This window comes from Mercenaria mercenaria, chromosome 5 (genome assembly GCF_021730395.1).
Source record: "Mercenaria mercenaria strain notata chromosome 5, MADL_Memer_1, whole genome shotgun sequence".
Classification (NCBI taxonomy): domain Eukaryota; kingdom Metazoa; phylum Mollusca; class Bivalvia; order Venerida; family Veneridae; genus Mercenaria; species Mercenaria mercenaria.
The window spans coordinates 76,161,842-76,298,724 of record NC_069365.1 but is presented as its reverse complement, the minus strand read 5'-3'; the positions used below and the strand labels follow the sequence as shown (position 1 = coordinate 76,298,724).

The following is a 136,883-nucleotide window of genomic DNA, read 5'->3' as shown; positions in this document are numbered from 1 at the left end:
ACCTTGGTGCTACGCTTGATTCGAACATACACATGGACGATCATGTTAATTCTGTGACTCGAACATGCTATGGCCAAATACGACAGATTGGTCAAATTCACATTCGACCATATTTAACAACCGATTCCGCCAAAACCCTTATAAACTCGCTTGTGATCTCACGGTTAGATTATTGCAATGCTCTTTTGTATGGCGTGCCAAAATCAACAACGAGCAAACTGCAAAATATTCAAAACGCAGTTGTTCGTCTTATTACGAAAACAACCCGTTTTGAACATATAACACCAATCCTTAAAGATCTTCATTGGCTTCAAATACAAGATAGAATCAAATACAAAATTCTCATTCAAACATTCAAGGCCTTGCATGGACAGCCACCGGTGTATATGAGAGACTTACTGGAGGTTTACGTGCCAGCTAGAAATCTGATATCAGCAAGTGCAGCAACAACCCTTGTACCACAAAAAAGTCGACAGGTTTCCTACGGTGATAGAAGTTTCAGAGTTGCCGCCGCAAAACTATGGAATTCTCTCCCTGACAATTTCAGAAAATATTCATCACTAAATTAATTCAAAAGAGCTCTCAAAACACACCTTTTCAAAATTTTCTACAACACATAGATACTAACTGTGACTGTTTCTACCCATAATAAATAGTTACGCTATTGTTATTTTTGTGATACAGAACTGCGGCAAGTCATTCGTCGCTGACGAAGATCTCTTTACTGTGCAATTCATCATGTAATTAACTAAATAAGACTTGAGTTTCACTTGAAGTTGTTCTTATAATTGCAAATGCAAACCGTTCAATGTACTATTGGTTCAAAACTTTGGAATGAACTGCCGTTAGAACTACGCAAAAGTAAATCACTTGACACATTAAAAAAATCTTTAGACACAGAAATTTCACGGCATTGTTTTAAATCTTCAGATAGCTGTTTATCATGCGAAAACAGCAGGTGATAGTTCTTAAATTCTTGTAAATGTTTTACATTTCAACATTTATATTTCCAAGGTTTGTTTAATAAACGCTCTTGTTGGTAAGGCTCTATAGGTAGGATGGTGTGTGGTATTTCTTTCTAACACAATATATGATGGCATCATTAACCGGTGGTGTGTGTGTGGGGGGGGGGGGGGGGGGGGGGGGGTGAACCTTTATATGCAGCTCGTCTGGGCGTACTAGATACTTTAAGCATTGGTATTGGCAATAGGGGTAAAACGAACTCAAGGGGAGGGGTGCGGTCATGACTGTTTGTTACAATATGGCTGTAGTTATTTTCATTGTTATTATTAATATTGTTATGATGACTATTATTATCATTATGTACAACGCCATTGAATATATCATTTATAAAAATAGACGTTTAATCAAATTATTCGGTTTCAGTTTCAGTTTCAGTTTTAAAATTGCATATGTCATGTTTTGGTATTTTCCTACATATCTGGGATATGTCACATGTTTAATTGTAAAGCGCTCTTGAACGTATATTTCATATGAAAAGGGCGCTCAACAAATCCGGTAAAATAATAATAACAATAAAACTGTAATCTCTAGTTGTAATTTATTCAAAGTATGCATCTTTTTATTTTAGAAATTTGGTTAAAGTTTCGCATGTTATCAGGTTTCGCAAACTACGAGGCCAAATGCTTTCAGACCTCAAGCATTTCATCGAGACGTAATATGATGGCTTTGTAGGTAGTTCCTTGGATAATGAACACATTTTCTGGATAAAATACAAACATATATGTGCAATCAATACTTCATACCAGCTATGAAAATCGCCTCAAAATTAGTAATTCTATATTTATGCACTTCTGATTCACCTATTCTGTAAAATAGGACTAGTTTTACATCATTTTTCTAAATTATAATAAAGTAAACCAACTTAGAGGCCTGCAATAGGGATAAGAAGATGATCTTTTTAAATTTTGGGTCTTTCCCGTAAATGGTCAAAATCTTGTTTTTCATTGGACAATCATTGTGCCTGACCTGTGAAAATAATACAGACTAACTGATATATTTTCAATTGATGAGAATCCAAAGTGGAGCCATAATAGCAACTTTTCGTATTTTTATGGTCCCAGTGGATGAAACTGACCATGGGAAATGCCCAATCAGAATCCTTTTTTGATAATAAAATCAAAACTGCTCTTCTTTTAAAAATTTGTGAATTGGTCTGGTTTATGCAATGGGAGAATGCACTTTTGGCAATAAATAATGACATCACTAAAGACATTTTAATAATTCACTAGGGTGAGTAGGATGAACCTGGCAGAATATTGGGAACAGAAAATCTGAGGCTAGCAAAGTTTGTTATCTATCCAGTCCCGAGGGTTAAGAAAACACTTTGTTTTTGCACATGCAGACAGGTATAATAATTTTTCTTGCCTACTGTTGATATGATTGCACATTTTCAAAGATATCATAAAATTACATATACAGGTTATGACATTATTATATAACATCCCTATTTGCATATGTGGCTTGTCTTTTCTCTAATTGTCTTTTCTTTAGGGGAAAGAGAATGTCTAGTAGGGGAAAAAAACCTACTAAATATGCCAATGTCTTTTTTACAGTACTCATGTGTTTCTTTTACAGAGCATTTGCTTCTCTAAACATTGTTACAACATTTACCTCTTATACAGTATACAAGAAGACGTATAACATTCAATTAAAATTCAAGGAAAATCAATCTAAATTTAAATAAATTAAGTATCTATATGTGCATCAATGGCAAAAATAAATGCACTTTCCAAAAAAAAAATTTTTTTAAAAATGACATTTAAATAAAACAACAAAAGCAGGCTAACTGGCAAAGCAAAGCAACAATGCCACACTATTTACAATGGACAGCAACTTTAATACAAATCAACTTCAGTACAGGTATACTCCATTTGCAATGAATCTATGGAAATTTTCCTTACTGCCTTAATGTAAAATGCATTAATTACAGATGATATCGATTAAATTTCCTTAGGACTACAACTAGGTTTTCGTTTTGTACAAAGAGCCAACATAATTTCTAGTTAGTTCAGATAAATAAATTTCAATCATGAACTGGAAGGAAGTACACCTAGCTGTAAACGTTGGTTTTGCTTTTATGCTGACTACTGTAAAATCAGAAATATTTGTGAGGGACTACTTTTCAATTACTCAGAATTTTTTTATTATTTCACAAACATTATTCCTCCTGAAAATTTCGGACTAATTACTTTTAAGGTAGTTCTGCACGTCTGATTAACCGGAAGTGATGGCGTAACGTCATTTATCCGGAAAACTTAGAATAATGCCTGGATTCGGCGTATGGCAAAGAAAATCATTTTATGAATTAATGGGAACAGGTTGATTAATTTATTACAACGGCAACGTTACTATCTTTCTAAAGCTAAAATGTGATATTAAAACATCTAATATGTTAAATAATTCCAAAAAAAGTCTTACCGGTAATATCAGCTCTAAATGCGCCGATCTCTTTAAACATTGGCAAATATCTCGAAAACAAACACACTGACCTATACATTTTATTTCACCATATTATAGGTCATATGTTTGTTTAGGACTGTGAGAAGTTTCATTAAAATCTAAATTGCAGAAAAAATTCTATTTGTGAAAATGTTATCAAAATTTTGATTTTCCCATAGACTTCCATTATGAAAACTTGTGTTGGAAAAAAAAAATTCAAATCAGTCTAGCAAACAAGAGGACCATGATGGTCCTGAATCGCTCACCTCTTCCCACATGATCCAGTTTTGAGTATGACGTCGTTTTTTTCTATTATTTGACATAGTGACCTAGCTTTTGAGCTCATGTGACCCAGTTTTGAACTTGGCCTAGATATTATCAAGATAAAAATTCTGACCAATTTTCATGAAGATCCATTGAAAAATATGGTCTCTAGAGAGGTCACAAGGTTTTTCTATTATTTGACCTATTGACCTAGTTTTTTAAGGCATGTGACCCAGTCTCAAACTTGACCTAGATATCATCAAGGTGAACATTCTGACCAATTTTTATGAAGATCCATTCAAGGTTGTGGCCTCTAGAGAGGTCACAAGGTTTTTCTATTTCAAGACCTACTGACCCAGTTTTTGATCGCAGTTGACCCAGTTTCAAACTTGACCTAGATATCATCAAGATAAACATTCAGACCAACTTTCATACAGATCCCATGAAAAATATGGCCTCTAGAGAGGTCACATTTTTTCATTATTTGACCTACTGACCTACTTTTTGATGGCACGTGACCCACTTTCGAACTTGATCTAGATATCATCAAGATGAACATTCTGACCAATTTTTATGGAGATCCATTCACAAGTATGGCCTCTAGAGAGGTCACAAGGTTTTTCTATTTTTAGACCTACTGACCTAGTTTTTGACCGCACATGACCCTGCTTCGAACTTGACCTAGATATCATCAAGATGAACATTCAGACCAACTTTCATGAAGATTCATTGAAAAATATGGCCTTTAGAGAGGTCACAAGGTTTTTCTATTATTTGACATACTGACCTAGTTTTTGAAGGCACGTGAACCACTTTCAAACTTGACCTAGATATCATCAAGATAAACATTCAGACCAACTTTCAAACAGATCCCATTGAAAATATGGCCTCTAGAGAGGTCACAAGGTTTTTCTATTATTTGACCTACTGACCTAGTTTTTGATGGCATGTGACCCACTTTCGAACTGGACTTAGATATCATCAAGGTGAACATTCTGACAAATTTTCATGAAGATTTCATGAAATATATGGCCTCTAGAGAGGTCACAAGGTTTTTCTATTTTTAGACCTACTGACCTAGTTTTTGAAGGCACGTGACCCACTTTCGAACTTGACCTAGATATCATCAAGATGAACATTCAGACCAACCTCCATACGGATCCCATGAAAAATATGCCCTTTAGAGAGGTCACAATGTTTTTCTATTATTTGACCTACTGACCTAGTTTTAGATGGCACGTGACCCAGTTTCGAACTTGACCTAGATATCATCAAGGTGAACATTCTGACTAATTTTCATGAAGATCTTGTGAAATATATGGCCTCTAGAAAGGTCACAAAGTTATTCTATTTTTAGACCTACTGACCTAGTTTTTGATCGCATGTGACCCAGTTTCGAACTTGACCTAGATATCATCAAGACGAACATTCAGACCAACTTTCATACAGATCCCATGAAAAATATGGCCTTTAGAGAGGTCACAAGGTTTTTCTATTATTTGACCTACTGACCTAGTTTTTGATGGCACGTGACCCAGTTTCGATCTTGACCTAGATATCATCAAGTTGAACATTCTGACCAATTTTCATGAAGATCCATTGAAAATTATGGCCTCTAGAGAGGTCACAAGGTTTTTCTATTTTTAGACCTTCTGACCTAGTTTTTGATGGCACGTGACCCAGTTTCAAACTTGACCTAGAATTTACCAAGATGAACATTCTGACCCATTTTCATAAAGATCCCATGAAAAATGTGACCTCTAGAGATGTCACAAGCAAAAGTTTACGGACGGATGCACGAACGCACTTACGCAGAGACAACGGACGACGGACACCGCGCGATCACAAAAGCTCACCTTGTCACTTTGTGACAGGTGAGCTAAAAATCGAGCACACGACCCGACCCTATCATTTTTATTTGCCGAATTTTTTAATTACATTATGAAGTTTTGAAAAAATAGGGTTTAATCAAATTCTACATTGTAGAAAATATTTTGATCCGAATGCGCAGAACTACCTTAAGGAAAGAGTTTATAGTTTAAATGAAGATCAAATTTCATGTAATTAGGCTGTATCTAAATTTTGCAAAATCTGGTAAACTGAAATTATGTAATTTTACAGCAAAACTGTAGAATGATACAACACTTTTAACATAGAAAACTAACAAATGCAGCTGTATCAAAATGATGACAGATTATATAAAATCTGGCCCTGATTTTATGAGATATAACAAGAGGACCATGATGGTCCTGAATCGCTCACCTATCCCCACATGACCCAGTGTTGAACTGAGTATGACGTCGTTATTTCTATTATTTGACATAGTGACCTAGTTTTTGAGCACATGTGACCTAGATATCATCAAGATAAAAAATTCTGACCAATTTTCATGAAGATCCGAATAATAACTTCTAAGTAACTGAAACAAATGTTTTTGTGCCTCTTGTTTTAGTGGGCGATCACTTAGATTTACCCTTGTCTGTATGTCTGTCCGTTCGAGTTTTATGTCGTGTATACTTCAAAAGGTATTTGACCTAGAGCCATCTTGTACAATATAGGATTTTTATTCAGCGTGTGAAGTTGTAAACTTTGGGTTTTATTTGTGATTCAACTCAGTAAGAGGGTTATGACCCCTCATTTAGTCAGAACTTACATAAAGGACATAAAATTTTGTGTCGCACGTATCTTGAAATATAGCTAATCTAGTGTCAAGAAACATTATAGGAATGTTATTTAGCATGATAAGATGTATAACCGTTGTTTTGTATGGGATTTCACTTAGCCAGACCAGAGTTATGTCCTTTGACTTAGTAATAATTTTAAAAGAAAGCTTAAAGGACCTTTAAATGTTTATGTCGCACATATCTCAAGAATCATGGCCCCTTGGCTTTTTCAAAAATGTGAATAAAGGGCCTGAAAGTGTTTTCGCACGTATCTCAAAAAGTATTCCGCTTAGAGTTATGAAACTTCATAGGAATGTTATGGAGCTTGTGGAGTTGTACATAAATGTTTTATATAGTTTACACGCCTCCCATACCACCATCATTCTCAACCATCCCTCCTTCCCACCATACCAAATAGAATACTTTTCTTTTATTTCATTTGTTTCATTAATTATCTTGTGTTTCTTGATGATGTTTTGAAATGTCTCTGCACGCACCAATTTAACATGAAAGCTTACTTACTCTTGATTTAGGAACTAGGAAATATGACGATAAAGTGACAGCAAGTAGCGGCACCAGTGTCCAATGGACACACATTTAGTTCACCTTCACGTTTATTGTTTTATCTTTTTTTTGTCAGGTTTTGTTATGTATAAGTCACACAGAAACAATTATATACTGAACAGCAAAAGAAACTATCCAGGTATTTTTTAATAAAAAAACTCAAATTTATAAATTTTACTTGGTTTCTCCATACCACATTACACTTGAAGAACTTCACGTGTTATTTTTTTTAAAAATCGATCAACCGTGAAGTCAGTACTCCCACAATAGCCGTTGTTGTTCTTCATTGATGGGGGGTTTTCCTTACTAAAGATAGTGGTATAATTTCATAGAATTATGGAATCCGTAACTTGTCAATTTTAGAGTTTTTGCTTCACAAGCACCAGCACAGCATAAGCGAATCGTTGAGTATCTTATGCACAAACAAAACAGAGAGAAGAACAAAATAAGAATAGCATTCTATCGTCATACTCTTGAAAATAATTAAAGCAAGTGCCACTTGTGAACGCGTTAATAAATTATTATCTCTCAAAAGTTTTTTATCGGAGACTTTAGCTTCTTTATGAGAGATTGATGTATTGTTTTATAGCACTTAATCCCAACCAAATGTGAGATATGGCAGGGAAACGTATGGGCGATCAATGAAAAGTGTTCTACTTGTTGTGATCTTATCAGGCAATTTGGTAAGTACTGTTTAAAATACATTAGTCGAGCTATGAGGTCATATTATATCGTTTCCCAATCAATATCTAGAATAGTACGACATAATGGCGTGAAATATATTTCTACTTATTAATAAGTACTTTTATGAAAATTTATTTTAAAGGAACAATATCCAGTACTCACTGGTTAAGAACCAAGGCAAAAACTGAAACAAACATGAAAAGTCATATTTATTGCACCTCGTTCCCAGTTTCTCTCCCTCAAAAATCCTTAAAATGTGGTTACTGTGATAGTGACCAGTGATACAAACTTGCTGACATAATATTTTCAAGTTATCCTAATAAACAAGCAAAATCAGTGTGCAGAAGGCAGTAAACCGTTGCAACGCTTTTGAAATAATGAGGAAAAATCATTTCTTTCTTTTTCACCAATATCTCACACTTATTTTCACTCATCTCATCTTTTTTTCAGTGTCATATATCCAATCTATGCCAAACTTGGTGAAAATGAACATGCTGAAAAATTTCACCCAAACTTTGGGCGAGTCGCTTTAAGCCATATTTTAATTCGAATAACTTCTAAGTAACTGAAACAAATGTTTTTGTATCACTTGTCACTAAGATTTACCCTTGTCCGCTCGAATTTGTGTCGTGTATACTTCAAAAGGTATTTTATGACCCCTCATTTAGTCAGAACTTACATAAAGGAGATAGAATTTTGTGCTGCACGTATCTTGAAATGTAGCTAATCTAGTATCAAGAAACATTATAGGAATGCTATTTAGCATGATAAGATGTACAACCGTTGTTTTGTTGTTTAGCCAGACCAAAGTAATGTCCCTTGACTTAAAGGGCCTAAATGTTTATGTCGCACATATCTCAAGAATCATGGCCCCTTTACTTTTTCAAGAATATGTATAAAGGGCCTGAAAGTGTTTTCGCACGTATCAAAAAGTATTTCATTTAGAGTTATGAAATTTCATAGGAATGTGATGAATCTTACGGAGTTGTACATAAATGTTTATATAGTTTACACGCCTTCCATACCACGACCACTCTCCATCATATTTCTTTCCCATCCTACCAAAAAGAATATTTTTCTTCTCTTTCATTTGTTTCATTAATTATCTTGTGTTTCTTGATGTTTTGAAGTGTCTTTGCATGCACCAATTTAATATGAAAGTTTATTTACTCTTGATTTAGAAACTTGGAAATATGATGATAAAGTGACAGCAAGTAGCGGCACCAGTGTCCAATGGACACACATTTAGTTCAGCTTTACGTTTATTTATCTTTTTTATCTTTTTTATTTATTTTTTTTTGTGTCAGTTCGTGTTAGGTTTACGTCAATCGACACAATTATAGTTCATATGGCAACTTCCCAGCTTTTTCATGGTGGCGGAAGACCCCAGGTGCTCCTCCAGGCCTTATGTCATTACGGGCGGGCAACTGGTTAGAACCACCGGCCTTCCATAAGCCCGCTGGATGGCTTCCTCACATGAAGAATTCTACACCCCGAGTGAGTCTAGAACCAACATTGGTGAGAGTACATGTTTAATATGGGGAAGGTGACACGGTAATGTAAAGATAAGCTAGTTCACAAAGTATTTATTGGGAACGAACCCAGATTGAGCAGGAGAAACAAGGTTTGATGCCGGGGCCTCTTGGGATGAAATCGGAGGAACTCAAGTTGCACCACCGCTTCCTTCGACAATGGAGACCACTTATAATTTCGCAACTTGATAATGTAGTCTTTTTGCAAGATTCACGCAATGTCAAATATACGTATTTATTTGTTCATGCTTTCTATTAATGAAAAGATCACAAGTAAATATAAAGACAGTGAAAACGGCACTGTCGAATAAATATAATCCCTACATTCTTAAAGTTTATATTGTAATGTTGATTAATGCGTTTCTTTTGCATAAATTGACATATCGTAATCTTTGTCAGATCAATTGAAATGAAATTTCGTTTTATTTATCAAAAAAGAATTTCTTGCTGAACAACAGATAAACTCTTCCTTTACAATAAAAGCTCCTGAACATAGCCACACAGGTATTATAATGCATTTAAGTTTGCACCTTTCATGTGATGGATTTGGTATGTTTACGTTATGCAGTTTCGTTTTTATGTTATCTCTTTTAAATACAGTAGATCTAAGTAAGTTATGTAGGCTGAGAAAAATATTCAAAATGAATATCTCAGACTTATGAAAATGAAGTTAACCCCGTCTTTAAATTACTTTGAGAGTGTTTAATGAAATGCCAAAGATATTCACAACCATACATAAACCGCTGTATGGTTTAGTCCGTTTAAAGGCGGCTTCATTTTTGTTTTGGGACGTAGCTATTCCTACTTTATCTTTGATCTTGTTTTGTGCTGTATATAATAATCTGAATTACAATAAATGCGAACATAATAGCACAAATATTATTTCACTGATTCTAGAAGTGACATAGGCTAAGAAGACAGGCATATATTCAAAAGATACATGTTCTGAAAATCGTCTTTCTAATATTTGAGGAAATTTGAAGCCGGCGACCTTAACCATGCAGCCATTTTTATAAGTCCCTGCTATATAGATGACGTAGTAAAAAACTACATGTTCAAATATATAAAGTTACCAACAATAAACAAGTTGGACAAGAGGCTTTAACAACACGTGATTTTATGACGGAAAGGTGGTTACTTGATTTAAAGGCTCATAATGCCTTTGTTATGTGGCTGTCAAATTTTCCGTTATGAACATAAAATAAATCAATTTCTTGTTAAATCCTATTTCTGATAATTACTTTCTTTTAACATTTGTCAAAGGTTTGAATATTGCTGAATATACTACAATGTTTTATTTAATCTATTGTTTTTTTACAAACAATGTATTACCTCCCTTTATTGCTCTAACTATAACAGTTCACGTGAAACATTAAAAGTAATGCTTTTCTAACCATTAAACATCTATTTGGAAAGCTGTTTCATCTGTTTTTAAGATGAAAATTTAAAGCATTATGGACCATTAAGGCAGTGTTCATTGCAAACACAAGCACCAATGATACAAACAAAAATGAATAACATATTATGGCAGTGGTTTCCACACCGAAAATGACTCTTAAAGGTATTATAATCAAAATATATCGGTACGAAACAAACGTTATCATTTAACACAAAGTCTGAATTTAACACGCAAAGCAACGCATCAAATAAATGTAAAAAATGTTAGTATTTATTTTCCATGCAATGCTTATGATATTTCCCTTTGTTTGTAATTTTATGCATTCCTCTTTTTACCTCAGCTACATCTTTCTTTTCTGTCTGAACCTTTTGAAGAATTGCAGCAACATCTTTTTTCTCCGCTTGTACTTCTCTCAATATAGCTAGCATATCATCATGCAATGCGTGTGTATTTCTGTCCATCTCTTCTTTGAGTTCTTCTTTGAGTTCTTCTTTTATCGTTTGTTCTTGTGCCATAAGAACCGCATTGACGTCTTCGCGCTTTTTGGCTTTTGCTTCAGTCTCATGTAGCTGCAACTTTAAATTGTCTATTTCCCTCTTCAAACCTGCCATGTCAATCTCACGAAGGTTTCCTTTCGACAACAGTCTTTCCTTTTCAAACTTTAATCGGTCGACGTTTTCCTGCATATCGTTAATTTGCTCTTGTAGGTTATGGAAATCTTTGTCTTTGGACTCTATGGTATGCTTATGATCTTGTCGAGCTTTTTCCAATGCCAGATGCATGACTTCGAGTTTTCTGTTAACGTTTGCAAGTTCATTATGAAGAAAATCAACATCTGATAAATTATCATCAGTTTCATCATCGTTTCCTTCTACAGGTACACTTGTAACTTTTTCTTCAGTCTCACTCTCAGCAGATGCCATAACGACTAATTATTTTACCTTTCCTACAAATATAGCCGTATGATTGAAATTCAAATTTTGAAATAACATACACTGAAAAATTTTCATTCGTTTAAGGGTGTATGCACTGTACAAATTCTGAATAAAACATGAAATCTTATTTCAATACAATGTGTTAGAAAAGAAAAAAAGACATTGCATTAGTTTTTATCCTGGTATAAGCTTTAAAATCCTTCATCCTCGCAAAATGCACAAACAAGTAAATCGTTTTACTTGCTCTCACTATATTTTGACACATTGCCTTCGCTAGGGGCCGTCATTGTGTGTTTTAAATTACCTCTCATGGACAGGGTCCGCTATCATTTTGTTTTTGTTGCGCTCTGCCATAAAAATTTCTTACAGATTTTATTAAAAATATTCAATAAATATTAAACAAATATAAAAAAAGTCCTGTTTCAGGTGAAGCATTAAATGTTTTTTAGTTTAAAATTTCAATAAAAAGTTAGGTTCTTATTTTAAAATAAATAAATAAAATTTGTATTTTATCTACTTTGATACGTACTGCGGGAACGATCCTATTTATCTCCGAGACAGCGATCCAATGAAAATGAGATCTTTTAACATTGATAATATTTTTTTTTGTTATTCGAGAAATCTAAACAGATAGAAATGCTTTCTTATAGATGATTACATTATCTAAATTAAATTGTCGGGATTGTCATTGTCACAAATTGAATAGAGCGATCTGTATAACTTACCTGGTGAATAGAAATACCAAAATAGGGGTACAGAGAAATATTGATCAAACCGCTTCATCGACCAGGAAATAGTCCTGATTACAGAGAACTATTGAAAAAGATTGTTTCATCGATCAGGAAGTGCGAATTGTGCAACTTATAGATGTATTATGATTGGTGTGCTACTAAAAATTCGAATGTAACACGAGGCACGCGTGACGTGCAGCACAAGGGTTAGTGCACTTTCCCGTTCATGACCATGGTTCTTATAGAATACCTAGGGGTAGGGTATAACATGTACAGAGGCATTTTCTTTCTGGTCTGGTGCCAGTGGTCGAATATCGGCAGATAAGTCCGACAACGTCGCGATGTCTGCCCGACATATGAAACAAGAGGAAGAATGTCGACTAGACCGATATGACAGAAAATCGATATAAGGGAAGGCAACAGATATATGTTTAGTTTAGTTTAGTTTCTTTTTTTTTTTAAAAGTCGAGGCTCATTTAGAGCATTTGAAATAAAACAAAGAAATGCAATATAAATAACATAACATAATATTACAAAATATTGATGATTGACAATAAGATTATTCTATTTAATGGAGAATGAGACATAATAAACATATTTTAATGTAATTATTTAAATGTGGACACTATGTTTTTACAGATTATGGCTAATTTCAACAAGGCAGATTTATCACCACTGTTCATTTAACTGACAATATTTAATAGTATTAAGATTTGTTTAATAATAATGATCAACATATTTCTTTCACGCTTCATCTAATGCATTAACAGACCAAAGAGTGCATGTTCTTAGAATCCTTTCAATGTTAAAAAATCTGTCATTTTCAATAGGCAATTTATGATTGACACATCTAAATTTACATAAAACATTAGCAAGAACAGGAGATTAAACATTAAAATAATTTTTAAGTACAAATTCTTTTTTATACATGCGATATTTCAGGCATTTACTAATATTATCTACTATACTGAACCAGTTTTGAATAAACTGATCACGAAGACAAGATATAACAACTACGGTGATCCGTTTGAACAATCGTGACTTTTTATTTAATACTAAACCGCGATGCATGATGGTACGATGACGGAAACGCGATGGCGCGATGGCACGATGTTGAAACAACGATGGTACGATGGTGAAAACGCGATGGCACGATGATAAAATCGCGATGTTGCGATGGTACGATGGTGAAATGTTGATGTAATATCGCGTTTTCATCATCGTACCATCGTGCATTGCGGTTAAGTATTAAATAAAAAGTCACAATTGTCCAAACGGAACACCGTAAACAACACTTTTGAACACATTAGGAGCAATACCATTTTGATCGAACCGAAAAGTTGACAAGTACGAAAGTTGCTGCAAGATGCAGCAAAAGGAAACTCCGCGCCAAACAAAGCAGTGTACGTAGTACTGATAGAACAGGAGATGATATAACGATACTGGTGTCTTTGTTGTAGACACTAGACAAACAGACAGTCTGACGGGGTTTCATGAATGTTGGAGAAAAAAACATTGCTTTTGTAGTGTGAGCAGGATTTTTATTGTTGTATTTAGTCATGATCCATATGCGGAATTGGCCTCAAAGTTTCGGTATATGGAATTAAATGTATTGCATACACAATTAAGGTTGTGTTTAAATTTAGCCTTATGTAGTTGTTCATCCGAAATGACTGAGTTTCAAACTTAGCTCAGATATTATTAAGACCATTATTCTGATAAATGTCTAATCAGGAATGTTGGCTCTATTTGATACTTTCAAGTTAATGATGAAGAAGCCCTTGCTTAAAGTAACAAAGTATTTGGACTGGTCTGCTGATTTAAGTAGGGTATTGTGTAACCTGTAGGGATAAAGGATAGGTTTTCTCTTCCTATGTATCCTAAGAATCTCACACTTATCAGGATTGAACTCCATGGCCCAATACTGTTTCCATAACTCTAATAAGTGCAGGTCATGCTGTAAGCTTTCTGCTGAAGACTGAGATGAGATGGTAAGGTAGACGATAGTGTCATCAGCGAAAAGGCGGACCCTACTTTTGACACTATCGGGCAGGTCATTAATGTATGCAAGAAAGAGGCAGGGTCCTAGGACTATGGATTTTGTCGTCTTGGCGCGTATAATTGTCGTCCTGGCGTGTTGGCGTCTTGGCGCCCTGCAAACGCGCTAAGACGCCAGAACGCCATGACGACAACTTCCTAATTTAGCGTGTTGGCGCCCCCGCCAGAACGACAAATGCTTTGTTTGTTGTCTTGGCGCGTATAATTGTCGTCCTGGCGTCCTGGCGTTCTGGCGCCCTGCAAACGCGCCAACACGCCAGAACGAGATGGCAGAAATCAGCCACCATAGAAAATTAATAAATTAATGAATTATAAATAAAAGAAAATTCCTTGCAAAATACACTTCAGTAAAGATATAGATGTATAAAAATACTAACAGGATTATAGGCCTATATATATATATATATCATAATAAAATGTAACTAAAAGAAATCAGGAAACGTAATAGAACTATTTACTACGGAATCCTGTTTCCGCCATCGACTTTTCGACTAGACAGATACGCGAAAACTTGAAATTAAGCATCTAATTTCAACTTTTCGTGCTATAAATTTTACGCGAAAAGTCGAAATCTTGAAGTTTTTGACCCGACAATTGTCGTGCAAACGTCAACTTTTCGACCTATAATCAAGCGCGAAAAGTAGAAATTAAGAGAGCTAATTTCAACTTCTCGTGCTAAGATATTTCCTCGAAAAGTTGAAAAGTCGAAGTTTGCAACGCGACAATTGTCGTGCAAATGTCAACTTATCGACTGAATTTGTAGGGCGAAAAGTATAAATTTAAGTCTTAACTTCTACTTTTCGTGCCAGTTCTTTGGCCGATAATTTCGCGATATTATCGCTTAAATTTCGACTTTTCGTTCTAGGGTTACTTAGTTTAGGGTTAGGGTTAGTTAGTTAGTCCTAGAACGAAAAGTCGAAATTTAAGCGATAATATCGGCCAAAGAACTTGCACGAAAAGTAGAAGATAGGCCACTTAATTTCAACATTTCGCGCTAGATTATGGGTCGACAAGTTGATGTTTGCCCGACAATTCTCGGGTCAAAAACTTCAAGATTTCTACATTTCGCGGGACATCTTTGCGCGAGAAGTTGAAGTTTAGGCTTTTAAATTTCTACATTTCGCGCTTGATTCTAGATCGAGAAGTTGACGTTTGCACGACAATTGTCGTGTTAAAAACTTCAAGTTTTCGACTTTTCGCGGTAAATTTTTAGCGCGAAAAGTTGAAATTAGATGCTTAATTTCAGGTTTTCGCGTATCTGTCTAGTCGAAAAGTCGATGGCGGAAACAGGATTCCGTAATTTACAGTGTTTTTTTTTTTACAAAGATATCCTGACGTCACGACATTATGACGTCATGATGTCATTCGCGTGACGTTGCGCGGGCAAACTGGATATAATTTGGTTAAAACTATTAGAATCTAGATCTAAAAGCACATAAAATGAATAGAAAATTTGTTTCTTCCAGTGTAAGATCGAAATATATTTCACTCGTGAACGCCATAATTTACATTTTCACTGCGTCACTCGTGAAAATATTGCATTAAATCTATAGTGTTCACTCGGTGAAATATATTTCGATCGTATACTGAAACAAACAAATATTCTCTATAACTAACCAAAAAAAATCGAGTAATTTTAGAATAAAATTTCGATCAGTGAAAACATTTCATTTTGGCTTACATGCGTTTCCTTTACTTAAAATCTTTAATCAGCTTACCTAAAATTTCATAGGTGAGTGGTTGTGCGGGTAATAGATATATAGATCTATATCTATTTTTTGTAGCCCTAGCAATGTACTGTATAGACTAGAGTTGCAAAACTACAAACGCTTTTTGTTTTACTGTTTACATGAAATCACATTGCCAATTTACCTGTATCTTGTTTATGGGACGCCTGTATCATCTTAATCTTAGATAAATCTGTCTTTTTAGTATCATTTCACTTAAAAGTGTGACATTTCTTTGCTAGGCAAATATAAGTTAAATGATATGAGCCGCGCCATGAGAAAACCAACATAATGGGTTTGCGACCAGCATGGATCCAGACCAGCCTGCGCATCCGCGCAGTCTGGTCAGGATCCATGCTGTTCGCTTTTAAAGCCTATTGGAATTGGAGAAACTGTTAGCGAACAGCATGGATCCTGACCAAACTGCGCGGATGCGCAGGCTGGTCTGGATCCATGCTGGTCGCAAAGCCACTATGTTGGTTTTCTCATGGCACGGCTCATATAAGTTGATTATAAAAGTCGTTTGTGAGCAAACTGTCAAACTTAAATGTCAAAGTGCGATAAATCACAAATTCATGGAGAGTCATGGATAAAATACTTGTCAGGCAAAAGAGCCGGACTTGTTTCGTGGGGTTTGCACAAAACAAATCTCCTATTTTTAAAGCACCCACGATACTATGAGGTATTATTCACAGAGTACACTGAACCATAAAGACGCCCTTTCTTAACAAACAAGTTACACACTAGTGGATTTAATTAACATTACTCATCAAGCAAGTCCTATCTTAATGTCAAAAATGATGATATACATAAATTTATCAGTTTTTCAAAAAGTTCCTTTCATTACCAACAAAGCAGACATATTGGCTATATGCTCATTATCTAATGATGCTCAATAATTAAGAATAGAAAAAATGCGCGTGACACTGTGTCTTGTTGGGAAATAGGGAAAAATGGGTAAAAAACGTGAAATAATAAAAATGTTCATTTTACATGTTAGATGTAGATATCTTTAACGTTGGTAAATATTGCATCTGTCGTTCAAACGCTGAAGTGTGTTAAGCCGAAAAAAATCTATGAAATTATATTTAAACACTCTGATAAACATGATGTCAGGTATCCTGGCTAGAATAATTTCACTGACAAATTCTGAATTATTTAATAGTTTACTGAAAATACACATTAGAGGAAGATAGCGATCTTAATTATTTTTACATTTCATAATGGCATGGAGATGGTATGAGGTATACCCTTGGCAGATTTTCGAGAATTGGGGTCATACCTACAAGAGGTGTTCACAAAATTGTTATTGTTCTTCCTTAAGCATCAGTCTGACAAAAGAATATGATCTTCTTTAATATATATATGGTTGGGGATAGGATTTTAATAATCAGTGCAAGAAGCATCAAAATCAGGATGAAAAAATGGGATTTGAATTCATTGCACTTATCACACTAGAAAAAAAAACAAATCCTGATACGTAAGGAATTTGCAAATGATTTAGTGTTTATCTACTGCAGGCAAACAAAAGTTTACCGAATAATACCGGACCGACGTTCGTATATTATACGGTATTGAACGGCACTTAAATAGACAGATCTGGAGCAATATTTTCTTTAAAACTTCTTCTACATAATGTCGACAGTAGACCTAAAATGAATGAAACAAATAGTAAACTAGCAGCAGGTACAAGTGTTGTTGTAATGAAAATTTGATCTGTTTTCATTATAGTTTATTATGCAGAAAAGAAATTTTCATTACCCTTTATGATAAGATAAACACAGCTAGCGCGCACTAACAGCGAGCATTAAAAGTAGCGAGCATTAAACTGAGTATTGGTCCCTTGAATAGAAATGGGAAATAAAACTGGCGAACAGTAGCTTGCGAAACGTAACTAAACTGCGCCCAACAAAATCTTTTTACGGTCCGCACACTTTTAAATTTGCGGCGAGTTGCATGGTTTCGTATTGTGGCCCGGGACTATTCAAATAAAAGGCGTACATGTATTTTAAAGGCATTTATATTTATTAGGTTATTTATGATGTTTTATGACTAAGGATTCCCCCCAAAAGAATAAATGTATAAAATAAACGAAAATGCCGAATTGCTAGCTCCTTATAGAACGATAGGGTCAAAAAACCAGTACGGAGGTGTTCGATGTATGTCGAAACGGAAAGATCATTTATCTATCAATTTAGATACAACTTTCATTTATAAAAGATTTGTTTGTTTGCTTGTTTTTGGGATTAACGCTGTATTTCAACGGTATTTCAGTCTTGTAACGGAAAGCAGTTAACATAAACAGTGTTCATATATTCTATACCAACACTAACCTGTTCCCCACTTCCCAACATAAAATATCAGAAGTGGATGACGAATGATTTCAGACGCATTATACTTTATCATATTGTCATGGAGAAGTTTTGTAAAGAAGAAAAAAAAACACAGCGACAGTTAAAGGGACATATTATAAATGTATATACCAACCAGACAAATTATCTGAAAATTAAAAAGGGTTAGTAGGGTGTTTTAAATTAAACGTTATATCAGAAGATAAAAGTATCATCATATTTATGAAACCCAATTAACTGTCTTAGAATGTTGATATCAAATAAAGAAGGAACTGTTAGCAGGGTCGTGAAAGGGACAGTGTCGGAGACAAAATGGGCCTCCTTGGCCTCCTTTGGTGCGCCGTAGCTCAGAAACCAGGAAGTGTGCCCCCTAAAACCGGGTATGTTCGAAAGGGGTTCAAAGAGGGACAAGAGGAGCCCAGGCTTAAAAGCTGTATCTTTGGGTCTGGAACTGACAGCAGGGTCGTGAAAAGGACAGTGTCGGAGACAAAATGGGCCTCCTTGGCCCCCTTTGGTGCGCCGTAGCTCAGAACCCAGGAAGTGTGCCCCCCAAAAACCCGGGTATGTAATCGAAAGGGTGTTCAAAGACGGACAAGGGAGCCCAGGTTATAGCTGTATCTTGGGTCTGGAACTGACAGCAGGGTCGTGAAAGGGACAGTGTCGGAGACAAAATGGGCCTCCTTGGCCCCCTTTGGTGCGCCGTAGTCAAAACCGGGAAAGTGTCCCCCCCTAAAACCGGGAAATGTATCGAAAGGGTGTTCAAAGACGGACAGAGGAGCCCAGGCTTATAGCTGTATCTTGGGTCTGGAACTGACAGCAGGGTCGGAAAAGGACAGTGTCGGAGACAAAAGGGGCCTCCTTGGCCCCCTTTGGTGCGCCGTAGCTCAGAACCCGGGAAGTATGCCCCCCCTAAAATCGGGTATGTATCGAAAGGGTGTTCAAGGACGGAAAAGAGGAGCCCAGGCTTATAGCTGTATCTTGGGTCTGGAACTGACAGCAGGGTCGTGAAAGGGACAGTGTCGGAGACAAATGGGCCTCCTTGGCCCCCTTTGGTGCGCCGTAGCTCGAACCCAGGAAGTGTGCCCCCCTAAAACCGGGTATGTATCAAAAAGGGTGTTCAAAGACGGACAAGAGGAGCCCAGGCTTATAGCTGTATCAGGGGTCTGGAACTGACAGCAGGGTCGTGAAAGGGACAGTGTCGGACAAAATGGGCCCCCTTTGGGCCCCCTTTGGTGTGCCGAGCTCAGAACCCGGGAAGTGTGCCCCCCTAAAACCGGGTATGTATCGAAAGGGTGTTAAAAGACGGAAAAGAGGAGCCAGGCTTATAGCTGTATCTTGGGTCTGGAACGACAGCAGGGTCGTGAAAGGGACATGTCGGAGACAAAATGGCCTCCTTGGCCCCTTTGGTGCGCCGTAGCTCAGAACCCAGGAAGTGTGCCCCCCTAAAACCGGTATGTTACGAAAGGGTGTTCAAAGACGGACAAGAGGACCCCAGGCTTATAGCTGTATCTTGGGTCTGGAACTGACAGCGGGGTCGTGAAAAGGACAGTGTCGGAGACAAAATGGGCCTCCTTGGCCCTTTGGTGCGCCGTAGCTCAACCAGGGTTTGCCCCCCTAAAATCGGGTATGTATCGAAAGGGTTTCAAAGACGGACAAGAGGGCCCAGGCTTATAGCTGTATCTTGGGTCTGGAACTGACAGCAGGGTCGTGAAAGGACAGTGTCGGAGACAAAGGGCCTCCTTGGCCCCCTTTGGTGCGCCGTAGCTCAAAAACCCGGGAAGGTGCCCCCCTAAACCGGTATGTATCGAAAGGGTGTTCAAAGACGGACAAGAGGAGCCCGGCTTATAGCTGTTCATGGGTCTGGAAACTGACAGCAGGGTCGTGAAAGGGACAGTGTCGGAGACAAAAGGGCCTCCTTGGCCCCCTTTGGTGTGCCGTAGCCAGAACCCAGGAAGTGTGCCCCCCTAAAACCGGGTATGTATCAAAAGGGTGTTTCAAAGACGGACAAGAGGAGCCCAGGCTTATAGCTGTATCTTGGGTCTGGAACTGACCAGCAGGGTCGTAAAAGGGGACAGTGTCGGAGACAAAATGGGCCCCCTTTGGCCCCCTTTGGTGCGCCGTAGCTCAGAACCCAGGAAGTGTGCCCCCTAAAACCGGGTATGTATCGAAAGGGTGTTCAAAGACGGACAGAGGAGCCCAGGCTTATAGCGGTATCTTGGGGTCTGGAACCCCACAACAGGGACGTAAAACGGTTATTTTCGTTTGCTTACGGTTTGTAATGAACTCGTGTATACATGTTTCTCTTTTCTGATATCTGTTGCGCCGTAGCTCAAAAGTCTGAACCTTGATATATTTGGTACGAATGAGAAACACATATCGTAAGTTTTCGAACTCACTAGATGTGCTTGCGTAATTTTGATATCTGGAAAAATGTTCATTACTCGTATGTGACAGCCCTCATTTACCCCCCTTTGTCCTAGTCTTTGTAATATGTCTCGTAAAAGTTTCAGCTTTATTAGGAAAATCAAAAGTCACCGATACTGGATACTTTGAGTTAACGAGGAAATTGTAATGGCAAAAGGGATGATATTTTGGTATGTATACATTTTTACGATCAGGTTTGCAATATAATGAAGGACCCCTCCGTGGCCGATTGATTCAAGTCGCAGACTTCTAATCACTTGCCTCTTGTCGATGTGAGTTCGAGCTTCGCTCGAGGTTTTAAATTCTTCATGGGGAGGTACCCATTCAGCTGGCTTCCAAAGGTCGTTGGTTCTACCTGGGTTCCAGTTCGTGATGAAATAATGCAGGGAGAGGCACTTTGGTCTTCTTCTACCACCAAAAAATCTTGAAAGTCGCCATATGACCTTTAATTGCGCCGGTTTACGTTTAACTAAAAAAAACAACAACAAAAAAAAAAAAAAAAAAAAAAAAAAAAAGAAAAAAAACAATGCAAAATAATAAAAATCATTATACTTGCATTCACTATTTAAATTTTCCATCTTCGGGTAGATCTATGGTACAAAGTCAATATTGTCTATTGATTACATGCCTTAATTTTTGTTTATAAAGTTTTACTGTTGACTAAAGGTCCACTCCTACGAGGGTCGAAATGCTTGCCCTACTTGTCCCCTCAACTCCGGAGAGCGGCTAGTATTGAATGAAGGTGACAAGTGAAAGGCTAATGACTTCCAGCAATGTTACTTTATATCGGTCCAGTTCTTTTCGAGGAATCCCTGTCCATTCGTTTCTTAATTATTTCAAGTTTCTTTTTGTTCAATATATTGATGCATTTTCTCTTTGCGTCTTGTTTTGAAATAATGCAAGCTATTTGCCTACATGCATTGTATTTGATTTGTTCTTTCACCCTGCAATGATGTGTTGAAGAGGATATATACCTACCTGCAATATACGCAACTGACATTAAAAAGTATTTATTTGTCATTTCTGTTAAAAGGGTTTTGGGGTTAACTGTCACTGGATAATAACTCGACTGAGAGAGGGTTTTTAGAGGCAATCAGTTGCCCGCTGTGGCTGCATGAAGATCTTTTACCATAGTCCGAATGGAAAAAAACCCGAACCAAAAAAGTAAAGAATGCATTAACAGCTAAAGTTTTCACATAAACAGCCCAAATCTGTCTAGTTTAAAGACCACACTTGGGAAATAAAAAAAGTGGTCTTTCTTGACAGGTGATCCCTCCACACATGTTTACACTTTTATGGTTAAAACGAATTCAGAGCAAAATCGTAGCCTTTATAAGCAAGTTTTATAGTCGTTTCCTTCCTTTATAAAGCTTTAACTTATGCCGAAACCGAATTGGAAAGGTGAAAAAGGTCGCATGTTTCCAAACAACATTTAACATTTGTATGAATACAGGGTCAAAGTATCCAAGCTTTATCATCCCCAGCACTATGGTAAATTTCAAATGTATTTCATTATATCAGTATGCTATGCTAAGTACTACACTTGGTCCCCCAGAAATATGTTTCATGTAGAGATTTGGGGAGCACTACCACAGAACGGGATCAGGACACTTGCCACCACCCCACAAGGACATTTGCCCCACCCCCACCCCACCCATCCTCACTTCATTGAGAAACTGGACTGCTGGATATTTGCCCTGCCCCAGTTGAACTGGAAGATAGGACATTTTCACTGCCCCCCCCCCCCCCCCCCCCCCCCCCACACACACACACATCACAGTGCTTATTTCTAAAACGGGATATTTGCCTTACCCCACCCTCATCCCTCCGCCTCCCCAACATTTTACAATTTTACTAGTAAATAATTGTCAAGTTCACAAATTTTCAGTGTTGAATACATTACACTTATTGTAAATGAAAAAATATAACGTTGTTATGAGCACTTTTGCGACTTGATAATAGGCTATTATTAACCTTAACACCTAAATGTAAATAAGATATCAAATTTTTTATTTAGAGTAATTTTGATAATAAAACAACATAAAACACAGTTACATCTAATGGTATTTAGGACAAAAATTTTGGGATTGTATAATTATCAGGTAAAGGTAAGGGTAAGCTTTATTTAATGTCGCATATAATCCAACATATAACACGAGCTACAAAGCTCTTGTGCGACAAACTAGGTATCTAGTAACAGAATGGTCAAATGCACATTTTTACGCAAATTGCTTCGAAATCACATTTTAGCCTAGCCCTAAAATAGTTGTGACGTTGCCGTTTTATGGCGATTAATTTAGTTTCGGGGCGTCCATTAAATTTGAAAAAAGTTATTATTTTTCATTTAATACGGGGGTCTCTTAGTTTTCGCTGTATTGTCTTAAATCCCATCCCTCCCCACCAACTTTCATGCGAAGATTTGTGCATCAAAATTTCAAAAAGAACTGTTTGTTTTTTAAAGAAAAAAAAAATGTTAATCACAACAAAAGTTATCAACAATATAGATTTCAGTTTAAGCGTATTCTAATTTTGTAAGCCTTTTTCCGGCTTCTTTCCAACTTTTATTGTCACACCTGTAGATCTGAATGCATGTTACACGTCTTATTAAACATCTTGCTGCTCGTTCTCTCCTCCATAGATATTTTAGGTTTCTGAAAAGGGTTCCTGAAATGTTTTTAGATAAAATAAGATTATTAGATTCCTTCAATTGCCTGTTTGTAGGATTAATTTTCAGATTGTTGCGTTATTTAATAATTTTTCGTATTTGGTTTAATTCCATTTCAACTCTTTCCGTGACATAACTGGAAGGTTGGTGAGAAACGACCTAAAAACCAAAACAATGGTTTTCAAATACATAAGTGCAATAAGTTATAAATTTATTTCATGTCCGTACATTTTTAACGTGTGATTGTCTGGATATCAGACTGGAGAAGAGTTGTGGCTGAATCAGGTTGTTCTACGTTACATAAAAGGGTAGGTTTTAGATTGATACAGGATCGTATTTCTGTACAATTCATTAATAAAAATGAGAAATAGCAAGGGCCCAAGAAAGTCAGAATTAGCCAGCAATAACAAATGTTTGGGATTTTACGCCCTTTTTTTTGTCAACATTTTATTTTACAAGAACTAAACTGTTTTTCCATAGCACCTTGCAACTGTCCCCAAAGAAAAATATTAATCACGGATAGTATGGTGACTGATTTCTGCCATTTTACGTTTTAGCCCCCAATACCCGCCGGGCTAAAACGCGAGAATTAACAAGTTAAAATGGCGGGGGCGCGTGGCGAAGCTCGTTATTTAGCGGGGGCGTGGAGCGAAAACGCGATAATTGTCGGGTTCGTGGTGCGAAAACTTGACACTTGAAGAGCGGTAATTATCGGGTTTTCGTCCCGCGCCCTCGCCATTTTAGTTACTAAATCTCGATTTCGGCCCCCAAACCCATGCAATTAGCGAGTTTTCGCCCAGTAACCCCGCCATTGTAATGCTTAAATTTAGCATGTTCGTCCGCGACCTCGCTAATTAGCGGGCCCAACCGTTTTACTTATCTAATAGTTTCAACTTTTCGCAGCGCGAGGACAAACAAGACGGGCATGGGGGTCCTATATCGTTCACCCCGAATCATGTTATTCAAGTAACCAAAAAATAAAAGGTCATGTTAAAGGTCAGCCTGGGGTATGTTCTAAAATTATTTTGAAGAATGTTGAGCACATGTGTTTGACTGTGGGCTTTGGCCTTATGGCCATCTACGAAGTTTTATGGTCATAGGACCAAGCGATGCAGAGTTATCAATCTTTTTGTTTCTAAAAGGTCATGGTGACCCTTTTTTATGCCCTTTGCCCTCGGGGCCAGCATTCCTACTAAGTTTGAGGGTCATAGTCGTAAGCATTGTACAGTTATAAGGTTTTCTGGGACTAAAAGCGCACAGTGGCCTTGACCTTTGACTTAAAAGGGCATCTACTCTCAGGTCAAACCTCCCTATTAGTTTATGAGTCCATAGGCCCAAGCACTGCCGATCTATAAGAGCTTTTGTTCTATGTAAATAAGTGCCTCTAGGTGGAGCCTCTTTTCACCCTAGGGGGATAATTGGAACAACTTGGGACCACTAGGCAATGCTACATACCACATATCAAAGGCCTAGGCCTTGAACTTTCAGACAGAATATTTAAAAGTTTTTTTTCTATAAGAAAAAAACTATGGAAAATTTTTGGGGTGACCAGGGCGAGGCCACTTTTCACCCCCGGGGCATAATTTGTACAAGCTTGGAAAAGGACCACCAGGCAATGCAACATCTAAAATAAAAAAAACCCCAAGGCATTGCAGTTTCAGGCAAGAAGACTTTATTAAAGTTTTTACCTATAAAGTCTATGTATAACTTGGGACTTCCACGGCCGGGGCATACATTGAATTTAGCAATGTTTCACATCAAATATCAAAGGTCTAGCCTTGTGGTTTCAAACAAGAAGATTTTTTAAAATGTTCAGTTAAAAATCTATTTTAGCTCCTTGGGGCCTAGTTGTGCAATGGACTGGAACCATTTGAACAACTTTGAAAAAGACCCATCCAAGGATCATTCCTGTGAAGTTGGTCAAAATCAATCGGCAGTTAGTGTTGTTTATTTAATTCTGGACAGATTAACGGTCCGGACTGATGACGGACGACGGACATTGGCCGATTTTCAATAACTCACCATGTGTATTTGTGCTCACATGAGTTAAAAAGTAACTACATGTATCCCTAAGGAAAATGATGTGTACACTTAATTGTTGCTTCTGCACAACTGATCACAAAGCGACACATCTTCAGAAAATAAATTATTTAAAAGAAAGTATTTTTCTATAATTCTGCACATATGTTTTTACAAAAAGCCGTGTAACACGAAAATCGCGGGGAGAAGAGGCGAAATTTAAAGCATTACAGTGGCGGGGCGCGGGGCGAAAACTCGCTAATTGTCGGGGGGTGGGTGAAAGTCAAGATTTAGTATTTAAATTGGCGAGGGTGCAGACCGAAACCACGATAACTAGCACTATCTAAATGTCGACTTTTTCGCCCTGCGACCCCGCTAATTATCGTGTTTTGGCTCGACGTCCCCCTAAATAGCGACTTTTCGCCCCGCGTACCCGCCATTTTAATTTATTAATTCTCGTGTTTTCCCCTCCGCAGGGTTGCGGTTGAAAAGGTGATGTGGGCAGAAAATCAGCCACCATAGGATGGTGACTGCACCGGGCACCGAACCTATGATCGCTCGACTGACAGGCGAACGCAAGCTCAAACATATTTTTTTTGTTCTGTGTTAAAAAGATATGATTGTATTATTTTTGTATGAAACAAAGACGAATCAAGTATAGCTACGATAAAAACGCGAAATTTCATTGTTATCACTTCCCCACTACCCCTCTGTTTATTCAAATTAAATACCTTTCCTTTTTTCCTTTTTATTTCCTTGTTTTTGTTTTTTTTTTCCTTTTCCCCTTTTTTTTTTGCTTTTTTATTATATTTTAATAGTGACCCTGAGAGGTCACGTTTCATGGACCAGGGTTCTAATTTCTAAATTTTTGCGTCAAAGTTAGTTTGGGAAACGGCATCGATCTTACATATCTCAGTCTTCAGTTCATTCATTTCACCCGGTTTTTGTTTCATGCTAAAGTTGAAAATGACAGCAATTTTGCGGCTATATCCAGTACCCAAAATTCACGTTATTCAAATTTGAAAAAAAAAGATACACATACTGATAAAAACAGTGGGAAATTTTTATCTGGGGTGTTAGATACGAATTTCCTCAAATGCTGACAAAAATCTTAGCTATATTTTTATCTGTATTCATAAGTAAGTATTTACATTCTGCTTCAGGGCGTTCATTTTGGCTTTGGTTTGGAAAATAATACATATCAGAAAATATATCCACTCTTTTCATTAATTACAAGAAGATAATTACTGTTTACATATGAGGAAAAAAAAAACTTGTTTCGAAATTAAACTGTTTACCGGCAACGCTCAGAACATGGCGGTCGTCTAGCGTAATGTTTGACGTTCTGCTAGATTTTACCACTGCTTACGACAGGGAAGAGTGGTTCGTGGTAAAAAAAATGACTCCTACGAACCCTTTCAAAAATCTCTCTTATGGGCTCCAAGCCCACGATATAGCTTTCCACTTTAAATTTTTTCGTGTTTTCCTAGAAAGTCGGACACAATTCACTATTTTAAGCAATGACGGATCAAAAGGGACAATGGTACGAATGAAACATTTTCTTATATTATCATTTTCGCCATGTACTCCTACTACAGTTTCCTAAGATACAGCCTACCATTTCGAAACAGACCATGGGTTTAAAGAGACTCGTTCATACATTTTAAGGGGAAAATTTTTTTAAAAGTGGTGTTATTAAATTCCAGTGATACAAAAATTGTTGACATAACAATTTTGCAAGATATTCTAGTAAACTTCCAAAAATAATGTGTAGAAGGGAGTAAACCGTTGTAACGCTATTTTCACCCATTTTATCATTTTTCTCTGTCATACGTCCAGATCCGTTCTATGTCAAAGTTTGTGGAAAGGAACCTGTTAAAACATTTCATACAAACTGGACGGTAGCTTAAGTTTCTGATATTGAGCAACGACAAGTCAAATGGGTTCGTGGTATAATAATTTCTCCGACTGAATCATTTGGAAGTATCAAGATTGTTTTTAAACACCCTTTTCAATAACGTTCCGGCGATCTTCCCTGATTCTAAGCTTTAACATCAATGGAATAAAAAAAGTCCCAATAGTAACATTATCACGCTTGTACTGCAAGATATAGTAGTTCACTTTGCTATGAAGTACGAATTCAATACTGCTACGATGAATTAAATGTGATGACATGTAATACAGCCATTCACTTGCAATCATGTATTTTCTCTTTGTTTTTAAAACATACATTTGACACACACACATAAAGCTTTTAATTTCTTGTTTGTTTGTTTGTTTTTTTTTGTTTTGTTTTGTTTTGTTCGTTCGTTCGTTCGTTCGTTTTGGCGGAGTGGACACTTTTTATTATTTTTTTCAAATTAATTAATTTTGTAGTAATTTCGTAATTAGGCATATTTTATATCAAACCTTATTATACCTTAGACCAAGTGTTAAAAAAATCGTTGACCTCCTTAAATGTTTATAAAATAGAATAATGCTCAAATCAGCAAAGTTTATTTACTATGCATCACCTTAAGATCAAGTTTATTGTAATACTGACATCATACATTCTCAATGTATTAATGATCACTCAGAAACATTTTTAGAACATGTGTCTTATATACATTATGTCTTTTATCCACCCTCCGTCTAATTATTATTGTTAAAACTGCCCGCATTACATGACTTCTGTTGACAAATATTTATATGTATAATGTATCACATAAAACTGTATAGTTTACGTGAATAAAATTATCTGTCTGTCTGTCTGTCTGATTTTTAGCTATGATTGTGAAAAGGGGGGATAAATTATCAAAATATTTGTTAGTTAAATAAATTTCACATTTTTATGCTGTACTAACGGTCCCAAGATACGGCCTTCATTTTTTGGGAAACTCAGCCTGAAAATAAAATTTATAATTGCGTGACCCTATTTATCATGGCATTTTGTTAATAACATTTATCTTACCTGTTACTTACCCCATTTTTGGTCAGTTTTTGAAATATCAACTGAAGGAAAATGCCATATTTGGCATATGAAAAACATTTTAAGATTGCAAAATTATATAATTTTAATGCAACAATAATTATTATACAGCAAACAGACAACACATACGACCTTTCGTTATTGACGACTGTAAAAAGGCGTATACTGATAATTCTCAAATATTATCAAACCCGGCCATGTCAGTATTAAAAAGCTTTCGCTTTGCGTTTACAGTATAGATATCATCAGCGTCAGTGAGAAATCTGAAAAAAGTTTTTCTTTTCTTCTTCTTCTTTTTTTTCTTCTTCTTTCAGTGTTCTCGAAAGTACGACTTTTTTTTTATTTATTTCTGGAGCTTCTGGAAGTAGCTGCTTTTTCTTTATCGTTCCCTTCTTTCCCGATTCCCCATCGCATGTATACTATATGTTTCTTTTTTTTTTTTTTTTTTTTTTTTGGTTTTTTGTGGGAGTGGGGTACGATACACTAAATAGATTCTGTGCTACGACGAGTCAAATGAGAACTGTATTAGGAATATGTAGATGCTGGAACAACTGATACGTATTAGACCTTCCTGGTAGATGTAGGGCCTAAATGTAGATAAAAACCTATAGTCTCTCCTATTAGTCAGTGGTCGCCTTCCAGGTCTGAGGTTCTATACTTTAGCATTTGCGGCGATAGCCTCAACTGTAAGAGCGGACGCAGTGGTCCAGTAACACAGTGTTTGACTACGAAACCTGGGGTCGTGAGTACGAGCCCTGCTTCTTCAACTGAAAATTACCAGAGTCCTGTGCCACAGTGATTTACACCTGGTACACTAAAGAACCAGGAAGCTTCTTGAAACGGGGCGTCTTTTTGTATCTTGCACTATCCTCCCATTAGATTACTTAGAGTATTCCGCCCGTATTTGGGTTTACCGATGGCGACAAAATAAATTTAAATACGAACAAACAAAAGAAACCTCTCTGAGGGGTTCGTAGTTTAAATAGATTTTATTTATTCACTCCGAACCTGAAAATTGCAGAAGAAACATATAGTAGAAAGCTTATGTTTATGTCACTGTTGTATTCTATTCTAATAGTCTGGGGGAACCGTGGATCACATGATATCAACAACCGTTCATCGTATAATTGCCGAATTTTTTTAATAGCTAAAACGAGAAAAATGGGAACAACTGGAGCGATGGACATCTTTAAATACTATTTTTAACAAAAATGCTTTCTTACTCAGTCTAAATTGTTGTGTATTTGTAAAATGATAGGATTGGGTTTTTCTAGAAGCTTCTTTGCGGACCGTATAAACTGCTGCAGGGCCGCAGTTTAGTGCTGTCAATTATTATACTTTTATATAATTGATTTAAACAACTATTTCGCATAAAATCATATTTAATTGTTGATAGTGTTTTTATAATTACAACACGGTAGACGTGCATATTAGAATACATTACTAAAACACGTAAAATGCTCGTCACTTTTTGTGTTGGATAACTTACTGTCTGGCAGTTATTTTCAAGGGGGAGTAATTAACGTTCGCTGAAATTTTTAATGTTTGCTGGAGAAATTAATGTTCGCTGTTAACGTTCGCTCGCTTAATGTTTGCCAGCTTGTTTTCAGTATCATAGTAAGGTAAGGGATAATGCATATATTAGATTCAATAATATTGCTTAAAATTATTTACATAAGTCCTTTGTTAGTCTAAACTTATTATGATACTGATTATTTAAAGATATCTCGTTGAATATGTAAAACGAGTTCAACTTCCGGTTTATATTAACTGTAACACCGGTCGGGTGGGATACTTTTGTCAAGTTTTCTTTCCACGCCTAGAGTTGTTGGAATACATAACGATCCTCGGTAATGAATTTGTCAGAAAAATGGCACGGTCGGACACGAATTTTAGGACGAATTCTAGATGTGTTATTTGCTGGATCATCGAAAGCGAAAGTAGTTTTCAGAAAATCAAATTAGGGGAGTAGGCCTACATCATGTAGCTCTACACTTTTTATATTTCAGTTAATAGACCATTATATTGTGATTACAAAAAAGAAATTTTGTCACTTACTTTGCTTAACATTGAAACTTTCCCGACCTCGATCAGGCCCGTATCCAGAAATATTTGCCTTAGAGGGCACAAGTCTAGAACGAACGAGCCCCTCGGCGGGCCTGTCCATCAAATTAACTGGATAACATTGGTGAATATTTAAGGGTAATGATTGAGAATTTAGGCACAAGTTATGAGCTATAGAATAGAACAGGAAAATGTATGGTGATTTGGAATACACCACATTTAATGATTTATGTTTAATATCTACAACTCAGGCCCGGTTCCAGGGACGGACACAGTTGGCTGAGGAGTGACCTATAGGCCTAATCAAAGTTGCACTCGGCTATTTTGGCAAAGGAATAATATTTTCTCAAACGTAAAACCCCAAAAAGCACCTATTTTTCAAAAGTTTACGTGGGGAGATGTCTGATCCCCTTAAAACGATAGGAGTTCCCCCTCTTAGCCTCAAAATTTAGACAAGAAATGCACCAGAGGCCACCATGCATGTCATACCTATATTTAAAATGTTCCAGGGGGGAGAACCCCTTTACCCCACTAAAATGATGGGAGTACCCCTTCCCGTACCGCAAAATTTAGAAAGAAAATGCACCAAGAGCAAACATTTCATACCTATAGGCTATATTTCAATATTCAAGGGGGAGGGGGTGGGGGCGGGGAGACCCCCTGACTCCACCCACCTAAATTGATGGGAGTACCCCCTCTCGTACTTCAAAAGTTAGATAAAACAAATGCACCAGAGGCCACCATTTCATACCTATATTTCAAACTTTTCCAGACCACCCTAAAATGATGGGAGTACCTGTTCCCGTACCCAAAATTAAAAACAACAACAACAAAAAAAAAAACAACAACAAAAAAACAAACAACAAAAAACAAACAAACAAACAAACAAAAACAAAAAACAACACCGGAGACCTTCCCCCACCCCTCGAACAAGAGCGGAGGGTCCCCTCCCGTACCTTCCCCGCTAGGCGCATAGCCGGTGACGCCTTCGTTGTTAAACTAAATATTTCAAACTATGTAGTTATAGTATGATAGGTATTTAACAGACTTCATATCCATAATATCATTAATTTGTGTATGTACATCACCAGCAAATAAACAAACTAAGCGTCCATTGAACAGAGTAGAACTTCTCGAGTCAGTCTATGACATTCAGTTATTGTGTTTATCGCTTGAAAAGGTAGGTAAATGTTTTAGCCAACGGTTGTTCAGAGTGCACAAATAGATAAAGTTTACGAACTTACTAATGTCTAATTTTTGCGATAGTGCTGTATAAAATTTAGAGTGACCTGCATTTAACAGTGATTCGGAATACACGGGTGTAATTTCACAAACTGATATGTCTGGTCAGTATTTTTTTTTTGGATAATATAGTGTTAATTTGTCTGTTATGTGACTACCATTGAACAGATTAAATGTCGTTTTTTTTTAATGTCACGGGTTTCGATACGAGCTGTATCCTATATAACACTTGTAACAGATTTGTGACGACTGATTTGAGTAGAAACAGAGGTAATTTGGACATAAAGCTTATCAAAAAGTTGTCTTGTGATACCAGTACTTGAGAAAGACATTTTATGTATCAGTAAATGACTGCGCCTCGGTTGTCAAATGTTGTTGTAAACTTTGGCAACAGTTCATACTCGAACAAATACAACGGAATTTTACCGAGTCCTGAATTTTTTGCCGGCTCCTATACCACTGTATGGTAACTAGAACGGTAGCCGTGTGTTTGGATTTGTCCAGTATGGCCGCTCGAATAAAAAAACAATGGAACTTCATGTAAGTTCTTGAAGATATTTACTACGCCTTTCTATGTTTCGTTACCAAACTTTGTTCAGTTATCGCGACAATGTCTAAAGAAGTAATCGCCGGACTGATATGGCGATCATAATCATATTTAGCATAGATATATCTTATTAACTCATGGAAATTGTCCAGTTTTTGTTCAGATGTTCCAAAATTTCATTTTTATTATCTGTTAAATTGAAATATTTGGACTAAATTGATTTAAATATACTTTATGATAATCTCTAGTATAAGTATGCATAAACTGTGATATGTACAAAATACCTAAGATTCAAAAGGACACAAAACGTAATGTGTAGTAAAAACATGAATGTAACGGTTTGGATAGCAAGTATACATCGGTTTGGATGACTTAATCTACTTGGATGTTTGCGGTTTGGACTAACACTTTTAACTGCTAATTTTGGAATACTGTTTGTTTCTAAGTAATGTTTTCATATTTTACAATGGTACATGTTCAAATATATCTTCGGCATACCAGGCATGGTCATCAAGCATTTATTTTAGATTATTTTAAATATATATTCTTATAAAAATAGGGATGTATACTTTAAAGAAATACACTCATATGTTGATCAATATGAAGGCTTTTACTGTTAACAATTTTGAAATCAATTTTTTTAAATGAGTATACACATATCCTTGCAGATGACCATGAAAAATTGTGTTAAAACTGAGTAAATGATCAATGCATGCTGAAGACTGCTTCAGTTTGGTACACATTGACGCACACCTCACAAGTAATATATGCGTTATCACTTGCCCAAATGAACATCCTCCTCGTGGAAGCCATGCTCCATGATTTGCCGGAAATACGTTAAGCGACAGGTTTAATATGTAGTGTTTAATTAACACACGACTTGTACACCTTATTACCTTTCTGTATGTACTTACAAGTTTATACCCCAGTTGTGATTTTGTCAATGCCAGTTCCTTGGCGACGACCAAATGTTTGTTTGTTTCTTTCTTCTACTTTACAAAACTAATACATTATAGTATGTCTTTATATTTTGAGAATAGTTTAAATAATGTACACATTCATACATACACTGCTGTAGGGTTCAGTTTGAAGACGTTTTGATCTTACATCGTGGTATTTCCTATTGGATATGTTTCCCATTTGAAAATTCCTTTTCTCAAGCGTAGCAGTGATTTTTTCCAGTCTAAAACACCAGAGGGAGAGGAATGGCCACGAAAAGCAGTGGTCAACACCAATCTTCGTTGGAAATTCAAATGCACATGACTAGTTCTACATAAGATAGGCTGCAAGTGCAAGAATACATAATATTGTTAATTAAGCAAGATAGTTAGTTAAATAGTTAGGCCCCATTAAAAGCTTTGTTTCCTGTTTCCTGATCTTACATTTCAAACCAGAGGTTTTAAAAGGAAGTGATTTACTTGTTTGTTTACTAATATACTGAAATCCGTTCCAATTTCACGACTGTGCATCTCGATGAAAAAAAGGCAAATATCAAGTTTGATAGGGGCAACAAAGATCAGCTATTCAAATGCCATGTCACTAATGAAAGCTAACTGAATGAATAAATGACAAACAAGTACAAAAGGACCAACAATTTTGGTAAGACGTAAGATTCAGTTATAGAAATTTCCCATCTTCTGATGCTTAATAAGATACCTGCTTACATACATGAACTTAACTATAAGTTCTACGTCAATATAGCGGCACAATTTTATTTTATTGAATTAGCAGATTCTTGGAGCCTGTGCACTGCATGTCGGATCATTAGAGTAAACAAGTGTTTGAAGTTTCATTTCTTTCTTCAAAGTGATAAATGAAGTTCTTGCTTACATACCAAAGAGTACTTGAGTACCAAAGCTAAACCACTTTTTCTTAGCTAAAGGAAGCGGCATAACTATATAATGAATTTAAAGTCAGACTTGCAGACCCTTACTCTGCATGTTAGATACCCACGGTGAACAAGTGTGTGAAGTTTTGATTTACTGTAACTATTGATTATTGAGATACCGTTACCTGCGTACGTACATAAAAGTCACAAAATTCAATTTTGTAAATCAGGAAAAGGGTCATACCTTTGTACAAAGCAAACTAAAATAATGGAACATGTATATTGCATGTCAGATCATCACATTGAACAACATACCGGTAGTTTCAATAAATTCCCAGTAGTCATTACTGATATAATATCTTTGAAATAATTAACAAAGAGCATGCGGAAGCTGACGAACGGATGTAAGCAATAGCCTTTCGTATTCTTCAAGTAGTCGAGATAAATAATCGTTTGGAATGGTGAAACAAAACTAATATTTTAAGGGGTTGCTTTTAATTTGGTAGAGGAAAAGGCAAACACACGTTTATATTATTATTACTATTATGGGCCTTTTTTTCTAGCATTTACTAATTCCTCTCCTAAACAAGAAGTTGACAAATATGATAAAAAAATGAGTATTTATTAAGAAATGAAATGATACCGGTCTATCGTGCAGGAATGTGAATTAAGCGCTTTCCAAACCGGTGCATATACTAATTCCAAACCGTTAACAGTTTTTCATTTACTTGTATCCAAACCGTTACACACCTGATATATGTGATTGACTTTGGATGGTACTTTTTCGCAGACATACTATACTTTTAGTTTAGAGACCGATGACAAGATATGTGAAAATGTTTCTTCTTTCTTCTTAACTGATTTTTCTGACGACACAATTACAAGAGTTTTGATAAGATCATTTAAAAGTTTCATTTTTGTTTCTTGGTTGCCATAATCTGCACGTTTTTATCACTTACTAACTTGAACTGGCATGATTTGATCTTTTTATATCGAATAACTTGCACCTTAGAATGAAAACTGAAAACAGTAATTTTTTATGTACAAAGATGTGTAAAATCGTACAAAATATCAAAACTTACGTGATGTTTTTGACATTTTTTGCTCTGGAGACGCCATATTGGACAGATCCAAACACACGGCTACCGGTGTAGTTACCATACAGTGTATACACAACTTCTATGATGTTTGAATTGCCAACAGTGCATGTTCCATCGCTTGTATATTTGAAAGAATAATAACCGGCCTTATGACGTGTTTTTTCTTTGCTCAAACGTTTCAAATCCGTAGGTACTTAATCTGCTTTGAAAATGGACTTTGAAAGACTCTTCTGGTGTAAAATTTTTGTGCACGATTTATTCACGACAAAATGTGTCATAACCTCCGAAAACAACGCTTTCAGTTTATCCGCAATGGGCCATTATAAGCTTATCCGCTTCCACAGGTCAACTTGATTGTGGTTACTCGTCCAAATCCACAGAAATTCATTTACTCATTTACTTGCGAGGGATTCTTTAACCTTTGGGTATTTATATTTCTGTTAGTTTCTGGAGCGTAGAAACCAACAATTGTTTAGCGTTCAAATCATTGTGTGTGAAAGTGAAGTGGCGAATAGCTCTCTAGAATACTTTTGGATGTCGTATCAGATGAGTTGTCTCGTAAAATTGTCTTTATTATTATCATTGTTATTTATTATTATTATTATTATTATTATTAATTTTCATTGTGCGAGCCTAGAGCTTTTCAGTTATTTTTTACTGAAGTATACTTTAGCTGGATCACCTTTGTCTTCACCGTTTGAACTATATGGAGCTTATGTTGTAAATTTTGTCGTGCAAAGTAGACTGCGTGCATTTACAAAAGTTAAATGTTATTTCATTTTGAGGTCGACTTCCTACTCAAGAACCACCATTTCTTCAAAATTTGCAGACTTGTAGGCATAAACAATCATTTTTAAACCTTTTTAAGATGAGACTACGTTCGGTTACTTTGGTACGAGAGTCACCGAAAAATTACGAAATGTACCATGTAGATTACAATACAGGACACCTAGTATGACATTATAATGTACACGTTCAAATTACATCATTTTCGCCTACGAGAGCGTTTTGCAACGTAAAATTAAATGAAAAATCTGGCAGTTTCTTTATCGTTTAGCAATGTTACTACTTACAAAGATATTAGATATCCTTCTCCAACACTCTTACAGTAAAGAGACCTGTTCCATCACAAACATTTTATCAAGAATTTGATAAATCAGTTTTTTATCATTAGCTCCACTATTCGGAGAATAGGGGGCGGGGGAGGGGTGCTATTCTACTCGCCCCGGCGTCGGCGTGAGCTTTCTTGGTTAAAGGTTTTCGGCAACCTTTGTTTTTTTCTGTCATATCTTTGTTACTATTGCCTATATTTTACTGTAACATCACATAAACATTGTCCAGCGTACAAACAAAGTATGTGCAGGGGTTGGGCCCATTATACCCAAGGTCAAGGTCACAAAGTTGTTATACTTAGAATTATTTTCATGTTAATTTTTTAGCTTATCTGAGCAATGCTCAGGTGAGTTTTTCTGATCACTCGATGTCCGGCGTCCGTCGTCTGTCTGTCTGTCTGTCTGTCGTCTGTCAACATTTAGCTTGTGTATGCGATAGAGGTTGTATTTTTTCAACTGATCTTCATGATATTTGGTCAGAATGATAATCTTGATGAAATCTAGGCCGAATTCGAAAATGGGTCATCTGGGGTAAAAACTAGGTCACTAGGTCAAATCAAAGAAAAACCTTGTGTATGCGATAGAGGCTGTATTTTTCAATTGATCTTCATGAATTTTGGTCAGAATAATTACCTTGATAAAATCTAGGCCGAGTTCGAAAATGGGTTATCTGGGGTCAGAAACAAGGTCACAAGGTCAAATCAAAGAAAAATCTTGTGTATGCGATAGAGGCTGTTTTTTCAATTGAGGTTCATGAATTTTGGTCAAAGTGATTACCTTGATAAAATCTAGGCCGAGTTCGAAAATGGGTTATCTGGGGTCAGAAACTAGGTCACAAGGTCAAATCAAAGAAAAATCTTGTGTATGCGATAGAGGCTGTTTTTTCAATTGAGGTTCATGAATTTTGGTCAAAGTGATTACCTTGATGAAATCTAGGCCGAGTTTGAAAATGGGTCATCTTGGATCAAAAACTAGGTCACTAGGTCAAATCAAAGAAAAATCTTGTGTATGCGATAGAGGCTGTATCTTTCAATTGATATTCATGGAATTATGTCAGAATGATTATCTTGATGAAATCTAGGTCGAGTTTGAAAATGGGTCATCTGGGGTGAAAAACTAGGTCACTAGGTCAAATCAAAGAAAAACCTTGTGTATGCGATAGAGGCTGTATTTTTCAATTGATCTTCATGACATTTGGTCAGAATGATTGCATTGATGAACTATAGGTCAAATTTGAATATGGGTCGTCTGGGGTCAAAAACTAGGTCACTAGGTCAAATCTAAGAAAAACATTGTGCATGCGATAGAGGCTATATTTTTCGATTGATCTTCCTGAAATTAAGTCAGAATGATTGCCTTGATGAAATCTAGGTCGAGTTTGAATATGGGTCATCTGAGGTCAAAAACTAGGTCACTAGGTAAAATTAAAGAAAAAACTTATGTATGCGATAGAGGCTGTATTTTTCAATTGATATTCATGAAATTTCCTCAGAATGATTGCCTTGATTAAATCTATGTTGAGTTTGATTATGGGTCATCGGACTCAAAAAGTAGATCACCAGGTCAAATCAAAGAAAACCCTTCTGTTTGCGATAGAGGCTGTATTTTTCAATTAATCTTCATGAAATTTGGTCAGAATGATTGCCTTGATGTAATCTAGGTCAAGTTTAATTATGGGTCATCTGGGTCAAAAAGTAGGTCACTAGGTTAAATCAAAGTAAAACCCTGTGTATGCGATAGCGACTGTATTTTTCAACTGATCTTCATGAAATTTTGTCAGAATGATAGCATTGATGAAATATAGGTCAAGTTCAAATATGAGTCATCTGGGTTTAAAAACTAGGTCACTAAGTCAAATCAAGGCAAAACCTTGTGTATGCCATAGGGACTGCATTTTACACTGGATTTCATAAAATTTGGTCAGAATGGTTGGCTTGATGAAATCTAGGTCAAGTTCGAATATGGGTAGTCTGGGGTCAAAAACTAGGTCACTAGGTCAAATTAAAGAAAATACTTATTTATACTCAAGATTTTTTGCTCTAATTTTAATGATAATTGGTCAGAATATTTTTTTCCATGAAATCATTAGGTCAAACATGTTTACACTAGCTGTTATGGTGTGTTTTTCAGGTGAGCGACCTAGGGCCATTTTGGCCCTCTTGTTTTTAAAGCTTTGTTTATAGACATATCTTTGGTTCTTTAAAAAATAATGACTTGAAATTAAAAATATTTCTTTATAATGTGTGTTACAATCCCCATTGTATTTTGACAGAATTATGCCCCTTTCATACTTATTTTTTTGGCAATCTTCGCTTTCTTGATGTTACTTTAGTACAATATAAGATAAAGACTTGAAACTTGAAATGTATCTTTATCATCATCATCATCTGCATGAGTGGTAACAATCCCAATAACTCTTGATTTGTATTTTTGACCAAATTATGCCCCTTTCATACTTAATTGTTTTTGACAATCTTCGTTTTCTGGACATAACTTTGATACTATATAAGGTTATGACTTGAAACTCAAAATATATTTTTACCATCATCATCTGCATGTGTGGTAACAATCCCAATAACTCTAGTTTGTGTTCTTGACAGCATTATGCCTCTTGGTGTATCTTCCTTTTAAAGTAGAGGTCTCTTATTAAGACATATATTCATTGTACTGTCAAATCGCCGAATAGCGCGCTGTCTTTCGGACAGCTCTTGTTTGATTTTCTAGTTCCTGAAATAATTTTGGGTGTTTTCAGAAAGTCATTGCTAATGTGGGTAATGAAACGAAAAAAGAAATGAAATCAAAATCTCTTCAACGGTCATGTACGTGATTTTCATGGTCACGCGGTAATTGCAACTGCAACGCTAGGGGAGATAATCACTGCTGGCGACCAGATCTATATATACTATCCGAATACGATTTTCACGAGCGCTAATCACCTTTCAAATAGGGCACAAAAATTTCGATTGATACCCTTATTAATGTATGCATATATCATAAATGTACACATTAGGAAAATCATTTGGATGCTGTTATATTTATTAGAGTGTAGTAACAAAGGCAATATCTTGAACCTTAATTCTTCTGTGACTGAAATGTTTGTTTATCAATCTAAACATATATTTTTGCATAATCGGATATATAACATAGAGCTGACACTTTTATTCTTCAGATTATGAATGCAAGTTAACAAGCTGATTTACCAAGCATAAAACATGGCTGAGAGAGGTAAACAGTCTTCTATCCAGGATGGTTCCGATGCCGATATTGCCTTTACTTGTACACCGTGTAATGAGCTGGGATCCAGAGAAGAAGCTGTCAAGTACTGTCCAGAATGTGACGAGTTTCTTTGTACAACATGTACCAAATACCACCTTAAGATGAAAGCTACACGTGACCACAAACTGGTGGATAGAGAAGAGGGAAAACACGAGTCAAAGACCGCCAAGGCAACATTGAGAATAAAATGTCAACAGCATCCAGATAGAGATATAGAAATGTATTGTGGGACACACGATATGGTCTACTGTCTGATGTGTATTGCCACAGAACACAGGTACTTTATGCCTCCAGATAGAAAGTATATAGGTGTTATATTCTGGCCGTCCTCGCGTCCATTGGATTTTTAATTATCTGCACATATATCTAAAAACAACAACATAATAATATGAGTTACAGGCATGACCGAGGTCACTGGGTCAAAGGTCAAGGTCATTATTGGAGGTTAAAGGTTAAATAGCTTTATTTATTGTCCATAACTTCTTAACCAGTGGAATGATTTTCATAAATCTAACATCAATTGTTTCACCTTATGAAGATGACCTGCAGAATGCATGACCTAAGTCACTAGATTTAATATCAAGATCAAGGTCCACTTGGAGGCCAAAGATGAGATAGTTTTATTTCATGTCCGCACCGTATCTTTTGAACAGCTGGAAAGACTGTCATAAAACTAGCATCAATCATTAATCAGAGCACGTCACCAAAGTCACCAGATCCAGCTCAAGGTTACACTTGAAGGTCAAAGGTCAAATAGCCCTCTTGCATGTCCGCTCCGAAGCTAACGCACCGGAAGGATTTTCTTAAAACTAGCATCAATTATTTACTACATCAAGACAACATGCAGATGCGAGTGCTAGACTGATGTCACCAGGTCAAGGTCAATGTTACACTTGGAGGTCATCTTAAATAGCCATATTTCATGTCTGCTCCAAATGTAAGGATTTTCATAAAACTTGAATCTATTACTTAATAAATCAAGAAGACATGTCTAGTACCAGACTAAAGTTCAGTAAGGATATCCCCCTTCCCTGTATTATAGCGGCGACTGGGGGTATTAATCACCTTCAGTGATATCTCTAGTCTTTTACGTAGGTAAATGAAATTGTCTGTTTTCTATGGAAACAATGTTTCACATACACATACTTTTAACCATTCTAAAAGGGGCCTCGGTGGCCGAGTGGTTAAGGTCGCTTATGAAATCAATTGCCCCTCACTGATGTAGGTTCGGGCCTCACTCGGGGCATTGAATTCTTCATGTGAGGAAGCCATCCAGCTGGCTTACGGAAGGTTGGTGGTTCTACGCAGGTACCCGCACGTGATGACATAATGCACGGAGGAGCACCTGGGGTCTTCCTCCACCATCAAAACTGTAAAGTTTCCATGTGACCTATAGTTGTGTCGGTGCGATGTTAAACCCGACCGAAACTAAATTTACCATGCTTAAACCTACGTAGGATGAGACCATGCGTAGGTTTGTTTAAAACAAAAGGTTTAAAGATGCTGGGTATTGTTAAAAGTAATCGGAATTGTTAAATTTCATTTCCGACCTAAACTATTTACTTGTAGTCATACAAGAATACATTAAGGTTGGAGAATTGATCTTACACGTGCATGGGTCAGGCATAAAAGGTGTTTTAAAAGCATTTTAAAGAAAGAAATAACGGAATATCCGGCAAGTCATTTGAAGTAGTCTGTGGCTGTGGCAAAATTAATGATGCCATTAACTGAATGTTTAAACAGTGTTCATTTGATTACGTCATTACTGGGCACAAATCGCGTAATATTTTGGACAAAAAAATAATCCGGTATATGTCGCCATACCGCATACTTTTCAGTGATTTTCGAGCGTGATTACACATGACCATATACAAATAAGGAAAACTAAAGCTAAACTGAATGGCTCTTTTGAAGGATCATGATGCTGAATTGAAAAATAAATTGTTAGACCTAAGAAGCCTGAAACATGTGGAGAACTTGTAGTTACTACCTAAGGATTTGATTAGATCTGAACAAATGCTGAGTTTAACGTCACGCAGACACAGTTGTAAGTCACATGGTGACTTTCCAGCTTTTCCTCTGGGCATCATTGCAGCACGATCACCTTCATAGAACCACCAACCTTCTGTAAACCACCTAGATTGTTTCCTTCCCCCGATCGAATGTCCTTGTACTAAACAGCGCTTTCCAACATATATTTTTATGCTCAACAATAACTGACCAATTAATAGTTACTTTATATCTTGATTAAGAATGCATTTTCTTAGATTAATAACTATATCAAATCTTACCATTTAAGAAAATGTATTGGAACCTTTTTTGGTCATATGATATTGGCATCTGTTGTCCATATTTCTGACAGTTATAGTTTGTTTACTTCGTAAGGTCGAAACTTATTTAATTTTGTGTAATTTCTATCAGTCATGAATTATATTCAAGTACTAAATACTTTGCAAGTAACGCAAGGGTTTCCCATCGAGTCTGAGTTACTACAGCTCCCTTTAGAACGAAAGCCAGAGGTACATATCTGAAAATGTTTATTTCAACAGCAGAAAGTTACACTATCTTCGTCTCATTTATAGGTTCTTTTAGGGGCCTTCGTGGCCGAGTGGTTATTGTCGATGACTTCAAATCACTTGCCCCTCATCGATGTGGGTTCGAGCCTCTCTCGGGGCTTTGAATTCAGCATGAGAGGAAGCCATCCAGCTGGCTTACGGAAGGTCCGTGGTTCTACCCAGGTGCCCGCTCGTGATGAAATAATGCATATAAAATGGGGTCTTCCTCCACCATAAGAGCTGGAAAGTCGCCATATGACCTATTATTGTGTCGGTGCGATGTAAACCCAACAAAATAAATAAATAATTATTCTATATTATGATTTTGTTTTATTTTGATACAGGACATGTAGTGATGTGACTAGTTTAACAGATGCTGCTGGCTTGAAATTTCAGCAAAATGAAATAACGCGTATGCAAAAAGAATCCGAGTCTATCAAGGAGCTTCTGAAAGACACAGAGAAAAAGAAACAACAGAATGTCACTTTAGTTGAAGAAAAAAAGAAACAAAATTCAAATCAAAATACAAGAAATAGAAGAGAGTATGATAAAACACATCAAAAGTCTTTCTAAACAAGCAAGTGGTAACCTTACCGACTCTTATTCTAAGATCAGAGGTGAGCTAGATTCAGATATCGCCATGGTGAATAACAGGATATCAGAGGTGGAGAAAGTAAAAGAACAACTCCAGTCAACAACAGAAGAAAATCCAGAATATTTGTTTGTTCAAATCAAAATATGCCAGCAGATAATCAATGATGCTAAAAACGTGCATGCAAAACTTAAATTGGGCGGTCAAACATCTATCGATTTTGCAGAAAATACAAAAGTCTCTGGACTTTTTCAAGAAGTCGAGTCTTTTGGGAGAATAAATGAAGCTTGCAAAAATTTAAAGAGGGGAATAATGCGACAGAAAGAGATAAAAGTAAGACTACAGAATGACGAGAAAACGTGCCGAATAATTGATATGTGTCATACTGATAGCGGGGAATGTATTTTGGCTGACCGATACAATCGCAAGCTAAAACTTATGGACATAGATCAGAATATAACGGAGTTTTTCGATCTAGGAGTACCACTGACTGGAATTTGTAAAACAGGAAACAAAGCATTAGCAGTAAAGCTGGACAGCAACAGAATAGAATTGTTGTCATTAAGTACCCGTATTTCTAGAGTAAGAAGTATTTTTTTGAAGAGGGGAGGGGGGTACATTGGTATTTCTGTGCAGATGAAAAGTTTTATGTATCGGCCGGAGAAGAGATTGTTTTGTACAACACTAAAGGAACACTTATAAGATCTATTGCTGGAAAAGATACGACCGGTCAAACAATGTTCAAATCCGCACCACGACAGATGACCGTTTATAAAAAGTCAGTATATTTAGCTGATTAATGCGACGGAATTGTTTGCTTAGCGAGCGACGGAACGAAGAAAACAGAATTCCGAGATCGTAACCTCACTAAAACAGTTGGTGTATGTATATCATGCGATGGTACAGTGTACGCTGTTGACGAACTTTCAAAACAGATAGTCATGTTTAGTCAGGATGGGAAATGTCTCGGGGAATTGGTCCCGGAAGTTCCCCATGGAAAAGTTCCAGAGTCATTGTGCTATGATAGTAAAAATAATTGTTTATTACTTGGTTATACATTATCGGATACAGTCACTGTACTTTACCTTAATCACTGAGAATTTGAACGTGACTTTTGACTCGTACATCTGAGACATAAATGTTTTATAAGGAAAACACTCATTGTTGTGAAGTAGCCTTTTAACGTTTTTGAACCGCTTCGAGTCCGCTCCACTGCTGCAAATGTGCGATACCCTGTTCATTAGACAACAACACTCATTACACTTTTCACGACCCAAACTTTGTATATATACGGCTAATCACGTAAATGAGTTTGGGGAAGTCACGAATAAGTAGTTCTGGCCTAAGTAACAAAATTATTCTGATTGGCTAATATGGGAATGCATGTCAATCGTCGTTTAACGTGTACGCTAGCAACATAGATGTGCAATGTGAATTGAATAAATAATACAAATGTGTACCTCTGTATTATTTCAAATTCAAAATCATTCCTAACATGACTTTCATTCATCATTTCGAGTTTTATCGTATAACTGCGAATATTTTACATTCTGATTTGTTTGTTTAGATTTCGCCTAACATTTGCACACGGCCGTGTCGTCTAGGCCCGAATTTCACTATGAAGTTCATCCAAGTTTTTTTTCTGTAACGTTGACGAAAGCATAAAATATGCCGATCTGAAATACTGAGACATGTGACTGGAGCAGAAGATAAATTACAACTTGTTCAATATGCATAGTACCCATTTACTAAACTGCGCCATTATTGTTTCAAAATTTAGAGGATTTTACTCGTTCTTATCATAAAAACAACAGAATCAACAGGCTGAATATATTACATGATGAAGAGCTAATTACATGCAATACATCTGCTCGACACTTCCCTGACATTTCTCAAAATATTATTTTTATGCTTATATCTTACAATGCAAATTTGTGGATGTTCAATTTTACTGTCCCCTGAAACAGAAATAATTTGATGAAACACCTGTTTCTATACAATGGCATATTAAATGGCGTTGTACATAATGATGATGATGATGATGATAATGATTATATTAATGATAATAATAATAATAACTTTATTTAAACAAACAGGCATAATGGCGTCCTGCCCCTTGAGGCCATTTTACCGTCATTTATTGTCGAATGCCAGTGCTTAAAGCCTTACATGGTATGCCCAGACGGGCTGCATATAAAGGTTCAAATCACCTGACCTCCATACGTACACTGTTGACGAGTCGATATAAGTCACATCAAATGCTTTAGATTTCTTTTGTGAAACAGGGAGGTACTGATTTTGTAACTGGTAATTTCATAACAACTGAAGTCCATCAAAACTCGTAATATGAACTTAGGTGCTACCTAGAAGGCACAGCTCCCTTGAAAAATCACCAGTGCCCCTTGAAAATTAAAGGAGTGCTGCTGGAATGACCTGGAATTATGAATCCGTTTTAAAAAGTTTATGTTCTTTAAGATCTATTAAAATTTTCATGAATTAATGATAATTCCTGATTTCTGAATGAATGTCTTAGAATGCATTAAGATTAAATCTGAAGAAAGTTACAGTTCTTTTTAGAAAGAAGAATGTGTCCAACTTTAAGGCAAAATACTGCTATGATAGACCTCTGGTATGGGAGAATGAAAATCATTTACATGTACAAAGCTTGTTTAAAAACCAAAAGACTAGCTTTGTACATGTAAATGATGAGAATTTTACCCAGAGAAAATCACTTTTTTGCCGTAATTCTCGAAAACTTCTGTTTTATTTACTGAACTGCGAAGTTAACATTTTTATGGTTAATCTTTTAGCACAACTGATATAAAATAGGAATGGTAGTTACTAGTAGGAGCCTTTTTGATGTTTATTGATAATTCATAGTCAATAGTTTTTTTCCTAGTAATAAACTCTGGTCAGTGTTTTTTAAGCTTGTGGATGAAATATATGTTAACAGGGAGAAGAGCATTTTGTGCTTTTCACAGTTCAATGCCTGTAAATTTTGATCCAAAAACCTTTTTTTTAAAAAAAGTTTTATCTACTGACTACTGTAGGCTACAGACAGTACTACATTGGAACCTGACATCACTAAAAAAACACTTGTTAAAGGAGGCAGTAAACAGTTTTCTGAGCTCCTCAGCCTAGAGTCGCCTGCCTAACTTTCAAAACCTCACACAAAAGTCTGTAACCACACACCTGAAATAAAGATATTGCAACATTAACATCACTGTATGTCTATCGTTACAAACCATCTACAATACATCTCTAATATCTAGTTTTCTGTTTACAAGACCTGAATTTTGTGCTCTCCCGGTCGCGGAAACTGATGACGAAAAAAGCTAAATTTGCCAATTTTTAAATCGCTGCAGAAAATTTCCTGAAAATGATAGCCCCAACTGCTACACTGTTCCATACTCCAGTAACACTGTAAAATCTGAAAATAAGCTCAAATATATGTGTAATCCGTACCGTTTCTTCACTGTTCCAGTTTTCCTGAGGTCCCTGCTAAAATGAAAACCCCACTTTAAGCTAGCTCAGAGGAAGCATGTATACGCTCCTGCAAGTCATTACGTCTTACTATCAAGATCAAGGCTACTCAACTGATTTTTTTTAAATAAGTGAAACTCAATTCTAGCCGCTGAAACTTCAATTCTAGCAATTATTATTATTTAGAAGTTCAAATATGCACTTCATTCCGTAAATTGCCTCTTATTTGTAAATTTCACCCCGGCCAATTCGACACTAACTGCTCAAAACTGTTTACTGCCTCCAAATATCACATGAATGACTTTATTTTTTTTACAATACTTTCAAAACCCATAATAAATAAAATATAAAAAAAAATGAAATAAAAACGAAATTAAAAAAAAAAGACGCTTCTGATGAGGATCAAACACCCGACCTTTGGACTTCAACGCGACCTCGCTAACAACTGCACCAGTGTGGAAGTATGACGTCATCAACACAAATATAAGTATATACAATAAATTTCAGTTGCGGCGGCGTGACGACAACCGTTTCACATTGAAAATATTTTTTTTCGTAGAAAATGTATTTAGCACTAAATTCTTATTATCAGGCGCTCATTTACATTTTTATTCAACGTTCAAAGCAGTAAGCGAAACGCTTTTGTCAACTGTAAACAGCAAGCGTCTATTGACGTCTTACTGATTAATAACTATGAGCACTGCGTACTGGAAGAAACCCGAACAACACCGATTCCAAAAACTTACCACGAATTTTCAACTCGATAGTAATGTCTGTACACAGTTTTAAATTCATTTTCTTTTTCACACGTCTAACCGTAATGCGACGCTATCGGCGCCGCTTCGCGGCGCCGGTAGCTCTGCTAATATCTTTGTCAAAATTTAGACAAAGCTCGCCTGCCGCTAAAAGAACTGAATATAAATTAAGATTCGGTGTAAATAAGTTTTCTCGAAAATTGTCATTATTATTGTCTAGTTGGGTAGAGTATTATGTCTAACTATAGAACCTGCCTATTTTGTAGTGTCTAGATTATGAAGTCTGCGCTTATCTATTTGAAGTCTGTTTCAGCATGTATTTGAAGGGATCATTTAACTGTTTTATATTTTACTGAATAGAATACGGATCAATTTTCTAGCAATCAAGATCAATGTTGAATTTTAAATGCACTACACCCAAATAGAAAATACTCAACTTAGATTAGTATATATGACCCTTCGATATTGCTACTCATCATGCCAAGAAAGAATCACATTTGCTTGATCACGAAATATTTTTTCAAATAAAAATATGAAATGTTTATAACTATGTATTTTTTGGTAAAAATTGACAGATATATATATTTTTTGGACTATAAACGGACAATTGCATGCATTTCAAATCGTTTTAAATTAGTGCAGATTAATTAATGAGCCGCACCATGAGAAAAGCAACATAGTGCGTTTGCGACTAGCATTGATCAAGACCAGCCTGCGCAGTCTGGTGAGGATCCATGCTGCTCGCTAACAGTTTCTCTTCAATTTGCAATAGGCTTTGAAAGCAAACAGTATGGATCCTGACCAGACTGCGCGGATGCGCCGGCTAGTCTAGATCAATGCTGGTTGCAAACGAACTATGTTGATTTTTCTCATGGCGCGGCTAATTTTATATTCTTACAAATTAGTTTCTGTCCCTATAACCGTTATTTTAACAAATTACTATAGTCAACAGTTTTTTACGATGTTTTACGAATTATCCGATGATAATAATTATGAACTGTGCGGATAATTGTAACCTATTAGCAGATAAATCGTACAAAATAGACAAAATTACTTTGCTTCGGTTATCGTTTCAGCCATCTATGGGAAAATAAGGAGCGGTTGGAGGAGGGTTTTATTTTTGAACCCTTTCAGTAACACTTAATATTTCAATTCAACAAGGTTAAAAATAGTGTAAAGACTAAGGTCATTAACACTAGTTACGGCATTATGGAAATAAGGCGACGATATCTTGTTATAAACCTTTAGTCTGCTGGCGGAAAGTGAGTCTGCCTTTGCGACCAGTGTAGACCCTCCAAGATGAGCCTGCACATCCATGCAGGCGGATCATGGCCTGCGCTGTTCTCTATTCTGTAAATTTTCAGTGAACTCCCCTTTAATAAATGATATTGCCCAAACTGAATGATGGACCAGACCATTTTAGAAGGGTTAAATGATTTATGATGTATAAATTGTTGTGTTTAATGAAATGTTTGTCATATAGCCTTTGATAACCGCATAACATTGCTTGTGCAACGTGATGCGATTAACGACAATTAGGTCAGGTATATATGAATTTCATCCGGTAACTAAAACGGATTGTTTGGTTTGAATGATCACTTGTAAAATTTAAAACATATTTATATTTTCCAATGTATAGATTTACCAATGCGTGTTTGGAATCTGCTTAATAAGGTAATAACATTTAAACTTTCGATTTCTATTAGATTATTGATCAGGTAAAAACGAAAGTTAACTATACAGTGATATTATTCGTTTAATGTTTTGAAACATGAAATAACATACAACTAACAACAAATTTTATGAAATAAGACCGCAGAATGAATATAATTATCCATGCTGTTATTAGTTAAACTGTTGCTTGGCATTGTTTAGTGGGGCCATTTTAATATCTGAATGTTTTTTTTTTGCACCAGGAGAAGAGAATTTGGAAATAATTATAATCAACGTTTAAAACTTACAGGAGACAGCTTTGCGACGTGTTTGAGACGGCGTATTAATTTCTGTTTCTTTTAACTGAACTAATGCTGAATATGTTATTCCTAAACCGATAAAAGAAAAAACCGTGCTTGTCTGAACGTAGTTAGCAATTAATACGTACAAATAAAGGGTCTTCAAAACAAGTGGGCAAAAGTAAACCTTCACTCTGTTACCTTTTCTTACTTTTTGTTCCTAAAATTAATTATGGTAGCACGGAATAAAAGCATTGACCAAAAATACTGCCGTGGGTACTTAAACCCAATAACTTGTACCGTGATACAAAATTTATAAAAAAAGATTATTGCTGTCTCGCATGGTTCTCGTATAAGTAGATGAAACTTAATCGTATATGCATCATGTTTTGTCAGACACCAGTTACATCAAAATCAATCTATCTATGACGGTATGAAATAGTTGTTATATGAGCCGCGCCATGAGAAAACCAACATAGTGCGTATGCATTCGCGCAGTCTGGTCAGGATCCATGGTGTTCGCTTACAAAGCCTATTGCAATATGAATCAAAGCGCTCAAAGCGCTGATGGTGGCTGCTAATCAATGTGTAAAATATTACAAAGAAAGTGACATTTGAGGAATTCTTAATATAAACCAGAAGAACTTTTTTTTTTTGGGGGGGGGGGGCAAAATATTCAGCTTTGGTTTTAAAATTAATCCTTTTTTCATTGCCAGTCATTGTTTACATACACGCTGATTCTGTCTTTAACGAATAGTTTTGATCCTTTTTGATTATTTGTGACGAAAACAACAACTTAAATTATTTTACTGTAAATAAATGATATAAGCTTTTTTCTACAAACCATTCAGCTTTTAAGATTTCTTTCTAAAGCTTTTGGGCTGTGCCTGTCATTAATTATATACACACTGATTTAGTCCTTATCGGATAACTTTGGTTTTCATGAAATTTTTGTGGAAGAAAACAGCACAAAACATGCACCACAAATGCACCTCAGAATTTCAATTCTGCAGCCAGTGTATTTAAGAGGCGCATTAATTATCACTCCATCTGTTATACCGGTACTCAAAAGTCCGCTAGACATAACAGCAGGCTTCGCAAAAATGTTGGACATTTAAGTCAGACAAACTTACAACTTTAGTCAGACCGTGAAAAAAATCGAAAAATAAATTATGTAAATGGCGAAACGAAACCGTTTTAATTTTTTAAACATATTTGTATCAATCCAGATATTTTGAGCCGCACCATGAGAAATCCAACATAGTGCGTTTGCGACCAGCATGGGTCCAGACCAGCCTGTGCATCCGTGCAGTCTGGTCAGGATCCATGCTGTTCGCTTTCAAAGCCTATTGCAACTAGAGAAACCGTTAGCGAACAGCATGGACCAGACTGTGCGGATCCGCAGGTCCATGCTGGTCACAAATGCACTATGTTGGTTTACTCTTGGTGCGACTGAAGTGAGCAGAATCTGTCTTAAAACAATATTCAATTTTTAAGTTGGTCAAAGCTGTTATCCGATGGCTTGATACACTCTGACATAATGTCGTTTCAAAAAGGCGAGTATTGATATTATCGCTGCGCCCGTTGATAATTCGTGTTTTGTTAGACGAAATTGTACCGAATACATGTGTAACTATGCATTAATATAGTATCTTATGTTGTACACTTGCTGAAGGAAGATTATCCGTGAGGGAATATTATTTAGAAAACATACATGTCTTTGATTCTCATAGCAGGTCACATTGCAAACAATATTGAATGAATTTTAGCTGAATATTCTTTTGTTTTGTTCACTCTCGTATTGCAAAGCATGTTTAATTATATTTTGTTCTTAATATAACGATGAACTGTACATGTTTAAGTTATATCATTAAATTACTGTCCTGTTCTGTTCTGTTCATAAATCATCTTACTAAATTAGTGCGCTAATTAGTGTTAATTGGCAGTAGCAACGCCTGAGGAAATCCGTATCACTGCTGATTATCGTTTTTCTATAAATAGCCTAATTAACATGTGGTCACATTTTCGAGTGTTTGAAACGACAACGAGACAATACTGTCTAAAATTCGGTAACATTCTTAGATCACTAGGGTTGCATTAACATAATATCTTATATTTTAATAGTTATGATTGACGAACATTAAAGTTTATTCTGACATACTTGAAAAATGTTACAACTTGCTGGAAAAGCTATGGTAGGTACAAACTGGCATTGTCTATGGACCGGAAATGTTCGGAAACTTTTCCGTTGAAATTCCGTTTCTATTTTTAGTAGCCGTGGATTATCTGTGGATTTATATAATCTGTAGATTATTGTTGCTATTAGAAGTCATCGTTCTTTATCAAATACAGTCTTATATTTCGGGAGTTATACATGTGACAATGCGGTTAGGAAACATGTTTGAATTGTCAGTCTGGATTCCCGGCTAGGTTTCAACTTTTTCTACGTTATAAGCTACGTGACCTCGGCCAGTACTATGCAATAGCTAATCAATATCATCGCTCAGTTCAGGTGACATGAGGTCAACGTTTATTCACGTGATCATAAATTTGCACATTTGTATTCATACCCGTGGTTGTTTTAATTAAAACGTTGGCTTCAGTTTGTATTGATTTTAGTTGCCGAATTTACATTAAAATGGTATTAAGGCATATATTGTAGCATTGCATATTCTGCACGTTGTGTAGATAATTATTTCCCTGGAAAGCCTGGAACTATTTTTGGTTGTTAGGATGGTCTTAAGAACTGACAAGATTTCTCAAACAGAGTATTCTTTTTAACACTGGTGGCAGCAGCATGCAAAAATAATGTATTTCTTTTTTTACATTTTCTAGAAGCGTTGCAACGTTCTACATAATATTTTTTGGTTATTTATATGATTATCTTGCAAGAAGCTTATGTTTAAAAGTTTTTACCACTGGTCACTGGCTTTCACAGAACTCACTTTTTATGGATGTTAGAGAAAAATATTCTTCGCTTAAAATATATGGGTTAGTCTCTTTAAGGCTTTTGACTGTTGGAATTGTCGAACAAACTGTCGCTAGACAGCTCTTGCCGTACATTAAGACTGCGGCACCGTCTCCTACTTCAAATAAACGAACATCTTTTAATTAGACCAAACATGTACTTACGGACTCTGAAAACGCAGCAGTGCAATAAGTTGTTTCTTTTTCCACAGAATTTGTATTGTAATACACCATTTTAGAGGTCAGCTTAATGCTATTAAGTTGATACCAGTATATTTAAAGTCGAAGTAACATCCCCAACTTTGAGCGTGAAATATACGAGAACCGCAACTCTTGTCGGTATTGATTTTTTGCCTCGTGCGCCGTTGTAGTTGTTTCCCTTTACACTAAAATATCGATAAACCTGCTGTTTGGCATATATCATTTTTGAGCAACGCATCTTGGTTAAATAGAATTATTGAAGTATGCAAATTAGAGCAGAATATAACACATCTTTAAGCTACTGTAAATAATTGTATTTTATGGACTTTGCTAGATACCGACACTGTTCCATGAGTTATAAATAATTATATATTAAACAATAAGTAAAATGTACGATTTTACAGTAAAAATACTTGTTCATCATGCGTATGTAATGTGTATTTTCTGTCATGTATATGCTGGGTGAAGTTATAAGTGTAGTTGAATGCATGGACCGAAAATATAAAAATAAAAAATGCCACTTTTTAGTGGTAAAGGATATACATAAAACATCACACAAAACAATTCCCTTTCTTTCAATTCCCCTTTTAAAACTTTTCCTCTGTTTGCTTTGAAGCATAATGTTGTAAAATTATGTTCTCGTGATATTTTATATTACGGTAATATAACGCACGGTAAAGCCATCGCTTCAGATAAGTAATAAACCCACTATTTCGTTTTAGTCCTAAGTATATTATGTTCTGCATGAATTCATTGACTATCATCTATAGAGCCGATTGTTCTTTTTCGTATAGAAAAACGATTGCAAATTAACAGTAACAAGAGATTTACCAACGATAAATCATGGCTGAGGGAAGAAACCAAACATCTATCCAGGATGGTTCCGATGCCGATATTGCATTTGCATGTACACCGTGTAGTGCGGATGGTACCAGAGAGGAAGCTATAAAGTATTGTTCGGAATGTGACGAGTATCTTTGTACAACATGCACGAAATATCACCATAAAATGAAAGCTTCTCGTGACCATAAGTTGGTTGATACAGAAGAAGGCAGACAAGAGTTACTTGACGTCAAAACAACAGCGAAAATAAAATGTCGGCAGCCCCAAGATAGGGATATCGAAATGTTCTGTGGTACACATGATATGGTATACTGTCTGATGTGTATTGCAACTGATCACAGGTAAGAGTTATTGATTTCACATGTAAGCTTATGTATATGTCAGGATTTTGTTCATAGCAAGTGTTTCACTGCGCTACATACACGGCTCTACTTGATCCTTTTCAAATTTGAACGTCTAAAGGGCGGCAAAGTGCATTTTAGAATATATGTACCATCGCCGATTGCTGCACTGTTTCTTGCCGCCAGTAACACAGTGAAATCTGAAAATATGCTACAAATTGAACCAACCATACCATGATTTTGCGTTGTTTCAGTTCTTCATCTCGGTACAAATGACATATCGTATTTGAACCAGTATTGGGAAGTCCTGCATTGGCATCTGAAACCGTCTAAATTATAACAAGCGCATTATTAGCTCACCAGAGCCAAAGGCTCAGGGTAAGCTATTCTGATCACTCACTGTCCGGCGTCCGTCGTCCATTGTCCGTCGTCCGTCGTCCGTTGTCAGTAAACTTTAACTTTAAATGACATCTCCTCATAAACCGCTAGGCCAGTTTCATCCAAACTTCACAGGAATGTTCCTTGGGTGAAGCTCTACAAAATCTTTCAAAGAATTGAATTCCATGCAGAACTCTGGTTGCCATGGCAACTGAAAAGAAAAACTTTAAAAATCTTCTTCTCAAAAACCAGAAGCCCTAGAGCTTAGATATTTGGTGTGAAGCATTGCCTAGTAGACCTCTATCAAATTTGTTCAAATTATGACTCCGAGATCAAAATTGACCCCGCCCCAGGGGTCACTTGATTTTACATAGGAAAATCTTAAAAAATCTTCTTCTCGAAAACCAGAAGACCTAGAGCTTAGATATTTGACTTGTAGCATTGCCTAGTGGACCTCTACTTAAGTTGTTCAAATCATGATCCCGGGGTCAAAATTGACCCCGCCCCAGGGGTCACTTGATTTTACACAGGAAAATATTCAAAATTTTTCTAAAAATAAACCAGAAGGCCTAGACTTAGACATTTAACATATAGCAATGCCTAGTAGACCTCTACAAAATTCGTTCAAATCGTGACCCCCAGGGTCAAATTAACCCCGTCCCATGGGGTTACTTGATTGTACATAGAAATGTTTTCAAAATTTGCTAAAAATAAACTAGAAGGCCTAGATCTTAGATATTTGACATGTAGCATTGCCTAGTGGACCTCTACAAAATTTGTTCAAATCATGACCCCCTGGTTCAAAATTGACCCCGCCCCAGGGGTCACTTGATTTTACATATAAAATCTTCAAAAACATTCTAAAGATAAACCAGAAGGCATAGATCTTAGATATTTGACATGTAGCATTGCCTATTAGACTTCTACAAAATTTATTCAAATCATGACCCCCGGGGTCAAATTGACCCCGCCCAATGGGGTTACTTGATTGTACATAGAAAAATCTTTAAATTTTTCTAAAAATAAACCAGAAGGCCTAGAGCTCAGATATTTGACAAGTTGCATTGCCTAGTGGACCTCTACAAAATTTATTCAAACATGATCCCCTGGGTCAAAATTGACCCCGCCCCAGGGGTCACTTGATTTTACATAGGAAAATCTTCAAAATTTTTCTAAAAATAAACCAGAAGGCCTAGACTTAGACATTTAACATATAGCATTGCCTAGTGGACCTCTACAAAATTTGTTCAAATCATGACCCCCAGGGTCAAATTGACCCCGCCCTATGTGGTTACTTGATTGTACATAGAAATGTTTTCAAAATTTGCTAAAAATAAACCAGAAGGCCTAGATCTTAGATATTTGACATGTAGCATTGCCTAGTGGCCCTCTACAAAATTTGTTTAAATCATGATCCCCGGGTTCAAAATTGACCCCGCCCCAGGGATCACTTGATTTTACATATAAAATCTTCAAAATTTTTCTAAAGATAAACCAGAAGGCCTAGATCTTAGATATTTGACATGTAGCATTGCCTAGTAGACTTCTACAAAAAATTTTCAAATCATGACCCCGGGGTCAAATTGATCCCGCCCCATGGGGTTACTTGATTGTACATAGAAAAATCTTTAAAATTTGCTAATTTTTTTAAAAATAAACCAGAAGGCCTACAGCTTAGATATTTGACATGTAGCATTGCCTAGTGGACCTCTACAAAATTTATTCAAATTATGACCCCCGAGTCAAAATTGACCCCGCCCCTGGGGTCACTTGATTTTACATAGGAAAATCTTCAATTTAAAAAAAAAAATAAACCAGAAGGCCTAGATCTTAGATATTTGACATGTAGCATTGCCTAGTAGATTTCTACAAAATTTGTTCAACTCATGACCCCAGGGGTCGAATTGACCCCGTCCCATAGGGTTACTTGATTGTACATAGAAGAATCTTCAAAATTTTCTAAAAATAAACCAGAAAGCCTAGAGCTTAGGTATGTCAAATGTAGCATTGTCTAGTGGACATCTACAAAATTTGTTCAAATCTTGACCCCCAGGCTCAAATTGACCCAAGCCCAGGGGTTACTTGATTGTACATAGGGAAATCTTCATAAATTTGCTAAAAATAAACCAGAAGGCCTAGATTTTAGATATTTGATATATAACATTGCCTAGTAGACTTCTACAAACTTTGTTCAAATCATAACCCCCGGGGTAAAATTGGCCCCGCCCCAGGGGTTATTTGATTGTACATTTGAAAATCTTCCAAAAAATTTCTAAAAATCATCAGTTTGACATTTGAAACATGTAGCTCATATTACTCTGGTGAGCGATCAAGGGTCATTATGACCCTCTTGATTTTTAACTTTAATACTTTTCGTTACTTAATGTGAAATTTTACCATATATTATTAAACAAACTGCAACATAATTTGAGCTACGCCATGAGAAAACCAACATAGTGGCTTTGCATCCGCGCAGTCTGGTCAGAATTCATGCTGTTCGCTAAAAGTTTCTCTAATTGCATTAGGCTTTAAAAGCGAACAGCATGAAACCTGACCAGACTGCGCGGATGCGCAGGCTGGTCTTGATCCATGCTGGTCGCAAAGCCACTATGTTGGTTTTCTCATGGCGCGGCTCATTTTTAAAGTGTCTTTTATATGTACGCTTGACCTGGCCAAATCGACACTTTCAAACAATATCTTTACAACAAAAAACCATTGTCTTCTTTTGATACTCTGCAAGTTGGTGTTGTAGTTACGTAAAGCATGTAGGCTATCTAAACGGTATTTTTTCTAATAGTCAGCTCCCTAACACGACTTAGAATCTGGTGATCTGATGTTGCTGTTGCTTTGTCTCGGAGAAATTGCGTTAATGTAGGATCGAACTCGCGCGCTAGGCTCGTTTTTACTGGAAATGATATCAGAAGTTTTTCAAACCACTCGATAAGATTTAAGGTAAATTCAGGAGGTCGTCGTTTTAAAAACTTCAAAAAACGATTTTAAACACATTCAAGAAACAAAAATATAGGTATGTAGCATGTTTGATCGTGGTTTTATTCTGAAATACAGGTCTTTCTGTGATGTGACAAGTTTAAAAGATGCTTCACGCACAAACTTTCAGCACGAAGACATAGAACGTTTAAAAGATGAATCAGAGTCTTTGAAAGAACGTCTGGTTGCATCAGAGAAAAAGAAACAAGAGAATATCGTCTTTGTGGAGGAGAAACGAAACAATATTCAAAAAAGAGTTACTGAGGTCGAAGATGGTATGATACAACATATCAAAACTCTTTCAAAACAAGCAAATTGTACCCTCAACGAAACATACACAATAGTCAAAAGCGATCTAGAGTCATATATTGCCAAGCTGAGACGTAGAATATGAGGTGGAGACAACGCCTGAAACAAACCGGGAGCAACAGTTTGTTCAAGTCAAGATTTGCGAGCAGATAATAAATGATGCAGAAAACGTAAATGCCAAATGTGAATCGGACGGTCAAATATCAGTCCAGTTTGCAGAAAATACAAGTGTACCACGACAGTTATTAGAAGTCAAGGCTCTCGGGAACATAGAAATATCTCGTGCAGCTGTAAAGAGGAAAATAACACGACAGAAAGAGATAAATGTTAGAATGCAGAATGACAAACAAACGTGCCGCATAATTGATATGTGCCAGATTGATAGTGGAGCTTGTATTTTGACCGACGCTTATAACAACAAGATAAAACTATTAGACACCAAGCACAATGCGACCGATTTCCTATGTTTAGTATATGAACCGACTGGTATCTGTAGAACTGGTTATAATGAAGTAGCAGCGACTTTGAGCAACTACAAGATAGAAGTGCTGTCAGTACGTAAGCCTATTGCTATAAAAAGAACTATAAACCACAAACAAGACAAACAGTACTGCGGGATTGCCTATACGGCTGGAAACTTTTGGATAGCGACCGGATCAGGCGTTGATGTGTACGATACTAATGGAACCCTTGTGCAATCTGTTGCAAAAGATTCGACCGGTCAGCGTATATTTGAATCCACACCACAGCAAATGACTGCTTATCGGGACTTGGTATTTGTAGCTGACTATAGTGGCAACATTGTTTGTTTTGCAAGCGATGGTACAAAAAAGCGAAACTTCAACATAGTACACTACGAAATGCGACTGGTGTATGTTTATCGAATGATGGTACAATATTTGCTGTAGACGAACGGGCCAAAAAGACTGTCATGTTCGATCAGAACGGAAACTGTCTAGGAGAACTGGTCCCGGACATTCCCAGTGAGAAGATTCCAATGTCTCTTTGCTACGACGTTAAAAACGATTGCTTACTCATTGGTTATTTGTCATCAGATACTGTGATTGTGTGTTTTCGAAGTGACTAAAAGCTGCAGAAATAAAATTCATTTATGAATTATATAAACAGAGAAAGAACTCTGTTTCTATTCAGTCAGAAGTAACTGCTTGCAGCAAAAGAAATAAGTTTTGTTGACTAAAGGTACGATAAAAGCGGAATTTATAGAACATATTCTGACAAATACGTCATACTTTTTGAGAGCTAGAACAATACAATTTAATACTGTTGACAGTTATTCCAAAACGATCGGAACATGTTAAAGCAGGATATTGGAAATTATTCCAAGAACAACAATCAGTTCAAATGAGTATTTCTTGCTGAATTATTTAGTTTTTAATTGATTTAAGAAGTTTTTCATAATGTTGAGAATGTGAGTGATAGCGATAGAACCGGAAGCAATGTAACAACATATCTTGTACATCGGTGCTGTTATTTGTCCCAGAAATTACCAGTTGTAAAGTTGAAGAGGCATTATGCTTCAGTATAAAACAACATATTATACACATCTGATGTGGTTAGTGACCGAAATGACTTATAATAATACCTAAGCCTTATTAATATTTAGGCTTTATACTTTTTGGCCGGTAAATGTATGACTCGCCAAGATTTTCAGTCTGTATATACTGGTAAAGATTATATCTAGAAAGTATATACCTGCACAGACATGTGCGTTATCTGCTTTTTGTGTTCACCACCACTACTACTAATCCCCAACGATAACAAGGTTTCCGCCGAAACGCAAGGACGATTCTATTTCATGATAACCGATGAAATACCAACCCATAATGCTTACACATTACCTTCTAAGTAAATATTAGTATTTCTTTCATCTTAAATATACTATGATTATATGGAAACATAGCTCAGTCAGGTAAAACGCAGATAGCAATTGAATATAAGCAAATCATTTTGTGGGTTCGAATCTTCGTGAGCTTGTTTTCAATTTTTGTCTGTTTGTGTTTATTTTTTCTTTTCGTTTTCATTTTTACTTCCGTATTTTTTTGTTTTTTTTTCTTTCATGGTTTGTATTTGTATGTATGCCTTTATATAACAAAACAGTATGTTTATTATTTGCATGACTTAAATGCATGCATTTAGTCAATATCATCTTTAATATAATGCTAAACTTTTCTGATCTGCCATGATATCGGCTTAAGATACTTCTCTGTTGTGTTGACACATAGTTTATGAAGGAATCTACATGTTTATGAGAAATAAAAAGTTATTGTCGATGCTGAGTTTCGAACCCACACGGCAAAAGATCTGTTTAACTTGGACTGCATGCTTTACCACTGAGCTAATTTGCAATTGGTACAAAATCTAGAAATATTTAGATTGTAACATGTTAGAAAAATGTTGAATTCCCTATGTTCCATTTTAATCTATTTATAGTCATGTTTGTAAATATCAAGTTATCGTTGGGGCATAGTACTACAAAATCTAAGCTATTTAGAAATGTTACATGAATACAAATATTCAGCTGGTGCGATTTATTTATTTGCATTATTTGTTGAAGGTCCTCCGTGGCCGAATGATTACGCTTGCTGAATTAAATCAATTGCCCCTCGAGGCCTCGTTTGGTGTTTAAAATTCTTTTATGTGATAAAATTATCAAAGGTTAGTGGTTCTACCTAAGGACCGCTTGTGCCTGAAATATTTTTTTTGCAGGAGGACCTGAGGACTTCCGCCGCTACCAAAAGCTTTAAACTCGTAATTTGACTTTTTATTGTGTTGTTGTGACGTTTAACCCAACCAAACAGAACAGACAAACAGAGATATATATTTGCATTCAATTTATTTAGTTTATTTATTTGTATTGTTGAAACGCCGCATGCTATTATAGCCAATGGGAATTCTGAATAATTCTGTGTAGAATATGGAAAGTTAAACCCGATTCAGAGTAACACTATCATGTGCAAGTGCGTCTTATATGATAATATGTAAAAATACATATATTTCAGATGTCAGAAATGCTCTTCTACATGCATTATAAAGAAATATCACATGCTATTTAGAAATTGCACCAGACTCTTAAAAACCAATTCGCGAACATCTAATTTATTTCTTTTTGTATATTTGGTGCGCATGTGCACTCGTAATTACTACAGGAAAGGTTTCTGCCAATCAATTTTTTCTTATATTATAGGCTGTACAGGTGTGAATAAATTTGCAGTATGTTATAAATAAAATTTACAATACTCTCAGAGCTGTATCACATGGCCATGTCCACTTTAAACTTTAAAAAGAATTACTTTTCCTTTTTCTTAAATGACCTTTAAACCAACAAAACACCAAGAAAAGTAAGGGTCATATATCTTCTAAGAGATATTTTTGGCTGACAGGTCAACATTATGGAATATCTTCCAATATGGGAAAGAACACATTAAGTAAACAGGTTTGTTTACATTTCTATAATGCAAAATGTCTCCCAGAAAAATGCTACAAAAATGTGAAAAGTAGGTCCACAATAAAATAAAAACAGGCTTTGTACATATAAATACACTAACCTGTGTATCATTTTCTTGTACGTTTCCAAGTGTTTTTCACATCGGAAATCGTTGCGCATGGCACTTTTAGAAGGGCCTCAGTTATAATACTTCTTAACCTTCAGCCTGCTGGCAACAAGTGATTCTGCCTTGGCGGCCAGTGCAGACTAAGATCAGCCTGATCATGGTCTGCACTGTTCGCTATTCAATGAGTAAATTTTCTGTGAACACCCTTCAAATAATAAATGGTATTGCCCAAATTGAATGATGAACCAGTCTTTTTTAGAAATTCAGCAGGCTAAAGGCTAAGTTGTTGAAAAACAACTTCTGTTCTTATAAAAACACATTTTCTGATACGTTTCCCAGTACTTTTCACATCGGAAATTGTTGCGCATGGCAGTTTCAGGACGACCTTAGTTACATTATACTTCTGGGCCCAATTGTTCGAAACTTGAACAGGGGATTAAGCTTACGGTTGATTAACTTTTAGGATTAGTTTTCGACATTTTAGAAGACTTAGAACAAGAGGGTCATGATGACCCTGAATCGCTCACCTGAGTAATATGAGCCACACGTTTAAAATGGCAAACTGATGCTAAAATATTGGAAATTAGGTCAGTAGGTCACATTCATGGCCACTGAAAGTCAGTTTTAAGATCGGTGTGCAAAACTTTACTTATCATCCAAATTTCAAAGCTGTATTTTAAAAAAACATGAAAGTAGGTCAGTAGGTCAAAGTCACAGTCAAGTGGCCCCTAACTGCTTGGGGTCATCAGGTAATTATAATTAAATAGTCAAGGAAACATGATCTGATAATTTTTGAACTTTTAATATTCCTATATACTTCATATAACAAGTGACCTCCAGGGCAGGATCTCTTTTCACCCCAGGGGCATAATTTGGACAATCTTGTTAGAGATTCACTAGGCAATGCTACATACCAAATATCAAAGGCCTAGGCCTTGAACATTCAGACAAGAAGATTTTTATTTTTTTTCCCTATACAAGTCTATGTTAAATTTGGGACCCCCTAATATGAGCCACACGTTTAAAATGGCAAACTGATGCTAAAATATTAGAAAGTAGGTCAGTAGGTCACATTCATGGTCACTGAAAGTCAGTTTTAAGATCGATGTGCAAAACTGTACATTTATCCAAATTTCAAGGCTGTATTTTAAAAAACAAGAAAGTAGGTCAGTAGGTCAAAGTCACTGTCAAGTAACCCCTAATTGCTTGGGGTCATCAGAAAATTATAATTAAATAGTCAAGGAAACATGATCTGATAATTTTTGAAGTTTTAATATTCCTATATACTTTATATAACAAGTGACCTCCAGGGCAGGACCTCTTTTCACACCAGGGGCATTATTTGAACAATTTTGGTAGAGGACCACAAGGCAATGCAACATACTAAATATCAAAAACCTAGGCCTTGCAGTTTCAGGCAAGAAGATTTTAAAAGTTTTTTCCTATACAAGTCTATATAAAACTAAAGACCCCTCGGGGCAGGGCCTCTTTTCACCCCAGGGTTATAATTTGAATAATTTTGGTAGAGGACCACAAGGCAATGCTACAAACCAAATATCAAACTTAAGGCTTAGGTCATGTGGTTTTAGATAAGAAGATTTTTAAAGTTTTTTCCTATATAAGTCTATGTAAAACTTGTGACCCCTGTTGCGGGGCCTCTTTTCACCCCAGGGGCACACTTTGAAAAATCTTCATAGATGACCATTAGATGATGTCACATGCCAAATATCAAGGTTCTACGCCTTGCGGTTTTGGACAAGAAGATTTTAAAAGTTTTTCCTTTCGGTTGCCATGGCAACCAGAGTTCTGCATGTAATTCAATTCTTTGAACAATTTTGAAAGGGGGTAGGGGGCATCAAAGGATCATTCCTGTGAAGTTTTGTGTAATTCTGCCAAGTAGTTTTCCAGAAGAAGATTTTTTAAGAAAATGTTGGCGGACACACGACGCACGACTGACGACGGACATTGAGCGGTCAGAAAAGCTCACCATGAGCCACGTGAGCTAAAAACAAATGTATGAGTTAAGAATTCTGAAATATGAAAATTCTTTACAATAAAATCAAAACATCATACTCTAGTGTTTCCCACCAAGACTAGTGTTTTGAATTAAAATTTAACCAGCGGTTAGTTTAACAGCCGATTAAAGTTTCAAACAACTGGCCCCTGAAGTTGTGGAATGTTGTCAGAAAATAAATTAATGTTTCATCAATACCTATCTCATTAATGAAATGGTTCATTTTAAAGTTTTACTGAATAAATTCTTAGTGAATGTACAAAAATACAAAAGGCACGTAAAATAATACATCAGCACGTCATTCACGTGCACAGATCTTTGGGAAAATAAAAAATAATGTCGACTCCACACACTAAACGCAATCGGAACACATGCACTAGTATTTAAATATAATTCAAATTACTTTGATAGCAAGGTTTTACCTCTACATGTGGATGGGCAGTTCCGACCGTTGACACGCGTTTGTCGATAGGATCATTCCGTTTGCTCTGGAACGTTACAGGGCTATTTTCTGTCGTGCCGTAACATACCTGAAATACGCAAAAGTTGATACACCAATACATTCACCATTGCTATAACTAAATGCTTAAAAACTTTTGGGTACATGAGTGCCTCAGGAAGCAGTCTCGAACATTAGATTTATGCATAATTCAACTAGAGCTACTTTTGAGAAAAGCGCATATCTCACTCAACTGCCTAATCATCTGAATAGTAGTATAAGACCGGATGAGAAATGTTCGAACGTAAACCCTACTCCATATATATTCTTAATTCACAATCAGATTTTCAGTGCTTTGATTATCAAAAACAACCCAATCAGACTTATGGGCAAACACATTTTGTTCAAGTTTGGTGAAGGTCGGATGAGAAATGTTCGACTTAGAGTGCGGACAAGATTTGTGACAGACAGACAGAAGTGAATCAATACGTCTTCCACCAAACAGTGGTGCGGGAGACATAATTCAGTAAAACGTTACCTATAATGCCCTTGAAATCGTAATATCTTCAACAAAACTTTTGATTCACCAATCTATCGATAGCATTAACGTCCAGCTATAATATCTTTAAATACATACATGTTCAGGCCTTAAACAATAACCTTTGAAAACATACGTTCCTTTTTGCGTAAAAATAGTCCATTGGGATATAAATTCATGGATTTAAATTGAATGTTAATTTTATTTGTTCGTTGGGATTAATTTCGTGGTTTGGCCCAACCACGTAATTAACGAAAATCAGTCCATCACTAATAGTATTGCATCACAGTACTTTGTTTCAACAGAAGGACTTTCAAGGATCTTTGTCACTAGCGAATAAACACCTTATAAGAAATCGACATTAAACTTCTACCTTGACATATACACTGTGACCTACCGTGACTTCGTCCATGTGCATTTTAGCAATAACTTGTTTCATAGTTTCAATAGGACATGGCGATCCTGCCATTATACCAGTGTACAGTGTCGACAAATCAAACTTGTGGAATTCAGGGTGGTTCAGCATATCTATGAACATGGTTGGCACGCCATATAAAGCTGTACACCTAAAATTTATTTCACAAATATGTCTGTTATCATTCAACAAACATATACACTAATTAGCTAAATCGAAATCGAAATTATATAGAATACTGTTACGAACATCGCTATGCGGATTTTTTAAAACTCGTATCAGTTAAAATACTGTAGCAAGAAGTAAATGGGCATCCATTCTAAAATGCGAAGAGTCAGTCGATATCGCAATGGCATCCTGTTGTTCGAAACTTTAATCGGCTGTTAAACTAACCGCCGGTTAAGTTTTGATTCAAAATACTAGACTTGATGGGAAACACTAGTATGACGTTTTGATTTCATTGTAAAGATTTTTCAGTGTTCATAATTCTTACCTCATACATATGTTTTTCTAAGTCTTCTGAAATGTCGAAAAATAACTCTAAAAGTTAATCAGCTATTAGCTTAATCGCCTGTTAAAGTTTCGAACAACTGGGATCTGAACGTTTTGGTGATCTGGACTTCTTAAGAACTGCTAAGTGCAGGTGTTATCTCGTATTCATGGATAAGTGTTTAACTATGATTCGTTTCTCAAATACATGACTTCACTTGAAATTACCACTCACCATATTAAATTAGAGACAGACAGTATCGGTATAAAGTAAGAATTTTAAAGCAGCAGTAAACTTAAACATGCAGTTTGCTCCCTTTAACCTAAAAGTTTGTATGTCGAAAAGATAAAAAAAGTTTAAAATTGTATAGGGTTTCATTTCAATATTTCAAAGGGGAAATAAAGTTGTGCAGTTTGTATTTTATTCAAGTACATGTATCGTGTGCTTAATGTCTTACTTTTCCTTGGCAACTGCTGTAAGTGAAGAAGAGGGGTCGAACCCTGGAGCCGGGAATACACAGGTAGCACCATGGTTGGGTATCTGCAAACACGCCAGAACCATCCCGAAACAATGGTAAAGAGGCACAGGGCAACAAATCCGAGCTGGCTAAAATATGGAACAATACATTGTTGTGTTGTTACATTTTCGTAAAAATAAATGCATTTTTAAAAGCTCATATAAAGATTTCAAGGTATTTCGTACTGAATTCAAAGTTAAATATAAACATTGCAGACTTCGTCTCAAATACAGAGCTTTGGCTGTGACTTAAGTTTTACATTTTCCGTGCATATTATTTTAAATAAAAGCAGACGACAAGAGGTTACTGTACACATACCCTGTTATGGAAATCTAGCCGCAATCCAGTGAAATAGCTGTTGTTGACAATATTATGGTGAGATAGTGTCGCTCCTTTTGGGAATCCTGTTGTGCCCTGAAAAAAAAATAACGTGAGAATATGTTATATGTTTGTAAAATATTTTCATCTAATGACTGTATGCACTGACAAACACACCCAATTGCACTGTTTTATAAAAAAAAAACAATGTTTAAGTAATTGTTACTGAATTTCTAAAACCTTTTTATATATTAGCGTATAAGGTAAAACTTTCTTTTATTATATGTTTTTCGTCTGAGATGAAGTGTCTTCATCAGACTGTAATGAAATTTCGACGAAATAAACGGAAAATATTTTCCATAGATTATATAATTTCAATTTTCTCTTTATTCTCCAATTTCAAAACATAATCAAACAGGTACGTTGTCTTTTCACCAAAGCGAAAAATCATGTCTTTAACGATAAAACTTTATATTCGACTCTCTAACAATAGAATCATATTTAATTTGTCAAATGTATTTCCATCTAAGACCGGACAAGCATCTGTGCATTATAGTCTAAATAATGAGACCTCGGGTAGACCGATTTTACATTCTGATATTTTACTTTGTCTACCTAGAGGAGGCGGATATCGACAAGTCAAAAAAAATATAACGATATTCAACTCTCGAGTACAATTATTTGGACTACTGTGCATTAGTTCTCTTCTAACATTATTTTAGATTCTGACAAAAATGCTAGGCATATTTATTATTTCTAACCGTTAGGTTTATTGATCTTACCGACGTAAACTGTATATTTATAGCATCATCAAACTGCAGACTGTCTTGCAGATCAGCAATCTGCCGGACGCTTGCTTCACTTCCGGCACTCATGACGTCAGAAAATTTTAGGGTTCCTCTGAAAAAGCAACACAACACTAATTAAAAAGACTTAAATAGGCGTCATAATATCTTATTTTACAGCTCTAATACAGCTCTATAAGATCAACGGAACTGTGTTGATTGTTTAATACTATACAGCAAAATCATGGAAAATTCTTCACTGCAGAATAGGTGAATTAAAGAGTAAGCAGATACCCTTTTAATGTAATGAGATAGTTTCAATTATAATAAGATTTTATGTGATGTAGTGATTTCAAAGAAAACTGTACAATCACCAAAGAGAGCTCTTAAAAATCTTTAAAAATGTTATTGGGAAAGCTTACGGAAATTCCTCTTCACCCATCATGATAATGTACTTCAAGCCTGGTAAACTGAATAAAAGACAATGTGGCAAAAATAAGTTTAAAAGAAATAGCTACTTTATTCAAATCCTTCTCTGAGCATAAATGTATCAATTATGTTAAAAATTAACTGTTATACTGTTGCCAAGTTATTCTCAGACATGTAAGCTCTGATAACAGATTTCGGAAAATGTAAAACTCTTCTCACATCATAATGTATGCGGTACAGAAATGTTGTCGCGGCAACATGACACTATTTTCTTATATTTGACGTCAGCTGAAGGAAATTTTAGACTTATACCTACATGCCTATCACCATGTAGCTGCTACATGATTTAAACATAATTTATGCAAACAATGAATTTAACATGATTTCAGTGTTAAAGAAAATAAAGAAAAAAAATGACAGCTTTTAATACATCTTTGATAAGCATCTATATATATATATGAACCTGATAACATAGTATAGGGCAAGATGATCAAATATGCAACGGCATATCACGCGCAACGTTATATGAGCCGTGCCATGAGAAAATCAACATAGTGGCTTTGCGACCAGCATGGATCCAGACCAGCCTGCGCATCCACGCAGTCCAGTCTGGTCAGAATCCATGTTGTTCTTTAACAGTTTCTCCAATTCCAATAGGCTTTAAAAGGGAACAGCATGGATCCTGACCAGACTGCGCAGATGCGCAGGCTGGTCTGGATCCATGCTGGTCGCAAACCCACTATGTTGGTTTTCTCATGGCACGACTCATTTATTCTATTTTGCACAATTAACGCTGGGTTATGCTTTACAGCCGTCGTGTTCCCCCGCATAATATCTATGTCATATTCTGTATACTTTGATTTATTATATATAGTAAACTGAACTTTACATGTGACTTCGAAGCTGTCCTGGTTTACATGAAGCTAGTTCCGGTACAAGCTGGAACATAATCTCATAGTATAACTGGTCCTTGAACTCTGTGGCACATACTATCGCCTTACAATCAACCTATCAACACAAACAAAAATGTATTATATCTGCTCGTCTGTAACTGATGCCTGCAATTCATAAAGATATTGGACTCGGTGGTACAAACTGTAAGCGGTTAAGTTACATTCCTCTGCAAAGGATTATACTACCAAATTTGATATCAATGTTACAACTATCTCGTGACTTCTTATGTCTAATTGCCATATTGAGATTGACCAATTACTGAGGCTTATAACCCTTGACCCTGTTTCGCAAAAGTTAAAATTGCGGTCCTTCTTAATAAAGCAACACGAATAACGATCAAGTTTTCTTTTGTAACTGACTATTAATTCAAGGCAAACGTTTCTTCAAATTAATTAATGTTGTTGGTAGCCAATGAAGTCCTGTCGCTACTGTTTGAGTTACAGTACTCATTAATGTAAAATTTGGTCGGGATATCAGTTGCAACCGGGAATTAATCCCGGATCGCTAGCTCTGTGGTCTAATATGCTTCGGCTGTGCACATTGGTTAACTTTCCGAATCGATGTCATAAATGCTTTGAAGTATTCATCTAGTCATCGTAATTAGCCGAAAACTTCGCATGAAACAGAAATTGATGTCCTAATTGGGACAAAAGTAAAATTTAATGTCTCGCCCAGGAATCGAGCATGCAACCCAACAACGGGTCATACGATGCCGTCGAGCGGACCAGGTGAACCCTTACTAACAAAGTAACTCAAATATTGAAAACGAAATCATATTACGCACCAGTTGTAAAGCGTACTCCAGTTCAAAACTCCGGTATAAAGGGTTTATATTCACCTGTAAATGATAGAAATAATATTGGTCTTTATAATATATACAAAATGCAAGATCTCTTCCAAAGATCGTGAACATTCATTTCATATGTAAACAATCAACATTCATTTCATATGTTAACAATCAACATTCATTTCATATGTAAACAATCAAAATTCATTTCATATGTTAAAAATCAACATTCATTTCATATGTAAATAATCAACATTCATTTTATATAAAAACAATATAAATTCTCCTGATAAAAACTCCTAATCAAAATGAAGATGACTTAAGTCTGAAAATTTGGAGCCTGTCATTATAAAGTGCTCTTTTGCTGAGGTAAAATTAAAACCTAAAACTTGTGTCAACTATCTTCTCAGGTCGGTTGTTGAAGTCGTGGGGATTGTAACACTTACCAAAATCAAGCCAGCTCTGGCCGTGGCATACTGCGTGAGGACCCATTCTATCGAGTTAGGACCCCAGATTCCTACTCGATCCCCTTTCTTGAGTCCAAGCTCTAACAGACCCGCTGCAAAGCGATCACTCTGTAAAGAAAATTGATGTTTTTCTCCGCCATTATATGAAATGAGCCGCGCCACGAGAAACCCAACATAGTGCATTTGCGATCAGCATGGATCCATTTCGCTTTCAAAGCCTATTGCAATTAGAGAAACCGTTAGCGAACAGCATGGATCCTGACAAGACTGCGCAGATGCGCAGGCTAGTCTGGATCCATGCTGGTCACAAACGCACTATATTGGTTTTCTCGTGGCGCGGCTCAAATGTTCAGCACGTAAACAATGATGGGTCACTTTCTCTGGTACAGCAACGACCGTGCAATAAGTGATAAATAATTGCCTGAAGTGTTATTCCTTGTTAACAACTTACATCGCGATAAAATTTGAAATAACGAAACAACAGTAGTGTTATAAATGTTGGTGATGGATGATCTGAAATTTAGAGGAAAACCACAATCGTTCATTGGTCTATATAAATAAAACAACTGCCCAACCGTTGCACATATATACTCCAATACAGAGCATGTGAAATCAATGCTGCTGATAAAATGAACTATTTTGCAGTGCGTATAAATATAATAAAACCTCACCTCTTCAAGTAATTGTGAGAATGTCTTCCTGTCACCTGCCGACGGAAATACGAGGGCTTCTCTGTCGGGAGTTTTCTCCGTCTGCGACTGTAGCAGTTTACCTATAGTGATCCCTCTCAAGGGGACATCACCTGGTCCGTGTGTGTAACTCCAACTCGTGGAACGTAGGCGAGAACTGCAACTATAAAGGCGGAAGATATCTCAACATGGAAAACGGAAGACGAGAAATATCTTTGCTGATATATACACGGAAACGTTCATAAGACGAATCAAGTTAGCTAAGACTACACTTTTCAACTCGTTTGTATATAGATCTTAATCTACATGACAATACATGACAATGCAGAGTATATTTTGTCACATTCTTTAAAGTAACTCCAACAGGCCGTTTCTACACTGACATTTCATTGCCCTCTCTCCAGAACACAGATTTGTTCAATTTACTATCAAAAATATGAAAATGTTTTCAATATGTATCAGAAATGACCATTCAACAAGAATCAGGCCTAATATACTGTTTTGTGGTTTCCAGGTTAAAATTTCATAATGTAAAGGAATAATTATGTATGATTTATAGGCTTACGCATCTGTATGTCAAGCGTTAACCGAAACGTTGATGCAATAGATTATTAATATATACAAAACTTATATACGTGTTGTTGAAATACTTACCGCAGTATGCATGCACGACAGTCTCAGTAAGCCGAGATTATATCAACTTAAAACATGTACATTTTTCTGCGGTTGGCTGATTTATATAGCTTTTTAACCTTTATCAATAAAGACATCGTAATTTTTAGGGTCGTCTTCAACATCCTTACTATCATCATCATCATCATCATCATCATCATCATCACCACCACCACCACCCATCATTGTTTTCATTATTATTATCACCATCACCACCAGCAGCAGCAGCAGCATAACTTCTTTCATTATCGTTATAATCACTTCAGTTAGAAATGTTGTCGTCGTATTCACTACTTTCACCATCCAAGTCATCAACGTGGTTATAAATAGGTATGTCACCATCATCAAAGCTATAATAATAAACAGTATCACTATTCGAAAATGACAGTTTATATCCAAATTGGACATCCGTATAGATTCTTAAGTGTTTCACATGCAATACAGTGAAATAATTATAAAAGCTGTAAATAAGAACGGATAATGCAAAAAAGCACTTACCTGAAAGCTCTTTGTATACATCTCTTTGATTGTAACTTTTGCCTTCCAAATATCCCCAGCAATACTTTCGATTTAGGCATAGTTTTTCAGGTCAAATTTGCATTTCCTTATTAATTAGAGCGATCTATTCATGTCAAACACTAGGTTTTACAACGAAATTTAAGTACACCTCGGGTATACAAAGTCAGTATATTTAAACGATATCGTAAAACATCCTTTACACTTATTCTTCCATGAGATTAGAAAGGCTGCTATTTATAACAGATCATGTATATCCAAACCACGCCCGGGATAGTGTTACGAGATAAAACACTTTTAAGCGGGTAACTTGACACAGGTATCAGCGGAGCGGAAACTTAAGCGAGGAAAACCTTTAGAAATAGGTTTGTTATACATCCTAATTAAAGTGTTTTATTATACTATAAAAGTTTCTACCTAGCATGAAAGAAGTATTTGATTTAATTTTGTTATGAATTTTAATGAATCATAACTATATATCCTTGAAAAATCATTGATATTGGTTGGGAACTAGTTTTCGTGGATTCCGTGGTAGAATCAATACACGAACTTAAATCCAATTGAACAAGTAAAACTCACATTCATTTTAATATGTTAAAAAGTTGAAATACATAATTTCACATGCCCACGAATACGCTATTTTTACCCAGACTACGAAATACATGCCCACGAATTTTAACGATTTCATAGTATGCAAAACTGACCTATTTCATGCTTTTAACTCTTAGCCTGCTGCAGGCGAATTTAACAGCCTTTGCAAACAGCTTGGAACCAGATCAGACGCCGATTAAATCGGCGTCTGATCAGGTTCCAAGCTGTTTGCTACTCTGACAATATTTCTTCCCCAATTTTGGAGCAAACTGAATGAACTTTACAATTTTAGCAGACGACATTCCAGCAGACGACCATTTTATCTAGCATGTAAGGGTTAATGTTTTGTAGTCTCCGAGGGGCGGTAGAAGGATCATTTTTATCTTTTACAATATCTTTAATTGTATCACTTTTATGACCAAATAAAATGTATTTTCCCATTGCACTTTTTGGATGAAAGTATTGCTTTTGTGCTAACTCAGATATTATGAAAATTTTATAAAAATCCATCTACAGATAATATCAAAGCCTCAGAGTGTCTACTACCGTCTTCGATGTATAATATCAAAGGTATTATTTTATGTTTAAAGAGAAATCAGGAAAAACTTTGTTACGGAAAAGGGGAGATCAAACATAAGATGAATATGAAGTTCTTTCAAAGTTTGCTAATAGCTGTACTTTCTTAAAGTGGTTTACGGTGGTTCAAATATAAAATATGTACTTATCAAAGTGTCGATACAATTTCCAGAAAGACGTATTTGGTACATATAACCGACTGAGTGTATCACGCGAATATTTTGTACCGCTTTTCACCAGTTTTGTTATTTCTCCATGTCAGATATTTAAATCCTGTGCATCTAAGATTACCGTGAAGATAAAAGTGGTCGTAAAATTGATCTACACAAGTAGGAAATAAATCATATTGTACCCAGAGTAAATAGACAATGCTAAAGTAATTGAAATACTGACGGATTTGACAACACAAGCTGCTTAGACGGATAGCGGAAAACAAGCAACAACGTTGCTTTGTACGTTAGGTTATATTTTAAGAGCATGACATACAGTCAACTGAAAAAGTAAGTATTTAAACTATGATTCAACACCTAGGAAAGTACCTTCCGGTGAAATTTTCAAATTATCAAATATATGTATAGAACTAAATGCTACGTTTTGAATTTACACGTGTAAAAAGAATAACAATATATGAAATAGTTATAACTAGAAATGTAGAAATGTACTAGAAAACGTTCCTGCTCAATAAAACGTCATTACTACATACTTATTTATCAACTTTATTAAGTTACACTGGAACATAAGACGTCAATATTTTTCCACATTTTTCCATATACTTGAAAACGTTCCTTCTACTGAAATAAAACGTCATTATAGGTCCACTCTGACGTGACGAAACCCATATACAAATTATCTAGAATATACTAGTGAAGTACAGTATAACTGTCACCAACAAACATGAAACAATTTTAAAAGTAGATGTCAAAACACTTGTCCCATTAGATATACAGCCGTCTGCTGCTTCATCTAAACATTGTAGTCTTTTAGTCATCTGATGCCCGTGATGAACACACTTTGACGGGTTTTCTATACACTGTATAAGATCCTCCGCGGTACGCTGACCAGATCTGTACGCACCGTGGACGAACCCATAATGAAGAGGATCTAGATGTTCCCCAGCAAAGAATAACCGCCCAACAGGCGCCTGTAGGTCCTTCATGTTTTCGTCAGTGAATCCAGTAGGCCAGTAGCTAAACGCCCCTCGCGTCAGGGGATCCGTGTTCCACCGGGAAACCTTGAACCCAGACGGTTTTGGAATGTTAACGTTCGGGTATAGCGATTGCAAGACGTCCAGAACTTCTTGTATGACCCCGTCATCTGTGGACCTATCAACCCATGTCGCGTCATCTCCGAAGAGTGACAGTTGTAGAATGTTCGATCCTGGGTAAATCGTGTTCATGTTTTGCCAGCAGCTGAAATGTCCCCGAATTTTAGATGCGCGAAGAATGTACATTGTTTCGTCCCAGAAAGAATGTGGAAATTGGATGTATATATGCGTGAATCGGCAGAAACCAAACATATCTATTGCTAATTGTTTTTTCGGTGGCAAAGGCGGGGAGAATTGTACTTCTCGTTGTTGTAAAACTCCTAAACTGAATGTTGCGACAACAAAATCAGCTTCAAACATTCCTCCGTTATCAGTATATACTCTGACCGAATAATCTCCATGTTCAATCAATTCTACCGTGTTATTAAACATAAGACGAGAATCTTCTTCAGACATGAAGCTTTCAAGTAAACCTTTTACTATATCCGTAAAACCAGTCTCATGTTTGACTGCCATCATATCATAATTTCTAAAATCCTCAAAAGTATCATGCAAGTGCAGTTTCTTGCCGGACAATGTTGATGGAGGCATACCGGTTTCAAAATCCAGTAGGTAAGTTTCTATGACGTCATCAACTTCACTCTTTGGACTCCAATCTGAATTCCTCAGTCCCGCTAGAACTGTAAAGTCGTCTTCAGCCTCATGTATCAGATCACTAGTATTTGTGAGAGCGTCTTGCAACTTAGAGTAAGCAATATCCGCTGCTCCGGTGACGTCATTTCCGTTTTCATCTCGCACTGTCCAATCATCTAGGAAATTATCCGTGTAAGATATGTTGTGCCTTTTAGCCATATTGTATACGGGGTTCGAACCTTTGCCGTAGATCCACATGGCACCCAACTCAACCGTGTAGTTGCCGAGTCGTTCATGTTTAATCCGTCCGCCAATTCTAGATGTCGCTTCAAGCATCAGGATATTCTTGTACCCGGCATCATGTAGCGCCTTTGCTGTACTGACTCCTGACATGCCGGCTCCCAGCACCAGAATTCTGGCTTCTAAATAAAGATTGACGAAAAGAGATACATTAAATCTCATGATAGAAGAACACATTTTTTTTTATCAAATAAATATGAAACTCTTCACAATTTATTTCAGTTTATTTTCTTATCAAACAAAAAACTTATTCAGTAATTAAATCTCATATTTCTGAATATGCACTTAAGAAAAGAAATGTTATAATTATATTCACGGAATAACTATACATGCAGACGAAAAAAAAATCAGCAATTCATTGTGTTTAATACATTATTTACTTTTTGCACCAGAACGAAATTTCAACAAATCCAAAGGCATGTGTACATTTAACTACCTCGGGTTTAAACATGAAAATAATATTTTATAAAAGAAAAAAACACAATTATAAATTTTTGCATGACATTTTTAGATTTTTTAGAAATTTTTTTATGTCATTGTCAATATTTATGAAATTTTAATAATGCCAATTGTTGAGCTGGCCTTCTATTTATAAACAATACGTAGTATTGCGCATTATATTGCTGCATTTCACGTAATTTCTTGTTAAGGAAGAAATCGGGTAAATCGTGAAATATGATTCAGTGTATGTCCTTCTTTAAAGACAAACGTAGATTGATTATTTCCCGCACTTTTTCGCATGTGCGCTTTAAATCACAGATTTTTCGCTGCTAGAATGCATTTCTGGAGGAAAATGTTTTAGGCTTTTAAATTTAGACCGAAACCGAAAGCAGGTTTAATGAGTGGACAAAAGTCTATGCAAAATAGCATGCCACCACTGAGTGGCATTTCACAACAAATTGTCATTCAAGCTTTTTAAATTGATCTACTGTAACAGTTAATGCAAATAACCTCATTAAACAATAAAAAAGTTTGTTTAACCTGTTTTGTCTTGTAATATGCCTTCATCACAACAACAAAAACAACAAAATAGTGTATATGCGAATTGAAAATTATCCATACTGACATCAATAGTAACGATGAATGTTTTTAAAAGATTTCTGTTTTATTTCCGTAATTCTAGAAAAAACAGAACTTCCTTTGTTATCCTAGACAATAAGGTCAGTAATTTGGTCGAAAATGTGCTTCCTTGGTGTAGTTCCAAAGGAATCCAAAGTAACAGATCTTTTTTTCCAACTTTTTCGCAAATTCTTAAAAACGAGTTTCTCTAATCAAAACACCTTTTTACTGCTGCATGAAATGAGCCGGTTTTCATATTAAACACACCTGTGGCAAGTTTTGCAGACCGAAAACTAAATTAGGAATTTATTGTGCGATCAAGAGCAAATACGGACCATTCTAGGGTAGCAGACCACAACTGACTGGTATTTCAGGCTGAACACCACTAAATTCGGCTGTTCTTTATTTCATATAAAATCCACTTACAATGTACTTTAAAACTGTTTTTCGACATTTTCTAGCATATCAGATTTTCAGAGACTTACATTTCCATAAAGAACTATATCTCTACTTTTGAAAAACAAAAGGAAAAGGGGGCGTTAACTTTTATATAAGAAAACTACAGTTCGCTTAATACAACCCGCGGAATTTACTCCTTTTCGCCTCTTTCAGTTTCTCTTTTCAAATCATTAAATTCTTACGCCGCCATTTTTACTTATAATGCGGCAGAAACATGCCGATTTTGTTAGAATGCTAAGTGATACATGCTTTAACGCGGTAGAGTAAAAGAAAACACGATGCTATAGAGAAATAGATCGAGGAAAGGGAGAAATATTAGCACTTTCTATATTTGGACAACTTCAAAAGCGGAGGCTTACATTTCATTTGGTATATAGTGATCTCCCTTTCACTATAGGAACTTTTCAACCCCCTATTTTCTTTTCATTTTGTCGTTAATTTATGATAGAACTTTCATGAAAAACAGGTGCAGGAAAAAGTAACGTTCAATAAAGATACTTAAAGACGATCTGAAGTTGTCGTTTGTATATGAACAAATTACCGACCTTCAACCTAAATTTTATCAAATATAACAATATTAAGGGGAGACAATTAGTGGGGGAAATAATGAAGTAAAAAATCCCACCTCTGTGTAATCGTAGATAGTCCGCATCTTTGGATGAAATCACTAAACAAAGACATAAGATAGTTATCTGTATCACTGTAAAATTCCTAATCATCTAACGTCAGACTAAAGTTTTCTAGTAAATGATCTTAAAAAGATAACATATATTGAAATTCACAAATTATATTTTCAAATTGACATACGAACTTAAAGAATAATGCGCACAAAGTTTATCCTTGTTTAAAGTAAGAAGAATGAAACGTGAATAACAACTAGATAATTCAGGTATAAACCCGATAGATTTCTGCGTATATATGTGCATTGTTTACAAACAAACCGGTCAGGCGTAAACTAGCGCAGACCGTATACATTCTAAAAATACTGCATCGTAACTATTACTGTAATAATATACCTTATAAATATGCGAGTCTATAGTCTGTGCTATTGACTGTTTATAGTATGGCACTAAATATTGCTATGTTTAAAAAATACAACTGAAGAAAAAATACAAAAATATATTTTCTGTGCCATGTAATTAAACACATATTGAATAGTCAGCCGGCACTTATTCTTTCTGACCTCGAAAAAATAATTTTGTCTATTGACCGGCAAGCTATTCAAGTATTCACCGGCAAGCCATTCAATAAGTATATACTGTGTACTAGTCGGAAATAAATATTTGTTATGTTTTATTCTAACTGCAAGACTTTCACGCAGAGTACTGATAAATTTCTCGTATGTTTGAAAAATGGACATTTGAAATGTTACAGTCTATCCTGTACATATATTCCGCGCCTAAATTCTATTCTATTTGAATGCATTATAAATTCAATCATTTTTTTAGACTTTTCAATGTCTTATTGTAACTGTTGGCTTTATATATGTGTATGCTTTTGAAAGGAGAAAGGCAAGATCAAAGCTGGAAAACTAAAATTACTGTTTTGTGGAAGGTTGAATACTGGACTAGTCCTACAAAAGGGTAGGTCGCCTTTGCCGAGTTTGGGGATTGTTGTTACAATTTTTACAGATAATTCCCATTACACTGAAAGTCGAATTAAATTTAGTAGATTAAAAAGTCCGGTCTGAATTGATTTTTACCATGCAGTGATAAAATTATTGAAAATACCCTTAAAATTACCAATTATTGTTACGACTTATCTAAAAAGGCTCTATGCGTCAACTCATTATTTGAGATATATACGGTATATGTGTGTGTGTGCAACAGATAAGTAACCTATAAATAGTTAATGCAAACAACACTAGCACTGATAAGATAAATGGACTTTATTTATCTTTTTGACATCTGTAGCCTAAGGGATACAAACATGTCTAAATAGAGGCTTATTGACCTAATATATAAACAATAAAACATACGCAAATGGCTAAAACACCAACTTTATCTGTTGTCAGCCTGTAAAAAAAAATAAGACATTCCAGAACTATGGAAAAATATCTTATTCGTTATAATTTATTTAAATCTGTTTTTATTAAACCACTATTACTTTTATTAATACACCAGTATGTTGATTGCATCAGTATATTGTTGCCTTATTCTTAATTGTTCTAAAAGGTTTTTTTCAACTTCAAGAAAAAAATATGTTTCACCGTTTCAAAATTAAATCACTTTTCTATTTCTGCAGAAAAAAGACCATATTTCTCAGCAAACTACTATCCAACCAGGGTTACCGGACAGTGACGTCATGTGCTTATTTTCCAATCTTTACCTTATATTGTACTGGATTATCATTATGTTTCTTTACCTGACAGTCTGTAGCCTACATGGATACGTAGACCAGGGGATAACGGCGCTGTCGTAGTAACCGAAAAGTAACGAGTTCAAATCCGTCGACGAAACTTTTCCCCCGATATTTTCTTTATTCAACTATACAGTTATCTTGAGTTTCTAGTGCTTCACGAATCATGTGTACAGAATAAATTGTGTAGAAAAACATTCGTCATTTCACTCCACATAAAATGGCTAAAATGGCTATGTATACGTTTTTAGCTCATCTGATTTTTTGAAAAAAATGATGAGTTATTGTCATCACTTGAGCGGTTGTCGGCGTCGGCGTCGGCGTCGGCGTTGCCTGGTTAAGTTTTATGTTTAGGTCACCTTTTCTCCCAAACTATCAAAGCTATTGCTTTGAAACTTGGAATACTTGTTCACCATCATAAGCTGACCCTGTATAGCAAGAAACATAACTCCATCTTGCTTTTTGCAAGATTTATTGCCCCTTTTGGACTTAGGAAATCAGTTTTCTTGGTTAAGTTTTATGTTTAGGTCAGCTTTTCTCCTAAACTATCAAAGCTATTGCTTTGAAACTTAAAATACTTGTTCACCTCATAAGCAGTACCCTGTTCATCAAAAACATACTCCATCTTGCTTTTCAAGATTTATTTGCCCCTTTTGGACTTAGGAAATCAGTTTTTCTTGGTTAAGTTTTATGTTTAGGTCTGCTTTTAAACCTAAAATTTCAAAGTATTGCTTTTTAAAACTTGCAACACTTTTTTTCACCATCATAAGTTGACCCTGTACAGCAGGAAAAAATAACTCCAACTGCTTTTCAAGCTTTATGGCCCCCCTTTTTGGGCTTAGAAAAATATCAGATTTCTTGGTTAAGTTTTATGTTTAGGTCCCCTTTTCTCTTAAAAAAAATATCAAGCTATTGCTTTGAAACTTGCAACACTTGTTGAACCATCATAAGCTGACCCTGTACAGCAAGCAACATAACTCCATCCTGCTTTTTGCAAATTATTGCCTTTTGGACTAGAAAATAATTTTCTTGGGTTTAGTATTATGTTTAAGTCAACTTTTCTCATAAACTATCAAAGCTATTGCTTTAAAACTTGCAACAGTTTTTCACCATCATAAGTGGACACTGACATCAAGAAACTAACTCTAACCTGCTTTTGCAAGAATGATGGCCCTTTTTAGACTTAGAAAATCTGGGTTGGACAATATTTCTAGTACACAAAAAAATCAGATGAGCGTCAGCACCCGCAAGGCGGTGCTCTTGTTAACTGTAACCCGCCCTTTTGGGGAATAACGAGAAAGCACTATTATTCTAAACACAATGACTGACGGTGAGACAGGCATATGTTGCATTAACATTTGGTATACTTCATAACAAAAAAAAGGATTGATAATTTAAAAAATCTAACAAGAAAAACATATAAAAACAACATTTTTCCAAATCAAGGAAAGCAAATGTAACTGGTCATTCAAACAATATTTTTTGCTACAAAAAATACATAAAATATACCTCGCCTACCACTGGTTTCGAACTTACTTCGCCTGCGTAACAAGTAGCCAACACTTTTACTGGACCATACCTAACTTAGTATTCTCATACGATAAGGACATATTTCTATCTATTTTAAGTAAACATCCGTTTGGGGATATACCCACTGGCACCAGAACAGAAAGAAAATGCCTCTGTACATGTTATACCCTACCCCTAGGTATTCTATAAGAACCATGGTCATGAACGGGAAAGTGCACTAACCCGATTCAATCGTACATTTCTCAACTTAAACGCACATAGAATACCTAGGGGTAGGGTATAACATGTACAGAGGAATTTTCTTTCTCGTCTGGCGCCAGTGGATATACCGTGTTATTTATAGTTTGTGGACAAAATGACGTCACTGTCAAAAATTGTCAGTGGATTAGTATCAGGCTGATATACTAGCAGTCGCTTTTATTAATAGATTTGATAGGTTACTGGAATAAACCACGTCAGTAAAGCGGTACCCTACCTTTTTATAACTAATTTTTATAATAAATATTTAAATGACTGCCTCTTCGACAATTAGACGCCGTGGTGCAGTGGTAAGCGTGACGGTTCTAGAATCTAACTTCTGCGAGTTCGAATTCCAACGGAGGTCAATATTATTTTTTTTTCATTTTATATTTTTTTTATTTTATATTTTGCTAACAGACATTTTAAAATGATGATAATGTTAAACATGTATTTGAATTGCATTACTTGTATCATTTTGCTATTTTCGCATATAACATAGGTTTTTCAATATCTTCTTGACTGTGAAGTATTCAACATGGATGACATAGCTCTTGACAATTTGGTCATTCAACTAGCTGATGACACTGATTCGGAAGAAACCGACGCCGCCAGCGAGTGTGAGGATGCTCCATTGGACGCGTGTGTTTGACATGTATTGAATGTATTGAAATTGTACGAATGAAATTAAGAATGAAATTGAAATGATGAAATAAAATGAAATAAAAAAAAAACATGAAAAATATAAATAAAACAAATTCAATTATAAAACAAATCGCCCTGTGTGGTATTCGAACCCACAGCCTCCTAATCGCAAAAGTTAAATCAGTAGTATACCAACTGAGCTACCGATACACTTCAATCTGTACAGTATTTGAAATATATTTATAGTTTTAAATATTAAGTCAAATATCTTTCAAACCCTTATTTAATAAATGGAACAGACTGGAAAATCCAAATCTAAAAATAAAAGCGACAGGTCAGTCCTAATTGCTAATACTATGTTTTAATTAGTGTTTGTATTTCATAAATATAATTGTTTTGTCGTCTGCTCTCTCTTAATTTTTTTTAAGAAAAAAGATATGTAACAATTTATAAACTCCAACTTAAAACAATATTATTCTACCAACACCGCATTCTATTTGCAGATAAAACATTAATTTACTAAACGAATGATTTAACAGAATGTATTATATTCAGACATAAACAAAATGTAACATATTCCATCTAACCTCGACTGCACATACTGAGGCATTAACAATATGTAACATGTTCATACAATAACAAAATGTAATATATTCAGACATTACCAAAATGTAATACCTTCAGATAGTAACAAAATGTAACATATTCAGATAGTAACAAAATATAACATATTCAGATAGTAACAAAATGTAACACATTCAGATAGTAACAAAATGTAAAACATTCAGGTAGAACATGATTGAAAGATAACTGTATTCATTGCCTTGTTTATAGTTATAACAATTCAATAGTTAGGCTTTAACTAAAATACTGTTTGTTGAAGTCATCCGAACCTACCCTAGCTGAAACGCCTACCCTACAGATATTGTCCTGTTCTGTAGCATTTTTTTTTTCAAACTGAGAAGGAAGTTGGAAAGCGGAATAAATGTAAATCTACACTAAACTTCTCAATATCATATCTTTCAGTTTCCAACGAATTAAGTATAACACTAATAATTTTAGCTTCTGACTTATGCTACACTGGCATTTCTGACGTTCTATCAAAAATGAATAAATAAAAAAGCTACCTACGTTAGCGTTACCATAAACAAACAATACATTTTAGGTCTTAGCCAATACACTCTGGACTAAAGATGCATTTCTCTATACTTTAGAGACTACCATCACTTAACACTATCAGAATCATGCGGCGATCTGTCTTATTTAATAATTAAATCTGTCCTACGCTGGAGCAAAATAAACATTGTGTTACACGAAACCAAACATACAACTTGAACAAGAATGTAAGTAATAAGTGATGTCATGTAAGTCTGGCATCATTACTAAATTGCAATTTTAGAATGGCTTTCTTCACAAGCTAGCTGAAATAGAATGTTTGTTTATGAATATATTTTCTCTTTTCATACGTAGTACAAATTCTTAACCGATATAAGTCCTCAGTCACTAAGATGAAGCACAGTTATTGTATCAGATGACTGATAGCCAATCAATATACAATCGTTTTTACTATCGTAGCAAAGCGACTCTGGACATTTTCCACTGGGTATTTTCGGGACCAGCTGTCCTGGACATTTCCCATCCTGACTGAACATTACGATAGCATTGTATCTTTGGTCTAGAGCATACACTGTACCATCAGTCGATATACATATACCAACTGCACTGGTCAGTTTACTATCTTGAAATTTAGTTTTTATCGTATCATCGCTCCTTAATAGGACGACACCACCATTATAATCAGCCACATAAACCGAGTTTTGATAAACGGTCATTTGTCGAATTGCAACTTTTGCTACTGAAACAGATTTTTCAAGGTTCCCATTTGTATCATACACATTAATGTCGGTTCCAGTCCCTATCCAAAACTTTAGATCTCTATAAGTCATCCCATAACATCCACCTCCCTTTACAATAGAAATACTTCTTACTTTAGAAATACAGGTACCTAATGATAACACGTCTATTTTGTCATTATTCAGTTTCACTGCTATTTCGTTGCGTCCTGTTTTACAAATTCCAGTCGGATAACCTTCAAGTTCAAAGTGAGACTTAACATTCTGATTGGTGTCTATCAGTTTTACATTTTTATTGTGGTAGTCAGCCAAAATACAAGCTCCGCTATCAAGTTTGCACATATCAATTATGCGACAGGTTTCTTTTTCTTTGTCATTCTGCATTCTTACATTTATCTCTTTCTGGCGTTTAATTTTTCTCTTTTTATTTATCCGAGCTGCATTTATTTTTCCCAAACATTTTACTTCCATTAACTGTCCTGTTACACTTGTAATTTCTTCAAAGTCAATTGATACTTGACCATTAGGTTCAAATTGTGCATGCAAGTTTTTGGCGTCATTCATACTTTGCTGGTAAAGCTTGAATTGAACGAACCGGTTTTCCTGGTTAACTTCAGTCGTTGCCTGGAACTGGCCCCTTACTTTCCCCATTTCAGATATTTTCCTGTTCAGCTTTGTGATATCTGATTCAAGCTCCTCTTTCACCTTATAATATGTTTTGTTGAGGTTCGTTTTATCTTGTTTTGAAAGCATCTTGATATGTTCTACCAAATCTTCTTCAATTTCCTGGAGTCTTTTTTCGATTGTGTTCCTCTTCTCTTCTAATAAGATGAGATTTTCCTTTTTCTTCCTCTCTGAGACTGTAAGGACCTCTTTGATAGACTCATATTCTTCTTGTAGACGGTCCGCTTCATTTTGTTGAAAGCTCGAACCTGCCGCATCTGTTAGGCAGGTCACATCACCACAGGACCTGTATTATAGGATAAAATACGTTATTCTACTTATCATATAAATCTTCAGGAATACGCATGCCGAAATGGCTAGGTATATACCACAGACAGAGGCAATTTCTCATTGCAGATTTGACTTAATTCATTACACTTAAAGTACATTGCTCTCCTGTGACAAATTAATTTAGAAATAATATATCTCATCTTGTAATTTGTCGCTGAATAAAATCCATTGTTTGGAGTTCAGATGCGAAGGAATTAGATCACGAGGGCGCAACCCGACTGATATAATAATACGCATCTGAACAACAAACAATGATTTTATTCAAGAGCAAATCACGAATGAGATATACTATTTCGATTCTAACACGTTCCCAAGGAGTTTTAAATACATCCTTGACGACATCCATCAAATATTTTCCTGTATTCTGTTTGTATCTTTTCCAGGTAGCCGCTATGCCGCTATGACGAAATATGAATTGTTGTATAATAACAGACGATTTTCAGTCTTCTTTGTTTAATAGGAAAATGAATCTGATCATGTAAAATAAGATATAAATTACTGCATAGATCTAAATCTTCTACATATATGCTATTAGTTATACGTCATTTACAGCACACGGGAATATTATGTAAACCGTTCACGAGGGCCGGATATTCCCATCAGTGACTGAATCTAGTAGTAAAAGAGGAACTAGAAGATGCTTTTGTAGAAAAGCGCATGTCTTCGTATAGGCAAGAAGTCAATAGGGGCCAGGGGCGAAAGTAAAAAAAAAAGACACTGATGGTTGGCTGCAACAGGGATCATCTACTTGGCATGTACAATCATCCCAGTAAGTTTCAACATGTCGGGCCTAGTGGCTCTAAAGTTATGAATTGGAAACATTTTGCATGCTCATGCCCCTGTGACCTTGACCTTTGATCGAGTGACCCCAAAATCAATAGGGGCCATCTATTTTGCTTGTCCAATCATCCTATCAAGTTTCAATATTCTGGGTTACGTGGTTCTCAAGTTATTGACTGGAAAGAGTTTTTTTATGTTCAGCCCCTTGTAACCTTGACCTTTGATGGAGTGACCCCAGAAAAGAGGGGTAATCTACTCCGTAAGTCCTATCACCCTGTGAAGTTTGAAGGTACTAGGACAAATGGTTCTCAAGTTATTGACCGAAAATGGATTCCATGTTCTGTCCACTGTGACCTTGACTTTTAATAGAGCGACCCCAAAATCAGTAGGGGTCATCTAATCTGCATGTCCAATCTTTCTATTAAGTTTCAACATTCTGGGTCAAGTGGTTCTCAAGTTATTGATGTTTTCTATATTCAGCTCCTTGTTACCTTGACCTTTGATGAAGTGACCCCAAAAACAATAGGAACCATCTACTCTGTAAGTCCTAACTTCCTATGAAGTTTAAAGGTTCTAGGTAAAATGGTTCTCAAATTATTGACCGGAAATGGATTTCCCTGTCCTGTCCACTGTGACCTTGACCTTTAATGGAGTCACCTCAGTAGGTGTCATCTACTGTGCATGTCCAATCGCCCTATTAAGTTTCAACATTCTAGGTCAAATGGTACGCAAAATATTGATTGGAAAGTGTTTTCTATATTCAGCCCCCCCCCCACACCCCCTGTGACCTTGACCTTTGATGGAGTGACCCCAAAAATAATAAGTGTCATTTACTTTGTAAGTCCAATCACCCTAAGAAGTTTAAAGGTTCTAGGTCAAATGGTTCTCAAGTTATTGAACGGAAATGGATTTCCATGTTCTGTCCACTGTGACCTTCAACAGAGTGATCCCAAAATTAATAGGGGTCATCTACTCTGCACGTCCAATCATCCTTTGAAGTTTCAATATTCTGGGTCAAGTGATTCTCAGGTTATTGATCGGAAATGGTTTTCCATGTTCAGGCCCCTGTGACCTTGACCTTTAACAGAGTGATCCCATAATCAATAGGGGTCATCTAATCTGCATAACCAATCATCCTATGAAGTATCAACATTCTGGGTCAAGTGGTTCTCAAGTTATTGATCGGAAATGGTTTTCGTCATGTTCAGGCCCCTGTGACCTTGACCTTTGATGGAGTAACCCAAAAAACAATGGGGGTTGTCTACTCCATAAGCTCTACCATCCTATGAAGTCTGAAGGTTCTGGGTCAAGTGATTCTCAGGTTATTGATCGGAAATGGTTTTCCACGTTCAGGCCTCTGTGACCTTGACCATTAACAGAGTGATCCCATAATCAATAGGGGTCATCTAATCTGCATGACCAATCATCCTATGAAGTTTCAACATTCTGGGTCAAGTGGTTCTCAAGTTATTGATCGGAAATGGTTTTCCATGTTCAGGCCCCTGTGACCTTGACCTTTGATGGAGTAACCCCAAAAACAATAGGGAATGTCTACTCCATAAGCTCTGCCATCCTATGAAGTCTGAAGGTTCTAGGTCAAATGGTTCTCCAGTTATTGATCGGAAATGAAATGTGACGGACGGACGGGCGGACAGGGCAAAAACCAAGTTGGGGAGACATAACTATCAAGGTATATATATTAATACTATACACGAATCGACTACATGTACGTATGTTTAGCTCGTTTTTTATCATTAACAGCACGAGAGTCATCTTACATCCCGGGGCGTATGATGGAGTCTTCCAGCACCAGAAACCCCAGTTTGGTCTGCAAGAAAAGTTTTTTCTGTAACGAATCCTACACCGGCTCGCCACTGAAACCGCTTATTCTATTTAAGCAATGACCAGTGTATATACTGTGAAATCATTTAATTTCGTCGGCACGAAATTTTGTGGTTTTGGCCAAAACGGCTGTTTCGTGGGGACATAAATTCGTGGATTTTCAATTTTTGAAGATTTTTTTTATAATTTCCACAGGAACAGATCTAGTAAATCTTGTTGTTCTAACATGTGAAACCTAAACGTGTCAAACAGCGCTACCATGGTTACAGAATTTGTAATCTACGCCGCGTTGACCACATTATCTAAAACAAGAGGGCCATGATGGCCCTATATCGCTCACCTGTTATCATTGCACTTGAGGACAAGAAGGTCCTAAAAATATCTAAGTCCAAAGGACAGGAACAACAAAGGGAAGAAATTTAACCAAAAAGAAAAAAAAAACTTACAAGGTATAGATATGTTAAAATATACCTAAAAATTGGTGGTACCGTCCATGTTGTACCACAGAAAACTGGTCTCGTGTTTTCCCTACGGCCAATAATAAAAAAGTTACTAAAAATAAGCTGTTTATAGTAACGTAAAAGGGAAGTAATTAAAAAAAATATAATTGTAAGTGAAAAAAAGAAGGATCTGCCAAATAAATCTGTTGACATAAATGAAATTTTAGATCAGTATCTTCATAAGTTATGGAGATATAACAATTTTAATTTGAAATAAAGGGAGGTAATTTGACATAAAATCAGTCCATAGTTATCTACCCTGATTGTCTCAGTCCAACTAATAACAATAATGAAATTTCAAATAAGTCCTGTAAGTACTTACTGATATAAATCCATTTTGATTACAATCAGGGGAGGTAATCAGATATAAAATAACTCTGGAACCTATGATTGGATCTGATTTGTCATGGAATCCAAGATTTATTGTTGTTGAAGATATTTTGGAAGTTTGTATCAAATAAAACCATAAATGAAGTCTCTATATAGCTGCAAAAGCCAAAATAGCCAATTTTGGACCTTTAAGGGGCCATAACTCTAGAACCCATGAAGGAATCTGGCCAGTTCTAGAAAGGGACCAAGATCTTATGGTGATACAAGTTGTGTGCAAGTCTGGTTAAAATCAAATCATAAATGAAGCTGCTATTGTGCAGACAAGGTCAAAATAGCTAATTTTGGCCCTTTCGGGGGTCATAACTCTGGAACACATTATGGGATCTGGCCGGTTGAAGAAAGGAGCCGAGATCTTATGGTGACACAAGTTTTGCGCAAGTTTGATTAAATTCAAATCATAAATGAAGCTGCTATTGTGCAGACAAGGTCAAAATAGCTAATTCTGGCCCTTTCAGGGGCCATCACTCTGGAACCAATAACGGAATCTCGCCAGTTCAAGAAAGGAACCGAGATCTTATGGCGATACAAGTTGTGTGCAAGTTTGGTTAAATTTAAATCATAAATGAAGCTGCTATTGTGCAGACAAGGTCAAAATAGCTAATTCTGGTCCTTTCAGGGGCCATCACTCTGGAACCCATATTGGAATCTGGCCAGTTCAAGAAAGGAACCAAGATCTTATGGTGATACAAGTTGTGTGCCAGTTTGGTAAAAATCAAATCATAAATAAAGCTGCTATTGTGCAGACAAGGTCAAAATAGCTAATTCTGGTCCTTTCAGGGGCCTTAACTCTCGAACCCATATTGGAATCTGGCCAGTTCAAAAAAGCAACCAAGATCTTATGGTGATACAAGTTGTGTGCCAGTTTGGTAATAATCAAATCATAAATAAAGCTGCTATTGTGCAGACAAGTCATAACTCTGGAACCCAAAGTGGGGTCTGGCCAGTTCAAGAAAGGAACCGTGATCTTATGGTGATACAAGTTGTGTGCAAGTTTGGTTAAAATAAAATCATAAATGAAACCACTATCGTGCAGACATGAAATTGTTGACGGACGGACGCACGGACGGACGGACGCACGCACGCACGCACGCACGCACGGACGACGGACGAAGGGTGATCACAAAAGCTCACCTTGTCACTATGTGACAGGTGAGCTAATTATACGACCCCTTATTATCAAAACTTAATGAAACTGGAAATATTCAATAAGAAAAGTCGGCGCCAATTAAAAAGTGTCAAAACCGTAGCACCTGGGATATAGTCTTGCACAATAAGTATTCATAATTGAAACAAATATAAAGTTCATCACATTGATCATTTGATCGTGTTTCAAACAAGAACTAGTTTTTGTATTGCAATTTAAAAGAAGAAAAAAAACTGTTAGAAGATGTTTTTGTAGAAAAGCGCATGTCTCGATCCCCCAATGCAAAGTTATATAGGCAGGAAGTAAGTAGGGGACAGGAGCAAAAGTCAAAGCGACACTGATGATTGGCTGCAATAGGAATCATCTACTTGGCATGTCCAATCATTCCACAAAGTTTCAACATTCTGAGCTTAGTGGTTCTCAAGTTATGAAATAGAAACTGTTATCCATGTTCAGGCCCCTGTGATCCTGACCTTTGATCGAGTGACCACAAATTCAGTAGTCTCCAATTATCCTATATAGTTTCAACATTCTGGGTTAAATGGTTTTCAAGTTATTGACTGAAAAGATTTTTCTATGTTCAGCCCCCTGTGACCTTGAATCCTATGAAGTTTTAACATTCTGGGTCATGTGGTTCTCAAGTTATTAATAGGAAATGGTTTTCCATGTTCAGGCCCCTGTGACCTTGACCTCTATTAGAGTGATCTCACAATCAATAGGGGTCATCTAATCTGCATGGGTAATCATCCTATGAAGTTTCAACATTCTTGGTCAAGTGGTTCTCAATTTATTGATCGGAAATCGTTTTCCATGTTTAGGCCCCCGTGACCTTGACCTTTGACGGAGTGACCACAAAAACAATAGGGTCGTTAACTCTACTATCCCTGTCACCCTATGAAGTTTGAAGGTTCTAGATCAAATGGTTCTCCAGTTATTGATCGGAAATGAAGTGTGACGTACGGACGGACGGACAGGGTTCTTCAAAACAATATGTCTCCCACAGAGGGTGTGGGGGCGCATAATTATAGATTTACTGATTTTATGTTGCTAAAAATGTGTTTTTGCACACGATTGATAAAATTTAAATGGTTTAATACCATGAAAAAAGTTCCGTACATGCCTGTTTTCAATGCGCGTCTGCATTTAAAATTACAAGCTGTTGAACTCACAGATACTTGGGGTTTGGACCAGCTACGACCCTGCATTGGTCTAGAATTCGGTCATGCAGGGTCGTAGCTGGTCCAAACCCCAAGTATTTGTGGTTGAACTTATGCATGTGTTTTCTGTAATGTGAATTGGGTAATATTATATTATATAAGTCTATATGAACCATGTGACCCCTGGGACGGAGCCATATTTGACGCTAGGGGGATAATTTGAACAAACCTGGTAGAGAACCACAAGATGATGCTACATTACAAATATCAAAGCCCTAGGCTTTGTGGTTTTGACAGGAAGATTTTTAAAGTTTTTCTCTATATAAGTCTATGTAAACCATGTGACCCCCAGGGCGGGGCCATATTTGACCCTAGGGGGATAATTTGGACAACCTTACTAAATTATGTCACATACAAAATATCAAAGCCCTAGGCCCTGTGGTTTTGGACAAGAGGTTTTTCAAAGTTTTTCTCTATACAAGTCTATATAAACCATGTGACCCCGGAGCGGGGCCATATTTGACCCCAGGGATATAATTTGAATTGTTTTGGTAAAGCACTACTAGATGATGCTTCATACCAAATACCAAAACCCTAGGCCCTGTGGTTTGGACAAAAAAAAAATTCAAATTTTTTCCCTATATAAATCTATGTAAATTATAAAAATAAACAAAGGGCCATAACTCACTTAAAATTGTTGAACCAGTCTGATTTTCAGGGGGACACAACTAGGGTACCAATACATCATTCTGACAAAGTTTGGTCAAAATCCCCCCAGTAGTTTCTGAGGAGATGCGATAACGAGAAATTGTTAACGGACGGACGGACGGACTGACGGACGGACGGACCACGGACGCAGAGTGATTTGAATAGCCCACCATCTGATGATGATGGTGGGCTAAAAATAACCAAAGAATAACACCTTGGTGACCTTGACCTTAAGTATAATGTGCCCAGCCCCTGCACATACTTTGTTTGTATGTTGGATAATGTTTATGTGAAGTTACAGTAAGATATCAGAAATAGTAACAATAATATGACAGAAAAACAAGGGTTGCCGAAAACTTTAACCATAAAAAATAACCTAAGTATAACACCTTCGTGACCTTGGCCTTGAGTATAATGGTTCCAGCCCTAGCACATGCTTTGCTTGTATGTTGGATAATGTTTATTTTAAGTTACAGTTAGATATAAGCAATAGTAAAAAAAGAAAAAAAAACATTTTAACCAAGAAAGCTCAAGCCGACGCCGACGCGGGGGCGAGTAGAATAGCATCCTCTTTCTCCGAATAGTGAAGCTAAAAATGAAATCAAACGAATGACTTTCTATTCAGCACTAACTTCTTATAGCGCTGTTTTTAAACAACGCGCGAGAAATCAACACATATATATAAACAGAAAACACGTAATGACGTTTAAAAGACAAATTGCAAATTTTATTTCTGGCTTTGCTTTACCACGTCATGTATTTTTGATAAAATAACGTTTTTTTTTTGAAGTTTCTTTCTAACCTTATTATATAATTCTCAAGCAGAATGTATGAATCAAACAATACCTATGTTCTGTGGCAATACACATCAGACAGTAGACCATATCGTGTGTCCCACAATACATTTCAATATCCCTATCTGGATGTTCTCTACACTTTATTTTCGCCGTTGCCTTGGTGATCTTCGACTCATGTTTTCCTTTTTCTTTTTCTACTAGCTTGTGGTCACGCGATATTTTCATTTTAAGGTGACATTTCGAACATGTTGAACAAAGGTACTCGTCACATTCCGGACAATATTTAACAGCCTCTTCTCTGGATCCCTCCTCACTACACGGCGTACATGCAAAGGTAATATCGGCATCAGAACCATCATGGATAGAAGGTTGGTTCCCTCCTTCAGCCATGTCTTACAGGTCGTAAATTCTCCAGTTGATCTACAAAAATTAACCACTTCTTACATGAGCAGAAAACAGAATGATGTCAATACTGACACAGTATGGTACAATCCCAGTGAAAATGCTACATCGGGTAATATAAAAAGTAAATATAGAACTTACTCTAAAAAGGCAATCGGACATGTAAGTGCCAACATTACGCATGTCCACTTGAGGTTGATTACGCAAACCAAGTTTCATTTGAATCTAATATAAAATCCTAAAACATTTGAGCACACAATGTACAAATGTATACGTAATATCTTTAAGTACAAAAGGGGGTCAGTTTTTTTTCAGTATCAGGGGAGTGGTGTTATGAAGGTAAACTGCGTTGTAACGACTTAACTTGAAGAAAATCGCCTCGTAACGAAAGAATGTTTCAAAAAATGTGCTACACTCCAGAAGAAAATTACTTAAACACTCGATGTCTTGTGTTTTAAGCGGTATGGTTTCAGTATCTTTTAATAAATTTGTTCAGAAAATGTACAAAAAAGTTTTTGCAGGATATTTGTAATATTGGCATGTTCACTTGAGGTTGATTACGCAAACCAAGTTTCATTTAAATCTGATACAAAAAACTAAACCAGTTAAGTACACAATGTACAAATGTATATGTTATACCTTAAAGTACAAAAAGGGGTCTGTGATTTTATTCAGTATCGGGGGAATGGTGGAATTGTAACTACCAACTCAGAGGAAAATTGTCAGTGTTTTAAACGGTATGGTTTAAATATGTTTTAATATACTTGGTTAGAAAATGTATGAAAACAGCATGTAACAAGAGCTGTCACAGGAGACAGCGCGTTCGGCTATTTCGATGTTGGACAGTGAAACTGGGAACATCTGAGGAAACTAGAGCTGTCACTGGAGTGTTTAATAACTCCAATTGCGGATGAAGATATTGCATAATAGCCTGAGTCTATGTCAAAATTATCAGCTTAAAGTAATAAGAGAGGTAAAGATAAAATGTATCAAAACACTATATAAGTATATCCTAAGCAAAAGGGGGCATAATTCATTAAATATTGGTACCAGAGTTATGCACCTTGTGTCATATGGTGTGGGTGATGATGTTGAACAACTATTTTAAGTTTGAATCAAATCCATTCAGTAATAACAGAAACAGAGTGAAAGTGCTTCAAAACTTTAACCTAAAATTCTAAGTAAAAAGGGGGGAATGATTAATGAAAAATTGGTACCAGAGTTATGCACCTTGCGTCATATGGTGTGGGTGATGATGTTGAACAACTATTTTAAGTCTGAATCAAATCCATTCAGTAATTACAGGGACAGAGTGAAAGTGCATCAAAACTTTAACCTAAAATTCTAAGTAAAAAGGGGAAATAATTCATGAAAAATTGGTCCCAGAGTTATGCACCTTGTGTCATATGATAAGGGTAATTGTTTAAGTTTGAATCAGATCCATTCAGTAATAGCAGAGATAGAGTGAAAGTGCATAAAACTTTAACCTGAAATTCAAAGAAAAAAGGGGAATAATTCAGGAAAAATTGTGCCAGAGTTATGCATCTTGTGTCATATGATGTAGGTGATGTTGCTGAACAATATTTTAAGTTTGAATCAAATCCATTCAGTAATAACAGAGGTAGAGTGAAAGTGCACCAAAACTTTAACCTGAAATTCTAAGTAAAGAGGGGGAATAATTCATGAAAAAATCGTGCCAGAGTTATGCATCTTGTGTCATATGATGTGAGTGATGATGTTGAACAACTATTTTAAGTTTGAATCAAATCCATTCAGTAATAACAGAGATAGAGTGAAAGTGCATCAAAACTTTAACCTGAAAATCTAAGTGAAAAGGGGGGATAATTCATGAAATATTGGTGCCATAGTTATGGCCCTTATGTCAGATGATGTGGATGATGATGAGGAATAAGTATTTCAAGTTTGAATCAAATCCATCAAGTAATTACAGAGATAAGTTGAAAAAAGAGAAATTGTAAAAAAAACTTTAACCAAGGTGGGGACGCGGAAAGACGCCGACGCCGACGCCGGGTCGAGTAGGATAGCTCTCCTTATACTTCGTATAGTCGAGCTAAAAATGTATATTCATCTCTTTCAAGGGACTGGTATGTTGATGCTTTCCGTAAATGGATGGACAGACATAAGCGCTGTATAGAAAATCAAGGATGATACTCTGAAAAGGAATGAATATTGATAGAAGTCAATAAGAAACGTCGTCTCGGACGTCAATAACGCCAGTGACGTGCAGCGATCGCTGCAAGCATGCCTTCCGTATATGTCGATATCGTTAAAACTATGCGACATATCTTACCGATATTTTTAGACAATATTGCAAATAGATAAAGGTATAGGTATCGCACAGTAATAAGACGCTTTAAAATGTAAACAAACAAAAAAATAGCATAAATTTAAGTCAGTACAGTAATTTCTCGTTGGCCGAGCGGTAACGGTATCTGTGTTATACTTTTTCGTCGGGAGTTCGATTCCCAGACCCGTAACTTGAAATTTCACTTTCGGTCCCAAAACACTGGGGACATTTATCAAGAAATTACATTCAGACATTATGCGCTTTATATTACGCTATACAAATATATAAGTTCATGAAACTGTATATATTTACTGAAGAGTGACAAGTAAGACATTAAGCATTGTGTTAAATTTTGCCTGGGGAAAATCTTCTAACGCAGCACTTAATGCATGAAAGTGTAGAAATATAACTGTGAATTTGGCACACATTTAGAAAATCAAAGTACTGAAAGTACAGAAAGGCTGGTTACCACAAAACACTAAATAACTGTGTGGGAAACCTGTTTGCAAAATCTGAAATCTTATGGGTTTTCCGTATCAAACTAAGACGAGTATAGGTATTTGTTGAGAGGAATCATCTTAATTAACTTGAGGTAGGTAGTGTTAGGATATTACATACTACAGATGGTGAAAAACACATAGTGTTTGCTTCATAGGGGATAACACAATTAGTGAGTCAAACAGAACGTAATTCTTTCTTGAGAATCTGACAAAATATAGACGAAGTAAAACTTATAGACAACAAAGACAAAATGAACAACCAAAGGAATACAATCGTCATTGGTAAATTTAAACCGTTTATGCTGCGTTTGTTTCCTTATGCTTGGCCCCAGCCATGGTTCCAAAATCAACTCTTAAAACTAAGTTTTGATAAATTATCTATAATGCTTTATCAAGTAATCTGATTCGCAAACTTAAGTCACGTGACATGGGTTAGTCCAGGTCACGAATTTGTTCTTAGACGGCGTACGCCGAAAAAATATATTTAGGGACATTTATAATATCAGAGAAAATATACAAGTAACAAACACAACATCTATACTTCGATATGCCATCCCCAAAACTATGTATAAACATTAATCAGGTTGAAAAGACTTGCAATTATTTATCAAGTTCTAGTAAATTATGGTGAATTGAATGCCAAAGTAATAAATTCCTATAAACATAATATACATGATTACATATACTTAGCACAGAAAGGTAGAAGTAACGTACGTGCGGTACGGCTTTTATTTTCAGTCGCGCAGAGCCTAAAATAGAACACGGAAAAACCTAAATAATCTAAGGAAATCTAACAATAGATTAGCACGGGGAAAACTCCATTACTATTTAAAGCAACTTCGGCATCTTCACTATTTATTTCGATGTTTCTATTTTAGATTCGTATATATATATTACCGTATATATATTATATATTCTAATTAACACCTTAAAACAACTATTTCTGCTTAAAATGGACTATTCCACAGTCTAAAAATAAACTTGTTTGCATGCATAATGTAACAGTCTATACAAAAGTAAATGAACAAGCTTTCAATTATATTTCCTTTAAAAGAAAATGTGATTATAAAATGGTTGAAAATTGATTTACTGAAACAGGTAAGTTTAAAAATCTTTAAACAAATTCATAGTAAATTTGATATACAGCACGAAACTATTTGAATTGCGCATGAAATATTATTTTGCACAGCAACAGATAAGCTTTCAAAATGAATTGGGTATTACCCCATCATTCTGGTTTTAATTGGGTATTGCCTAAAGTCAATAGGGTATTCTAACACATATTACCCCGCAATTTCACTTTTATTGGGTCATTTCGTTTAAATCGCCTTTAATCAAGCCATTATGCTTGATTTCCATTCATTCAAAGTTGTTTTTATTACATTGCCAGAATGTGTAAATTTTTTATAAGAATTATTGTTTACTGCGCTTAACACGTACAGTAGTTGGTCCAGTAGATCACCCACTATTTCATTTACAGGTGGTTAACTTACACAACTACAAATATTATCATTTAATATATACGTAAAAAATACTTCTCCCCATCTGATTCCGACAGAAAAAAAATGGTTATCACACTAGAATGCTTTAACTCCTCTGGATTTTTTCCAACTCCGTTTTACTTAACGCCATTTTGCTAACAGAGACTGCACTGTTGTTATCGAGTGCCCGAGACTGATACAGCTGACAAAAGTAATATTATTCGAACAGTAGACATACGCGGACGAATCATTTAGTATTTCAAAGATACACACGCATCTGGATGAGAATTGGGTATTTTGGGTTTTTGTTTGAGTTTTGATACTCATTAAAAATAAATCTATTGGGTATTTTGCAGATTTTAATTGAGTATTTACGCAAATACGCAGCTTATCTGTTGCTCTGAATTTCTTGTGTGGTCAGTCTCAGCACCCTTTGTGATTTTCGATTTGTGGTAATAATAGTATAGCGAACAAGTTCGCCGGCCTAAATATGTTGTTACAATCAGAGCAAAATGTTTAAAAAATCAAAGCTCGGAATTATATAATTTTAATCATTATACGATCTTCTAGCAATGGCTGAAACGACGGGGGAAAACTCACGGAAAAGATGATTTTTTTTTTCGCATTTATAACAGAGATAAATTGATGGTAGATTCTGTGAGGTTTTTAAACGCATTAACTGTCTAGTCTAAGAGCAAAAAAAGAAAAAAAAAACAAACAGTTGCGAAGCTGGTTCAGCGATAGTTCTTTAATTGGAGGTCTGTGAGCGTGAATTGTGATTTTTTATACAGAGGGAGTCATTTTTCGGAAGATACATGGTCCTATATATTTTATTTTTCTTATACACTATTCGACGTTGTAATCTAGATAGGTCTATTGTATCTGACTTTTTAAAAGTGCAAAAGTGAGCGAAGCTTTCTGTGTTACGAGCTCAGTCCAAAACTGTTCACCTCCCCCCCCCCCCCCCCCCCCCCCCATCCCCACCACCACCACACCGCACACAAAATGAACTATTCCAGAAAATATCTACCCCCCATGGAAGCAGTTTTTTTAAAGAAATTTACTCCATATCCCGAACATATTTACACCCCCCCCCCCCTCCCCCCAACCTCCTCCTTCCACACACCGGTCTCTACACTATTTAATTCATAGACCCCAAAACCCATCTGGTCCCTCCAAATACACCCCTCCCCTACAATTTATCTGTGATAGGCTAACCTACCCCCACCCTTCCAAGAACGTGACCTGATTTCTTCTTCCTAGAAGATTAATTAATTTTTCAATAATTTATTTGAAACATTTGTAAATAAGTACAAATGTGTAACTGTACTGGGTGCCGACCAGTCACCGGACAGAAATCGGGGTTTTTCCTTTGCCGTTTTATAAAAAATGAACACAAAAACATGAAACTTGCCTCAATAAAACTTCAGCTCATTTGTCTTCCGAAAATGTAAAAAACTCAAACAATTGGTCGGGCGGGGCGTGTGTTCTCCCTGACTATTTGATAAACGACATTGTGTCTGAAATCATTAGTCCTCCACCTCTGATTCATGTGGGGAAGTTGGCAGTTACTTGCGGAGAACAGGTTTGTACTGGTACAGAATCCAGGAACACTGGTTAGGTTAACTGCCCGCCGTTACATAACTGAAATACTGTTGAAAAACGGCGTTAAACCCAAAACAAACAAACAAACAAACAAACAATCGGACGTAAAACATCCGATATATTGAGGCTCAAAAGGGGTAATCAAACGCACTACATCAAACAACAAGGTGGAATAGTCACCGGACAAATATTTCGAAGACTGATTATATATACATTTTTTTATTTGACGATGACAATTGTACCAAAAAAAAAAACAACTGATTATGTCCATATCTGTCTTCTGCGCCTTCTAGAAACATGTTTTAATGCATATTCAAAGTGTTAAAACTATCCTCGGGTCAAAACAAACATAACAGCAGGATTTCCCTCATGTTCCCCTTTTTACACGAAATACTATCTGCAGAGAATACCTCGGAGCTTATGCCACCATAAGGAGCCAACAAAGTCAAATCTATTTCAGTTTTTGTTACATTCGGAAAACCCAAGAAATCTATAAATATATTTTTATACAAATGAGGCTCGGAGTGGGTGTAAATATATATTATAATATACAAGGGCATTCACTCATGCAGTATTAACACATGACCTAGCAAATGATGCAGACGTTCATTCATTTTGCAGAAACAGTATTATTGTTTACCAATATGTGAACCAAGTGAGGAATGATTCAAAAAGAAAACTGTCGTCTGCATTTCTAGGGGTCTGTGCTATACATGTAATTGTTTGAGACCCACTTGGTGCCCCCAAAATAAAACAATTTTGCGCATGCGCACTGCCATTCCAATCCCCCAAGGTTTTAGAGGACAGCATTTTTGTAAACACAGTGAGAATTTGGGTATGATATTCCTCGTTAATACTTTTTTGTCAGTCATGTTGATATATGAAAATGAAAACAAAGTGCTGAATGTTTCCGATTAGCCGATAACTCCGATATAACGAAACAAAGCCGTAATTACGTTTATCCGGTATATATTCCTGTCCGGTGACTGGTAGGCAGTACTAGGCACCCAGTAGGCTTTTTATTTCACCAACTTTCGTTTTCATGTTATAGAAATCGAAAGTTGAACATGTTTTTATCTAATAAAGAGGCAAATCCAATTAACTTTGTGACTAAATAAAATTGTGCACTGAAATAAGAAAATAATCAAACATAATCAAAGTAAATACCTGTATTTGTTTCTATCCTGACTGAAATAAAGCAGTTTTATTGATTGCGAACGGGTCACCCACTTTCTTCTTTATTCACAATCAGGAAACTGTTACGCGGCTTTCAAGCGACTCCGCTCTTAAAAACAAGGTGTAATTAAGTTCGGATGGAACTCGCTATATTCTGTCAGGCTTTTACGACTAAACATATAACTTGTGATCAACAAGGTTTAATCGCTTTATTCGTTGATTTTTTTCTCTTTTGTAACGTACATGATCTGGCGGAATATCTTCAAACCGCTGAAATCAAGCAGAATATTTGACTAGTTTTTCGCGTAAGGTACTATTCCATATATTCTGCTCATGTTTAATTAAATGATGTTTAGTTTGAGCAAACAGTTCACATGTACAACATTGGTACATTTTGCAAATTCAAAATCTGTAATTATTTTAGTTCAGAGAGTTCTTTGGTGTATTCTCATTAACAGTGGATTCAGATCGGTTTTTGTTTACTCTTCTTAAATTCAACACACATAATTGCTATGCTTTTATATGTTCAATAATCGATAAATGATAAAACTGAAAAAGTGCTTCAGCACAATCGCTCTTTCAATAATATCAACAAGTGTACATGTATGTTTCAAGTGGATGTGATGTTAATGGTATATCCTTTCCTCGGCCGTAACGTAATAAAACGTAATAGCGCCTGATGGCCATTTCACGCTTTCGTAGAATCAACATTTATTACATGATTTGTAAAACCTTCATGTATAATTAAAACAAATAATTAAAAGAAGGAACAAGACCGTCACCATGTGTGCTACAATTTATCGGATACTATTAATATAACAAAATGCCCAGCTTGCTACGCACCTGTAAATATATTGACAGATTGAAAAATCCGTGTTTGGCAAACATTGAGAAGATTATAATAAGTTGGTGAGAATTTGACGCGAAAGTCATTTTATCAGTTTTTGACATATTTGAAGAAACTGTAAGTTTGTTTAGTTCTTTAATTTCCTGCTTAAATATGTATTGCCGGATGTAGGACCACATTTGTAACAGATCGCATTTGTAACAGATTTCGTACGTATGCGATCGCATTCGTAACAGGTAAAATGTGTTACGAATGTGTTTGTCCAACATGGGGGTTGACATGAGAAGCACATATGTATCATGTTGAGTTTTATACTGCAAATGTTCAATGAGTTGGTTGTCATCGCAACATCATTAAATGACTGCCATAAGCATATCACAAGTTAGTGTCGCGTCGTCGAGGTCAATGACATCATAAAATTATTTGAGCCTCATCATTAGAAAATGGCCCTTTGGGGAAACTTCGAGGCTTTGCAATCAGTGTGGGCCCAATCAGCCTGCGCATCCGCCGTTCGCTGTTATTTCAAAGAAGGCTTATTCTACCTGAATATGAAATTTTCTGACCCTTATTCAGATGCATAAATGCCAGGGCAGCTAAAATAGACTTTTCGGAAATTCACGAAATGTCCGAATGCCAATTTTTCCGTGACGTGGCTCATTTTTATAATCATTTCTGCATCCACAGCCACAGCCACTACCACTTAATTTTGATACAACTTCAGCTACTTCTACGTTACCTCGACTTGCGAAATGTAGACCCACATGCCAGGTCACGGTTCGAACCCGGTGGGGACATTCATTTGTAGCTGTCTTTCGTCATCCAGAGCTGTTTCAAGTTGGGTGACAAACAGGAAGTTTTCTAGTCAGGGGCATATTATATACAACTTGTCATGGACCGAGTCGTTAGCCTTTAAATCTAGGAGGGCCGATCTTGTGCTGCGAACTAATGTCTATGGGATTTTAAGTGAATACACCTAATTTTCTAATTACCCACCTCACTGAGTCCGCTGTGAGGTACCAGTAATAGGCCTTCTTTTATTATGATCCCCCCCGGGAAATAGAGGAGGCTGTGCGTTCGTGTAGTTATATTATAAAAGTTCATGTCCTTGTATAACTTGCCCATTCAAAATCAGATTTTCAAATTATTTTGGTACAAATGATCAGCATGGATAGAAGGTGTGTTGAGATCATGATCCTTGTTGCTACATGTATAAATCCAAAACAAGTTTACAAGCTTTGAACTTTGTTTGTGTTTTTAAAAATATATGTTTTGTGCCCGGATCATAACCCGCTTTAGTCAGATTTCCAAATACTTGGTACAAATAACCACCATTTATTGACAATCTGTAATGATCATTTTACACCATTACTGCAAACGTCTCAAAATTTGGGACCCTGTAGAATGGGTTTGATGAACATATCTTCGTTGTAGATTCAGAGCGCCTGTTTTCAACAGTAATTTTGGTAATACAGTTTCGGGCAGTTAATCTTACCATTGACCCTAAACGGACCAGTCCAAGATGATGATGATGATGATGATTATGATGATGTGATAATGCTAATAAAAATGTCAGTAATATTAAAATCAGTACAACAGTATCTTTATATTAGTAAAACCCACAACGCCGCCAGCTTGAAACAGCACTGAGTGGCGAAAACAGCACAGATACGAGTAGCTTTTTACCCGGTCTCGAACGTGTGCCCTCGACACTCTAGTCGATGGTAAGTTCTTCCTATTAATTTATCAACTGAAATTATACCCTGGCTCATATACGAGTTTACACTCATATGTTCGTTTACCCGGTTGGGAAAAAAGCACCTATACACTAAGGTATTAACTGGGTGGATGAGAGACACAAAATCTCGGAAATTCCGGCCCTGACTAGGAATTCAACCCGCTCCGCTTCGTAATCTGCAAACTATCAACTGCACCAGCTCACCGATGGAGTTACTCGTGCCGTTCCTATAGAGATACAAAAAAAGAGTGTTTCCATACGAATGCAGACACCAGGCCTGGCAGGAAAGCTCTCATAGTAAATATAATCCTATAAAGTTCACGTCAGGGTTTTAAGTTGGACATTTTTTCGTTTGTCGTCGTTTAAGTATTTATGTTTAAGTAATGCGAATTGACCAAAGATAAACAAAACGAAAACGAAAAAAACCCATCTTGCACGAACCCGCGGACATCGACGACATCAGGATCAGAACAATAGCCATTAGCAGTCCTCGCATAGTCAAGCTAGTCACATTTTTAAGTATATGTAGATGTATATAACCAGTGTTTTAGCTTTAAACAAGGCTTTCTATGCTAGTTTAGACTGCCTTGATCTTGATTTTCCATCACTTTATTTGTTGTTGAAGCGATACAAACCCCGAATTGCCGATAAAAAAGTTGAACAGGGATTGCTTGTGGTGTATCTTACCCTTAATCATACAATTCATAACATGTATTCAGTATTTAATAAAAATGAAATCTTACAAACCAAAACCTATATGGGAAATTTGTAAGTGACATGTACATGAAGTACTATGAACAGACCAGTCATGATAACCGTTCGGTATTCATGCCAAGTTTAATTGCCAGATAACCAACCAGTACCAAGACCGAAAATCCCTCTAATCTACAAGAGGGTCGTCAAAGGCCCAACTATCGCTCACATGAGTAATACTACACTATACATTGTTTTTAAATCTGTATTTTGCCATTTTAGGGGTCATAATTCTTAAGACAAATAGCGTGATAAGGCTACCTTCGAGGAAAAAAGATATATAATTCCCCACGATATATAAATTTTTAGGCAAGCTTGGTCATAATCAAATCATAAATGTGATCTCTGTCATGTTCACTAATGCTAAAATCAGCAAATTTTGTCATTTAAGGGACCATAACTCCAGCAAAAATGTTGCTGTAAAAGCTGGTTTTCGTAAGGAACCGAGATGTTATAGAATAATAACTTCTCTACAAGTTTGGTCAAAATGAAATAATAAATATGGCCTCTATTGTGTTCAAGGAATGATTTTCCTATATAAGTTTAATGAAAATCAAATAATAAAATGTATCTCCACGTGTTCACAAGCAGCATTTTTTACCAAATCAGGGGCCATAACTCGAAGTCAAATAAATGGTGCAATAAGGTTGTCTTTGAAAGGAACCGATATCTTATAGATATACAAGTTGTATGCATACTGAGTCGAAATAACAAAACATGAGGTCTTAATCGGGTTCACAAGGCTCAAATCAGTAATTATTGCCATTCCAGGGGCCATAACTCCTAGACGAATAAGGTGATATGGCTGGTTTTCGAAAGGAACCGAGATATAGATCTATATTAAGTTCTATGCAAGTTTTGTCAAAATCAAATAATAAATGTTGTCTCTGTCATATTCGCAAGAAAAAGGAGAACGGAAGGATCATCGCAATAGCTTACTTTGTAACTTCGTACAAGTGAGATAAAACATGTTACAAATGTGTTTCAGATGTAAAAATGCACTTTTTTGTTCATTTTTTCCGATTGAAAATGACATGTGACAAATGTGATCAGATGTCACATCAAAAATCGGCATCGATCACATTCGTCACAAAAATTGTTACATATGTGCTTGATTTCTGTTACGTATGCGATCTCATTTGTAACACGTGTTACATATGCGATCGCATTTGTAACACCTGTTACAAATGCGATCTGTTACGAATGTGGTCCTACACCGTATAAATGTATTAATAAAGAATTACAAGAAATGCGTGACGCCGTATCAGGTTAGCTAGTAAATGGCGCGTGCCCATGACGTTCAACACAAATAGCGTAATTAGGTATATTTTTGGTAAAAAACAAATCTTAGCAGGCTGAATATTTCTCCCAGGGGTATATCATCTCGACCGGGATAAATAATATACACCGATCGGTGTAACGGGAGTAACGTAAGAACAATAGAAAAAACACTAAAGTTTAAATAACTTTTTATTAACAAAGATTTTAAGAAAGTGCTAAATGCTCATACAAATTGTTCAGCTTTTTTCTTTACAAAAGGAAAACAGATAGAATTGTACACAGGCATGTTTGTATTGATGATTTATAGGTAAAATGAAGGTTTTGTGTTCTTTCTGTTGGCTTGTATTTCCTCGATCCGGGCAAAATAATCCGACCGAAGTAATATACCCAGATCCGGAGCACGACAAGACGACAACGAAATGAGCAACAAAAAAAAAAAACTGCGCGCACACAATCGAAACGGGGCCTCCATGGCCGAATGGTTAAGGTCTCTGACTTCAAATCACTTGCCCCTCACCGAATTGGGTTTGAGCCTCACTCGGAGCGTTGAATTTTTCATATAAAGAAGCCATCCATTTGGCTTACGGAAGGTCGGTGGTTCTACCCAGGTGCCCGCCCGTGATGAAATAACGCACGGAGGGGTACCTGGGGGTTTCCTCCGCCGCCAAAGCTGGAAAGTCGCCATATGACCTATAATTGTGTCGATGCGACATTAACACCCCCCCCCCCCCCCCCCCCAATCCCATAAGTCAGTTCGTGATGTGAATTTGTGAATTTCACATTTCGTGTAATAGAATGGACAGTTCGTGACGTCCAGTTCACATTTCGTGATGTGCTTTTTACATTTTGTGCAGTAGATAAGTCAGTTCGTGATGTGCATTTCACATTTCGTGCAGAAGATAAGTCACTTCGTGATGTGCATTTCACATTTCGTGATGTGCATTTGCTATGTCATGCAGTAGATAAGTCACTTCGTGATGTGCATTTCACATTTCGTGCAGTATATTAGCCAGTTTATGATGTACATTTCACATTTCGTGATGTGCATTTGCTATGTCGTGCAGTAGATAAGTCAGTTCGTGATGTGCATTTCACATTTCATGCAGTAGAATGGGCAGTTCGTGACGTCCAATTCACATTTCATGATGTGCTTTGTACATTTTGTGCAGTAGATAAGTCAGTTCGTGATGTGCATTTCACATTTCGTGCAGAAGATAAGTCACTTCTTAATGTGCATTTCACATTTCGTGATGTGCATTTGCTATGTCATGCAGTAAATAAATCAGTTCGTGATGTGCATTTCACATTTCGTGCAGTATATTAGCCAGTTTAATATGTACATTTCACATTTCGTGATGTGCATTTGCTATGTCATGCAGTAAATAAGTCAGTTCGTGATGTGCATTTCACATTTCGTGCAGTATATTAGCCAGTTTATGATGTACATTTCACATTTCTTGATGTGCATTTGCTATGTCGTGCAGTAGATAAGTCAGTTCATGATGTACATTTCACATTTCTTGATGTGCATTTGCTTTGTCGTGCAGTAGATAAGTCAGTTTGTGATGTGCATTCATATTTCGTACACTGGATTAGCAGCTGGTTCGTGATTACTAACATAGATAATTATAAGAGATCTTTTCAGCATAAAGCTTTCAAGTAAACCTTTTTTTTCCCAAAAACCATTTCCCATTTGACTGCCATCATATTCATAATTTCTAAAATCCTCAAAAGTATCATGCAAGTGCAGTTTCTTGCCGGACAATGTTGATGGAGGCATACCGGTTTCAAAATCCAGTAGGTAAGTTTCTATGACGTCATCAACTTCACTCTTTGGTCTCCAATCTGAATTCCGCAGTCCCGCTAGAACTGTAAAGTCGTCTTCAGCCTCATGTATCAGATCACTAGTATTTGTGAGAGCGTCTTGCAACTTAGAGTAAGCAATATCCGCTGCTCCGGTGACGTCATTTCCGTTTTCATCTCGCACTGTCCAATCATCTAGGAAATTATCCGTGTAAGATATGTTGTGCCTTTTAGCCATATTGTATACGGGGTTCGAACCTTTGCCGTAGATCCACATGGCACCCAACTCAACCGTGTAGTTGCCGAGTCGTTCATGTTTAATCCGTCCGCCAATTCTAGATGTTCGCTTCAAGCATCAGGATATTCTTGTACCCGGCATCATGTAGCGCCTTTGCTGTACTGACTCCTGACATGCCGGCTCCCAGCACCAGAATTCTGGCTTCTAAATAAAGATTGACGAAAAGAGATACATTAAATCTCATGATAGAAGAACACATTTTTTTTTATCAAATAAATATGAAACTCTTCACAATTTATTTCAGTTTATTTTCTTATCAAACAAAAAACTTATTCAGTAATTAAATCTCATATTTCTGAATATGCACTTAAGAAAAGAAATGTTATAATTATATTCACGGAATAACTATACATGCAGACAAAAAAAATCACCCAATTCATTGTGTTTAATACATTATTTACTTTTTGCACCAGAACGAAATTTCAACAAATCCAAAGGCATGTGTACATTTAACTACCTCGGTTAATCATGAAAATAAATATTTTATAAAAGAAAAACACACAAATTATAATTTATGCATGACATATAGATTTTTTAGAAATTTTATATGTCAGTATGTCATATTTATGAAATTAGTAAGTAATGCCAATTGTTGAGCTGGCCTTCTATTTATAAACAATACGTAGTATTGCGCATTATATTGCTGCATTTCACGTAATTTCTTGTTAAGGAAGAAATCGGGTAAATCGTGAAATATGATTCAGTGTATGTCATTCTTTAAAGACAAACGTAGATTGATTATTTCCCGCACTTTTTCGCATGTGCGCTTTAAATCACAGATTTTTCGCTGCTAGAATGCATTTTCTGGAGGAAAATGTTTTAGGCTTTTAAATTTAGACCGAAACCGAAAGCAGGTTTAATGCGTGGACAAAAGTCTATGCAAAATAGCATGCCACCACTGAGTGGCATTTCACAACAAATTGTCATTCAAGCTTTTTAAATTGATCTACTGTAACAGTTAATGCAAATAACCTCATTAAACAATAAAAAAGTTTGTTTAACCTGTTTTGTCTTGTAATATGCCTTCATCACAACAACAAAAACAACAAAATAGTCTATATGCGAATTGAAAATTATCCATACTGACATCAATAGTAACGATGAATGTTTTTAAAAGATTTCTGTTTTATTTCCGTAATTCTAGAAAAAACAGAACCGTACCTTTGTTATCCTAGACAATAAGGTCAGTAATTTGGTCGAAAATGTGCTTCCTTGGTGTAGTTCCAAAGGAATCCAAAGTAAACAGATCTTAATTTTCCAACTTTGGCACAAATTCATATAGACTGACGAGTGCTCTAATCACACCTTTTTACTGCTGCATGAAATGAGCCGGTTTTCATATTAAACACACCTGTGGCAAGTTTTGCAGACCGAAAACTAAATTAGGAATTTATTGTGCGATTAAGAGCAAATACGGACCATTCTAGGGTAGCAGACCACAACTGACTGGTATTTCAGGCTGAACACCACTAAATTCGGCTGTTCTTTATTTCTTATAAAATCCACTTACAATGTACTTTAAAACTGTTTTTCGACATTTTCTAGCATATCAGATTTTCAGAGACTTACATTCCCATAAAGAACTATATCTCTACTTTTGAAAAACAAAAGGAAAAGGGGGCGTTAACTTTTATATAAGAAAACTACAGTTCGCTTAATACAACCCGCGGAATTTACTCCTTTTCGCCTCTTTCAGTTTCTCTTTTCAAATCATTAAATTCTTACGCCGCCATTTTTACTTATAATGCGGCAGAAACATGCCGATTTTGTTAGAATGCTAAGTGATACATGCTTTAACGCGGTAGAGTAAAAGAAAACACGATGCTATAGAGAAATAGATCGAGGAAAGGGAGAAATATTAGCACTTTCTATATTTGGACTACATTTCATTTGGTATATAGTGATCTCCCTTTCACTATAGGAACTTTTCAACCCCCTATTTTCTTTTCATTTTGTCGTTAATTTATGATAGAACTTTCATGAAAAACAGGTGCAGGAAAAAGTAACGTTCAATAAAGATACTTAAAGACGATCTGAAGTTGTCGTTTGTATATGAACAAATTACCGACCTTCAACCTAAATTTTATCAAATATAACAATATTAAGGGGAGACAATTAGTTGGGGAAATAATGAAGTAAAAAATCCCACCTCTGTGTAATCGTAGATAGTCCGCATCTTTGGATGAAATCACAAACAAAGACTAAGATAGTATCTGTTCACTGTAAACTTCCGAAACATCTAACGTCAGACTAACACGTTTTTAGTAAATGATCTTAAAAAGATACATATATTGAATTCACACAAATTATATTTTCAATTGGACATACGAACTTAAGAATTAAGCGCACAAAGGTTATCCTTGTGTTAAAGTAAGAAGACTGAAACGTGAAATAACACTAGATTATTTCAGGTATAAAAACCCGATAGATTTCTGAGTATATTATGTGCATTGTTTACAAAAAAACCGGTCAGGCGTAAAAAACTAAGGGGGGGGACGCCCCAGGACCGTATACATTCTAAAAATACTGCATCGTAACTATTACTGTAATAATATACCTTTTAAATATGCGTGTCTATAGTCTGTTGCTATTGACTGATTTATAGTATGGCACTAAATATTGCTATGTTTAAAAAATACAACTGAAGAAAAAATACAAAAATATATTTTCTGTGCCATGTAATTAAACACATATTGAATAGTCAGCCGGCCATTATTCTTTTGACCTCGAAAAAATAATCTTTGTCTATGACCGGCAGTATTCAATTCTTCAACGGCAAGCCATTCAAATAAGTATACTGTGTATGTCCGGAAATAAATTTTGTTATGTTTTATTATAACTACAAGACTTTCACGCAGAGTACTGAAAATTTCTCGTATGTTTGAAAAAATGGACATATGAAATGTTACAGTCTATCCTGGTACATATATTCCGGCTAAATTTATTCTTTTTGAATGCATTATAAATTCAATCATTTTTTTTTTTTTAAAGAACTTTTCAATGTCTATTGTAACTGTTGGCTTTATATATGTGTATGCTTTTGAAAGGAGAAAGGCAAGATCAAAGCTTGAAATTACTAAAATTACTGTTTTGTGGAAGGTTGAATACTGGACTAGTCCTACAAAAGGGTAGGTCGCCTTTGCCGAGTTTGGGGATTGTAGTTACAATTTTACAGATAATTCCCTTTACACTGAAAAGTCGAATTAAAATTTAGTAGATTATAAAGTCCGGTCTGAATTGAATTTTACCATGCAGTGATTAAATTATTGAAATACCCATAAAATTACAATGATTGCTGACGACTTATCTAAAAAGGGTCTATGCGTCAAATCATCTTTTGAGATCATACGGTATATGTGTGTGTGTGCTAACAGATAAGTAACCAATAATAGTTAATGCAAACAAACACTAGCACTGATAAGATTAAATGGGACTTTATTATCTTTTGACATCTGTTAGCCTAAGGGATTACAAACATGTCTAAAATAGGGGCTTAGTGACCTAATATATAAAACAATAAAACATACGCAATGGCTAACAACACTAAACTTATCTGTTGTCAGCCTGTATATAAAATAATAAGGGACATTCTTGAACTATGGAAAAATATCGATTGTTATTAATTTATTTAAATCTGTTTTTATTAAACCACTATTATTTATTATCCACAGTATGTTGATTGCATCAGTATATTGTTGCCTTATTCTTAATTGTTCTAAAAGTTTTTTTTCAACTTCAAGAAAAAAATAAGTTTCACCGTTTCAAAATTAAATCACTTTTCTATTTCTGCAGAAAAAGACCATATTTCTCAGCAAACTTCTATCCAAACCAGGGATACCGGACAGTGACGTCATGTGTTTATTTTCCAATGTTTACCTTATATTGTACTGGATTATCATTATGTTTCTTTACCTGTAGCCCGCATGGTAGTCTGGGAAGCCGTTGATAATATTTGTGCTTTGTGAGAAGAAATAATACATAATAATTATCTATGCATTAAAGATCCGAATTAATTTGCGCTAATAAGTGTCAATAAGTGTTGGCATTCATCGAGTTTCTGATATTATCAACGTCAATTTGCTGGTAGAAAAAAAAGTTAGAAATTGTCAGACTGGATTCCCAGGCTACCTGCATGGATACGTAGCCCAGGGGATAACGGCGCTGTCGTAGTAACCGAAAAGTAACAAGTTCGAATCCGGTCGACGATACTTTTTTCCCGATATTTTCTTATTCAAATATATAGTTATCTTGAGTTTCTAGTGTTCACGGAATCATGCGTACAGATTAATTGTGTAGATAACGTTCGTCATTTCACTCCACATAAAATGGCTTAAAATGGCTTTGAACACGTTTTTTAACTGTAACGAGCATTTGGAGATAACGAGAAAGGCATATCTATTCTAAAACACAATGTGATGACGGTGAGGACAGGCATATTGTTTGCATTAACATTTGGTATACTTCATAATAAATAAATGATTGATGATAAAAAAAAATAAAAAGAAAAACATATTAAAACAACATTTTTCCAAATCAAGGGAAAGCAAATGCTTAACTGGTCTTTCAAAACAATATTTTTTGCTTACAAAGATATACATAAAATATACCTCGCCTATCACTGGTTTCGAATTTACATCGCCTGCGTGACAAGTAGCCAACAACATCCTGGGTCATACCTACTTAGTGTTCTCATACGATAAGGACATATTTCTATCTATTATAAGTATACATCCGTTTGGGGATATACCGTGTTATTTATAGTTTGTTGACAAAATGACGTCACTGTCAAAAATTGTCGGTGGATTAGTATCAGGCTGATATATTAAAAAAAAATACTATGTTTTAATTAGTGTTCGTATTTCATAAATATAATTGTTTTGTCGTCTTCTCTCTCTTAATTTTTTTTAAGATATGTAACAATTTATAAACTCCAACTTAAAACAATATTATTCTACCAACACGGCATTCTATTTGCAGATAAAACATTAATTTACAAAACGAATGATTTAACAGAATGTATTATATTCAGACATAAACAAAATGTAACATATCCATCTAACCTCGACTGACTACTGAGGCATTAAAATATGTAAACATGTTGCATACAATAACAAAATTGTAATATATTCAGACATTACCAATATGTAAATACATTCAGGTAGTAACAAATGTGACATTATTCAGATAGTATACAAAATGTAAACATCTTCCGATTGTAACAAAATGTAACACATTCAGATAGAAACAAAATGTAAACATTCAGGTAGAACATGATTGAATGATAAAATGTATCATTGCCCTTGTTTATAGTTATACAATTCAATAGTTAGGCTTTATTAAAATACTGTTTGTTGAAGTCATCCGAACCAAAACATAGCTGGAAAGCTACCTAGAGATATTTTCCTGTTTCTGTAGCATTTTTTTTTCAAAATTGATAAGGAAGTTGGAAAAGCGAGAATAAATGTAAATCTTACACTAAAACTTCTCAATATATATCTTTCAGTTTCCAACGAATTAAGTATAACACTAATTAATTTTAGCTTTGACTTATGCTACCACTGGATTTTCTGACGTTCTATCAAAATGAAATAAATAAAAATGTACCTACGTTGCGTTCCATTAAACAAACGTACTTTTTAGGTCTTAGCCAATACACTTTTGGATAAAGGATGCATTTCTCTATTACTTTAGAGACTACATCACTAACACTATCAGAATCATGCGTGCGATCGGTCTTATTTAATTAATTAATCTCCCCCCATTCCTACGTGGAGCAAAATAAACATTGTGTTACACGAACAAACATACAACTTGAACAAGAATGTAAGTAATTAAGTGATGTCATGTAAGTCTGGCATCATTACTAAATGCAATTTTTAAGGAATGGCTTTCTTCACAAGCTAGCTGAAATAGAATGTTTGTTTATGAATATATTTTCTCTTTTCGTATGTAGTACAAATTCTTAACCGATTGTAAGTCCTTCAGTCACTAAGATGAAGCACAGTTATTGTATCAGACGACAAATAGCCAATCAATATACAATCGTTTTTACTATCGTAGCAAAGCGACTCTGGACATTTTCCACTGGGTATTTCCGGGACCAGCTGTCCTAGACATTTCCCATCCTGGTTGAACATTACGATAGCTTTAGATCGTCCGTCTAGAGCATAGACTGTACCACCAGCCGATATACATACACCAAGTGCACGGGTCAGTTTACTATCTTGAAATTTAGTTTGTTTCGTACCATCGCTCCTCAATATGACAATGCCGTCACTATAATCAGCCAAATATACCGAGTTTTGATCAACGGTCATTTGTCTTATGTCTTTCGATACTGCAATAGATTTTTCAAAGGTGCCATTTCTGTCATACACGTCAACTGCGGTTCCAGTCGATGCCCAAAATTTTCCACCTGTGTAAGCAATACCCCAATACCCAGCTCCTCCTTTAACAGAAAAAACTTCCTTACTGTAGAAAATAAGGTACTACTGATAACACGTCTATTTTCTGAATGCAGCTTCAATGCGCTGCGTTGTGTCCTGTTTTACAAATTACAGTTAGATAAACGCAAAGGAGGGTCAAAGTGAAGCTTTACATCTGATGGTGACTATCAATTTTTACATTTGTATTGCGCCAGTCAGCCAAGATACAAGCTCCGCTATCAAGTTGGCACATATCAATTATGCGACATGTCGTCTTATCATTCTGCATTCTAACATTTATCTCTTTTTGGCGTTTTATTTCTCTCTTTTTATTTATCCGAGCTTCATTTATTTTTCCCAAACTTTTGACTTCCATTAACTGTCCTGTTACACATGTATTTTCTGCAAAGTCAATTAATACTTTACCATTCGATTCAAATTGTGCATGTAAGTTTTTGGCGTCATTCATAATTTGCTGGTAAAGCTTGAAGTGAACAAACCGGTTTTCCTGCTTTACTTCAGTCGTTGTCTGGAACTGGCCCCTTACTTTCTCCATTTCAGATATTCTACTGTTCAGCTTTTTGATATCTGATTCAAGCTCATCTTTCACCTTTATATATGTTTCATTGAGACTCGTTTGATCTTGTTGTGAGAGTATCTTGATATGTTCTACCAAAGCTTCTTCAATTTCTTGGAGTCGTTTTTCGATTGTGTTTCTATTCTCTTCTAATGAGACGAGGTTTTCTCCTTTTCTTCTTCTCTGAGACTGTAACAAAGCTCTGTGATAGACTCATATTCTCTTGTGACGGTCTGCTTCCTTTTGCTTTAAAATTCGACCTGCCGCATCTTTAGGCTGGTACAGCACCACAGGGACCTGTATTATTAGGATAAATTCGTTATTCTTATATCATATTAAAATCTCAGGAAATCGTATGCTAAACCGGTTAGGTATATATGCAGCACTTCCGGCCAATCACATAATCATGGATTCGACCACTGACAGAGGCATTTTCTCATTGCAGATTTGACTGAATTCATTACACGTAAAGTAAATTGCTCTCCTGTGACAAGCAACTTTCAGACGACATTACTTTCGACTTAAAAGTAAGCTCTCACAAGAAATTAATTACAATCATGCTTATCAAATTTTGTTGAAAACTGGCATTTGACCAACATAAAGGAACAATGCCACACACTATAACCTGTTAAAATCGAAAATAATGATGTTAAAGGCTTATTAGAAAACTCGACGAAAATAATGTCACTCTGTCATATTTGTTATAAGATTCTTTCACTGCTTGTAGGTGCAGATGGGAATGTCCGGTTGCAGGGTAACTATTTCGGATGTAATTCGGCAGAGCGTAAACAGTTACCCGAGAGTCGGATATTTCCACCCGCACCTGCAGCCAGTGATGGAATATTTTTCTTGCATACCTTAACCAAGAAATAATAGTAAAAATAAAACCAAACGAATGACATTCTTTTCAGTATAACTAAGTTACTGCATACATCTTCTACATATATGCTATTCGTTATACGTCATATACAGCACGAGAGTCATCTTACACCCCCGAATCTTAAATGGAATTTTCAAACCGATGAAAACACGAAAATTTTTCCTCCTCTGATGCAAGAATATAATTTTTTTTCACTGGTGGTAGGGGCTGTTGGGTATTGACTATAAACGTTCACGGAGAGCCGGGATATTCTCATCAGTGATTGAATCTCTTTCTTGCATGCTATTCAACAAATGGTAGTAAAAATAAAGGAACAAAGAGGAAGTATCAAGGTATTTGATTTATATCCGGTTTACATAAAAATATAACTACTACAAGAATCGACTACATGTGCGTAGATGTAGTTCGTTGTACGTCATTTACAGCAAGAAAGTCATCTTACCAAGGGTGTAAGATGAAATCACCGGAAACCCCAGTCTGGCATGCAAGAAAAATCTTTCTGCGGCAAATCCTACACCGGTTCGCTATTGGAACCGCTGCTTCTATATATGCAATGACCTGAGTAAGATTTGTTATACAAGTATTCCGAATACGATATATACGTAAGATGCAGCGCAATTGTTTATTTTATATACTATTTTAGTATCACTGAAAAGGAGGTTTATCCGACCACAGACAGATGCAATTTCTCATTGCATATTTGACTTAATTCATTACACTTAAAACACATTGTTCTCCTTCAGACGACATTACTTTTGAATTACAAGTACACTCACAAGATCTCACAAGAAATTAATTACAGGCTGATATCTGTGTAAAATTGGCATCTGACCAACAAAACGAAACAATACCACACACTATAACGAGGTATTTCACAAATATAAAGCCACCGGGCTACTTGATCTTTCCTGTTTAAATCGAAAATAATAATGTAAATCTCATTAGAAAACTCAACGAAAACAATGTCACCCGGCCATATTTATTTTAAGGTGGCAGGGGAGTGCAAATTTGCGAATTCCACATTGACGTGTGGGTACCAGTGTTGAAATATCCATAGAAATCTCGTTTTTGCTTATTTTTCTTTTGACTTTACTATGGCATTGCAGATACTCAGTACGCACTAATAAAGAGCCTCTCCGGTCCTATGCACCTGTCGCTTTCACGCCAGATGTAGTGAAAATCGGCCAAGCACCCAAATTTTTATAGACCAAAAATAGCCTAAACGGGCCTCACTTTGAACGCTGCTATTCATCCATTTCTATTTTTAATCAATTTCGAAGCATATTGTTAGTTCGAACATAGATGCATACAGGTGGTGTGGAAATGTGTCTGCCAACCACCATTTATTTCCTTAATTTTCACTTGAAAAAAGTGGATGGATGACAGCGCGCGTCTGGCCGACTTTTTGTTCTGATATTATGTTTTAGCCTCAAACCGGAAGTACGGAGCTACGCATTTTATAACATCGTCATGGTGAATCATTAAAACCGTTTCACCATTCCCCAGTTTATATTTAAAAGGAATTAATAATGGATAAATATCAGTAAGATAGATATGCCTTTATATCTACCTGGTCTGTTGATACAGAATACTCGAAGGGGCCAAACTACGAAACCGCTCCTGCCCTTATGTTTTTTAGTTGTTTAAATAAATAAAATGGAACCTGTCCTGAATCCTAAGACAAGTATGCTGTATCAACTAAAACCAAAAGCGTTGCCGGATTTTACAAGGTGAGGCCGGTGAAATAAGCCAACAAAATGCCCACCCCTCCACGAAAGAATCTTAGCCTAAATTTGCATTCTGAAACAAAGAGTTACCACGAAACTATTCATGCCTTTAGAGTTAACTTTAACATGACATTTACTTTTAATAGCTCTTTCAAATGTTAAATACGACTCACTGTTAACTCTATTCTGGTATACCAAATGCAAATTACCGGATTTATCTTCGGAACACACCCTTAAATGCACCCATCGGACCTTTGGGCCACCAGCCACATATAGCTTGATGGTATTGCTAGATATAGACACATGTGCTGACTTTTAAACAAAATGGCATAAATTGTCTTTTCTAGGCACTACTTTCTTCTTTTGGCGTGTTTATAATTTACGATCTACTGGTGGGGGTCCTTTGCTTCAATGTTATATGGCACCACTGCCATTTTGGGACTCGCTGGCCGAATTTAGTACTCAGAAATTAAATAAAACCACTATCTGTTACAGTTCATTCGTAATGGGGTTGCAATAAATGACAAAAGTCAATATTTGAGTTGGTTTGAAATGTTGTCTATTTTCCTTAAGATGGCAGGGGGAGTGCAAATTTGCAGATCTTCCACATTGAGTGTGGGTTCCAGTGTTGAAATATCCATAAGGAAATCTCGTTTTTGCTTTTTTTCTTTGAAACGACTATGGACATTGCAGTACTATAGTCTACATAAGGGACGCCTCTCCGTTCGATATGCCTGTCGCTTTCCAAGCCAGATGTAGTGAAAATCGGCCACAGCACCACAATTTTTATATTGACAAAAATAGCCTAACACTTTGAACTCTGCCATTCATCCCATTTCTTTTTTAAATCAATTTCGTAGATATATGTATAGTACGAAACATAGATGCATATCCAGTGGTTTGGTTTGTGCCTGCCAACACCATTTATTTACCTAATTTCACTTGAAAAAAAGTGGATGGATGCAGCCGACGCGTCTGGCCGCCTTTTGTTCTGATATTTATGTTTTAGCCTCAACCGGAAGTACGGAGTTGGAAATTTTAAACCACCCGTCATGTAGAATAATTACCGTTTCACATTCCCCAGCTATATTTAAAGAATTAATTAATGATAATAACAGTAAGATAGATATGCCTTTACATTACCCTGTCCTGTTTATACAGAAAATCGACAGGGTCCAAACTACGAAACCGCTCCCCTGCCACCTTAAGATTCTTTCACTGCTTGTAGGTGCAGATGGGAGTTAACTCTTTATGATGTAATTGGGCAGAGAGTTAACAGTTACCCGAGAGTCGGATATTCCCACCCGCACCAGTAGCCAGTGATGGAATCTTTTTCTTGCATACCTTAACCAAGAAATAATAGCAAAAATAAAATCAAACGAATGACTTTCTTTTCAGCACTAATTTCTTATAACGCTGTTTTCAAAGCGCGAGAAATCAACGAATATATACAGAAAACACGTATAATGACGTTTAAAAGACAAATTACAAATCTTATTTCAGGCTTTGCTTTATCACGTTATGTATTTTTGATTGTATCATAGCTCGGTGTTTTTTTCTTAACAAATTTGGTGCAGGTAATTATAACACTGAGTACAGGGTGCGTAACTATAAGTGTGCAGGTATTTAATACCCGCAGCTAGGTACCGCACTAGTTGGATAGGAAAGTATGCCAGTGTCTGTGACAGTACACAGCGAAGTGTATTTTTATTGTTTTTCTGCTCTCAGCATTGGTTTATTTTTACCTGGGCGTTACACATTTGTAAAAGCAAGGATTTTAAGTATGATGAACTGCTGTATATGGCAATGTTGGAACGCCTACAAGTACCATATATGGATGGACTATATGATACAAAACAGAAGAATCATTAAAAACCTTTCGGAGTAAACGATTTTACTCGGGGGCTACGCCCCCTCGTACAAATCTTTTCCGGCTCGAGTTTCATGCTCTTTCTATTACTAAAAGAACGTTTTTGAAAGTTTATTCTTTAACTTATTCTATAAGTCTCAAACAGAAATGGTACGTAAATATACCTGTGTTCTGTAGCAATGCACGAGTAGACAGTACACCTTTATCATGTGTCCACAATACATTTCAATATCTATCTGGATGCTGTCTCCCTTTATTTTCGCCGTTGCCTTTGCGATCTTTGACTCATGTTTTTCCTTTTTCTTTTTTGCTAGCTTGTGGTCACGTGTTGCTTTCATCTTAAGGTGAATTTCTTGAAACATGTTGAAACAAAGGTACTCATCACATTCGGACAATATTTAACAGCCTCTTCTATGGATCTCCTCACTAACACGGCGTACTTACAAAGGCATATCGGCATCTGAAAACACATCTGGGAGGAGAAGGCTGGTTCCTCCTTCAGCCTGTCTAATAGGTTATAAATTCCCCAGCATGATCTATTAAAAATAACCACTTGGTACATGAGGAGAAAACAGAATATATGTTTAATACTGACACTGTAAGGTTACAATCCCCGTGTAATGCCTTACATCGGGTAAAAAAACAGTAACATTTTAGGACCTTACTCCAGAAAGGTAATCGGACTCATGCAAGTGTCCAACATTGAGGTTATTACGCAAACCAAGTTTCATTTGGAATCTAATATAAAAACCTAAAACAATTTGAGCACACAATGTAACAAATGTATTCGTAAATATCTTAAAAGTACAAAAAAGGGGACCGTTTTTTGTCAGTATCAGGGGAGTGGGTTATATGAGGGTAATAAATTTAAAAGATACTGCGTATGTGTAAACGACTTAACTTGAAAGATAAATCGCCTCGTATATCGAAAGGAATGTTTCTAACAAATGTGTTACACTCCAGATGAAAATTACTTAAACATGTCGGTGTCTTGGTTTTAAACAGTATGGTTTTCAGTATGTTTAAATAGTTTGTTAGAAAATGTACGAAAAATTTTTTGCCGGATATTTATTATCTAAAAATGGATCTTAATCTAAAGATGGAGAAGAACACATTGGGGGAGGGAACGGGTCGAATTTCGGTTTTGCCCCTGAAACACGTGGGGTTATATTCAGACATAAAAGGCATGTTAATATGCGCATATACACTTAATTTTCCGGGATGTTACTATCAAATAATATAAGTTAGTTGAAAAGTAATAGAAGCTGTATTGCTATAATGAGAAATAATTTAAAAACTATGCAAAGTGTATGGTTCTTTTAAGCTAAGCTAGGGCAAATCTAACCACACACTTCTTGCGAATATTTTTACCACGGGTAACAATATAATTTTGATAAGAAAAATATGTTGTTACTGTCAGATGAAAATGTTTTGAAATTGGAATTTTATAATTTTAATCATTTTACCGACTCCAATTTTTTTAAGTAACAAAATAAAAAAGACGTTCATTTATCGCATTGATGCAAGCTAACAAAATCATAACAAAAACAGAAAAACATCGTTTCTTCTGCCCAGCGCAAGAATATTATTTACAATTTCCTTGGTATTTTGCGTAAAATGGTATAGCTAAATTATAATGCCCATCCTGAGCCGCAACTGGAAAAAGCTTGGCAACGAATGCGCATAGACTGTAATTTAAAGTAAGAGTGCGGATGTCTCTATTTTTTGTACTTGTAGCATGTGTAAATGTCGAGTTCTGCTCAACCCGGGGCTAGAGGGCGTGGACGGTAGCATGCACTTCCACTTCCGTCTATGAACAGGCTGAGCCTGCAACATTTTCTTTTTGTCGTGTTGAGCGACCTGTGGAGTATCCACTGTTTCTACTTTGTAGCATGTTGACTCATACAGAAATGCTACATGCAGACACATGGTAAAACAACACTCATAACATTATAAAGCATCCTACAAATGTTTAATCGGATTAAGATCTGGAGAACGGGTGGGTCAGTCAAAACGTTCACCAGATGTGCGAGTTGACATAGCTTAAATTTTTATGGGTAGGGGAACCACCATGCATTCCGTTCTTTCGTAAGGCCAGAAAAAAATACTTCTGTTAACAGTTACCTGACCGACCCTAAACTTTTGCCCGACCTTAGTGTTTTGTACTTTTCACTTCAAAAAAATTACAGTCAAATTGGACGGAAATATTTTAAGGACTATGCTTTTCGACAATTGCAAATTCGTATGTAAAACTGTGATTGTTCGTAAAACCGCGAGAAATGAGCACGGGGATCAAAAAAAACTAATGATTTAAGGAAAAAGTATCTCCGACTAAAATTATAAAGTATCAGTGACACTCAAAAACATGGTGTCCATACAGTGCACTAGAAGAAAAATGCATAGTAATTTCGGGGGGGTGGTAGAGAATTTGGTACCGTAAGTCTCTCATATATATACAATATAATTCTTCAATCAAGGATATGTCAGTGTAAATGAGCTGTGCGTTAGCTTTCTAGAAAACGCCGTTAAAACTATGTTACACGACTCACCGTGCACCGTCTTTTACAAAATCTGTGTCGCATGTGTTTCTTCAGTGAACGAAAAAAGAGTATTTTACCTTTATATTTCCTTATTGTAGAGTCGATTGACTTTCTAATCCTAAATAAAATTCACCTTTTTTTAAACATCCCACTGGCTCCGATCTTTCTGATCACTTACCGATCACTCACAATTTACAAATAAAAACCAAACGTGTCATCAAATTATCACTTTAAACGGTTTCATGGGACACGGCTACTAACATTAAATTTTGTAATCATGGCCAACCAAACAAATGATGAAAGATCGGTACTTTTTCAAAGACATGTTTTTTTCCTGTAATTTTCTGATTATTCTAACCTTTCAAACAACCGAATTGTTTGCCACAGAAAAAAAACGAAAACATTTATGCAAATATAGCTTTTAGTATAAAATTTTGGATTATCTTTTTCCAGCCCAAAACAGACATGTACTATGTAACAAACCGGTCTGTCCTCGAAATCAGTGTCAAAGGTTAATAGAAACATAAAATACAATAAATAAACAACCGCTTACTATGTTCTTGTAAGTCCTGTAGATGAACGGTCGTGTTTATACATTATATATATTCGGATCGGGAACATTGACAATACAAGTGATCCTTACACGAACATGGAAAACAGTTTATTTTTATGCCTTTGTTTACATTCAAAGTAAAACTATTCACATATAGTTCATGAACGTATATTTCGTGCTTTCCGACCCACTGGTATGTTGTAAACTTCTGTATCTTAAAGTATGGTGTATTGGCAAACAATTTGTAACTTCCGACGTGGGGAAATGTCATTGATCAGTTATGTTACGAAAATTTTTTTTTTAATTGAATTATTATGTTTTATACTTGCAAAAGAAAACACTTGATTGGTCATGGGCGCTGGCTTCGAATTCCTCGCCATCACCCGACGTGGGATCAATAAAATCCACTTGAGGTGTGAAACATTTCAACGTAAGGAAGCCATTCCAACTGAGGTTAGTGTCTCGATCTAGGTCTAGTCTGGGAGCCTCAAAAATGTTGGGGAGGGACCTGGGGCCTTTCACCACAAACAAACCGCGGAAAAGTTCATTGTGTCGTTTCGGTGTTACTCACAATTCAAACAAAAAATAAACATTGTTCCCGTTTTTGTTGGTTTAGTATTTTATATAAATGAATATGCAAAAAGGGTTTGTGTGTTCAGTGGTAACGTCAAAATATAATATTACAATTATATACCAAACAGTGAACGCCACATGCATTATTTGTTCACGAGTGGTTTTATGCTTTAATTTACGGTAAAAACAAATATATTCTATTGTATAAAGGGTAAAGGTAAATATGTATGTATATGTGCTGTGTATCGTGAATTAAATGTTAAGAGTAAAAAGTATTATTTCACAGTTCAAATCATCCATGCTAAATAATACGTTACGATATGTTATTTGTTTCTTCACTGTCTAACATGTTCGAAATGGATTTGTTCGATTTTTATCATAGAGTTCTAAGTTTATTTTTCACCTTAAATTAAAGCAAACGTGTTCAATATAATTTTAAAACAAACTCTGAGGTTTTTAGAAGGTTGTAGATTCTCTAGGTCAATGGTATTTTTATTACCTTCTGTTGTCAGTCATTATCTATTGTAAAAAAAACTCTTTTTAACCAAAGTGGAAAGTTCGGTACTTGAAAATGCAGCTTTCTTAAAGTTAGAATTCTCGATGTCAATTTGTCAGACAAACCTTGTAAATAAATATTATTATTACAAAATTTAATTACTGCTATTTCTTTTGTTGCACTTTGGCGGACTTATGATAAAGTTATTTATGTGCATCTTTCACAACGAAGCCACTGACCCTGGGACTTTGTATGGATAAAATATAAGAGTGAATAAGTGTTGACTGAAAAGGGCAATATTTATTTTGCCGTACAAAACCTTAACATAATATATATTTTCACATATCTGGGCCGAAAAAATACCGCTTATCAATTATATATTTCACATATATGGGCGAACAAAAAATACGCCCCATTGCAAAACATATACATTAAAACAGAGGACCATGCAGGTCCTGAATCGCTCACTCACTATTTCCATGACCAGTTGATTAGCATTAGACAACTTTATAAGATCCATGTAAAATATGGCCTCTAGAGAGGGTCACAAGTTTTTCATTTTTTGACCTACTGATCCTAAACTTTTTGAAGGCTCGTGAACCACTTTCGAACTTGACCTTAGTATCATCCAGTGAACCATTCTTACCAATTCTTCAACGAAGAACCATTCACAGCTATGGCCTCTAGAGATGTCCAGAAGGTTTTTCTATTTTTAGACCTAATGACTAGTTTTTGGACCGCACATGACCCTGCTTTCGAACTTGACTAGCTATCATCAAGTATGAACATTCAGACAATTTTCATACAGTCATAAAAAATATGGCCTTTAGAGAGGTCACAGGTTTTTCTATTATTTGACCTACTGACGTAGTTTTTGATGGCACGTGACCCACTTCGAACTTGACCTAGGACATCATCAAGGAGACGTTCTAACCATTTTTCATGAAAGATCCCTTGAAAATATGGCCTCTAGAGATGGTCACAAGGGTTTTTCTTTCATTTGACCTACTGACTAGTTTTTGAAGGCAAATGACCCACTTTCGAACTTGACCTAGATATCATCAAGGTGAAAATTCTGACCAATTTTCATGAAGATCTCATGAAATATATGGCCTCTATAGAGGTCACAAGGTTTTTCTATTTTTAGACCTACTGACCTAGTTTTTGACGGCACGTGACCCAGTTTCGAACTTGACCTAGATATCATTAAGATGAACGTTCTGACCAATTTTCATGCAGATCTTATGAAATATATGGCCTCTAGAGAGGTCACAAGGTTTTTCTATTTTTAGACCTACTGACCTATTTTTTGAAAGCACGTGACCCAGTTTCGAACTTGACCTAGATATCATCAAGGTGAACATTCTGACCAATTTTCATGAAGATCTTGTGAAATATATGGCCTCTAGAGAGGTCACAAGGTTTTTCTATTTTTAGACCTACTGACCTAGTTTTTGACGGCACGTGACCCAGTTTCGAACTTGACCTAGATATCGTCAAGATGAACATTCAGACCAACTTTCATACAGATCCCATGAAAAATATGGCCTTTAGAGAGGTCACAAGGTTTTTCTATTATTTGACCTACTGACCTAGTTTTTGATGGCACGTGACCCAGTTTCAAACTTGACCTAGATATCATTAAGATGAACGTTCTGACCAATTTTCATGCAGATCTTTTGAAATATATGGCCTCTAGAGAGGTCACAAGGTTTTTCTATTTTTAGACCTACTGACCTATTTTTTGAAGGCACGTGACCCAGTTTCGAACTTGACCTAGATATCATCAAGGTGAACATTCTGACCAATTTTCATGAAGATCTTGTGAAATATATGGCCTCTAAAGAGGTCACAAGGTTTTTCTATTTTTAGACCTACTGACCTAGTTTTTGATGGCACGTGACCCAGTTTCGAACTTGACCTAGATATCATCAAGATGAACATTCTGACCAACTTTCATAAAGATCCCACAAAAAATGTGACCTCTAGAGATGTCACAAGGAAAAGTTTACGCACGGACGGACGCACAGACGACGGACGCTGCGTGATCACAAAAGCTCATCTTGTCACTATGTGACAGGTGAGCTAAAAATAAAGATATTTTCACGTCTGGGCAGAAAATACCGCCAAAAAATACCTTAAAAAATTTATATTTTCACATATCTGGGCGAAACATACCGTCCCAAATAGATATGTTCTCATATCTGAATGGAGTTACAGTCCAATACCATAACAAATATATATATTCACATATTAGGGCGGGTATAACCGCCGAAAGCATATCAAGAAATGTAGATGAATTTGCATATTAAGAGAAATCTTTCAAAATTAGAAAATTGTCACTTGAAAGAGGAGGCGGAATGGCATGTGGTGGTAAGATAAAACCAGAAATTAGCCAAAATAAAATTAAAGAAAGAAGCGTGCTATTCACTCTTGAATGCTGACGAAGAAGGAAGATGCCGTTTCACGATTGGTTCAACGGTATAAAAGGAATTCATTGATTGGCTTTTACCGTAGTATATAAATTAACATATTTCAGAATAGGACCGATTTGCTCCAAATGTACAACAATGACATAAATAATTTTATCTACCTATAAAATTCATATATATATGAGCAGTACAATTCCTGTAAATGAGCACTACGTAAGCGCTCAGGCCCCTCTCGCACACCATACCTATAGTTCGGACTTCTTTAATGTGTAAAGGCATGTGCACAAAAATGACAAATTTTGCCAACACCTGGTAAATTGTAATGTGTTTTTTTAGAAAAGTAATAAACGGAAATAGAAAAATAGCTCTCAGCTCATTTACACGGATAGTTTAGCTTTATTATGTATGTTATAGTTTTTCGCAGTTATGCACGATGACATAGAATACTTACCCCGAAAATTGTGACACGAACATAGTGATAACTTTTCCCACTTTACTTTTTAAATTAAAGTAAGAGTTCAGCACTTCATAGTTTTGATGTATTGTCACATTGGAATAACGTTTGTTTTACAGTAACTTCGAAATTAATCAGAAATAATATCATGTACCCCACCCACCTAATTCATAATTTCAAAATAGCATAGGCCTTAAAAGTGGGAAACTGTTCAGTGACTGGTTAAATGAACGAATGTAAACCAGAGATAACACATATCAATACGTTTAACAGCCGAGTGTTATCAAACCCGGGAGTGAGATAATGAATTAAATGAAACATGCTTTACTTACACAGAACGCCAAGGTCATCCTTACAATACCAGGCCCGGATCCAGAGCCGGCCGGAGGGGACCCGTGACCCCCCCCCCCCCCCCCCCCCCCCCCCCCCCCCCCACCAGTTGGCTGAAAAACGACCTTACCACAAAGTTGCCCCCAACTTTTTTGAAAAGGAAATAATTTTTTTCTAAAAATTTGACAAAAAAATGCCCATGGCCATCATTTAACCTGGTTTTTAAAAATTTTCCAGGGGTGAGCCCCTATCCCCCTACAAAAAAGGGGTGCCCCCTAACTCATTTTTAACAAAAATTTGCAAGAGCCCACATTTCTACCTGTGTTCAAATTTTCCCAGGGGGAAACCCTCTACCCCCCACCTAAACGGGGGGGAGTACCCCACCAGTCCTAAAATTTCAACAAAAATCACCAAATCCGAGGCACCATTTAACCTTTTAAAAAAAAACTTTCGGGGGTCTCCCATTTCCCCCCTCACACGGTCAGGTCTCCCTCACGTACGCACTTCTCGGCGCTATCCCTCGCCGGTGAACCTTTGTTGAAAAATTTGTCCCCGCACCTCCCCCCCCCCCCCCATCAAATTTTTCGGATCCGGGGGCTTGCATCGTGTTTAATTATAAAACAAAAAGGGAATTTTAAAAAATGTTCCAATTTTTTAAAATCAAAAGTAACAAAGATCTCTGTGTAACGAGCCCCAACCGAACCCACCGCCGCGCACAATCCCCAACCCACCCGGGCATTTAAAGAGGGACCTCATCTCCATTTGACTTTTAATTAACAGATGTAAAAACTTTTAAGTCAAAATTTTACTACTAAAATCTTTTAAAAACCCTTTTTTTTTTGAAACTGTCCTGTATCTCTATTTTTCCCTTTTGGAAAAGGTAGCGTTTTCTATGCGCACTGACTTTACTTTCGGGGGCTTGGGTAAAACTTTTAAACATAAATTTAAAAAAGGGAAAAAAGTGGTTTGCTTTTTAGTTAAATATTCCCTTTGTTGTTTCCAAGTTGATTAATTCTAGTGTATCCTTTTATATCATTTAAATGTAATTTAAGTTATTCTGTGAAAAATCGATTCAAATAAAAACGGGCTCGTTTAGCTTTTTACCTGCAATTACATGTATATTTCGTACGTTTTTTGATTTTTTGTTTTGGTTTAAAGCCGTTTTTTCAACGTATTTAAAGCATGTTCGTCGGGGATTATCCAAACCAGTGCTCCTGATTTCTGACCAGTAAAAACTTGTTCTCTACAAGTAACTGCAAAATTCTCCACATGAATCGGGGTGGGGACAAATTTTTTCCCCCCAAATTTTTTTAAAATACCGCAAAGAACTTAGCCCGCCCGAGACACCCACTCCTAGCAACGCGCCCCTACGAGTTGTCTTTCATTCATTGTCAATGTAAAAAAAATTTTGAACTTTTTTCGAATTCGTATAACTAAAATTTGAAATAATTCAATCATAATTTTTTTTATTTTTTGAGGACAAAATTTCCAAGTACTTTCGTAGTCCGAAAGGCTAAAGAAGTCTATCAAAAAGGGCCCAGTTTTTAAAAGGCTAATTCCCAAGCCCTTTGTTTCTTGTATTGTTTCTTGTTTTGTTAATTGTTTTTTTTTCAAATAAAAATTTTGAATAAACGTTGATAATTAGTACCAGTTTAAATTGAAATCGGAATAGTAAAAATTTTATTCAAAAAAGATTTCTCAGCTTGCTTTCAAAATTGTAAAAAATCTCAAAATTTTTTCCCGGTGAGGCCTTCGTGACGGTACTCGTTGGTTAGAGCACCCCAGACAAGAAGTAAATGTCTTTTGGGGGTCTCGGGTTCGAACCCTGACCGGGCCTTTTCCCACCTTTTACCCCCAAATTATTCAATTTACATTTCCCAAATTTTTAAAAAATTTAATTTTCATTCTTCATGTATTACATTGATTTTGAATTTTTAAAAACACAGCACTTTAGAAGTGTTTCAAGCTTTTGGGCCGGGAAAACTTATGAGACTGATGTTTTAAATTTTTTGTTGAAATTTTTTGTTTTTGAATAAAATTCCCTATTAACTTTGATAAAGTTACGATTAATAAAAAATGGTAGGATATACAATGAAACTTTACTTTTTTTCACTGGAAACAGGATGCCCCGTGTTTTTTAACTGCGGCATGGGTAATCAAACTAGGACATTTTTGTTTTTTTAGAAAAATTGTTAGATGAATACTGACCAAGTACTAGTAACATAAGACATTACATATTTGAAAGGGTCCTATAAAAAATCCTTGAAATTTTTTCAAATCGCTGCATGAACTGTCAGAAAGGGGGGTAGGATAGAAATAATGGATCTTAAAAAAAAAGTGACATTCTTTTTTTTGTACTGATAAATTATAAAAAACCCATTTCAAAGAAAGGGACTTGTTTTAAACAAAAGTTTGGTTTTTAAAAAGGGTTGGTTAAAATAATATTTACAAAAATTTTTGGGTTTGGGAAGAGTAAAAAGGGGGAAAAATTTTTTGTAAATATTGGAAATTAAACCTACTTTCTGAGAGAAAAATGAACCAATATTTTAAAAACTAGCCTGGGAAATAGAATTTTTGTGTGAAATACAAAAATTAAAACATTAAACAAATTGGAAACTTTTAAAAATCTTTATTGACTGTATTATATACACTTTATTACATTTTAGTTATTTTTTCTTTTAAGTTAGGATTTATTACCCTTTTCTTTTATGATTTATAAAATGTTTTAAGTGTGTACCAGTAAAAATTTTAAATATCATTAGAAAATTTGCATGACTTCTACATAAATTCTGGCCCAAAAGTTTTTTTTTATGACATGTCTAATATTTAAAATTAATATTAATATTTATGTCAAAAGTCATGTTATATCCACTCTATATTGTATAAATTTTGTCTGGTTTAGGATTTTATGTTTCCCTGATGAAATTTTTTTTATAGTTCCCCCTTTTTTTTAAAAGGCCTGTTATTAAAAAAAAAAAATAGACTGCAAAATAATGTGTAAAAATTTAATATGTGTACAAATAAAATTTTAATTTACAAAGGTGGTTTTTTTCACCAGATAGTGATTTTGAAAACTAAATTTTCTGTCATATAATTGCCCTGATTAACTTAACAATAATTTTTTTTAGCTACCTGTCCAAAGTGACAAGGTGAGTTTTTTGTGATCGCGGGGTGTCCGTCGCCGTCCGCAGCCCGGCGTCCTTCCGGTCCGTAACTTTTGTTTGGGGCCCACTCTAGAGGCACTTTTCAGGGGATCTTTTAAAAATTTGGGTCAAATTTTTCATCTTGATGTATCTAGGTCAAGTTCGAACGGGTCATGTCGGTAAAAAAAGGGTCAGTAGGTCAAAAAAAGAAAAACCTTGTGACCACTCAGAGGTCACATTTTTAGGGGATCTTCAGAAAGTTAATCTTTTGTTCTTTTGATGATATCGTCAATTCGAACTGGGTTACGTGCGGCAAAACTAGGTCAGTAGGTCTAAAAATAAAAAAAAACCTTGTGACCACCAAGGGGTCACATTTTTCATGGATCTTATGAAATTAAATCAAATTCATCTTGATGAATCTGGGTAAAATTTTCGAAAGGGGGTCAGGCGGTCAAAAACTAGGTCAGTGGGTTAAATTTTTAAAAAACCTTGTGACCCTCTGGGTCACATTTTTCAAGGATCTTTTAAAAGTTGGTCAGAAATGTTCTCTTGAGTATCTAGGTCAAGTTCAAAAAACGGGCAGGGCCTTTCAAAAACTATCAGTAGTCAAAAATGAAAAACCTTTTGTTACCCCCTTAGAGGCCAAAAATTTTTCATAAGACTTGTGAAAATTTGGAAAAAAATTCATCTTGATGTTTCGGGTCAATTCGAAACTGGGTCAGTGCCGCAAAACTTGGTCGTGGGTCAAAAAATAGAAAAACCTTTGACCTCTCAAAAAAGGCCATATTTTTCAGGGGATCGTATGAAAGTTGGTCGGGAATGTTCATCTTGTGATTCTAGGTAAAGTTCAAAAAACGGGTCACGTGCTGTAAAAAAACTGGTCGGGTCAAAAATAAAAAAACCTTGGACCCCTCAAAGGGGCCATATATTTCTGACATCTTCTAAAAATTTGGTCAAAAATTTTCATTTGATATATCTAGGCAATTTTCGAAAGTTGGTCGGTGCCAAAAAAACTAATCAGTAGGTCAAATAATAGAAAAACCTTGTGACCTTAGAGGCCATATTTTAAAAGGATCGTTAAATTAACAAATTTATCTTATGATATCTAGGTAAATTTCGAAAGTGGGTCACGTGCCATAAAAAACTAGGTCGTAGGTCAAATATAAAAAAAAACCTTGTGACCCTCTAACCCATATTTTTCTTTGGGAAATCGTAAAAATTGGGTCTAAATGTTCATTTTGATGATATTAGGTCAATTTCGAAACAGGTAAAAAAACAGCAGTGGTCTAAAAAAAAAACCCCTTGTGCCCTTTTAAAGGGCCAATTTGTGAAAAATCTCCATAAAAATTTGGTCAAAAATGTTCACCTTGATGATATCAGGTAAAATTTTAAAAATGGGTCACTGCCATAAAAAAACTAAAAACTGGGTCATGTGGGGTAAAAAACTAGGCCGTAGGTAAAAAAATTGAACCTTTTCCCCTTTTTAGGGGCCATATTTTTTCTGGATCTTCATGAAAATTTTGAGATGTTAAACCCCTTGATGATATCTGGGTAAATTTTAAAAAAGGGTACGACCTTCAAAAACTGGCAAGGTCAATAATAAAAAAACCTAAAGCCATTTTTTTAAATGGATCTTTCATGAAAAGGGGTCAAAATTTTTTCTTGAAATATCAGGCAAGTTAAAAACGGGCCATACTAAAAACAGGCCTATACAAAATAGAAAAACGACTTTCATATCAAACGGGGTCTGGGGGAAGAGGTGAGCGTTTCGGACCATATGGCCCTTTTGTTGATTTCCAGTTTAATGCGAAAAATTATTCCCCTCTTTTTGTCTGTATGGTGCACCAAGGGAAGGACAGACACAGAATTGAAATATGTAATTTGAGTAAGTGTTTGGTTATTAACACTTTGAACAATATGAATTATTAAATGTACATTGCATGGGTGCCAGCGGGTATATTCAGGCCCAACATTTTCCCTTTCTTGATGACTGATTAAGCACTCATTTGTGTCATTTAAACGTTTGGGACATGATCTTAGGGGATCTAAGTCCCCCCTTTCAAAATTGAATATACCATAATTGCTTTGAAATCTATGTATGGAAAGTAAAAGAAATTTTTTTTTTTTTGTCAAAAAATAATTCTATGACACGAGTCGGAACGAAAGGGTTTTAAAAATTAAAAGTATCACATTACCATTTTTTGTAATAAAAAGCAAAAAAAAAGTAGATTCTGAACATTTACCGTCCCCGGGGACTATTTTTTAGTGTAGTACAATTATCCAAAAATCGACTATTTTTCCTTTCCCAGTGTTTTAAAACCACGGGGTTTTTGTGACGTCATTTTGGGTATTCGGCAAAAAATTAAAAAACAAATCCGTCGATTCAAACTTAAAAACACCGAAAGATTTCTTTTTTTCCCCGATTTGAATAATTCTTTTACGGGGCCCAAAGCCAAGATTGTGGGCTAAAAAACCAAGGAAATTTTTTTCTAAAATTTAAAGAGTTTTGCAAAGGCCGTTCCCAACCAAAATTCGGCATATTCTTGGGGGGAATAGGGCAAGAAAACCCGTTTTTTACAAAATAATGCAGGTTTTTTTCCTTTACTTGTGTGTCTTTCACCGCTTTTTATTTGGGTCCAAAAAGGCCAGCAATCCTTTACTGGAAAAAATGGTAGGTTTCTCTGTAAAAACGTATGTCTTCGGAAAATGCTAAACGGCAAGAATGATATGACGGCCAAACAATTCAGAAACCATATTGTCCCTAACAGCAGTTAGATTTTCTTTAAAACTAAAAACTTCTGTCAGCAGGTAAGTAAAAACTAAATAGGGGCTCCACTTAGTCATGTATGTTAAAAAACGGGAAAACCGCACTGTTTCTTTTTTAAGTTTGACAAAAATTTTTCCTTCCTAAATTGTTAGAAAGAAAAATTCAGTGGTCTGTTTTCAAAAAAATTGTTACCTTTTTATCACTTTCTCCATAGGAAGGATGGGGGGGCTTTGCTGTTTAGCGTTTTACTGTTAGCGATAAAAGGGCTTCCCTAGCCTCTCGAATTATTTTTTAAAGTCTCCCGGGTTTCACAAGAAAATACTTTTTACGAATAATGTTTTGGCAATAAAAGATTGTATAGGTATGTCTTACATTCCATTTTTCACCATGATTTTTAAAAAGATATTTTGGACGATAGTTTTGTTCATTAAAGAAAATTTTTCGTTTGTCAAAAAAATTTTTTACTAGACAACAAAGTAAGGGTCTGAAAAATGCATGTAACCCCGTCAGTTTGTTTAGATATCAAAACTTAAGAAAATTCAAATTCAATGTTAATTTATCGAAAGGATAAAAACCCTTTTTTCTTTTTATACTTTTACTTTTTTCCCCTTTTTGGCTAAAATTTTTTGCACTTTCTGGTTTCATCATATATCTGGATAATATTTAAAAAATTTTTTTGAAAGCCCAAGTTAGATTCAGTAATGATTTTGCATCTTTACCCTAACTAGGGTCATAATTTATAAATAGACAAATGTTCCTTACATGACCTGATTTGGAAGTGTAAACACCGACCCTTGTTTCCGTCCCCGTGATAACTATTTGTTTTATTTACCAACAGATAGGTTCCCCACAGAATCAAAATGCACTTAGGTCTCTTTTTGGGTAACACTAAAGCTTTATTCAAAGGTCAGCAAAAATTTTTTCTCTCACCTTGGTGTGGTCTTTTGAGAACAAAAGTTTTACTCAAACCGAATTTTTATTTGTTCTAGTCGTTTGGTTTTTGCGTTAAAGTGTCCCAAAAATTTGAGAAAATATTTAAAACATTAAGTTTTGTATATTGTTTAAAAATTTTTAAAGCGAAATCTCATTTTTCATTTTAATATGATACAAGAAGTATTGCATACACTGTATTTTTTGGATTTTATGGTTTTTTCATTGTAAAATGTGTTTTTGGGCATACGACAATGCAAAGTTTAGATGGAAAGTTGTCTTACAAAAACTTTATATCTAACTGTGCTAGTTTGCAAAACTCTAAAATTTTTGTTGAGTAAAAAAATAATTTTGAAAAACAAATTTATAATAAAATGCTGCAAGTCTTCATTTATGAATGTTGGTTACTAATTTTCAATGTGCAAGTATGTCCTTGCTATATGGAAAATCAAAGCTGCTGGTGACCTTTTATTGATTTTGCTTTTTGTATTGCCCTTGCTTTTGGGTCGTAAAATGAATATTTCCAGTTTTTTTTTTTCCTGTTATGTTTTCCGATATTTTAAAAAGTTTAACAAAATTTTAAAATTTGTTACTATCTGCACAATATTTTAAAAATTTAACGTGTTAATTTTATGAATAAGTAACTTTATTGAACATTTTACTTTTGAACGTATCCCCATGTAACGAAAATTCACATTTAACTCGCTTGTTGGGGGTTTTTGGGGGGGGGGTTTTACATGAGTCTTAGATGTTTTTTCCCCAAATTAAGTTTGTCTCTTTTTGATTATCCAAAAAATTAAAATATTCATCCGGTATTGTCTTTGCTAACTCAAGCTTTTTTTTTTTCAAAGTTTATAGATCTACCCCATAACACGAAAACTCAAGAGTTAAACCTTAAATTTTTATACTTATCAATTTCATTTTAAACATTGTTCAGAGGCCCAAATTTCACTAACTTTTAAAAAACCATAATGGAATTAGGATGTTTTTTTCAATTTTAAAAATTTTTGTAACATTTTTGGGGTTTGAATTTTTAAGATGATTGTTTGCATTCCGGATGCAACAAATTTAAAAAAGGCTCATTTTTTTAAGATACCTTTTGGACATAATTTAAATAGATATTTTGAAATTACTCTGAAACTTTAGTTATTAGTAAAATGTAAGGGAAACAGAAAAAAATTTTAATAGATAACTAAAAGATTGTAAGAAACTTGAAAGAAGGCCGTTCTTTCATATCACTCTCCGAAATTAATCTTAAAAAAGAAAGAAACTGCAAAAAAGGGTTTTTTAAAATTAGGGAAAAGAGTCCAAAATCAATAACCGCGGAACTGTTCGTAAAGGAACAATGTGTTATGAATTGCTTGCCCTCGTATCTTTCTTCCGTTTAAACTTTTTTCCGAAACTTTTTTCATAGAGAAACCTACATTTTTTTTTCAAAGTAAAATGGTTCGCGGCCTTCTTGGAACTGAAATAACAGCGGTGAAAGACCGCAAATTTAAAAGGAAAACAATCCTGATTTTTTTGAAAACACGGGTTTTTTTTTGCCGATTATCCTCCAAGAATTTTTCCCAATTTCAGGGGGGGAAAGGACCTTTGCAAAAAAATACTTTAAATTTTAGAAAAACATTGCCCTTGTGTTTATAGCCCCCTTCTTGGCTTGACCCGTAAAAGAATTATTCAAAAACGGTGAAAAAAGAAATACTTTCGGGTTTTTAAAATTCTGAATCGACGGATTTGTTTTTAAAATTTTTTTGCCGTTAAACCCGAAAAATGAGTAAAAACCACGTGGTATGTACACCTGGTTCCAGAAGGGTTAGACGGAAAATTTTTTCGTCACGCTCATGTAAGAAATTTTTTCATAAAAAATTCAAAAATTTCGGTTTTCACAGCGGACAATATGGAATCAAAATTGAAAAATTTTTTTTATCAAATAAAAAAGATCTTCCCGCAAATTCTGATTAAAACAAATGTGAACTGAAACTAGATACTAATAAAACAACAAAACAATACCCTTTTTATTTCCCACCTAACTGAAATAAATCGGTTTTTTTGATTGCAAACAGGTCAATCCTTCGTCATATTCACAATCGGAAACTGCTACGCGGCTTTAAAGCGATCAGTTAAAAAAGTGACTTCACTTTCATGGGGAAAATTTTACCTTTTTATCAAAAAGGTTATCGTTTTTTTAGGACCTTTCTATCACGCTTTAATCGTTAATTAGTTTATTTTGAACTTTGAGATCGAGGAATTGTTCAAAATGTTGAAATAAAGATTTTTTGTCAGACTCATATAAAAAATTTTCGGTTTTTAAAATGATTCCCTGGTTTTGGTGTTCTTTTTTTTAAATTAAAAAGCTTAGAACACAGTCCCGTCACAATACTAGAAAAATATTGCAAATGCAAAATCTTTTCTTTTTTTTTTACAAACACCACATTTCCGGAACAGTGTTCTTTATAAGTTCTCTTAAAAAAGGTTAAAATTGGGGGCGGCTTCCCCCCTTTTTCTCAAACACCAAATTTTCTATGCCTTTTCATTTCAATAATCGGAAAACAATCGTAAAATATTTGCCCAAACAGTCCCAAACAAACATAAAAATCATGAAATAATGTGATCTGATGATGATTATGGTGAGATGATATAAAATGCTTGTTTCCTGATATGAATTAAGGTTTTATTATATATAAAAGGTTTGTTTCGAGTATAAAAAGTGTTTGTTTCACGTAATTGATGTTAGTGTGAATTTTCAAATGCTGTTGGGATCAGAAACTGTTAAAAAATTTTTTTCTTCATACCAATGATTTTTCTCTGAAAAAAAAAAATCTGTTTTTTCTAGACTCTCCTTGAGCAGAGAAAAGAAGGGTATCGAAGTGAGGGATTTCATGACAGAGAATTTTTTTTAAGGACTCTAACGACTCATGCCCGTGTATTAACATGGAAATTTTGTAAATAACGGGGGCTTTTTTTTTAAGTATTGTCTTTTCTTGCATTTTTTATATTCCGTGTTAAACCACGCAAAAGTGATTATAAGGGCCTTTTTTTCTACTGTGCTCGTCAAAATAAACAAAGGAACAACAAAACAACACAAAAGCTGAACAAAAAGAGTATAAACTAAGCCATTTGCTTATTTGCAATATAAAGGTTCATCCTACGGAAAATCATAGCGCAATAACTTGGTCCCAGTACCTCGAAAACGTAGGCAAACCCAAGCCTCGCAACTAAAAACAAACGAGTTGTCCCCGAACCAAAGATGTAGTAAAATAAAAAATTGCTGTTTTTTACACTAAAATTCGGGGGTGCCTTCACGGAACTTGCTATTATATTTCTTTGAATACTGGCTAAAAAAAACTTTAAACAAATTCAATTTCATAAAAAATTTAAATGAAAACAGTACAGGTGTAAGTTGGAGGCCCCTGAAAAACCAGAATTTTTCCACAAATTTCGATAATTTTGTTTTCGTTTAAAGGACATTGTGCTGACACCTTCTCCCCGGCTATACATAGAATAGACCCTAAAATTTTTAATATAAATACATTAAATAAAGTCAGAAATTGATTTCCAATCCTTGAATAACCAAAAAAAGATTTCACAAATGTAAGTTTTGAAGTTTTTTTAAAAATCAAAAACGAAGTTAATTTTTAATTTTAAAATTGTGTCCACAAAGAATGACAACCTTGCCTTTGGGGTAGTACTTAAAGCAGAATTCTATTAGTTTACTTTCCCCTTTCAAAACACAATTGAGTGGGGAAAAAAAACTGTTTTGACACAATTCAGCTTTTTTTTCACAAAAAAAACTTTAGGATTATACATTTTGTTTGATTTATCCCCCAAAACATGGGTTCCCATATTTTTGTCAACTTACAAATTTGGGAAAAAAATTAAAATTTAAAAAAGCCAAAAAATAAAATGAAGCCCAGTAAATAATTAATGAGCTGAAATTTTGCTTGTATCAAAGTCACAATAGAACACTTTTGTAATACAGAAAACCGGTAGGGTTTTAAAGGCAATTATATTGATTTTATTTTTCCCTTTTCCTATACATACTTAACTTGTAATAAGAAACGATCCGTACGGTCATTTGAAGAGCTACAGCAACACGCAAATTGAATCCAAACGAAATGGCAACGGCACAGTCCTTTAAAACTATTGCACCAGAGTCCTTTAAGCGTGCGAAGTTCAGTTTAGTGAGCTTAACTGCCTATGTACCTGTGTTTTAATATTGGCATTTATGCATTTTATATAAAAAAAATTGTGGACATTTCGGCCAATGTTATTATTGTAATGAAGTTTTTGCACCAAACTTTTGGCGGTTAAAGTTTCTCCTCTGCCGTTTTATGCATTTACAAATTGGATGACGTCAGAAAAGTCGCATATTTAAGCAGTGCATGATAATGAAAACTGCACTAACTGGAGTTTTATTGTTTACAGTTGTTAATCTATCAAAAATGCAATCTTGCTATATTTCCATTTCTGACTGTATTCTGTTGCGTTGTATTTGCGCTACCAACAAATTGATAATCGAAGTTCCTACACATATGAATATAATACTCAATATATATTTGTCTCTTTGTTAAAATCACGTCACAATTTAAATTCTATAGAATGTGGTTATTAACACTGCCTCTGTTATTTATACGCAACAGAAGACGTGTATTTTATATAATTTTATATGTTTTCATAAAATTAATGGTGTTTTGTATGTAATACACAGGTTGTAAACACGCAGCTTCAACAAAAAATGGCAGTTTCTAAGAAAACCTCAGTTGCCTAAACTGAGGACATCCGACGCTTCTTATGATAAACTTTCTGTAATAAAGTAGGGAATATGACATTTATCTGCTTCTAATTCTGTTCACGGGGGGCATAATTACAGTGTTCCGTTTGGACAATCGTGACATTTTATTTAATACTAAACCGCGATGCACGATGGTACGATGACGAAAACGCGATGGCACGATGATGAAACAACGATGGTACGATGATAAAAACGCGATGGCAAGATGATGAAATCGCGATGGTACGATGGTGAAATGTCGATGTAATATCGCGTTTTCATCATCGTACCATCACATTCACAATCGTATCATCGTACCATCGCGTTTTCACCATCGTGTCATCGCATTTTCATCATCCTACCATCGCATTTTCAGCATCGTACCATCTCGTTATCACCATCGTACCATCGCATTTTCACTATCGTACCATCGCCTTCCGGTGGTCATGCGCAGTAGTACAGTATATGTGTCAGTAAAATACAGGCTTGATACAATCTCATTTTCACATTGCACTATGTACCTTCTACATCCTAACAAGAATAAGCTGAGTTTGAATAATACCATGGGACTATTACACCAAGCTTTTTATTTACTTTCATGCATACATAAAATACAAAGGGCGTGGCCTTGAAGATTTTACAGTTTTAATGAACTGAACACTGCACATTTGGTAAAACAAAACAGCAGAATCTAAATGGTAAATTTCTTTTCACAAAATACATTGAGATACATTCATCTGTTGTTGACAAAAATACATGTGTACGGAACTACGCATTTCTAACCGGAAGGCGATGGTACGATGGCGAAAATGCGATGGTACAATGGTGAAACCACGATGATACGATGATGATAACGCGATGGAACGATGGGGAAAACGCGATGGCACGATGGTGAAAACGCGATGGTACGATGGTGAAAACGCGATGTCACGATGGTACGATGATGAAAACGCGATGGCACGATGGTGCATACGCGATGGTATGTTGATGAAAACGCGATATTACATCGACATTTCACCATCGTATCATCGCCCCATCGCAATTTTATCATCGTGCCATTGCGTTTTCACCATCGTACCATCGTTGTTTCATCATCGTGCCATCGTGCCATCGTGCCATCGCGATTTCGTCATCGTACCATCTTGCATCGCGGTTTAGTATAAAATGTGTCACGATTGTCCAAACGGAACACCATGCAAAATTGACAAAACATAGGGAATGGGATTGCACCCCGAGAATGGAGTTGCTCCTATACATTATATAATCAAATCGCCCTTTTCACACCCCATTTGTTTACAATTTCCTTGTTTCTTTCTTATAATAGTTCTATTTTTTAGTTCTTGGCAAAGACTCCTTTATAACCAGTGTCCTTATAATAGCTGTTTACGGTCAACGCAAAGCTGAAAGTACACATAAAGATCATCCATCGCCATGTTTGCAAAAAGATACAATCAACTCAGACACTAAGAATTTGGTGTTCATTTTGTGGTTAAAACACATGTAACATTTTCCTCAAGTAATGAGACTTCAAATGGTTTTAATCGACATTACAGCTAGAATTGGCCCGCAACGGTTTTAGTGTCGTTTTCAACAGTGTTTCAGATAGTTTGGGAGGGAGTTATCCTAGCAAGAAATTCGGTACACATAGTAATGTTTTCCGTATGTGCCAACTTTTCCACATGAATCAGAGTTGGAGGACAAATGATCATTTCAGACTCAATGTCTTATTATCATAGCGGAGACCATACGCCTCACCCGAGGATCGAACTCATATTCCTGCGATACGTAGATCTGCTCTTTCCTTGATT

General features: G+C 35.8%; 6 protein-coding genes across 8 annotated transcripts; 2 read left to right on the top strand and 4 right to left on the bottom strand.

Moving 5' to 3' along the window:
* Nucleotides 1-9,375: 9,375 nt before the first annotated feature.
* Nucleotides 9,376-12,139, bottom strand: LOC128557152 (uncharacterized protein PF3D7_1120000-like). The gene is made up of 2 exons (XM_053544022.1): nt 12,033-12,139; nt 9,376-11,514 (listed from the first exon to the last, which is right to left on the bottom strand). Exon 2 carries the CDS (start codon nt 11,489-11,491, stop codon nt 10,832-10,834), a length of 660 nt encoding a protein of 219 aa, XP_053399997.1. The 5' UTR covers nt 11,492-11,514; nt 12,033-12,139; the 3' UTR covers nt 9,376-10,831.
* Nucleotides 12,140-29,755: 17,616 nt separating this feature from the next.
* Nucleotides 29,756-44,219, top strand: LOC123557664 (E3 ubiquitin-protein ligase TRIM33-like). Of its 3 annotated transcripts, none has more exons than XM_045349275.2 (3): nt 29,756-30,068; nt 39,509-39,892; nt 42,515-44,219. In XM_045349275.2, the coding sequence occupies exons 2-3, from the start codon at nt 39,552-39,554 to the stop codon at nt 42,741-42,743; spliced, it is 570 nt and encodes a 189-aa protein (XP_045205210.2). In that variant the 5' UTR covers nt 29,756-30,068; nt 39,509-39,551; the 3' UTR covers nt 42,744-44,219. The 3 variants fall into 3 exon arrangements, with proteins under 3 accessions (XP_045205210.2, XP_045205213.2, XP_045205214.2); XM_045349278.2 differs by lacking the exon at nt 29,756-30,068 and adding an exon at nt 30,116-30,386; XM_045349279.2 differs by lacking the exon at nt 29,756-30,068 and adding an exon at nt 30,117-30,296.
* A 4,316-nt stretch (nt 44,220-48,535) lies between these two features.
* On the top strand, nt 48,536-59,835 carry LOC123559143 (E3 ubiquitin-protein ligase TRIM33-like). Its single transcript, XM_053544021.1, has 3 exons — nt 48,536-48,674; nt 52,915-53,304; nt 56,749-59,835. The coding sequence occupies exons 2-3, from the start codon at nt 52,964-52,966 to the stop codon at nt 57,062-57,064; spliced, it is 657 nt and encodes a 218-aa protein (XP_053399996.1). The 5' UTR covers nt 48,536-48,674; nt 52,915-52,963; the 3' UTR covers nt 57,065-59,835.
* Nucleotides 59,836-62,948: 3,113 nt separating this feature from the next.
* On the bottom strand, nt 62,949-71,053 carry LOC123557658 (medium-chain acyl-CoA ligase ACSF2, mitochondrial-like). Its single transcript, XM_053544696.1, has 11 exons — nt 70,564-71,053; nt 69,376-69,556; nt 68,684-68,812; nt 68,235-68,288; nt 67,386-67,504; nt 66,490-66,537; nt 66,065-66,182; nt 65,283-65,378; nt 64,905-65,053; nt 63,940-64,108; nt 62,949-63,095 (listed from the first exon to the last, which is right to left on the bottom strand). The coding sequence occupies exons 1-11, from the start codon at nt 70,641-70,643 to the stop codon at nt 62,949-62,951; spliced, it is 1,290 nt and encodes a 429-aa protein (XP_053400671.1). The 5' UTR covers nt 70,644-71,053.
* A 1,140-nt stretch (nt 71,054-72,193) lies between these two features.
* On the bottom strand, nt 72,194-77,304 carry LOC123557659 (uncharacterized). The gene is made up of 2 exons (XM_045349270.2): nt 76,089-77,304; nt 72,194-74,067 (listed from the first exon to the last, which is right to left on the bottom strand). Exons 1-2 carry the CDS (start codon nt 76,180-76,182, stop codon nt 72,599-72,601), a joined length of 1,563 nt encoding a protein of 520 aa, XP_045205205.2. The 5' UTR covers nt 76,183-77,304; the 3' UTR covers nt 72,194-72,598.
* Nucleotides 77,305-80,665: 3,361 nt separating this feature from the next.
* Nucleotides 80,666-97,971, bottom strand: LOC123559142 (uncharacterized). Its single transcript, XM_053544020.1, has 3 exons — nt 97,882-97,971; nt 90,468-90,838; nt 80,666-83,056 (listed from the first exon to the last, which is right to left on the bottom strand). Exons 2-3 carry the CDS (start codon nt 90,806-90,808, stop codon nt 81,730-81,732), a joined length of 1,668 nt encoding a protein of 555 aa, XP_053399995.1. The 5' UTR covers nt 90,809-90,838; nt 97,882-97,971; the 3' UTR covers nt 80,666-81,729.
* Nucleotides 97,972-136,883: the final 38,912 nt, after the last annotated feature.

What these genes read in the sequence shown, in the direction of transcription:
- LOC128557152 (XM_053544022.1), bottom strand. Translation starts at nt 11,491, where the DNA reads ATGGCATCTGCTGAGAGTGAGACTGAAGAAAAAGTTACAAGTGTACCT.
- LOC123559142 (XM_053544020.1), bottom strand. Translation starts at nt 90,808, where the DNA reads ATGGCTGAAGGAGGGAACCAACCTTCTATCCATGATGGTTCTGATGCC. An exon ending in TGTATTGCCACAGAACATAG is followed by an intron (nt 83,057 to 90,467) that starts GTATTGTTTGAT and finishes CCTATAATACAG; the next exon opens with GTCCTGTGGTGATGTGACCT.
- LOC123559143 (XM_053544021.1), top strand. Translation starts at nt 52,964, where the DNA reads ATGGCTGAGGGAAGAAACCAAACATCTATCCAGGATGGTTCCGATGCC. An exon ending in TGTATTGCAACTGATCACAG is followed by an intron (nt 53,305 to 56,748) that starts GTAAGAGTTATT and finishes TCTGAAATACAG; the next exon opens with GTCTTTCTGTGATGTGACAA.
- LOC123557658 (XM_053544696.1), bottom strand. Translation starts at nt 70,643, where the DNA reads ATGCCTAAATCGAAAGTATTGCTGGGGATATTTGGAAGGCAAAAGTTA. An exon ending in TGTATACAAAGAGCTTTCAG is followed by an intron (nt 69,557 to 70,563) that starts GTAAGTGCTTTT and finishes CCGCCTTTATAG; the next exon opens with TTGCAGTTCTCGCCTACGTT. An exon ending in TCTCACAATTACTTGAAGAG is followed by an intron (nt 68,813 to 69,375) that starts GTGAGGTTTTAT and finishes TTTTCTTTACAG; the next exon opens with AGTGATCGCTTTGCAGCGGG.
- LOC123557659 (XM_045349270.2), bottom strand. Translation starts at nt 76,182, where the DNA reads ATGATTAGGAATTTTACAGTGATACAGATAACTATCTTATGTCTTTGT. An exon ending in CTATCTACGATTACACAGAG is followed by an intron (nt 74,068 to 76,088) that starts GTGGGATTTTTT and finishes ATCTTTATTTAG; the next exon opens with AAGCCAGAATTCTGGTGCTG.
- LOC123557664 (XM_045349275.2), top strand. Translation starts at nt 39,552, where the DNA reads ATGGCTGAGAGAGGTAAACAGTCTTCTATCCAGGATGGTTCCGATGCC. An exon ending in TGTATTGCCACAGAACACAG is followed by an intron (nt 39,893 to 42,514) that starts GTACTTTATGCC and finishes ATTTTGATACAG; the next exon opens with GACATGTAGTGATGTGACTA.